Source organism: Manacus vitellinus, unplaced genomic scaffold, assembly GCF_001715985.3.
Source record: "Manacus vitellinus isolate BGI_N305 unplaced genomic scaffold, ASM171598v3 scaffold_8_pilon, whole genome shotgun sequence".
In the NCBI taxonomy this organism is placed as follows: Eukaryota; Metazoa; Chordata; class Aves; order Passeriformes; family Pipridae; genus Manacus; species Manacus vitellinus.
The window spans coordinates 8,895,351-9,039,529 of NW_021940864.1; the positions used below are offsets into that span (position 1 = coordinate 8,895,351).

Sequence of the window (144,179 nt, forward strand, 5' to 3'; positions counted from 1 at the left end):
AAAGTGGGGAAAATACTGGCCTTGTTTAGCTAAGAGTATGATACAATTTAGAGCAACATATTTGCAATCCATATCAACATTTCTGTTATATGGGAATTGGGGAGTTTGCATACATGCCTTCTGGGGTAGCTTGTCTGGCAATAGCTGTTAGTGTTCGATGTGCCTGGACAGCAAGGCCAGTCACTTGGGTTTTTTTAACTATCATTGGTTTCATCTTTAGGCTACTACTAACTGTAACTACAATTACTGTAAAGAAAATGGCTTATGCTCTTCAAGGATATATGTGCAACTTACAGTAAGGAAAGATAAGGGTTTTTTTGAACTGAATCGACCAGCTAAAACTCTCCATATGTCCAACTTAAAATAGTCTGCAAAGCCAGAGCCTGAAAAAAAATTCTGTTCCCGATAAGATGTAGTCCTCCACACCCTTCCCTCTCTGTAATTTCCTTCCATTCTTCCCACTTTACAAATCCATGCTGTAGTTTCAGATAGGTTGGTCAGCATGGTGATTGGCAAGTAGTTGGCAGGGGTTAAAGCTGTAACCTGACCTGCATGTTTTAGTAGATAGATCTGAAGCCGTTCTCCTAAGCCATGTTGAACAAGCTGGTGAATGTTTGTTTCAATTCCTTTTCTGTGAGTCATGAGTAACACATCCCTGCCTCATCAAATTGTTGTGAGGATGTATTTATGTGTCTTTGATGGCTTCTGATGTTACAGCAATGCAAGGTATAACAGCTATCTCATGCAATTGTGTGAAAATAATACATTATGTCTGTACCCATGAAAGTTAAAAATGGGACATTAAACCACAGCTGCTAATTTGATAGGTTTGTTTGCACTTCAGTCAAGTAGCACCTCCCCCTTCTCAAAGTCTCTAGGCTTTTCTCTGGTGTATCTAGTAGACTACCAGGGTAGTCACATACCTTACCAGTGAAAAGTTTTGTGGTTTTCTCTTTGTTTGTTTTTCGTTTTGTTTTTTTTTTTTTTTTCCTTTTTGCTTGTGTTGCTTTAACCCCCTAAAAAATGCCAAGTTATAGTGACTTTGGAAAATACGTTTTATGAAATATGTGATAATTATTTTTTCTAGTGTAATGATAACCACTGTAGTCAAATGGGCAGCTTTTAAAAGTCTCCATAACAACGACATTCAGTAAAAAGTGAAAACAACTGATCTGTGCAGTTCTGTGCCAAAGGATGCATGTGGGCAATGTACTATCTCTTTGAAATGTCATCTTCAGCTAAATGATGCATACTCTGCTGGCAATGCCTTCCCTTGCTTCTCTTAAGTAGCAAGGAAATGGGATCTAGTTTTTCATCTGCAGTACTATTTGTTAAGAGAAACGGACTTTTAAATGCCAGTATTTAGTGTTCCTCCATTTCTTTCTCCAGAATGTTCATATAAAACCAGGAAGGCTTGGTAGCAAGTAATTTCATTTTTATTTCATTCCTCTCAGCACATGGAAAGCCGGTTGTGTCAGTGCAAATGCTTTCTTTTAGTTTACCTTGAACCTGCTCTTAACTAAACTTTTTGCTTTGTTTTGTTTTAAAAGAAGTGGATCTCACTTTGTTATTATTTCTGTATCTCTAGTTCTTCTGTCTAGTTGGTGTTTTGGCTCAACAATTGCATATGTCCCTGACAAATTTTAGGAGCATTAGTTAGAAACAATATCTAGAATATGTGTTCTCTTACTCCCACTCGGTGTTATCCTGGTCTCTGACAGCTGTGTTCCTGCAGTTACTCATTCCACCTGAAAGTGTGAAATGCAGAATTGCTTTGGAGCTGGAAGTGAGCCTCAGAGGAGGCTTCTCTGAAAGGGCTGAGATGCTTCTTGCTTTTCACATGCATATTTTAGGTTTGATTTTTTCAGAGGTGCTGAGTGCCTGCATTTCCTGCTGGCTGATGACATCCTTTCTTCTTTCAAAATCGCACCTCTTTTCAATGCCTCTGTTCCTTAGCTTTTTTAACTGGTTTTCAAAGCTGGCCCGAGGGCACCAAAACTTGAAGATTATGTTATAGACCCCTGTGGTGGGGGTAATAGTGGGAGAGTTAGCACCTCTGGATGCGTGCCCTATAGAGTTACTGTTTGTACTGAGTTTCTCAAAGAACAGGTTTGTAATTAAATCTGTGCTTTAAATTCAGCGCCAAAATAGTATTTTGAAAGGTGTGTTGTATAAGGTGTTCATTTGGGAGATGTAGTAAGTGCCTGGCAATCCTGTGTGTGGAGGTGTTTATTTTATGGTTTTAAATGTGACTCTAAAGCTTTTTCTCTTTCCCACTGAACTTTTGGAACACCTTATTTCACACTTAAGTCTACTTATTTGTACATATTTTGCAGGAATCCCTTGAAGCTCGCCCCGGGAATGGACAGCTATCTCCATTTCTGGAGGAGAGTGGTACCCATTGAAGAAGCCTTTGAGGCAAGTCGACAAGTGTGCTGATAACTCTCAGAAGAGTACAGGGAAGGGGTGACCTTCCAGGCCAACAGCCATGCCTTTCGGGCTGAAACTGCGACGACGGACCAGATGCTACAACGTCTTGAGCAAGAACTGCTTTGTGACAAGGATCCGTCTGCTGGACAGCAATGTGATCGAGTGCACCCTCTCCGTGGAGAGCACTGGGCAGGAGTGCTTGGAAGCTGTTGCTCAGAGGCTGGAATTACGTGAGGTAAGAGTAACCCAGGAAAGACCATCTGTCACTGTATAATTTGACACATTTTTAGCTCAGGCAGTCTGTTCGTTTGAATTGTGTTATTCTCAGTGCTGGCCAGATATGATCAGCAGCTGGAGCTTGGACAAACATAGTCTGATTGCATGAAAACTGAAGGCAGAACGGCACACGAGGTTTTGGGCTGTTGCTCATCCATCATAGCTTTGAGAGCTCTTTGTAATACGAACATGAGGTTTCTTTTCTTAGAAAGCCATGGGTGTTAGTTTCTGTACTGGGATGCCAAGGGACAAGTTACATTAACCTTTTCTGAATGTAAGCCTGGTTTCACCAGCACTTATGGCTGAATTATGCCATTGGGAAGGAGACTCCCCTGGCTTTAAATATCCACCTTCATATAAATATACTCTTGTTACTATAAAACTTAAATAGGCAACAGCTATGTGCAACTGGTAACAGTTTGAGGATGGTGGTTTTTTCTTCCCTTTTGTTTAACTGAAATATTTTACATCTGAAACTCAGAAAGGCTTCTTTTACATTCCCAGTGCTTCTGAAAAGGCTGAAGAAACCAGTCTTACCTTAATAAAGATTGAAATCCTTATTTATCTACTTCTTGCTGTAGAGTTTAGTGTTCATTTTAAGTGTTGAATCCTTTTTAGAAGTAGCTTTCCAGTGTGCATGGGACAAATGAACTGACTGACTTTTACCTTCTGTGGATTCCTTGCATGTATCCTACATGCTTCTTGACTTTTTCAAATCACAGGTTGAAAACCACTGCCTGGAATTTGCTGCATTGTCATCTGACTGTCCTGGCTGGTACTTTCTGTGAGCACAACTGGTGGTGGTGTTTTACAGCCCCTTGCAGTGTCTTATCCAGTTGGTCCATAGACCTTTGTAGTAGTGGTAACTAGAAAGTAGCATGCAAATAATTATTGCAGATGAAAACTAAACAAAAATTCCTTTCATACATTCATAATGATAAAGAATGAGAGAAGAATCTCATGTGCAGAATAGACAGGAGAATGTGCAGTCAGGAACAGGGCAGAGAGAATATTGTGTAGTGATTTTTCATACTTAGTTGAAAACTAAGCTTGGTTTTTTAATATGGATTTTAGTAGAATCATCTCCCTCCTATACTTCTAGAGATGAAGATTTGTCAGTAATTTGGTTTTTTCCCTTCTTTTTTCTTTCTGTTGGTGATGCTTTAGGGTGTCCTTAGGGAGAAGTTGTGTCCTTCCCTTTCCTTCCAATGCAGAAAGCAGTGAAATGAATGAAGTGATTCTCTTCATATTCCTTGTGGGCTTATCTAGTTGGTGTAGCAGGAGTCTGAGGCCTAATGATTCTCTCTGGAGGTCCACCTGCATTTGCAAACAATAACTCTGTCAGAGGGTTAGTGTTCTTTTCTACAAAGCATTTTGTGATTTCAGAGTGGTTTTTTCCACTTTGTTCCAAAGCCTGAAGTTTCAAAATTTTCCAGAGAAAAGAGACTGGACAGTAGAGTAGCAAAGGAAGCTGTTTTGGTCAGTGTTCAAGGGGGTTTTCTATTGCTTTGGGTTTTTTTCATTTTCAAAATTATTTCTGTCATGCAAAAAGAAATATGTCAGCACAAAAAGTTTGTGTTTCAAGATAAAAAAATATTTTAACAACACAGAAGAGAATGCTTTGATGTTGTTGGAACGCTTTCCCCTTCTTTCATCACCTTCCCTACTTTTTTTTTCTAAACAAAGTTTTGGCAACATTGAACTAGTTTTGTAAAGTTCAGATTTCAACAATACAGCACTTTTTGACAGAAGTGGGTTTTTTCTTTTTTTTTTTGTTTGTTTGTTTGTTTGGGTTTTATTAGGAGAGAATTATTGACTTCTTTCAACTCTGAGAGGGTCTCCCTGTATCTTCTTCTGCTCCTTGCATGAGGAATAGTTGGAGCTAGCAACCTTGGAGGTACTGGATGCTGTCCTTTCTCTGAACCAAAATTCAATTCTTCTTCTACACCTCTGGTCTTCCTGCCATGGTTTGTAAGGAAACAAGGCTGATGAAGTAATTTGGTGACTGTCTCCTTCCTTCCCTAGGCTTGCCATGAACTTACTGTCCAGTCAAATTCTACAGAAGGTTCAAAAATACTGTGATGAACTTCAAATTTCTACAACATTTGTGCAACTGCATAGCTAAGTAGAGAAATCCATTAAGTGTACTGAGGCAAAAATTCTTGCAAGCATCCATATTGGAGAAAAACTTTTTAAATTCCCTAAGTGCAGCAAAAATTTCAGCTGGAATATGCCTTTTTGTAGAAATCAACAAACTGTAATGTACAATTAAGGATAAGCCAAGCTTCATTACATCCCATGCTAACGAAATAATACTAAAATACCATTTATCTCTTCCATGCAGTCTCAGTTAATACTTTGGTTAGGTCTTACGTTAAATAAATCACAGGTATACCACAACTTCTAGCTTCGTGTTAGGAATACATCCTTGTCTCACTCAAGCCAATTTCTTAGAAATAAATAAAAAAATTGTCCAAACCCTTCCTGCTAAAAGGCAAAACTGTTTGAGATATGCTTTGTTGTGAAGAACTGTCGATCATACCACACATGACTGAAAAACAGTATCTAATGGATTATGCATATTTCTATTTGATCTCTGGGGAATGCAACTCCCTGCCCGACTGAGTCAGGGTTCAGGAATAGGTCAGTAGAAAGTGGAACCATGTAACTACTGTAAAATCTGGTTTTTTTCCTTTTCAGCAAGGCTCTTGACAAAGCATTAGGTCTTCTAGTTGGACAGTTACCACTTCCAATTAAATGAGCTTTTGTGCCAACATTATGTAAAAAGTAAAGATGAGAAGAGGGGAGGAAGGGAAAGGATGGAAAGACAAGGTCAGAAATGTCATAATCTTGTATGTATGTGCACAGATTATAAGAGATTTTTTTTCCAATATAATCGTATTTTTCCTTTCAAGTGAGACTAGGTGAACCTGCTTGAAATAGCAGGGTAATCTGTACAAATCTGTTGTGAGTTTTCATGTCTCCTTTTTTTGTTATCCTTAAAATGTTTAAAGATGGTATGTTCTGTCGTACTGTAAATGATGGAGAGGGCAAGAAGGTCCTTTCTAACCAACATTATTTTTTTGAGCTAAATTTCACGGTGTTGTCTCCAGCACTATGATCCAAAGCAGGAGGATGATGAGCTCAGCATTGCAGGCAGATGCTGACCACTGTGCAGGGGTGCCCTTTTGCTGGGATTCTGACCTTTATTTTCTTGTGCCCTAGAAGGTGCCCTTTTCTTGTAAAGCATGACTGAAAACCTGGGTTTGGCAGCCAGGTTGCTTTTGCCAACAAAGCTGGGATGGGGCTCAGGTCAGGCAGTGCTTGGACAAAAGGCCTTCTATGAATAATTGACTGCTGTAAATGGTACTTTCCTCTCTGTGCAAGTGCCCTGGGATAGCAGGGCTTAATGCTTTTTGCCCAGAGGAGATGGAACTCTGTCTCTTTCTCAAGGATAAATATTTAGCTGGCCACTTAACCAGATGCTTTAATAAACACCAGGCAGTCTTGATGAATTTTTTTGAATGACATTTGCTGGTTTAGTAATTGTCTATCATCTCTGGTTGTTGACAATTCTACTTGTTTTGCCCAGTATAAAGGCAGGGGTAGTTCTGGACCTGGGAATATAGCTAAGTCCAAGTTCAAAATGAATATGTTGTCTCTTGACTGGCAGCTACAATATAATTTATTTTAAGACTTCTCAGCACAGTTTTTTGTGTATCCAGTTTTCTGACTCACTGTATTTCCAGGATCACCTTTTCATATAGTGTCATTGGGGTTTAGAAGTGCTCTGGTTCTTGTCTGCTGCTTTAAAAGAGGACCACAGCTCCTAGAGGAGTGTAAACCAGCTTCCCTGTACTACGTATGAGGTAATATGTGGTAGGTGAGACAAATTTTAAAACCTTGAGAGCAGTCTGTGTTACTTCAGAGCCTGCCAGCTGTAGGTATAGATATTTATTCCATGAAAAGTGAAGTCAGTGATTCCCTTTTTTACAGATGGACAAACAGACTAGCTTTTGGAATCAACCTAGTTTTAAATCAGCCACCTATAGATTAAAGATCCCATTTTTATATCCCCTCCACTAATTTGTGAGATGTCTGTACAACAAAAATGCTTTGTGGACTGAAGAGCATGGCAACAGATGACTCACACTCTGTGAGGCCTTCTGGACAGCCATATGCCTGGTCCTGGCATATTGAACTTGATGATCCAGCTGCTTCCAGTCCCACAATCCTCCACTTCTGTTTGGGGATTATTAATGTTCCTACCAGAGAGAGAATCTTCAGGCATTCAAAGCAGTGGCTGCAAAAGTTCTTCTCCACTGTGTGTTCTTAAAAAATGCTAATGTTTTCAAGAAGTAAAGTTCCTGTGACAGGGAGCTGTTGTTCAGATAACTGTGTGGGTTGTCTCTCCAAAGTGGATGCATTTGTGACTTTAGCTGTGCTCTGTATTCAGTTCCTGTGCTTAATCTGCAATTGCTTGATCTTCTCCAGGCTGCTTTCCAGGAAAACAGTTGTCTTTTAATTGTGCAAAATATATGCTGCCATGTTTGGTCCATGTTATCTGCTGTAGTCTAGAAGCTTCAACACTGCATTTCATTTACTTCTTGTTCCTTGGAATTGATTCAGGATTCTGGATTTGGTACTTGAAGAGCCTTTTTACTGTAGCAAATCTAAACTTCTGTTGTCCCCCAGCCCCCACTCAAAGGGGAGGGACTGTGCTCATTCGATCTGTTTAATTGCAATGCCCTTGAATAACTCTTAGACTTCAGAGTCCAAACCTTCTTAGTTGCTAGATCTTTTACAAGTACTTGGCACTGCAAATTTGGGTCCTAGGTGATGTGGATGTTTACTTTTTAAAGTAATATAGAAGCTCTGTTTTCCCAGCTCTGCACTGTTTCTTGCTGAGAGTGAGCTGCCCTACAGTGATTTTCGAATATTTCTGTGTTAAAGGGTTTCCCTTATGAGATGGTAAAATCACTGCTTTTTTCTGTCTTCACATTAATCTCTTTTGTTTGATGCCTCCACTGTTCTTCCCACTTTCATTTTAATCTAATTACTATCATGGTGATCTTGTCAGAAAAAACTTTTTATCCACTGATGATTATGAAGGGAGAGTAGACATGTATGAATGAACTGGTTAGTTTTGTTTTAAGTTAATCCTGTGAAAGATGCTGACTTCTTGATTTATTTGTGTCCTGGTAGATAGATTGATTTATTGAAGATACCTTTAATTTCTAGAAGGAAATACTACAAAGAAACAAGCTTGCTTCATTGTACCAGACTGAGCAGTGCTCAAGCTGTTTGTCAGGCTTAATTGAGGAATCAAGTTGAATTAGTTATCACCTTAGTTAAATGCTAGTCTGGATGTTCTCCAAAGTGAAAAATACGTATGTAATGAGACCCTAAAGTAAATACACCTGTGCTGCCATTCAGAGATTTGCATGATTGTCTCTTGTGTGCCTTCAGCTATAAAGTGGTTGAAGCAGGGTTTCCCCTGCTGTTTTGTTGTCACTTGTAAGCATTTAAAATTTTTGGTATTGCATTAGTTGTCCTTATGTTGTGTGCTAAGTCATGGTGCATGTGATGGTTTTTATAGAAGCTTCCTTAACAAAGTGAAACAGGTTGTTGATGGTGGATTTTGCAAAGTCTTAACATCTGTAATTTGCCTGCTACTTTTGAAGACTTTTTATTTACAACTGTGAACATTTGAGAAGTCCAGTCAGTGAAATATTTATAGTTGATTTATATAGGCCAAATGTTTTGAATGTATTAAAAATAATTTCAAATGAAAACTCTATGCAACAGCAAATAAGGAATCTTTGTCTCAAGTATCTTTATTTAAAATGTGGTGCTGTGTTTAAAGGATTGTGACTGCCTCTGGTAGGATTGTTGTCCAGGTAAATTAAGCTATAACAATAAAATGTTCTATTTGTTTTAGGATTAATCTGATCTAATGGAAACTACTTGAAAGTTTTCATTGAACAGGGAGTCAGTTGGATTAAACACCAAGAAAAAAGTTTATTGAAAGAAAATGAGAAATATACAGAAATAGTAATGATCCCACTTTCAGACCCTAAATCCGCTTGGTGTCCCCAAAAGTCCCTCTCACAGTTTGCTTCATTGATTCCGGTGGTAGCATGAAGTGATGTTTTATATTGAAGATGCTGCTAGAAATCTCCAGATGATCTCAGATGAAAAACTGAAGAAAAAGGTCTTGATGCAAACTTTACAGTTAGGTTTACAGACATATTTCCAAGCATGGAAAATATGCATGATGGATTAATTTCTTTGCTAAATACGAACAAATTTTTTCACCTTTTCTTCAGATCTGTAGTCATAGTACTTGATTTTTTAAGGGCTTTTCAATAAAATCCCTTGTGATGGATTGGCTATTCCTTCTGCTGCTTATTACCAATTTATAGTATTTGAAGCTCTAGTTCCAGTGAACGCTGTTCCAGTGAACCTTCAACTGTGCAATAGGTAATTACCCTTCACCAGCAGCAGTCCCATGGAGCTTACAGAGTAGGTACTATAGCCATTGAGATTTACACTGGATAGGAAACAGGTGAGGTTTTTCTGGTATTTCTGTAGAGCCTAGAGCAAACAACTTGTGTGATATACACATTTTAAGCGTATATTTGTCCATCATAAAATCTTGTGAGTGTATTAAAAAAAAAAAGGAACAAACATGTTCTGCATTGGGTAAATGGTTCTGGTATTTTGACTTATGCATGTGGGTTTGCATTCTTTTCTTTTTATAGTTGGAAGAGTCCTTGTCCTTTGTGTGCAGTGGGCCTCATCCAAAGTCACATGAAGCCTTTGTGCTTTAATTCAGACGTAGTGTTTGCTGTCTGTTTGCAAGGCACTGGTGTCTTTTAAGAAAACAAAGACTCAGACACTTTCTATAAATCGTTTATGTCACCTGTGCCTTAATGTCAGGTAGAGCTCTTCAATGTGCATTGGAAGAGATTGTCTTCTAAATTGTCCTACAAAAAAGGGCAGTAAGAAAGAAATTACTCTGGTTTTGCATATGGAAAAAGGTACACAATGCCATCTGTTCTTATTTGCATTTGTGTCATTGTGCGTGTGCATGTGATCTCGCTGGAAAAGGTAAACTGACACTATTTTGTTTGTTTATCTAGACTCACTACTTTGGCCTTTGGTTTCTCAGCAAGAACCAGCAAGATCGTTGGGTTGAACTGGAAAAGCCTCTGAAGAAGCAGCTGGACAAATTTGCCAATGAGCCCTTGCTTTTCTTTGGGGTAATGTTCTATGTGCCCAGTGTTTCCCGGCTGCAGCAGGAGGTAACAAGGTATGTGGTTTCCCTGAGTTCACACTATCATGATAAAGCTGGGAGGGAATGGACAGTTGCTTTGTTTCTGGCATTCAGTATTTGCTCAGGTATCATCCCGTTATTTCCTCTCCTGCTGATTGCCCAACTGGGGAAAATAATGAGAGAAATCACCACTTAATTATGCCTGCTTGAGGGGAAAAAAAAGCACTGTATTGGTGAATGATTATGCATGACCAACTGCAGGAAAAAAAAAAGGGAATAATAGTTATGTTTAAAATGTTTAAAAACCTGTCATAAATTTTAAAAGGGACCATGGTGACCATACTTTTTTTTCCGTAACCCTCCACTGATGAAAAGGAAGCCATAGGCAAAGGACTTCTATAGGTCCTATAGAGTTTTAGTTTAGTATTCTTAAGTCTACCTGTGTTTGCTGAAAGTGAACTTTGGCATCTTTTTGTGGGTTTTGCCCATTCCACTCCTCATTTTTCCCCTTATGCTTCACAAAAAGATTAAAACTGGTGGAGGGTATTAGTCTTTAATTATGATCAGGGCGTACTTTTGCAAACAACTTCAGTGGGAATTACTGTTTTATTGAAAGCCCTGTGCTGGAGTTGTAACAATACAACTGTTTTGAGGGGCTATTTTTGTAAACCACATCACTGTGTGGTTTTTGCACATCTGTGCTATATTTAAATTAATTCAAAGAAAAAAAAAAAGAGAGCAAGGAAACAAAAGCCCACCTCACCCCGAAAGGGGTGGGCTTGTTTTCTTTTAACTAAAATTATTTCATTTATCTGGTCTAGAGGAAAGTTGCATCTGCAAAACTAGAGGTAAAACCTGGAATAAGTGGATGAAGGCTACAGGGTGGCAGAAGCCTCCCCACTGAAAAAAATGTTCTGTTGGTGCAAACCTGAAATTCACCACGTGGTCATAAGGTCTAAAAAAAGATATATAAATAGTGGAGGAAGAGTGGCTTTAATTCTAGAAGGTGTGCAAGAAGTTTTATATCACAGATTGTGTATTTTATGGGATTTTTACTTGACACTGAACTGGAAAATTGACTTTGGTAAAATTTGTTTCTTAAAATGGCAGCTGTCAAGCCACCCCTTGACTAATGTATATGCTGATTTCTTGCCAAACAGTGGGATAAAAGCATCATAAAGCTTACATTTCTCTGATAATAGACCAAACATTAATGCTTGTCTGTATCTGTATCTTCTTGTTGTGTATGCATTGGGAGAGGGAAGCCTCATATTCTTTTCCTTCAGAATTATTTAATGTGCAGACAGAATGCCTGAAATGTTCTGTTGCTCATATTGTCAGCCCAATCCTAGCCTAGTTGTGTGTAAGGAAGCATTGTAGCTACTTGGATGCTATTATCTCTTCAAGCTGCAGCCTGCAGTGCTGATTGCTCATTCATAGCTCACCTGCAGGGGTATATTTGCTCATTCTGCCCGGGTTGGTAATAACAAAACATTTCAGTGACAATTGAACTTCGCAGTGCTCTCAACTGGAGTGGCTGCTGAATTGTTTTTCTTTCTGAAGTGATTGATAACATAAACTGCAGAGTCTTATAAGTGGCTCTTATGTTTCTTTAAATGTCTGTAGCAAAGCCCGCAGTTTACTAGTGGATTTCAGATACAGAACAGCCTGTTAAAGTCTGTTTGTTTATTCCGTGAAGTGGAATTGCTGCACTGTAGATGGTGTGATGGCAGCGAACCTTCAGCTGTGCAATAGGTAGATTCATATTTGAAGCAACGAAAGGTGAGGACACGGAGGACTCTTCTGAAACAAATGGCAGAGAAATGCTTAGCCTACAGCATGATGAGGTGGACAGATGGATGGGGGCTCGTAGGGCTTTTTTTGGCTTTGTTTGCTCTTGGTAAACTGATTAAACATTTGTTTTTAATTTGATACTGGCTGCTTTTAGGATTAGGCTTGATCATGATATGATTACATGTAATGTTGAGGTAGGCACTGGACTCACCCACTCAGTGCCTATGTATTTGACTTATGTTTAGGTACAAACGACAAATCTGTCTTAAATGGAAAACTTGTGATGAGACACTTTATCTCCTTCTGGGAAGCTACAGAACCATTGCAAAACAAACTCAACCCCAAAACAAAACCATCACCAAAGGCTGAAGCTGCAAAGCTGGTGACAGTACTGCTACTGGTGAACCTTTGTAACCTTCTCTAGTGGAAACATCTCCAGCCCTGAGCTTGCCTGGCCATGTTTGGAGCTTGAAGTGAAACCAAATCTCTCAGCCAAAGCTTTTAGTTAATTGTAGACTCCAGAATTTCTGGGGTTGATTAATATTCCTTGAACATGATGAAAAGTCTTCTGAGAATGCTTATGCATTATGTCAGTGTTCATGGAAACATTCAAAAACCTGGGACTTGGTTTCCTGAGCTGGTTTACTCTGCCTCTGATCTAGATTGAGACTGACAGCTGGTTTTGATGGATTTGTTGCTGAAATTGAATATTCCTTCCTGTTTCCAGTGACTGCAACCTCCTGTTCTTTATGTACTGTCATCGCAAAAAGGGAAAACAATCCAAGGTTTTTGGGTTTTGATGATTGAGAGAAGTGTTACTTAGGGTATCAGTCAGTGGCTCTGAGGTAGTGTTCCTTAATCATTTCTATTTGAAAGACCATCTGCCTCTTCAAGACAATTTGTGGACCATTTTATGTTCTGCTACTGTTTGGTGATTGGGACCAACAGGAAGAATCCCAGTACAAATAAGACAATATTTAGAGAAGCATAACTCCTTTACATTTTATCATTACCACTGGAAGTATAAAATGCTAATTATACCTGCAGGCCACTGGACTTTAGCTGCCTGCAGGTGATGGTAGTGGTCAGGAGCTCCTCATGGTTTTGCTGGTAACTTCCTATATTGCACAAGCGAAGTCGGGATGCAGAAATAAGAGTGAGTAACACTGCTCCAAGCATTATGTCCCCCAGTGCGGAACAGACTCTATGGAAACCTGTCTGCACGTGACATGCTGGGAGAGGAGTGGAATAGTAATGTAGAAAGAAGTCAGTGCTGTCCCTCACAGGAGTGGGAGTGTCTGTTGACTTGCTGAAGCAAAACATGAGTAGCTGTTACGGAATGGCTGAGATTAGAAGGTACCTCTGGAGATTGTCTGCTCAGAGGAAGGTCAGCTAGAGGAGATTGCACTAGGACTCTGTCCCATTGGATATTGAATATATTCATGGAGGGCGAGACTCTACACCCTCTCCAGAAAATCTGTTCCATTGTTCAGTCACCCTTGCAATAAAGGAGGGGGTTTATGCTTAGAAAGTATTTCTTGTATTTCAGTTTGTGCCCAAATGACCTCATAATTTCAAATTGTGGATTGGTGCTGAGTGACTGAGTAAGTGAATAGGTTGCCTGGGCTGGCCATGTAACTGGTTACTGAGGACCAGTAGAGCAGTAGGCACCTGTCCTATAAACACAAGTACTGCCATGTCTTAACGTGAGGTGCCTGTAGTTAGTTTGTAATAGGTATTTTTGATAATATAAGAAAGAAGGTCCTGTAGGATCCTTGGGATAGAAAATGAAAAGACTATCAGAGCAGTTTATTCAGCTCTTAAGCTCTTTGAAGCCAATCTCTGAGGCCTGCAAGAAAAAAAAAGAGGCAAAGAGTACTCTGGGGGACATGTTACTGATTTTAGTAGATCAGATCTGACTCTAGCTTACAGTTCTTCCCTTCTTTTTTTGTAAAACTGACGCTTGCTTAAAGATGCAAACATTAGCTCTGTGGGTGTTTTTTTCCTGTGAATCATTGGGACAGGGTAAGAAGCACCAGCAGGACATTGTCAGTCTTGTTCTGTTCGTGGTTCTGAGTAGGAATGGCAAGGCTTCTCAGGGGAACCCTGTTTCTTGACCTGTCCTGGGGAAACTTACAGAAAGCTGACACCAGTTATACAGTACCTGTCTTTTCTTTCTGGTAATGACCGTGATATAAATAATATTTCTATGCCTTATTTTCAATGTAATAGCATTAGGCATTAGGCCTTCTCCTAGGAAAGCAAATTCCTACCCTCTAGACCTCTTACTTCCCTACTCTTTCTACCCTGTTTCTTTTCTCTTGAGTTGAGGCTTCCATCTGCGTATATTCCCTGTCTCCTCCAAGTGATTCCAGCGTCTCCTTGACTGCTGGTCATGGCATTTTACTGGTGCCCAGTCCCACAGATGTTTTCCATTTCCACAGATTATTTAAAACCCCATGATAATTTCTTAAGGTGTCAGTAGGAGTTTCACTGTATTGTTATTGCTATAATTTGAAAATTTCTAGAACAATTTGTGATAAACCAAATTAAAACCCAAAACAAACAAAAACCAAAAAAAGCCCTCCTCAGACTCAATGGCAGCTACATCAGGAGTAATTTGGGTGGGAGTATGGGGATTGGCACATTAGCAAAAGGCATTTTTCATGAAAGGCTACTTAGACAACCTCTTTTTAGTCATCCAGCTGTTCTCAGTGAGCAGCCATCGCAGGTGGAGATGCTGTGCAGGTTTTTGGCATATTTAAAGCACCTGGGATCTGCATACTGTCTGATATAAAGCAGACTTTGTGATGCCCTGTAGAGTAGATATTTGCATAGATTAGACATATAAATCTGCCTTTTATTTTCTGCTAACTCCTCAGAGAGGAGGCATCCTTTCAACCATTTATTTTTTAAAAAAAGCCTTTGTACAGTGTCTAAAGTAAACAAGCTTGCTTTCACTGTGCTCTTGTTCCAAAAACAGAGAACCCACACACTCTTGTGGCTTTCTGAAAATGTGGGTGCGATACTGCTTTCTGCACAACTATCAGACAATCCATGGCCTTTTTCTTTCCCTCCACTCCCTTACCACAGTTCTAAGGGAAAACTGAAGTCACATTTTGCTCTCCACAGTACCTGTGTCTTAGCAAGTTATACTGCTGTGCCTCCTGTGAAGGAATGAAGGTGTGCTTTCATTCGTTTTTCTTTTTTCTTTCCTGGAAGAAGTTTTCAGTATCTTACTATGTGCTTTGTGGTTAGTAATGTCCAGTGGTGTTTGTGCTATTGCAGGCTGGGACATAATCCTGTGGAATCAGAGCAGCTCCTAGTGTGGGTGGCCACCCTGGGGCTGGGTCCCCGTGGTGCTGTGCAGGGTAGGTCTGGTATGCACAGTTCTGTAGGGAGGGACATATTCCAGCATCTGCACTGTGCTGCATTGGTCTTTTGCCCCAAGTTCAGCTGTCAGCTCTGCATTTTCCCAGAAGAACGTGCTGTACAGCTTTCCTGTGAAAGGAAGCAGTGTTTGGAATGGGATGGCTGCACCTGCAAAGTGTGGGAATGACTGTGTTTGCAGGTGGAAAATTAGAGCATGTGGCTCCCAAGCCTCTTTTCTGGAGGATCTGTGAAAAATCAGCCTCAAGCTTATCCTTCTGTAACTAAGCGAACATTTATTTTCTCTGATATTTTATTTCCATACCCTTTTCTTCACCATTTCTTGTAGCTATTGATTTTCTGTCTGTCTTTTAAGGAAATATTTCTCCTTCACAATTCCCTACCTTTCGCTTTCTTTATTTTTTCTGCAAGTGTTAAGTGAAAACATTCTTCTAAAGTGTACAGAGCTACAGACTCTTAGGACTGTATGAATTTTTAAATCATATGAGGATAATATAGAGGGGAAAAAATTAGTGTTTGACTGCTTCATATTTATAGGGAAAAATGTTTTGGCAAATCTATTTTAACAAATCCTGGATTTTTACTTCCCCTCAAAAACGTCCTTGTTAAATGTCTCGCCTACTTGAGCTTATCTTTGCTTTTAGTCTGCTGTGCTTTCCTTTTTTTTTTTTTTTTTTGGGAACAAGCTAAAGTTTCACATCCTGCAGTATTGCTAGCTTTTAATAAAAGTACAATCAGCTGCAGTTTTCTACCAGTCACTGCTGTCTTTTCTACTAGTCACTGCACCTTACACTGTGCTTTAATTCCTATGTTAACGCTGAATATGATATATTTATCCTCCTGTGACAGCCTGGTTTTGTGGCAAGCTTAGTGATGTGGAACTCTTTTGGCTGTTAAGGCTGTAAAGGTACATAAAGCTGCTTTGGTTTTTATGGTTGGTCACACCTGCAGCTTGTGGCTGTCTGAGAAGTCTCTATTTGTACCTTTGAGTTCATGGTGGTTGATTTGGCTTCATTGTCCAAAATAATTATTTTGTATATCACAGTGCATTGGAAAAAACAGCACAGTGCGTACCATCAGATTTGTTCCAGACATCCTTGACTGTGCTTGCCTGGAGTGAAGGACTCTGACTGGTTGTGTGGCTGTCTTGTTACTACACAACTGATAGACCCATAGGATTTTTTTTTTTATGCCAGTGGTTCTCAAAAAGAACTCTACGGCTCAAATTTTATAAATCAACGTGAGGCAAAGAAATTTCTGCTGGAACAGAATTCTGTTTTAGTTATAGATGGCAGTTGCCAGCTGGCCTGACCCTACAGGTCCCAGTCTTATTTGTGGTCTCAGTGCTGATCATCTCATGACTGGAACTGCACCATATCTAAGGCAAGCTATGGGATTCATTGCTAAGTGGAAGCAGCTGTGAACCCCCAGGGAGTCCTGAGTCCCCAGGGATCCCAGCTCCCTGCTGTTGGACAAGATTGTGAATGGATCCTGGAGTAACTTGGTAATGTCAGCCTTTTTAATATTTTTTCTTTTTTTCTTTTTTTCTTCCCCCTTGCCTTCTAGCTGCAGAAATTTGGGCTCATGTAGCCCAGGCAAGGGAGCAGCTCTGGAACTGCATGCAAGCTGGATGAGTCCTACGAGCCTTGGGTGGCCACCCAGGCTTAGACAGTCTGGGATGTTTGCATTTTGGTGCTCCTTTGATGGTTTTATTGTTTTGATTTAATTATTAGACTTTTTTAATATTAGTGGCTACTACAGCATAAAACACACACATTAGGCTTGTACCTGCCTTGTAAACAAGCTGATACTTAATTAGCTTTCATGTGTTTTTTTTAGAGGACAGCAACAACAAATAATGTGCAGTATTTGCTTGGGTTTTCTTGTGTTCATATTATTGCAGTGTATGTGTTGTTTTGCTTTTCAGTAATATTCTTGAGTTGGTTCTTTTTCCATGTGTATTTTAGTGGATGTTTAAACTTTGACTTAAAAGTAAGAACTCCTTCAAGGCAGACCTAAGATTCAACATTAATTCCCTGTTTATAAAATATTTGCTGAGGAGGGCAAACCCTTCTCCCAGCTGACTTTCTTCAGTGAATGGGGAGCTTGTTCTCTGTGTGTTGGTAATTGAAAGCTGAGCTCTTTGTGTCAGATATTTTAAGAAACTGTTGATGCTTAGATCTAATCTACTACATTATACTGTGCTTTTAGACCAGAAAGTGAATGTGTTTTCATGTGTGTGGTTGGGCAGTACATATGTAGCAACTCTAAAAAATAGTATTGCATAACTATAAATACAGTGTAGGATAGTTCAGCCTGCATTCTTGCTTTAGTGTGTTTTGAAGGCAGTGGCTGTGATGGTTAGAAATGTTGTAACAGGAATGTCTTGGCATTAAGCAGATTCACATTTATATCTGATGGTTAAGGAAATAATACTAATTTTGTGTTCAGGGGCTAAGTCACGTGTTCTAGCATATTGCTTTCCTGATGGGACCCATTTCTATATTCAATTTTAGTAGAACAGATACTTTTGGAGTGCTCTAAATTTTTTTGTTGGGCCCTTTTAAATGGCAGCAAAGGCTACATTTTGAGTTTCAGTTCTTCTCATATAGTAATGTTACACCATGTACACATAGTGGGGGAACTTCCTCTCTGGTCTTAGGTAGTCCGGGTTGAATCCTTCCATGCCGATCATGCTACTGGAGGCATTTGCACTTGGGAAAAGGCACTTAGTATCTATCATTCTTGTCCACGTGAGCATGTGTGCTGTTGGAGACACTTGCTGAACCTGTAGGTTGGTTGGGTGGCCTGAGCTTGCATTGAATGCTGAGCAGTTCTTGCTGACTGCTGCTGGAGGATAAGGAATGTGGATGGCTTTTATGATGGTTGAAACCATAAATGATTCAGATTTTTTTTGAAAATTCTGCAACTCGGTAGAATGACATAGCAATTTTATTGTGCATGCTTGTGATTTTTACTATGTTAGGCTTTTCCCTAAACTTTGCAACTCTTGAAATGAGATAATGATATGAATTTCAGTCTGGGATTTTTTTTAGATGTTCAAACAAAACCTCAAACTGGATTGGCAAAGAGCAAGGAAACAAAGATGTGAGAGGTATGACTCCAAATACTCTGTAGCTTTCAAAAAACAGAAGGAAAAAGAATACCTAGTTTTACCAAACAAAGAAATATCATTCTTCAATAATAATATGGCTTTGAGGGGGATTGATTCATGTCCTGTAAAGCTTCAGATATGATGATACATTAGTTGTGCATCCATTTCAAAAGTGCAGGAGCCAGATGGATAGAAAGTGTAGATGTGGACAGGAGGACAGAGGAGGATTCATTGAATCACATAATCTTTCGAGTTGGAAGGGGCCCATAGCAATCACTGAGTCCAACTCCCTGCTCCAGGGAGGACTACCTAAAATTAAATCATATGGTTCAAAGCATCATTCAGATGCTCGTTGAACTCTGCCAGGCTTAGTGCTGTAGTCACTTCCCTGGGGATCCTGTTCCAGTGACTGACCACCCTCTGGGTGAAGAACCCTTTCCTAATATTCAGTCTGAACTCGGAATCACAGAAGAATCATAGGACAGTTTGGGCTAGAAGTGACCTTTAAAAGTCATCTAGTCCAACTCTCCCAGACAATGAGTAGGGACCTCTTCAGCTAGATCAGGGTGCCCAATCTGATCTTAAATGTTGCCAGGGATGGAACATCCACCACCTCTCTGGGCCCTGTTCCAGGGCTTCACCACCCTCACTGTAAATAATTTCTTCATTATATCTGGAGAAATCTACCCTCTTTTAGTTTAAAATCATTACTCCTTGTCTTATCACAACAGGCCCTGCTTTGTCCCTATTTTATAATCCCTGTGTAAGTACTTCCCCTACAGCAACTTTATCCCATTTCCTCATGTCCTGTTCCTGGTCACCAGAGGAAGTGACTGTTTATGATTAGGACACGGCTGCAAACCACTGTGTTAAAACTGTATCTTGATTACAGAGGTGGTCACGATTGAAACTTAATTCCAGAAAGAAGAGCTGAAGGTCCACAAGACTGAAGCTAATACTTGAGACATTTAATGATCCTTAAAGAGAAGGAAATACATTAAGCATTTTGAAACTTGTTTTGAAGGTCTTACCAACTTCTGTTGCAGGAGGAGTCTTCTGCCTTCCTGTAAGGAAACAAAAACTATTTAAGTGGCCTATATATTTATTTTGTGATATCTGAGAGTTGAAATGGTGATGAGGCTAGAATTATGGACTTCTGCTTGGAGAGCTTGGTTTATGTGTGAAGATGCATGTTAGGATGAGTCACACCTACTGTTTCTTTTTCTGAGTGTGAGGAAGCTGTCCTCACCACTGCTTGGTGACAAGCACTTGTGCCAGGTGGAGCACTGTGGCAAACTAGAGCATCAGTTCTCTTCTGTTTAAATCTTGTTTCTTCTTAGTCCTTGGCTTTCTCCTGTCAGATTTCCCAGTGCCACACACACATATGTTTGCATAGTTCTAGCTGTGTTGTTGGCAGTACCCATTTTGCGTGCATGTGCATTTATGGAAAATCTGTTGAAAGTTTGCTTGTATGATCTGAACGTGTCCCCTTTTCTTGTTTTGTGCTAGTAGCCAGTTATCTTAAGTAGTGCTGAAAAGTGATTTTAAATCTTACTGTAATTGGCAGTAGAACAACCTCATGAAAACTGCAATTTACCTACTTTTTGGAATGAAGTGGAAAATTGTGTCTTGCTTTCTTTGAACTGCAGAATGTCTTAAGGCAAGAGCACAAGTGTAGGGATAGTAACCTTCTGCTTACGCAGCTGGAGTTCTATTTAACAACACAGCCTTGCTAGATATGCTTATACTTTTAAACTCTACAAGAAACCTACTCTAGGTATTTACTCTCAACAACTGTGTCAGGCAGATTTGCTCTTTTCGTTTATACTTCATGGCACTCTGCATTGCATGAAGAGAAAAGATAATTTTGACTAAATTAACTGTGAATAATTTTGGGGTTGAAGTACGTTTTTATTTCCTGGTGTGCATATACCAAGAATAAACTTGAAAGCTTTTTAAAAATCTAGTCTCCCTTTTACTACTGACATCAGAGAGAGCACTGAGAAGAGATTACAGTAGCTGAAGTTGTCTTGTACCTTAAAAATCTGAAACAGCAGCAGAGGCAGGAGAAATGTGGTTCCTTGGCTTTGCTAGGCAGCAGTTACAACGTTTTAAAAATTTGTAAGGACAATATTGGTTTCAAATGGGAACACTACTATGTGCTGGAAAAATGGCAGCGTTTCAGAGCATCGGTGACATTACCTTTTCAGTGTTTCCAGTGGTCTCAAACTACATCAAAGGCCTTGATTTTGAGCGGATAGCTGGTGTTAGTAGCACCTCCCATTGGGATTGGCCAAAGGTAAGAATATTTAGGGTCTGGAAGCGCTTGGTAAGTGGATGCAGTTCAGTTTTATGGTTGTATTGTTACATTGCATCAGTATATATTTTATATGCAGTCATCCCTCTGAACTGATAGGTTGAACAGAGCAGAGGACTTGGTTTTTAGCAGCATGGAAGAGATGAGAGAAGTAATTTGCTAGCCTAAAAATAGCCCCTATTTTAATACGCTTTTATGAAAATAAACAAGACCATGGAATTCTAGTATCATGCTGGTACTAGACCTTCTTCCTTTTGCTTCTTAATTGAGGAGAAAAAAGAGAATCAGAAAGTAAACTCTTGTTGCCCATTAAATAGAAAGAACATTTGCATAAATGCGACAGTTTCAAAGTAAAGGCCAAATGGTGCTTGTTTTCTTATGAGAGAGGAGCAGCCTATCATCCACTTCACTTGAAATTACCCTGCCCAACTTTTGAAAGCTTGTTTCTGACCTGTTTGTATTAGGGTCTTATTAAGCAAATCTTTATTTGGGAGAAGGCGTTGTGCATGTTTATGCATCTACCAACAGATGCATAAAAACAGATATCTGTTTCTGATTTCTCACTTGTGGCTAACAGTAAGAAGATTGGAAGTTAATCTGAAATGTACTGAATACACAACGTCTGTTCTCCTTCTCTTCTGTGAGATTTTAGTATAACAGCTACATAAATAGTTACTGTGATGGACTGATTTTGCTTTCCCTAAGAAAAAAATGTGCGTTCTCTTCAATTTTTTTGGTTTATGGGAGAAAAGAAGAGAACAGTAGAAGAAGGGAAGACACTTGTCATCCCTAGCTGCTTGAATCTCACATAAAGGCTAATGGGCACTTCCGTCTCCTCAAATGAAGATGAAAAGGATAATTCCTCCTGTAGTCTATGAACTGTGCCACTCACTGCCTTTGTCATTTAGACTATTGCAAACCACCTGACTGCCTTTTTTCCCCTTAAGATGTAGTAGCCATGTATGTCACTGCAGAATGAGGTTGCCCATTCATTAGGGAGCACCGTGCACACGGTCAGCATTATGGTGTACCTCACAGATTGGTATGCTGCTGCTGACTTGTCTCCCAGTGCAGTTTAAGGCACTGTTTTTGACAGATGAGTAATGTTACCTAGATTGGGGCTAGTATTCTGTTTGTCTTCCCATGTGATGCAGTAGCAGTGACTGGCAGTTTCTCCTTAGGGAAATACAGACTGCTAGGGAATATATTACTTAAAGTCTTCATGACACAGATTGGTCCTGTCTCAGTCATGTAGTTTCTCTCGATGAAGCCTTAAAGAGTGAAGGTTGCTCTAGACTTCCTGTGTAATCAGTGAGAAGAAATGGGCATTTCCCCAGCATGATTCAGGATTCTTCTCTTGTGCATCACTTTTACAGGTGATTCATTCTCTCTTTTCTACTGTGTGTTTTGAAAAGGGGAACTGTGGCTCATTGGTCTCCTATTTAGAAGTCCCAGATAGATGTCTGAAATTTGCCTACAGCATCAGAAGAAGGGTCAAGCCAGTAGCAGCAGCATGTGAGCAAACAGATCTGTGGTTTTTGATTGGGATTTCTAACTGCTTCTTAAAGTTTGAGAATTCAGCAGACAGTGGAAATCTTGGTTATAGTAGCGCTGCCAGTCTTCAATAAAATTTTTTGAATTTTGAGGTTTATACTGTAGGCTGGAGCAAACTTTTCCCCCTCCCTTGTAGCTGAGACATAAACCTTGAAAACTAGTTCTAAAATTACTCTTTTTCAGGCAGCTGAATACTTTTAATATTTCTTCTGCCTTGCTGGCAAGGTATAATGCTAAAGGAGCTGCCATTGGATGTCCGTACAATCCTGAAGTCTCCAAATGTGTTTAAAAGAAGCATTTGTGTGGAGGCCCTTATGCAGCTGAAAATCTCAACAAGAATTTGGCAGAAATCTCAATGTCGGAAGATGTCAGATTCCTGTGCAGTGAGATGTTTACTGGTTCACTGTTTTATCTTTGGCAGCTGCTTTTGCACTTGATATCTTCAGCTGTTTTTGAAGCTTTTACAAAGAATAATTATTCATTTCATGAAATGGATCTCTTTACCCAACCAACAGGGCACTGATTGACATATTTCTCTGGCAACCTCCTGTTGTTATCAGAGCTGTGTTCACTTTTGCAGGGTTGCATTCACTGGGTCGCTACAACTTCCTGGGCTGTGGTTTTACTGGATGATTTACTGATGTGTGGGGTGACTGTTTTCAGTTATTCCTGTGGAAACACTAGGGTCACCAAGCTCTCTGGCAGATGGAAGCAACCTGAGTTTTCCTGTTTTCTGCTGGCAGTGAGCACTAATGTAGGTGTATCAACAATCTTTTCACAGGAATACAAGCTGTTGTACTGATGACCTATAGATAGGCAGCAACTTCATTGTGTCACATTTCAAGCAGTGTTTTCTTTATTGCTGGGGCAGATTACTGTAAAAGGCAGTAGCCAATGGACTGGGGTTTTACCTCCCTACAAGGCAAAATTCCACTAAATCAATGGAGCTTTCTCAGATATTGATTATGTGAGGTTGGGATACTGCCTAAAGGTTTCACTGATAGGATTTTGTAAATGAGCTCTATAAATTCATGAACAAGGTTTCACTGCAGGCTACCAGAGCATTTATTATTTTTTAAAAGTTCAGGTCAAGCACACATTCTTTTGTAAGTTTGAACATGTTCACTTGCTCTTTGAATAAAGTAACACCTGAATACACTTACATGCTGCTCTGCTTTCACAAACCAATTATTTTGTGATGTGCTTCTGGATGCTTACATATGCATACAGGTTGTTCACTGGTATATGTGTTCACTTGGTTCAGCTTTTGCATCAGTGCACAGCAGTACATTTAGCCAGAAAAACCTGGTGGACTTGGGTCATTCCAGAGTTTAGAGCTGAATGGGAGGAAAATATTTAAAATATATATGTTAAAAAGTGAAATGGGGCATATGTGGTGTATACATTTTATTTTATTGTTCCAATTGGCACAATAAGGGGGAGAGAATGGGGAAATGGGAAGTCTTCATGTTTGTTTTGGGTCCAAAGAATAGTTATACATGTACTTAATCTCAATTTAAAATATAAGTTATCTATTTATTTTCAGTGTTGCAGAGTATACATATGTTTTAGTTAACTCACAACATTTTTTTAGCATAATATTCTAACCTGCTTGACCATTAACCTGGCTGGCTACCAGGAGAATTTTCAAACTGTTGACTCATATTGCTTCCATATGTAACTTAAACCACCTTTTCCCACACTAGATGAAGCTTGAAGGTTAGCTGCCTTGTTTTTCAGGGCAGGGAACAGCATATTTTGAACTGAGTCAGCACATATGAATAAAGGAAGTAAATCTTGGCTATTATTAACTTTTTGGGATCTAATGTAACTTTTGCAGAAATCTAGTTCCAAATCAGGAAAGTACAACAGGTTTTGCTGTGCTCCTCTTCCCCATGTGATTTAGAAGTCTTCAGCATACATAGCCATGGCTCATCTTTTCATTTTTGTATCTTTGTGAGGACGGATCTTCACAGCTGCCATTTATGGACTTTTTTTGTTTTGTGCCATCTAAAGATTTGGACGCATGAGTTGCTCTGTGTGTGGGGGACCTGCTGTTCTGAGGATGTGAGTAATCAAGTGGGAAGTGACACATAGGCTGCATGCCATGTCGTATGAGTGAGCACCTATATATAGGTGAAGCCTATATGTGGTTGGAGCTCCTATTTGTAGTTGGAGCCCATGTTTTGTGTCATGCAGCGAAGGACAGGTGATGGCTTGTAGAATTGTTTTACTATCCAGAGTCCTACACCAGAGTGATAGCTGCCTCTGCCACACACAGCTCACGAGCAAGGAGGAAGAGCCTTCTCCTATATGGGAATGGGGGAGAATATGTTAGTAGAAAGGTGACGGTGGAGGCAGCAGTTGTGTGAGACCTTATGGGTTTGCACCAAAAAAAACCCAACCTTGTTGAGGTCTGTGTGTGAAAAGCAGTATGTGGCATTGCTGCAATTCACCTACTCAACTCAGTTCTACCTTTTTTTTTTTTCGTAATCAAAAAAGAAAGTAAAGCTGAAAAGAAAAAATAGTCTCCTGTACTGTAACTTTTGGATCTCTGTAGCCAAATGCGAGTGTTTTGCTCAGTTCAGGAGATATGAGCACATAGTTGGGCATCTTTTTAAGCCTAACGATGTGAGTAGTGTGAAGTCAGTAGGACAGCCATGTCCTACACTTTTAGCACATACTTCAACCCAAACCAAATGGATACACTGCTTTTTTCGAAGATGTACAGATAATAAACTTTTCACTCCAAATTTGTTATTCTAGTTTTTGTGTGTAATGTTTATGCTTGCATTGAATGGAGTTCTTTTCAGCTGAAAATACTTAAGTACAAATTTCTTCACATTATATAATTTTGGTTGTTTTGCTTTGCTTTACTTTTGCAATCCCACTCCAGATGAATTCTGTCATGGTGTTATCAGGCTTTGCTGGACTCCAGTTTGCAGAGACCAAACGCAGCCTTTGCTGAGAGAGGGCTCAGAAGAAAACAGAATATGGCTTCCCCTGTTTTTTTTTACTCTAAGAGGCATGTTGGAGTTTTGTGCTGTATAATTCTTTAGGTATTTGGATTAACTCTGATAAAATTATAGGTGGTTGTAAGGGAGTTTATTGTGCTTATAAATGGTAGTGGGGCTCCCTGTAATTTGTTATAATTAATTCAAGAGTTCAAGGGCAGAAAATCAAGATCAGGTTGTGGCATGCCTTCCTTTCTTGCTAAAGCATGCCATTACTGGCCTTTTTATTTAAAGTTTCACTTTGTATTTGTGGGTTTATTTGAACTTGGAGTATGAAAAAAGTATAATGCACTCTTAACAAAAAGTACCAGTACAGAGGATGGACCTGTTGTGGTTGGGGGATTTCTTTTAAATAGAGAGAAATTGGTGGATACTGTAAAGCTGCATCTGCTGGCTAAGCCTCTTATGGAAGGAGTGCGTGTTTTGGAAGGCTTGTGTCATGTCTGCAGGCTGCAACAAGGCCTGGGTTACATGTCTGTGCTTGTGTCCCATCAGAAATGGCAGGAAAAGAAAAACACTGGAAGAGCACTTCTGTACAGTCCAAGTTCCGTCTTTTGTTGCCAATAAGGATGCTGAGTGTGATGATACCTCCTGTCTAACTGCTGAGGGTTTCACTAGCCATCCATTTAACACTGGACACCAAAGACCTACAAGACTTTGATACCAGGTTATACTGGAAGCATATACTGCTTATATGTGGGAGGTTATAAAGCCCTCCTGAACAGTCAGATTTCCATTTGTAATACACATATTCTTTTCTTTAAGTGCTCAGTTTTGCTGCAGAAATTTGCCTTTTTTTTTTTTCTGGCATGAATCAGTCAATAACCTTATTGCTCTGAAAATACTTTGCATTTACTTTTGAAATCTTCCAGCTATGTAATGAATTGGAGGAGATGGAGATCTGAAATTTTAGTAGACTGTCTTTTGGGGAATGCATGCAAATGAACAACCAACCTTTCAGTAATAAACTGCTGAAATAGAGATGGTAAACAACAACTAAGCAGTGCAAAAGTTTCATCAGACCATTTTTTAGGTGTGCAAAGGATTTCCTGCTCTAGCCAGAAGTTGACTGTGTAGCTGGCCATTAACCTTTGGGAGGCATTGGCCTTTGGTAGGAACTTCACTGGTCAAATGAGGTAGCTGTCCTTTCACTGTGTTCCTCATTGCAGCTCACTGAGCAAGCCAGGCATCCAGGCTGTGCATTATTTGTCCTTATCTCACAGGTTGCATATCAAAACAAATGGAAAATGACCATCATTGGGAAGTTAGCCTGTTTTAACAACTCTTCTCCCCTTCAGCTATAAGCTGGTGCTTTTAAAGAGATTGAGTGATATGTGTTTTAATCTGTGCTCCTCTTCCAGTCCTGCATGTGAATATGATGCTATGCCAGCATTGTTCTGTCTCATTAGGAAAGAGGAAAGGAATGACACAAATTTTCCCATGTATTTAATTTATTTTGCTTTTAGTTTCAGTCATGTTTTCCATCCAGCTGGTAAAGAAAACCAGGATGGAGGCAGTTGGATGCTACTTTTGAACAACTTCATTTCTCAGTTACCTGAAGCTAACCTTGACCTACCCTGTAAGGTTGTTATGATCAAAGAGTCCTTACCCTACAAAATGTTATGACTATGTTTTTACTGTTGGCATTGACAGTTTGAGCTTCTGAAGGAATTTCCTCCTGCATGTGTGACAAAGACTCTTTCTTCTCCTTCTCTCTTTTTTTATTCTGGCAAGTCTGCTGATCTTCCTGAAGATCTGTAGTAGGGTGTGGTAGACTTGTTCTCAATAATACCCTTCCAAAAATATTACCCTTATGTTAGTGGAAGCACTGCTGTTGTTTTTTATATTCTCACACAAACCCCAGAAAAATGGCTATTGTCTGGTACTGTGAAAAATCAGACTTGTGCTGGGAGAGAAGTTGATGAAATTCCAGAGAAGTGAACTAGAGATGTTCCGTTTATCAACACCATCTGAATTTTTAAAGTGGCAAAGATGAGGCATTAGCGCTGTGTTACTGACAATGACATCATCAATCTATGTACCTCTTTTTTTTAGAAGTGACTTTAGATTAATATGTGCTGATTGAATCCTTGCATCTAAAATGCTCAAGCCAAGAAATCATAACACCATCTTTGCCAATATACTGAATGTTGTATCTGAAAAGACCAGTCTTGTCTGCCTGCCTTTCTTGCCATATAAAATCCAGTCCAAGTTTGCAGTCAGATTTGTTGCAGGATATTAAGTGACCCACTGAAATAAGCAGCATCCAGTAAGTAGTGCTCTGGATTGAGACTTGGAAACAAAACCTGCATCTCTCAAATCTGCCATGGATTCCTGCCCAAGTTTACACGAGTAGCTTTACCAACTGTGTGTCTCAGATACTCTATAAAATTGGGCTAAGGGTCACTAATACATCTAAAGCACATTTTTCTTAGAAACCGGTAAGAATTAGGTAGTAATATGATTGTCTCAAATATGTAATAGATAAATAGAAATCACTTTTTGGTCATTATCAGTTAGTTCCTTTGGTTACCTATTGAAGAGCTGAGTTCATCTAACTCAAAGGCTGAGAAAATATGAAAGACCCTGTCCTTAAAATAAAAAATGAGCTTCTGTTTCAAATGTAGCAAATGGGTGTCTGTGGAATCCTGTTGCTAAGTAGTATCACAGCCAAAATCATGGCAGGTTTTAAGGTGTGAAGTGTAAAATAGACACATCAATATCAAAGCTAATGCTTAAAATAATTGTAGTAAATGATAAAAGACCTCTGTTCTGGAGAAACTACTTCCCCTATGGGCACGCTATTGCGCAAGTGTACATTGCAGCATCTCTCCTCAGAAGTGTATTACCATACTAAGATAAACCTAAATGAGCTGACTTGGACTGTTGTTGTAACTCAATGAGACTTTTATTGTGTTCCTAATTTTAGAAGATCGTATTGTACTCTAATTGCAATTGTTTTTTGAAGTTGAAAAAAGAGCTAAAATTCTTGAGCTGAACCACTTGTGGACCAATCTGTTTCTTCTTTGAGTCTTAAAGGCTTCTTATTTTGGATATAGGAAATGGTAAAGCAGTTCTCTTTTCCTTCAGAGAAGAAGTTAAGCTACATAGCTGTGCAGTTATCCAATAGATAGGCTTGATGCCAAAATGGTACCTAATGAGTTATAAAAAAGTTAGTCATGCCAGTAATTGCATCATTAGAGATTATTTTAAAGGAGTTGTACCTCTTGAGTAACTAATACGTGTTTTGTAGTGCTTTGTTTATTTTCAGATACACTAAAGGTAAATATTTATTGATACTGAAACTGTAAAGTATTTATACCAGCTTGAAACTTCCAGATAAAACACACTGATCAAAGAAAAAGCTTTTTAAGTTGTTTCCTGCTGCACTAGAGATAACGTGTATATTCCAAACCCCCTCCTGTCCCTGATGTACAGAGAAGGAAAGTAAAACCAGGGAAAAAATAACAAAAATGCAGACAGATCACATCACAGTATTCAAACAGTATTAATCCTTATTAACTTGGTCGTTTCACTATTTTGTATAAAATATAGTTAGATTGTAAATCCCTTTGGCAAAAAGCATTTTTTTTCTTCTGTTTTTGTGCACTTCCTAGCAGATTTGGATGCTGCTTAATTACCAAGGCTGGTATATCTGACAATAGTGAGTAATTATTAAGGTAAGGAAGTATTTGCTGTGTGGTTCTTTCTGGAAATCACTAGTAAGAAAATCCTGAAGACTCAGTGTAATTACTCTGCAAACCTAACCCATATTCTTACTTTTGTAAACAAGCCTTTAATTTCTCTACAAAGGTCTTGCTTCCCATATTGATCAGGCCAGAATCTGTGTGGTTTTTGGTATCTGAAACATTGATTGTCGAAAAGAATGGAAATTGGTGAAATTAATGAAGCTATTCTCTGCATGTATAAAATAGCAACAGCGGTTTTACATCAGATAAATAGTGGTGATGGAAGGGTACAATGAATTCAGTGACACTATACAAACACTCACGTTCCTTTTTGAAGTGACAGGAGAACAAACGTGAACCCTGATCTTGGGAGGTCTATGCAGGATTGTATGGGCAAATGGAGTTTCCCTACATTTACACAGCTGTAGCAGAATCTGAATCTGAGTATTACAATTAAATTTTAAACCAGTACCCTTATCTCCTGCTTACTAATACTATTGGGGTTTTGTGGGGTTTTTTGTTGTTTTTTTTTCCTGTCATGTAGTGTGGATTGCTAAAATACAGAGGTTTATTTTGGATTTGAGATGTTGTCTTATAGTTGTCTAGTTGCAGCTTCTTTATTCTATAAAAAGTGTGCTTTTTGATGCAATACATGCAAATATACTTTTAATGTTTTGTATGTTGGCTAAATAGAGTGTGGGAAATGATATCGTTATAATGATGGCTTTGCTTAGACTTGTTGTCCACTCCCATTCCCCTTGGAATTAGCTACAGGCTGGCAAACTGCAGTAGCCTTTTTTATTATATTGAATACACAATGGCTCTGCTAAAAATGTTTAACCCAAAGTGGACAATGAAGGTGGGAGATTTCAGCTCTCAGCCCACTTGGCTATGGCGGTGTCTTTTCTGCCCTGCACTCCCCTAATATGCCAAAATGGCTCTGTGACTGAAGCTTTGTAAGTCTTAATTTTGAATTTTTTGTCTTTTATTATTTGGAGGTGCAGATTGCAAACTTATCTTTTGTTCACTTTCCATTTGCTTTCCCAACTAAACCACCTCATTAGAAGGCTTATGAAATGCATGATTTGTCTGCTGTCCTGGAACAGCTTTCCTCAGTGAATCTATAGTTGAAGCATTTTTAAAATGTTTGATTTCCCTCAAATTATAAATCTACTTTTGCAATCCAAGCGAACAAAGAGCAGTCTCAGCTAGCATATTGACATAATAACAGCATTTAACTTAATTTCAGATGGAGGAGCCTCAAATCCCTGACAGAATATGGGCCAATTGCTTCTCTCCATTGACTGGGCAGGGAGTCTGACCACAGTTTTGCAGCATGGCTGAGCCATGAATCTGTGGCTGGTGGAGTTATTAGAGCCTTGTAGTGGAGCTTCCTCCAGGGTATACTCCTTCTCTGCCTTGACAGTGGAATTAGCCACCCTAGTTCATGCCTTGGGAAAGGACATGTCCCATTTCGTGCTTTATTTAGCTACCTAAAGAGATACTGGGGACTGCTTAGGTGGTTGTCACTTGTCACTGTTGTTCAGGGGCAAAGATGAAGCAGGTACAGTCCATGGGTTTCTGCCTCAATCATCTTCAGTTTATTTTGGCACTTCCATTGAAACAGGTGTCAGCCATAGCGGGTGATTGCATTTCAGAGCGTTAGCCTGTGAAAGCTGACAGCTTTCTCCATGAGGTTTTTCGTCATGGATACACGTGTTAGTTAATGTCAGAGCGCTAATTATATATGTCCTTTAAACTCTTACTGTATATCAATCTGCAATACATAATAAATTCTGAACTTATTAGATGATCTTTAAGATTCCTTCCAACCCAACCCATTCTGTGATTCTGTAATATTGTAGAATATTCGTATTAAGATTTTTAAATACAACCTGTTCCTGATGATTGAGTGAGATTGCCTGTAAATGGGTGTCTTTCTCAGATTGTGGGTGTTGTTCACTGTCTTAATTTTCCTAAAGTATTGGCAACTAAAATGGCAACTAACCCCCCACATCATGTTTCTTTTGAAAGTCTAGGTCATAATATTTGATACTACAGTAACTACATTGACATTGTATTTTTTGTGATATGCTTACTTAAGTAATTCTTTCTGTGGTTTATAGTTATGTGGACACTGTGGTTGAAAGCACGTTGTCATGGAAGCTGGTGACATTCTTGACTTCTGTAGATCTAGGATGTCACTGTAAGAGTTTACTTTGATTTGACTTTCGTGTAGTCTCTTAAACTTCGTGTGTAACAATAGCTCTAACTTTATGGCAGATGTCGATTTTACTCTTCTTGTTAGACTAGGATATGTAACTCACATGTATATTTAGCATAGGTACCAATAGCTGCTTTTGGGATTACAAGTTTGTAAGACCAAATTCAGCGAGCGCTTGCTCACCTGCATACTTCATAAAGTGGCTTATGTCAAGCTTTTATGAAAGCATGTGTGTTTTCAGAATTGGGATTTAGTCATTGCAAAGAAGTGGAAACAAGCTCGTTTGTCTCTTAGACCAAGCAAGTGTAAAACTTGTGGCTGAAGCACAGGGCTCAAGCTGAGAAGCCGTGTGCTTTTTACATTGCCTCTCTCAATCAAATTTCAAAATCCCCTGAAGTTTTGATCTTTATTAGGCTTTGTGAAAGCCGAATCTGAGCATTTTAAATGAGATTATATTTTTCTAATGCCTCAACACAGAATTAAATGGTAACATTTACAAGTATAGTTAAGGCAGTGAAGTCTCTGTAACAGGGGTGATGTTGTAGTGGTTCTCCTTTATGGTTGGGGCTGGGAAGGTAACTTACACTCTAAAACAAGAGCAGAACAGTTTCTTTGCTAAAAGGTTCAAAGGTAAGCTCAGATGTGCTGTGCTGGTTGCAGTTGGGCCCAGTTAGGAGTTTACTGCACACAGACTTTTAGCTGCTCTTTGCTGTCTTCCTCACAGAGGTTGCAGTCTCTGGGACTGGCTGGTATGCTCGTGTATCATTTCTTTCTACCCCATTTTATCTCAAGCAATTATTTTTTAAAACCATGCCATCTTAAGTGGATGCCCTCCATTTTAGGGAGCAAGCATGCATGCAGCTGAAGAATGCAGTAACCTCTTAACCTGATTCAGCTGCAGCCAGACTGGCATGCCTGGTCACAGCCTGAAAAAGCCCCCTTTGTTGGTTTTTGGGGTTCATAACTTGGGCCACCCAGATGCATCTAGGGGTTGGGAGAATGAGGCTGAGTGCACACGTGGACTGTGGCTACACTGGTACAGTACCTTGACCTTTGGGCTCAGACCTGATGAGGAGTTGCGTGTCAGCGGGGAAGGAGTTGTGTTTCATCTCAGATGTGACTGGTTACATATGTCTGCACCAAAAGTTTAAGCTAATTAGCATGAGATCAGTATATTGCTGTAACTCAACTGTATAATGAAGCTGTCTCCATGGGGCTATAACTTGATATGCCAAAGGGACTGCTACCATACCCATGCAGCTTTGACCGACTTATGGATCTGGTCCAGTTCAGTGGAGAAGGGGATGCATGAATGGGGACAGTGACTCGTTAAGGGTTTTGTGGAAAGCTTCCTATTTGCCTTAATCTACTCTATTACAAATGTGTGAGTTCTGTTAGTGTGGTTAGCTATTACAGTTTGTCTTGTGATTAGCTACTGCAGATCAGAAAGTGCATTATATTAGAAGGTGGGTTTGCTTGATTTGTGTGTCTAAGTCATTCTTACACATGAAAGATGGTAATTAAAAAGACCTTTATATGGGCCACAGTTAAAATTACATCTGCAGACCAATGTATATTGCTAAAACTGTTTTTCTTCAATCAAAATGGTGACACTGGAGCAAAAGAGCAGAAGAAATATGAAACAGTCCCTTTTTGGGCATTGGTGATTGCGTTGTGTTCAGTAACCTCTATAAATGAAAGCACTAATCCCAGCAGATATGTTTCTTCTATGTGGTCTAGGGAACACAAATTAGAACTTCTTATTTTCCTTTTCATCCACCTGGAAGCATTGTACATGTAGAAATTGTATTAATTTGTTTTGGTAATGTGGAGCTTCTGATGCCAGGTGCAGACTGCTACTTAACAGCCTGACCTGTTTGGGGTGAATTTTTCTTCCTTTCAGCAGTCTTTTTTTCTGTAGGAAATGTGCAAACATATGGGTGTTATAATTCATGCTCTTTTTTTTGTTTGTAGATACCAATATTACCTACAAGTGAAAAAGGATGTTCTTGATGGCCGATTAATTTCTTCATTTGAGCAGGGAATTCGACTGGCTGGCTTGGCAGTGCAAGGTAAGATGACATGACCTGACAGCCTTTTTCCAGCAGTGGCTCTTTTGGTTTGTTCTGTATGTTGACTGGGCACTAACTAAGGCCTTCTATGACTCCTACTCACAACAGCTGGGTTTTCTATTGATTTAAAAGTACATGGGTGGATTGCTGTTGATGAAACACACCCTAAGGGAGGGAATGATGGACCACATCACAGTGTTCAGCTTTCCTATTTGTAAAATTCATGTAAGTGAATCTGAACAAAACTCCGATTCTTCCAACCCTGACCACGGAGTACTTTGAAATAATGAATTTGCTTCACGTTCTCTAGTTTTAAATGCAAATTACATCAAAGAGCACAGCAACAGCTTTAATTTTGCCTTTAATTAAAAACTCATTTTGCCGTATAGTGCTATGTGAAGTATGAAAAAACACATAGCTGTAATTGTTATGTGAGTTATAAATTAATAATAAACTACTTCTTACAACATGATTTTTACTCTGAGCCTACTAAGGACATCAATAAAAGTGGGATCATATAATGTATATGGGCAGAGGAAGAAGTCCTGTATTTGAATAAAGTATGTTTGTCTTTCCACAACTGACTATGAGAACCTAAGGTAGAGTTTCAATAATCGAGCTCTGTGGATGCTCTCTGAGTGTGAAGGGGGAAGTGTATACATAAATAGCAAACATGAAGATCTGATTCTGTAAATTAAAGATTCAGTCAAGAATAAGGCTAATATGGTCTTTTTTAGAGCAGTAGAAATACCATTTTAGTATCTTATCTTGGTTAAAAATTTAAGGAAAAAATGTTTATTGTCAAATCTTGAAATGTTTGATTAATAAAGGAAAATTTATGTAAAAGATTCCATAATGAATCTTTCAGTTTAGGTAAATGAAGATTTTCCTCTGTGTAAGTTAGGTCTGAATAGATACTTAATCTGTTTCTGTGTTTTTGGAGCTTTTTTCTAATTTTGAGAGCAAGTCAATCTTATTATTCCTGACATTGTATTACTTCATTTGTCCTTTGCATGTGATGCAACCAAAGGTATTTGAAATACTTATTTCTTTTAAACCTACATGCCCATTTTGATTTCTTTCTGTTTATGTTAAAACATAACTCTGAGGTAGAAACAAAATGAAACTGCATTTTTGGCATCCTGTGATATGTGAAATTGTCTAGAAGCTTTGAAAGAAGGTTTAGATAATATGATTTATGTTGGGGATTTCCATCTTATATAATATGAGAATCTTGTAGATGGCCTTTGATGCAGTTCAATTAATATAAAATAAAAACCTCCTGGCAAGATATTCTTTTGATATAAGCTGTTGTGTATTTAACAGATAGATAAATACAGGCATTGTTTTGAGTTTTTAATGTAGCTTAGCCTTTAAGGAAGCATTTTCAAAACTCCATGATTTCAAGGACATTTAGACAAGAATCCTTAGCCTGACATACAAGTGAATGTGAGCATGGAGATGAATACCTGTTCAAGAGATGTAGGAGAAGTAGAAGAGTGAGTAGAAAAGTGTGTGCCATTCAGTTAAGCTGACACAGTGCCTGTACTGTTACATTGGCTGCAGAAGGATAAACCTGTCCCCATGTTGATTGTTGACAGTTTTTAATAAAATCGACTACTGGATTTTAACCTTATAGGCTGTAAAATTAAGCTTCTTTTGTACAACTGTATAGAATTGTGGTAGAGATAAGTTAAATTTTGTTTACTTATTTTTGCCTGTTTAAGGCTGGAAACGTTGGAGAAGAAAAAAGGGAGCACCATTTTTAAAGAGGCTGAGCAATCTCAGCCTTTTTTAATGGGGTTGAGTTCAAGAAGGCTACTGAAAAAGAAACTCTTGCACTCCTGATGGTTAAGCATTGCAAATGGTCATTATATTAGGGATCAAAAGAAAGAAATTACTTGTTGGCTGTTATTTGATCTATGGTAACAACACTATTATTTTCAGACCTCCATGTTAAAAGCTGAAGCACAAGCAGAAATCTTTGTGCTGGGTTGTGGCTTCAGAGAGAATTCACCCACTTGAAATTGAGCATCTATGCAAGGTTGAGTGTGGTCTTAACATGTGTGGAAAGTGCCCAAATGAGTAACTGTGTTTGTTTTTTTTTCCAGCGGATTTTGGAGACTATAATCAGTTTGAATCTCATGACTTCCTCCGAGAATATGTGTTGTTTCCTATGGTGAGCTCCTTATCCCTCTCTTTTATGGTCTTTTATGAATAATTTCTCCATGCCTCAGAGATGGCTTTGTTGATAACAGAGTAAAAGCACTGGCGCTGAACTAATAGTAGAGGAAATAGTTTTTGCTCCCCAAAACCTGCACTGTACTTGATTGCAGCTGAATGATCCTATGCTATGGAAGGTCAACCCAATTACAGTTCCTGTCGAACTTCCACTAGGATCAGGCATCAACAAAAGAAACACGTCTTCAAATCAAAAAAGAATTTGCAGCTATTTAAAAAGATGTATATTAGCAGTACCGTGGTATTAGTAATGTGGCATATCAAGGGGAGATAAGGTTTGCTGGTGTAGTAAATGTTGTGTCACAGGGCAAACCATGCAGCCTTTCTTCAAGAGAATGTGCATTTACATCAGCTGACTATCGGACTGAAGTGAAGCGTGAATCAGGTCTTCTCAAAATGTTCTCCAGGGACTGTGCTGTAAATTTGGTTTAAATTTACATTGGAAACTAGCGAATAACTTCAGTGCTTAGGGAAGGAGTTTAGATCACTAGTGATGTTGGAAATTCTGTGGCAAACATCAAGCACTTGCAGTCCATGACATAGAACCTCTGTGGGAGGATGAATTAGAGAAGAAAAAAAAAATGCTGCTGAAGTTAAGGCTGACTTTATCTTAGGTGAATAAGACCATCAGCATAAGTTTTGAGTGTAAGCTTCATGAAATATAAAAGATCACGGAATTCTTTCTAACTGGAAAAAATATTTGGAAGCAGGGTGGGGTGCCCTGAGTTTAGCTGCCTGGAAGTTAAGGCATCTGTTTTCCCTCTGCAATTAGTGGAGCGGTAGAGGGAGAATGATTCATCTGACTGTAATTTGAAGGCCTGAGAAAGGCACTTGCAGAAGCATTTCATCCTGCTTACCAATGCTCTTTGTACAGGAACTGCAGTGGACAGTCCATTCTTGAGTCCAAAAAGGTGACATCTGCACAGTGTCCTGAAGTGAAAGTGAAATTTTGAGCCAGTAGACAGTTTGATACCACCTGAAAAATTCAGCAGGAAGAAGGGCAATTAATGAATGTACAGAGATATGAATATGCCTTGTATAGAATACACATATAGAATGTGGCTTCAGTATTGACCTTTCACTAATAAACTTCTGTTACCCTGACTAGTGGAACAGGATTTCTCTGGTAAGCCACCTTATCTATTGATAAGTAGTTGATGATCTTGTGCATAGTTGATGACTTACCAAGTTGTGTATGAGAGCCTTAATGGGAAAGAAGATGGCTGCAAATATATACAGAGAAATGTGTTGTCAGGGTATCACTTTGTAAATTATTGAGTTTCTGCAGAGTTCTTTCAATATAGAATGAATCATAGAATGGTTTGAGTTGGAAGGGACCTTAAAGACCGTCTAGTTCCAACTCCCCTGCCATGGGCAGAGACACTTCACACTAGACCAGGTTTCTCAATGCACTATCCAGCCTGGCCTTGAACACTGCCAGGGATATACTGATACTATTTTTCTGTTCTGAAAAAAAGCAGGGGAGGCTTTAGGTCTCTAGATGATCTTTCAGGTGGTTAATTTCTCTGTGATTCAGCATTTTATTCTTTGGGCCCATCTCTTAGAACCTCTGATTCTGAGTCAGGTGCCTCCCTGCTGGTGTGATCAGCTCTCTTCTGTTTTGCATGTGCTCACTTTGTGATATCTTGCATTTCATCCATGCTACTGTTACTGAATTTAAGAACACGGGCAAAGTGTCTGCTTCCTACAGCCTTTAGAAGCCTACTCTTAGATCAGCTGTTTCTGTAGATATTTCTTTAGCTACTTGTCTTTGCTCTTCTAGGGAGGAGTAGAGAATATAATAGTAAATATTTCACTACAAGTTCAGTAACAGTTGCTAAGTGCTGCAGATACAAACTAGTCCCTAAGCAAGTGGGAGGATTTGAGTGAATCCCGGGCATAGAACGAGAACGTTGCTATAAATTCATTAGTAAAGTGAACTTGTGGATGAGGGAGGGGCAGCTATGTTTGTGCTGTTTGATCTTGTGAGGCTACAATGTGTGTCAAATGGCATTTCTTCAGCAGTGAAAAGAACAAAGTTATGTACACAGTACACCCCACAGGTGTGTAGCTGTGCATAGGCATGCACCATGCCATTTTTCATTAGCACGCTACCACTTTCACATTTTTTTGTGGCAGAAGCAAATATCAGAGGGGAGGGCCCCATTGAGCAAGAAGCAGTGTATTTAAGTACATTACAGGCAGCCTTAAGGCTTTTTTTAAATAAATGTAAAAACTTTGAGGTTTTGCAAGAAAGTTTTCCAGCTTCCTTTTTTTGACCTTGAATTTATGAGCTGACTTCCTTTATTAACTTACTCCCAATTATTTCAGAATTGTTTCTACCGCACTTTATTAAATTTGCAGAATATAAAAGTTTCTGCTCAGAAATGTCTTGCAAGCATAAAGTATGTTTTATTGCATATTTGAAGAGGTAGCAAAACTTTAACATGAGGAAGGGACAAAAAATACTCAGGAATTCATTATCTGTGTTCTGTGTATCATTTTGGACTGTTTTAAAAGCTATATATTAATCTGTAGATTTCCAAGTGTTTTTAAAGACTTCTTTGGCCCTTATCCAGGAAAAGATTCTTTATCTGTGCTCCATACTCTGTTCTCTATTTTGGAATAATAAACACCTTATCCCTATTTTTAACAGTATCATTTTACTCTCCCAAAAAAAGTTATAAAAAAATCAGAACTCTTGTCTTCTCCTTGCACATTTTCATTATCCCATGCTCTGAATTTTAAATTTGATTGGTGATAGATTCTGTAACTACCTAGAAGAGCATGAACTGTAAACAATCTCAAAATAGCTGCTGTCATAATTTCTGTGTACCATTTTGTCCCCTTTCTCTTTGGTTGAGTAGTTTTTGATGCAACTTCATATTTTTACAGGATTGGAACCAGGATGAAGCTGTCTTGGAAGAGCTGACTCAAAAGGTTGCTCAGGAGCACCGGACTCACAGGTGAGCTTGATGTGTTACAAGTTCAGATTTTTTTTTTTTTATCATCCCTGTAGTACTTCCCTGCCTCCCCCATGCATTCCTGGCAGTGTTTAACTAACCTATATTCATGTTACTATTATGCTTTGTCTCACTGGATTTTTAATTAATCTACCACAAAAGGGTACCTGCCTCTTGTAAACGCAAAATGGCTGAGAAACTTAATGCCAAATAAACGAGCATTTGCACCCTTGGGTTTAATGAGTGTGTGTAACACTACTTGTGCTATGTTGTAGACTCCTTTCTCTTTTTGATTTCATTTAAATCCTGATGGTGAAAGACCCCGTGACTTGATCAGGGGTGATCCGAAGGTCTCTTTCAAGAGAGGTGGGGACGCACGTGCTCCCAGTGTAATGGAAATGAAAATAACAGGAATTGGGTTTTAAGTCTCATGGAGAAGACATAGTATAGTGTTACTAGTTAATGCACTAGGAGTGCGTGCATTAGTCCTTCAGTAAAAAAAACTTCTTTGTGAGCAGGCTTCTTTCATGTTGCCCAGGTGTTTTGGTGGTGGATGTATCCAAACCTCTAGAGTGCTGTTGGGGGAAAAATGGCAGTGCCCATATGCCATATGCAACAGGAATGTTATCTGAAGGATGCAGCATTGCCCATTACATGACAAAGTGGGTGTTAAAAGATGAATACCAATCTCTGAGTCTTAGGCCATTCTCAGTCTGAGCTTCAAAACAAGCCTTGGCCTTTGATGCAACCAAAGGGAGAGCTTCCAAGCTGGCCATGAGCAGGCCTGGTTCTATTCTCTTTCTACCATGGGCTGCTTGTGTGATCTGGGTTAACTCACAGACTTGAAAGGAAGGTTTTCCCACCTGCTGTGCTCTTTAGTGCTATTTCTGCAATACAAAGAAATACTTCCCCTCACTTCAGCAGGTAGATCATATTCCACCTCCTTTCTCTCAGGTATTTATCTGGGCCCTATATTTCTGTTTGTAAGCTGTGGTAAGGAATAGCAAAGAGGAGAAAAATTAATAGTGGCCTTCTTTTGGAGCAAGGTCTTTAAACCTGCAATCTATTCTGACCTGCTTTTGAGAATTGAAATCTCTCTGAATTCCTGAGCTGTGACAGGAGCATGTGTAGACATGTGTGTAAAACTTTTCAGCTGGTTTGTTCTCTCCTACAAAAGAGAATCTGTTTAACTTTTGGATTTAGTGCCTGTGTTTTTGAACAGCCAACTTGAAAATGTGTGTCTTTCCTTTTAAGTCATTTTAAGAAACTTCAGTGGCCTTATATACTATTCAGGCAAATTAGGGCGCCTGTGGCTCAAGTCAGCCATCCAAAACTATCCACAACCTGATGCAATGGCCTGATAAAGCCTGGAAAAGATTTGATGCATACAGAAGTCGAGTAATGTGGTCAGTTCAGTTTGTTCCTCCTGTAATTTGAACTGTGCTTTGTACCTTATCTTAGTGACATTTAGTAAAATTTCCCCCCTTGCTGATTATGATCCTAGTGCTGAAAGTTGGTTTTGTGTTGTGCATTTCTACACAGCATCTCCAAAGTGTCTTCTCAGGTGGTTTGTGAAATTCCCGTTTTTTCACTAGTATTTCTTTATGTGTGTGTGATATTGAACTATTTGCTCCCTTTTGTTAATCTAATTGCAGTGGCATTACAGCAGCAGAGGCTGAGTTAATGTACATCAATGAAGTGGAACGTCTGGATGGGTTTGGACAGGAAATTTTCCCTGTGAAGGTATGTTAGTGTATATTATAAAGGAACCTCTGAATCAAATGATGCAGAACTCTGCAGCAACCTTTGTAATGTTGTCCAAAAGAGACAGGACTTGTTTCACTCTTCTGGAGGGTGAAATGACTGCTAGTAGTTTGAATGGACATTGCAGCAGTCTGTAGTGTTACTTCTCTTTCATGAAAATCCTTGTCACGGAAGAGGTTGCTATGTGCTTGGGCCTTCTCACTTGGAAAATAGGGATGCTCCTTGCTTTTATTTTGAGTGCTGTCTGTGGGAGAGCGGCTGGGGCAAATGAACCTCAGCTCTGGTCTTTAGCAGGATAGGAAAATGAGACCTTCTCATATTTTTCTAAGTCACTATTTACCAAGCATTAACATCACCTTTCCTCAGTGTCTTAGATGTGCACACAGGTCCTCCACACATGTATAATTAAGGGGGAATTTCAAGGATTATTTTGCATTTGCAGTCACCTTCGCTTCACTGGAAGCCCCTTTCTGCCATGGATAGTCTGACTGCCTGGCCTTATGGAGCACATGGTGCCATGATAAAGTTGTGCTGAGAAACTGAAAACTGCTGTTCCCAACATGACCCATTTCTCTTTGTGAACCAACCCAGCCACTGTGTGGTGAACTTTGACTGGTTTTTCTGCTAGTTAAAGATAACTAGGAATTTTAAAATAAGCACAGCCACACACCAAACAAAACAAGTTTTCTGCTTAAGTCAAAATTGGTCCTTTAGCACCAGTCTAAGAATTGGCCTGAAAGGGAGGAGCTGAAAGGCAAAAAAACTTCAACCCAACAACAACAAATTTGGGATGTTTATTACCAATGAATGAAATCAATGTTTTCCTCAAATTAATTTGGAATAATGCCACACACTACTGCAAAAGACATTTCTGTGTTGGAAATGTCATTAGATATTACCGCATGTCAGTAAGGTAAGTATGAACAGTATACTGGGTGCTCTGCCAAGTTATGGGAAGATATTAGCCTTGTATCAAAGAGCAGCGTGCTGGCCTTGGAGAAAAATAAAACTGCTTTCAAAGGGAAAAAATGAAAGATTTCTCTCTTTTCCCTGGTAGAAAATGCTATTAGAAATACATTTCTCTTTTTTTCTATATAGATATTTGTGTATACACACACACACACATATATGTATATATATTTATATATGTATAAATACATACATTTTCCCCAACATCTTCTGAATCTTTTTGCCTTCTAAAGCTGCTTCTGGCAAGAAGGCAGAAGAATATATTGCCCTCTAATCAGACTAAACTGAAGACTCTCTGCTGTCTTCTGGAAGAAGCTGGCATATTCAGCATGGAGAGTCAATGCATAGGCTGGGGCTTCAAAATTGGTATCCATTCTTTGTAGAAGGCCTGACACTTAGTAGTTACAAACAGGTGCAGATACTTTATCATTGCCTTCTGAGAATCAAGTAAAGCAAGGCCAGGAGAACAGCTGAAGTTTGAGCTATTAAAATGCAGGTTTCTACAGCATGTGCATGCAAATTGCTTGAACTTCTCTCATATTCTTTCTTCTAACAGTTCTTTAACCACACTCTGTGATAGCATGATTTCTATTTACCACTTTAAAGTATGAATCAATTACTATAAGTGCAGCCGAGGGTGAGTTTTTGTTGATAAATGTAGAAAATGTAGAAAAACCTCTTTGTCAAGAGTAATAAGCTGCTTTAAGAAAACTGATTGCAAAATGGAACAGGAGCACATGGTTCTCAAACAGAAGCCCACAAGGAGACAGGTGGGAATAGGAGAGAAATAGGACTTCTCAAAGTCCACTGTTCTTGTGTTGTTTTTATGTGGTGTATGCAGTTGAATATTTAACTCAACAATTGAAAGTCAATTGAGGATGTATCTATATAGATATACAAGTACTTTTTATGGTGACATGCTGTGAAAGAATACTTAAAGGAGGAAGCATGAAAGGTAGAGCTTTTGAGAGGGATTCCATCTCCAGGTGTGGTGTTCTGAAATCTCTACATGTTTTAACAGATGACTGGAGAAATACTATGAGTGTGAAAGGACTGTTGCTTTTGGTATTCACAGGGGCTCTAGACAGCTAAAATCACAATGGTAGGGGATGTTGGGTATTATACAATGAATGCCAGTTTGTGGTCTGCCTGGTGTTTGATAGAGGAGAACCTTGAGCTCATTTGGCCTTCTTCTGTTTTCATTAATCAACAGAATGAATCCACTGAAGTGTTAACTGCTTTGAAATAATAAAAATCAGTCCAATCAAACAGTAAAATATATGTTAGTCAAGAGTTAGTCCTGCATTTATACTGAAGAAGGGCTTCTCTTTGGTAGTTCAGCATGCATTCCTATACATGTATTGACCAGTCTCTTTATTAAACTAAATATATTATCCTTTCTCTGCAGGATAATCATGGAAATGACATACACCTTGGTATTTTCTTCATGGGAATCTTCATAAAAAACAGAACTGGCAGGACAACTGTGATTTATAGGTAAAAACTAGGGTCTTCTGTCTTAAAAGAGTTTCTTTCCAGAGGTCCATGTGTGGGACTTTTTCCTGACATACATATGTGACTTTAGTAGTGCCAATCCTCTAACTAAGGAGTAGTCACCTCGCTGTTTTCAGGATCGGTCTCTTGGCCATAAGAGATGAGATAAAGAACAATTTCTGATGTCTGTGAATGGGTTTGATGGCAAGAAAGTTGTAGTTGCCTGTCATGTATCTTGTTCTATTTTACAAGGCTTTGATTCCTTTTCTTTTCTTGTCTTTATGTCTGCTTCTTTGATGCTTCTGAATGCAAATCTGTTAAACCTCACAGTAGGCAGCCCAGGAGCTCAACGTTTTTGGAAATCTGGTTGCCATATTTAGGTGCTCCACTGAAAAGAAGTTGAACTTTCTCATTCATGTAATTTTGAAAGTCCTGGCTGTGTCACACTTCTTCTGCGGTTTATTTTGGTTATTAAGAATCGCTTAAGTCTTTCCATTAACTTTCTTGTGTGGGTTTGTTCTGTATGAAAATGTTGCTAGAAATCTCCATGATAGTTTCGTTCTTCTTTGCTACTGTTCCAGTGGGTATTTTCATTACTGTTGCTATTTGCTTGAAGTGGATTTTTACTAGTCCCTGTTACTAGAGTATGAATTTTGTGCAGCCAAAAAATTTGTGTTTTTTGAGGTGCACTGATTTTCAGTCAGTAGCTAAGGCTTGTATGAGACTTAAGCTGGAATGTCGGGTTTGGGTTTTTTTGCCTTAAAAGGGCTTTCAGTAGTTAGGGCTCCCTTTTCCACATAGCTGATGCTTTGCATATTTAATTTTTAGAAGAAATGAGATAATCCTTTAACTGGGCCAGGTGACAAAAGCAAAAAGTTTCTTTACATGTAAAAATTATAGTTGGTGCTGGGATTCTTACTGTTTGGAAATATGCACTTCAAGCATCCTGCCATGACATGAAGAGGAATGCGTGCTGCAAACAGAACAAACAAGTCCTTTCCATCCCCATGGATTGCATGCAATGTACGCAAATGTCTGTCAGCTATTTGTAAGAAGATTATAACTCTGATCTTGGGCAACCTGACAATTACTTGGGGAAAAAAAAGAAAAGATTGCAAACATAAAACCAGAGTATTAGCATGGTATGCATAGCCTACATAACCATGTTGTCAACTTAACCTTCTTTAGCAAGAATTGGCACCTAATGAAACTTGGAAACAGCATTTGGAGAGGAATGGCACTTAAAAAAATAATTCTATTACACGTGGCTAAAAACAATCAGTTAAAAAATGCCACAGTTCAGTAAAATGTTTATTATTAATGTATTTTTGATCTGTCTTCTATTGTGAGTCTTCTTTTAACTCTCCTACTTCGGGTTAAGAGCTGAATATCCTTTCATTTTTAATCAGAACATGACTTCCTTATTTTCCTGACCATGTTTCTTCACCAAAGAGCTACTGAAAAGCTTTCCCATAAAATGAGATTGATGTTGACTAAGGCATTCTTAATGTGTTTGTGAAATGTTTGAATGTATGTGTTGGCAAACTACTGCATTTTTTTTACTCTACAGGTGGAATGACATTGGGAATATATCACATAACAAGTCTTTGATTGTTCTAGAGTTGATCAACAAAGAAGAGAATGTGCTCTTTCACACGGTAAGGAAAGGATCTGATCAGTGTCATCAAGAAAGCTACTTATGTAAAAATAAACTTTTAAAATTCCACTTTCCTAGAGAGGCTCACTTGCATAACACCACCCCCCTTACAGTTCACATTTTACTTTATACAGAGTGTGAAATTAACTTCATTTAGGTAACAATATGAGTATTCTATTCCAAGCATCCTGAAATATAGTGTGCTGGGAAGTCTGCAAAAAACTGAAGTGCTTTTTGGATGGCATAAGTACAGCAGCATAAGCAGTTGTAGAAACTGGGCATAAGCCACCATGTGTGCTCATACTGGAACTCAGAGGGCTACGCTGCTGTTCTGTGCTATTTAAAATCACTCCACATCTCCCTGAACCAAGGCCAGTATAGAAACTGGACCAGCAAGCTTGAGCCATTTTTTTGTTGTTGTCCCTCCTACCGTGACTTAGCCGCGAAGTGGCAGCATGTAAAGGCACGCCACTGTATTTCAGTAATCTAATGCCTTGAATGCTCTTGAGGGCACTAGACATGTTCTTGGCAGACACATTCTGTACATGGGGGATCTTACCAAGCATTCCTGCAATTGGATTTTTTTAAACTCTTCTTTGTAAGAGTCACTTCTTGTCACTTCTTGGTAAGAGTAACAAAATAAATTTTTTTTCCCCCCTATTTTCTTCTTGTCTTTAAAGGACGATCTTGAAAATGCCAAATATATTTCACGCCTGTTTGCATCAAGACACAAGTTTTACAAACAGAACAAAATCTGCACAGAGTGAGTATTCTTTCTTCAGAGTTGTTTCCTGACACCCTGCTTTGGAATTGATCTGAGTTTTGGCATGTCTGGTTTTGTTTGGTTTTGTTGTTTTTTGTTTTTTTTTTTCCTAGTCACTTATATCAGGTATTCTTTTCCCCTTAACCTTTTTTTCTTGTTTTGTTTTAACCAACAGCAAGAACAGACAATTGGAAATGAAATTTCATTCTGAGCCTTGTGAGGCTTTGATGCTCCCCAAGCAGCCAAATCCTACAGAGAATCTTGAGTTGAAGGCCTTGGTCTCTGCTGTTTATAACTCAGAGTATTAGTATAAACTGGAGTGAAAGGTGACATATGTTATCATGTCAAAATGCGAGTTGCAGTAGTAGATGCACTGCTTATCTAGCAGCTAAGGGCTGTGGAAAGGTTGTCATCTTCTAATTTGGGCAGTATAATTTATCTGCCTCTTATGTGTCCCAAGAAAGGGAGGACACCTGGGCACGTTAATCTGTGTAGCTGTACTAGCACAGCGCAGCAGAGATTGTAAGTCTAAACCTGAAGTCTCCCTTAGGCTCTACTTTGAGCACTTTCTTAGGAACTGGCTTTGAGCTAGTCCTCTCACACGGGTGGACTCTGAAGGAGGATTCATTAGGCTTTAGCTTTAAGTCAAATGTCTGTTTGTTAGTTGTTTCATTTACACCAGCACACATTTTTTTATGTTGAGATAAATTTAGCTTTCAAAATATTAGAGTTTTGAGAAGTTTTCATGATGTGCTGGGTGTGTATAGCACAGAACATTGAATTCTTGCAAAACTTATCATCTTAGTTAGCTGGAAAGATATGAAGAAGTCTCATCTCTATCAACAACTCTAGTTAGACCTGGACTTCCCATCTGTTCGACTGGGTAATGCCATCTGTTGGAAAATAAAGCCAAAATGATGAAGAGAAGATTGGAAGGTCTAGCTTTCTAATATTACGTGTGCACACATTATATTAACATATGGGGAGTTAAAGCATAGGAGAGTCCAATGAGGCGAATTGTTTTGAGTGATCTTTTCAGTTACAGAAAAGAGATGTTGATTAGATTTCACATGGTGCTTACAGTTCTTGAGAGGTGAGTGGAAGACCAGAAAAGATATTTCTTAGCAGCATATAATGGATTTCAGTAGTCCAATACTAAATTCAATTTTAATGGTCCCAAAGAGATTGAATTCAAAGGAAGATCCTGATTGTCTCCCCCGTGACAGTCAAGAGAAAACAAAATACCATAATCTGTCATCTTGGGATATTTCCCCTTTGACACTGTATATTGGGATAAACAGGGAGAACTATTTTTTTACCAGTCATAATACAGACTGCAGAAGCAATAGCTTTTGAACATGTTTCTTTCTAATCACTAAGCCCTAAGCATATGGGTACCACAAACTGGGTGTATGTAGCAGCTTCATATGCAACTCGCAAACTAATGAAGATAAGGAATGTCACGAGGTCACTGAGTGAAATAACTAGAATTTAAATGTGTTTTTGTCATTAGAACTGCTCTCCTTACCACAGTCTCATGTGATATAAGCTTCGGTGTTAGAGCCACAGATATTGATGACAGTCTATGCCAATGTGTGTTTTCTAGCCAAATAATTTTCCTGCTCTCTGTGTTAAAATGAGTTGTTTGTTTTCCTGTGTGCCTTTCCTCTAATCGCACATAACATCATTCACCAGATCAGAAACTGTAAGAGGACAAATTCCACCTTTCCTCTCTTCACGTAAGCACTATATTTCTACCTCCTTCAATTTGTTTCTTTCCCTTTCTCATATTTTTTATCTCCTACACTCCTTGTTCCTTCCACTGCACCTGGCTACTTTAACATTGTATGTGGCTCTGCTAGTATTGTCTAAAAGTTGCTTTTTCTGTTTTTTCCTGATCTATGTGCATTGCTCGAGTGATTGCTATCAATTTCATAAAATTGTCACTGTTTTAAATGTTTACCTTAAGTCATCCGAGACTGCCTGTGTGCCATGTTCAGTTTTTATTGCTTAAGAGACTTGTTTGTTAAATTCTGGTTTAAAAAATGAATCATTCTTTCTCTTGTTTCCAAGTAAGCCAAACGGGATAATGAACAGAAGGCATGTATAGTTTGGAACTGGAATACTACCCATGTTTAGAGAAGAACCTGAATTATTTTCATTTATTCGTGTATCTAAAAATCTCATTAATAAGCAATACTTACAGATTGTTCATGTCTTGTTTTACCTGTTTATTCTTGACTCAGAATTGAAGTGTTGTAGTTTCTATTATTTCTCTTTTTCTTCCACAGACAATCAAGTTCTCCTCCCCCTATCCGACGACGGCCCACCTGGAGTAGGTCATCTTTGGTATGTGCCACAGTGAGACCTTTCAGAATGTCTATATAACTTCTGATGGGATGAGGCATTGTGTAGGATGAAGTACTTTCTAAATTTCAAATAAGCACGTTAGCTCACTTCTTTTAGGCAATATGATTGGAATGAGTTTCAAGGGTGTGGCTGCCCAGGTTGATTAGTTTAACTGGATAATATCACCACTGAGTATTTAAAATTACAGTCTTCAAGGCGTTATATTTTCATTTGCCCTGCAGAAACTGAACATCTTTTCTACTGGATTGAGGTTATTTCAATATGTAGATATCCTCTAGAAAGAATTTGAAGTGTCCTGTGCTGTATGCATCAAAACCCAGCCCTTACATAATGTTACATTTCACGTTTTTTCAATTCCTCATGTTTTTGTGTAAAGACTACTTACAATTTACCAGCTTCTTGGGTTAGGAGCCTATTTTCTGTGTGAAGTTACTGTTAATTTAAGTTAAGCTAATATACTCAGTAAGGATTGGAATTCAGAGCTTTTCTTAAATCGTACTTATTTCCATTTAACTAAACTCCAGAAAAGCTAGAAATCTGACAAAACTGGGTAACTTTTTCATGAAATCTTTACCAAAAAAATCACACGAGAGTCTCTCTTCCCCCCCCCGCCACAATCAGTTCTAAAAATGCTCTTTTTTTTTTTATTAAATTCTAGCATCTAGTGTGTCAGTATTTCTTGCTCTTATTTAACAGATTGTGAGTTTCTGTACCAGTGGCACTGCTGGTTCCTTAGACAGAGGGCAATATTATCTCTATGCAGGTTGCCACTTTTCATGTCTCATATAGGTTATACCTGCTTTGTAGGCCTTTCCAGAATGAAAACTCTGTTAGCCTATTTCTGCATGGCAGAAAGCTCATGTGGGCAGAAGTGTTTTCTTGATATATCCTCACAGCATGGTTATGGCTTGTGAAAAGTTTCCAAAATTAAGCTTAAGCGGGTACTGATATTAGGGTAGTTTTATCATTGCAGACTGCAACAGAGGTCATCTGCTTGTGTGAATATATATACAGGCCAATAGATCTAAAAGGTGCATTCTGTGTTTCCTAGCCACTGGCAGGAAAGCTGTGGTAGCCGTTTCCAGATTTCTTTGTCCTTCCATTCTTAGCGTGCTTCTAAGGTGTCATGATGTGATACACGGGCTATATATTGTGTTCTTGGAGGCATAGTTACAGTATTCTTGGTATCTACTAGCTTGGTCCCTGAAAATAACTAGGAAAAGCTAAAGGAAATGTGCTTTGCATTCTTATGCTGTGGCCTCAGATATATCACAAGGGGAAAAAGTGAACTGCTTTCTATATTTATATATGAAAAATGGAAATCTGCTTCAAATCCTGCTGCCACTTTGTTTTGAACATAAGCATGCAACAAGTTTAAAAACCCTGAAATCTCAGGAAGATCAAAAGGAGGAATGTGGACTCATCAACTGAAAAATGAACTGGGCTGCTGCCTGCTCACGATGAACTTTCAACCGCCTTTTTCGTAATTGTTCTGTTAACTTGTTGGAACAGTTCTCTTTAGAAGAGGAAAAAAAAAGCCCTCCTGACTGTTGTCAGCACTGTACATACCTTCATACACCTACCTATTCATTTGTCTTGTATGGCAATAAATCAATAGGCAGAAATGGGAAGTGAAGTGGAGTCTTTGAGGTGAGGCACTGCCACTTCACTAGGGATCATGTTCATTACTTTCAGATTAAGGCCCTTTATATGGTTTTGGCATCATGCTGAACCTGTATTTTTTTAACTACTACTTTAGAATCATTTTATGGTGTCTCTTTTTTCCTGTCAGGCTACCCAGTGGTGCTGGTTTTCCAGCAAAACCCCCCTCTGTGTAGATGATCTTAATATGATGGTATGTTTAATTACCTGATTTAAAAAAAAATCCAAGTGATCCTTAATTTGGATATTGACATTCTGCAGACCTTAGGGTTCTTCTCTTTTATCAGAAGAGGCAGATGGGCCTTCAAAAAAAATTCCCCAATTTCTTACAGATACCTTTCGTAACATCTATCACAAAGAAAACTGTCTGCTTCAGATGTATACATCTGAAGTCACTTCTCTTTCCTTGCACTTTTCCTTTGCCCTCCATTTGTTAGGTTTTCCAACATCTTGCTTAGTTCCAGACTCAGCTCCTCTACTAAGGTTGTCAACAGCAGGCTCCTTGGCCCATATTGTTCAGCAAGAGTACAATCAGAAGTGATTGTTGTAGCAGAAATATTGTCGTTTTCCAGTTCTGGCTTAACACAGCGCTTTTTTAATGCAAGGATTCATATGTGAGCTCAGTACCTTTGATTCTCATTCCTTCTCACCAGTTACACAGAAAATGTGAATTTAACCCCTTCCCCACCCCTCTTCACCAGCAAACTTACATTATGCTCATTTAGTGTGTGTGCACACAAAGGTAGATTATTTGGTGAGTTTTTTTGCCTGGGGCATTCACGGTATTCCTTAATAGCTTGAACTACTTGAATCAACCTGGATAAAAAGCCCTTATTCTGCTGTTAAGGAAGATACATTCATGAGAAAGCAGTGCCTTCCTTCTCCTTCTGCTTACTCCATAAATTGAAATATGTTTTCGTAAACTTTGCTCAGTGACATCAGGCAGGACATAGCAGTGCAGGTTGCAAAATGCGATTGCCAAACACATTGGTTTACCAATGGACAAAGCTGGTCAATATGGCATCAGCTCTGATTTATTTTTCTGCAAATAATCCTGTTGATTTAATGCTGAATCACACCCTCTGAGACTTAAAAAACTTGTTACAGTGCAGAACGCTCTAATTCTTTAGCTAGGGGATCTGATGTTCATGTAATTTGCAGAGTTATTTTAAGTCCATCTGTGGTCTATTGCTTGTATAACAGTGTTCTAGGTCCTTGAATTTGTTCTGTCTCCTGTTTTTGTCCTGATTAGGTGTCTGTCTTGTTTGGGTTTAATTCTTCAAGGGCAAGGGCTTTTAATAAAAGTTTGAAAAACTTTAAAGAGCTGAAAGTGTGGCTGCTGTTTTTTGAAGTGGTTGAGCTTAAAGGAGTCTTAACTGGTTGGCTTTGGGCTCTATAACAAAATTTAGCAAGAAATTTACAAAAAGTTATTTTCTGTTCTATAAAGAACTGCCAAGCCATGTGCCTTTGACTGGGTAAGAAAGAGCAGTATTCAGTGGAAAAGGCATAGGACCATTTTTCCTGTTTCCGTTGCAGAAATGGTAGCGAATGAAGTTCTAATACTTCTTTTTTTTTTTCTTTGTGCTTTTATTTCAGCCAAGACAACATCCTTTTATACTGCCTCCTATGCATGTCCAGTGTGGAGAACACTACACTGAAACACATAATTCACAAGGTACTTGGAGCGTAAATTTTTCCTTTAATGGACTTCAATTTTATGCATATGCAAAGAAGCTCCTAACCCTTATGTCTAGATTTACAATGCCATCATGGTCAAATGGGAGCTGCTGCTGCAAGAGAACAAGCAGTTTTATAGTTAATGATGCAGTAAGTCTTCTGTTTAAAGTCCAATTTCAGTTTTCAAATTTCTCTAAAATATCTGTGCATGATTATATGGACCTTAAACTTGGTATTCCAGCTCAGTGAGCTGAAAAAATAATTTCTAAAGAGGGAGTATGATGGCTGTACTCAAAGGCAGTGCCAGCTGGGGCCAGGGAGAGAAACCAAGTGAGGGAAAAGGATAAAGCCAATATCTTACTGTAGGAGAAATCATAGCATCCTGTCCATGAAACGATATCTTTAGATAATCTTTTCTGCTAGTTTTTCACCAACATCTGCCTGCATTGTTAGCCTTACAAACGTAAGGAGGGTTAACTATTTTTATGCCCCTGTGTGACAAATAAATTCTTTAAGAGATTGTACCAGGTTACTTCGATCAAGTCTGGAAATGGAGCCTAACCCCTAAACAACTTCAGTCTGACACCCTTATCTACCCCAGTTTCTGGAATATACGTAGCCAGGTCTGTTAGGTTAATGTTCTTTGCAGTTCATGAGAGGTACAGTTGAAGTGCTCTCACCAGCAGAGAAATTCTGTGTCATACCTGATAGTGTTTTGGAGTTGCGGTGGTCTGACTAATTTTAAGGTAGAATTTGATAAGTTTTAAGGGGAGACATTCACTATAGTTCCTTGCATACAGTAGACTTGATTTAGCAGCTACTACTGTTTACTTTGAAGGTGAGGCTCTGAAGGATATTCTCAATTTTAGAAGAATTGTCAAGTTCCCTTAGTTTTACCACAGACTTTGCTATATTGTCAGAGAACTATCCGATTTCAGAGTCTGGGGAGCTGTTACAAGATTTTCAACATGGATAGTCTTGAAGTAAAGTTGTGATCCAGGATATGGTCTTTACTATTAGATTTCCTCACAAATATGCTTTGCTGAATTATTAATATTCTATAGCACCTCTGTAGGGTGGTTTGCTGTTTGGTTTGGGTTTGGGGTTTTTTTGGTTTTTTTTTTTTTGTTTGTTTTTTTCCCCTGAGCTTTGATTACCCAACTGATATCATACTTCAGATCCTCAAAACTGTTGATTAGTCAGAAGTAGGATTTCCAATTCCACAGTCCTCTACTACTTTGAATCACAGACAGCAGCGTATCAACAGAAAAGATAAGAGAACTTTTTAGGTTAACCATATGCTAGCAGCACTGGATTTTTAAGGTGTCAGCAGCAGTGAACCCTTCCAGGATGCTGAGGGAGAGATGCCCCTTTATTATTCCTTGCCACCTCAGGCAAAAACGCTTCCTCTCTTTCCCCTTTCATGTCTCCCACAAGGATCTGAACTACCATATTTTGCTGTTGTGAGGTTTACCTTAGTAGCTTTGTTTTAGTTATATTTCAATGACTCAAGACCACATGCTCCCTGCACTTGTACACTCAGCTGTCTCTGTATTCACTAGTGCAGGCTGCATTTGAGGTTTTGTTAAGATTGAATGAGTTCTTGTGTGTTAAAATTGTCAACATTTATGTCTCTGCTCTACACAGATAGCATTTTTCATGGAAATGAAGAAACCTTCTACTGTAGGTCTCAGACCAGTTTGGATAGGTGTCCAATGGACTTCAGCTACTTGAATGGTAATGGACCCAATGGGAGCGTATGTAGTGCCCACAGCATGAACTCCCTCAATCGCTCACAGAACTTCATCCAGGCGTCTCCAATGTCCTCAAATCTGAGCATCCCTGGAAGTGACATCATGAGAGCAGACTATATCCCCAGCCACAGACATAGTGCAATCATAGTACCATCTTACCGACCAACTCCAGACTATGAAACCGTCATGAGGCAAATGAAGAGGGGGGTGATTCAGATGGATAGCCAAAGTCAGTCTTTGCGGAATCTCAATATTGGAAACACACATGCTTATAACCAGCCAGAAGACCTAGTTTACAGTCAGCCTGAGATTCGAGAGAGACATCCTTACACAATTACATACGGGCCCCAGGGTGGTGGCTATAACAAGCCTGTTGCCCCCTCTGAACAAATGAACCCTAATAATACTGCTCAAAATAAAGCAGCAGCCAGTGCCATATCCCACACTGTCAGCACCCCCGAACTGGCCAACATGCAGCTGCAGAGCAGCCAGAGTTACAACACCGCTCACATGTTAAAGAACTATCTCTTCAGACCCCCACCTCCGTACCCGCGCCCACGTCCTGCTACAAGCACACCGGACCTGGCAAGCCACCGGCACAAGTATGTCAGCGGGAGCAGCCCTGACCTGGTCACTCGTAAAGTCCAGCTCTCAGTAAAGACCTTCCAAGAGGACAGCTCTCCGGTTGTCCGCCAGTCGCTGCAGGAGGTCAGCGAGCCCCTCATGGCGGTGAAGCACCATGCAGCGGTGAACAAGCGCCACAGTTTGGAGGTCATCAGCAACATGGTGCGTGGTATAGAAGCCATGGCGCTAAAAACTTTAAACGCCCCTCTGCCACGCAGGAACACTTTGCGGGAGCAGGTGCAGCCGGAAGAATCGGTTCAGATGGGGCACGAAGTTCAGCAAGTTCCTCATTATCATCACAAAAAGACATTTTCTGATGCCACGATGCTGATACACAGCAGTGAAAGTGAAGATGAAGAAGAAACCCAAGAATCTGTGTCACAGATAACAGCCCTTCATGAGAACATGGAGTACAGTGCTCAGCTGCAAGCTGCCTTGGCTAGAATACCAAATAAACCTCCTCCGGAGTATCCTGGGCCTCGTAAAAGTGTCAGCAATGGAGCCCTGAGGCAGGACCACGTTAGCATTTCTGTGGCTGTAGCCAGGGCCAAGGCCATGAGGCCGGGGCCTTCCAAAGCCATCAGTGTGTCTCGAACTGATCAAGTGGCAATAAATGGGTCGTCACTTGGGCCCTCTATCTCAGAGCCGGACCTCACCAGTGTGAAGGAGCGGGTCAAGAAAGAACCAGTCAAGGAAAGGCCTGTGTCTGAAATGTTTTCTATTGAGGACAGCATTATAGAAAGAGAAATCATGATGAGGGTAAGTGCCTTCCTCTGTTGCGGTGGCTTCTTGGAAATTAGTAATCACACAGGTCAATTTCCATACCAGAAAACTGTTGGGTAGGTAAACTGTGGAGAACGTGTGGGTGGAAAGTTGTGGATTTGCTTATAGTTGGGAAATGTGATATTAAGCACAAGGTACAATTTGTTTTTGTGGGTCTGTATGGCCACCAAAGGGGCTGATCCCATGCACTGCTGTTGGGCTTGTCTGTTTCTTCAGCTGTGGCTCTTTGGCTGCTGGCCAGGTGTGTGTCTGACCCAGCTGAGGATGCCACCACCCTGGCAGCTGTGCCAGCTTGAGGTGGGTGGCAGGGCATGGAGCCGGTGGTGAGGGGGCTGACAGCAAAGCCCCCCTTGATGCCTGCTGCCCCTCTGCCTGCACGCCTCTCCAGCCCCCATGGATCTGAGGGCAGGGAGAGTCTGAAATGTGTTTGCCGAGATGGGTGGGAGGTTTGGTTTCAGCGCTAGCATTTTATTCCTTCTTTGCAAGGATGTCAAGTTAAGTATCACATAACATAGTGGGAACTCTTGATTTTCTTTGAATGATCTTTAATTCCTTTCCTGCCACTTTATGTAACATAGTTATCTAAATAAAACCCTGGTAGCTCTAGGATATGGATTGTTGGTTTTGCCAGTAACCGAGGAACCAGATATCTAAATACAGAAGCAGCAGATGTAGAGGCTGTGTAGTTGAGCATCTGGACTGTTTATTTTTTAAAAAATACATTCAAGTATGAGAAATAGGGTTCTGTTAAAACTGCAATGAATTTAAAATAAAAAGTATTTAAAGTTTTCGGTGCCCCTGTGAGCAATGACAGAAATATTAGGGGTGCTTATCACTTACTGACTTACACGTACTTGACGCAGTGCTGTGGAGGAGTACAACTGCAGTCACAGAAAGAAAAGTGTATGCTGTAGTTCTTGTTTTCAGAATTGAGGTCTGAAACGAATGAAGTATCTAAATGGTCTAGAGCAGAAAAGAGTTTGTAATGTACTAGATCAATAACTAGTTAGATTTAAAATACTACTGTATATTCCAAGAAGTTTTCTAAACATATTCGTTGTTGTTCTTGTTTGTTGGGGATCCTTACGCTGATGTAGTTGTTAGGAATCAAACCTGAGCTACTAAGTTGCAACGTGGAGACTGAATTTACTCCTTGCCAACTCCTAAACTCTAAATCTGAAATAGATACTTGACTATAAACCATGACTTTTTGTGAATTAATAGACATTGGTATAACAATGAATATATATATATATATATGCGCTTTTTTGATCTTCTGAAGAAAGAAAAAATGTTGAAATGCAGGAACCTACAGGATTTTAGGATGGAAATGAAGGTGAGAAGAGAGCTTGGATGTTGTTTGAATATTCTTCTTCTGCAATAACCATTCAGATGCTTTGGTCAAAAGGTGCTTTTTTGGTTTTGTTTTGAAAGTAAAGGGGTTGTCTTAGCATTAGGCTTTTAAGGTAGTTTCAGCCTAAATGAGGAATCTTAACATGTGCAGACCTTCCTTTTGTCATGGGAATCAAGTGTTATATTAATGGAAATTTGATGACCTTGATCTGTTAAACGCAGACTTTTTTTCTGTTTTACCTTTGAAGTAGTAAAAATAATAAAATCCCCAAACAAAGAAAAAATTCATGCATTTTCCTGCTTTCTGAAAGTATGAAAAGAAAGCAGAGTGGATTTGGATTTTTGTTCTGCTTATTTGTTTGTATTTTGCTTAGTGCTCTGGAGGAACCCAGTGGTGAGGAAAAAGCTCACAAGCTTTTGAAAAATCAAACCATTTACATATGTCTGAGGGCATTCAGGTCCAATAGTATGTTTCTAGGAGCTGAGCTTGGCTTGTCTGGTGACCACAGCTTCCATATGTGTGCCCCAAACCAGGCATCTTGTGTACTTATCTGTCCTTCCAAATCCAGCAGAAAGAACTGTTAAGGAAATAGAATAAAATGTTCCTAATTTGGGTACTTCTGCAGATGCTCTGTCTCTTTTGATGCTTCAGCTCCCAGTGGCATAAGGAGGGGGCAGCAGGATGAATTTAAAATTCATGCTCTGGTTCTCTATGTCATAGCATAATATTATGCATGAATATGATAAACAATATCCCTCCCTGGCTGCTGTTATATTCAGTTTCTGGGACATGTGAGCTTTTAGTACAAAATATATCATGGGTGCTGTGTGAATCACCATAACAGCTGACTGCATCAGAAGACTTCTCATTTTGAGTATTACCATCACAGAAGAGAAACAATGGCCTGTGTTTTACTGTTTGATATAATAGATTGAAATTATTGCTCTTAAGAGATGCTCCAAGCATCTTGGCTTTGGTAGTGCTACTTTAACATAACAGAGTGATGCTTTGTGTGTCCTGCATTCAGAATAATGTCTGCAGGAAAATACTCGAGATTGTATTTGTATGTCTTTTGATGGCATGTAAACTGCATTACATGCTGGGATTGCTTCTTTGAAATTAAAATTCTGTGCTCATGTAGGAGCAGGCCTTTGAGGAATAAGAGGAAGAATAGAGGTTGTATTTGAATTTACGATGCTAATGGTGATCATCTGCATTCCTTGGCCAGAGAGTTGCAGATTTTGGAGATTAAAAAAACATTCCAGCATTTTACTGGCATTATAAATAATCACACAGAGATGAAAACGTGCCTTTTCTTGCCAAAAGAATCTAGAAAAGCAGAAGATGGCAGGCCTGGAGGCCCAGAAGAGGCCCTTGATGTTGGCAGCACTGAACGGACTCTCAGTTGCTAGGGTTCCAGTGCCGGAGGACAGCCAGGATGAAGTCGCCAAGGTGCCAATGGATGAGAGGGTAAGATGGAGGCTCATGAAATGTTGCTCATTCTTTTTGTTCTCAAGAGCATGAAGTTTCTAAAATACAAAAATTTGATCTAAAATGTGAGAAAAAGTTTCTCTTAAAAGTTTTCAAAGCCACTAATGCAAAAGGTCTGTGGTTAAAACCGGCGTGTCTTTGGATGCAGGCAAAGCATTCAATGTCTTGAACACTTACTGAAGGCAGTGAGAATGGAGGCTGTTCTCTATTTCACCTGACTGTACAATGTGTACACGATCAAACTGTAAATCTAACACTTTGCACATTTTTCACATGATCAGGTGAAGTTCTACAGTCCTCCAGATACTGTCTTCCATTTTCTGATATAACTAAGGAGTTCAATTAATTTCTCTAATGGGATTAAACTTCAAGGGAAAAAAAAAAAGGTTGTTTGCCTCCTGATGTTTGCACATACAGATGTTCCATGAGTATGAAATTTTGGAAATTAAAAACAGTTGCTGCTGTTAAGATTTGAGAAACATATTTGCAAAGAATCTTCCTGGTTTTCTGCATAGAAATTTGCAGCCTTGTGTTGTCTGGTACACAGACAGCAGCACTTAACCTCTGTGTGTACATATTTGGGGTTGTGTTCAACCACAGACATTGCATGCTTGCAAGTTAGGGAGTATTTTGAAAATGTGAGCCACATCACACTTCTCACAGTATGATCTTCTTCCTGAAAAAATATTTTTAAAATATTTTTACAAGTATCTATTATGTTGAAATCACATATTCATACTGAAATTCTTACTGAACCAAGACTGTATTTGGCTCAGGCTTGCTTTTTACGCTATCCATGTTCAAAATTGTGGAGGTGGAATGTAAAACTGTAAAATTGGCTTGTGGTTTCATTCAGTAGAAATAAGTTTGTCATATTTCCTCAGATAACTGCAAAAAGAAGTGAGTGAGAGAATGCTATGGCTGTATATTGGAATTCAAAGAACGGATGGATGGGTCTAGTGGTTAATCAGTCTTCCCAGAAGAACAAAAATATGTATTGATGTTCCTTTCTGTTAAATCTTAGTGCAAAATCTTGAGAAGGAAGTTGGAAGAGGGCATGGTGTTTACAGAATATGAGCAGATTCCAAAGAAAAAGGCAGATGGGATCTTCACCACTGCTGCCTTGCCTGAAAACACTGAGCGCAATCGCATCAGGGAGGTCATTCCTTACGAGGAGAACCGAGTAGAGCTGGTGCCGACCAAAGAAAACAATACAGGCTACATCAATGCTTCACACATAAAGGTAAAAGCTTTCTCGAATTTTGCTTTGCAAATGGAGGTATGCTAAAGCTTTGTTTGAATTTCTGGATGCACAGCAGCATTTTCTGTAACTCTGGAGCTTCTGAGAAGGTAACCTGGTCAGAATGTGTCCTTGTACCTGTGTGTCGGCATGGGCGTCTCTAAGGTCCCCTCTCAGCTAACATGATGCATAAGTTGGTTTAACTGCTGAAGACTCGGGTGTCATTTTAGAGAGCCATTCTTGCTTTTTTTATGCCCACCTCTGCCAGCTGGTTGGGGAATATCTCTTGGTTAATGTAGAAAGATATGCCATGTTGCTTAAGCCTCATGAAAATGCATTAGATCAGCCCCAATACCTGCAGTGTAATATGACTGTCATGGCCCTGCACCAGAAAAAATGAGAAGTCAGTATGTGTTCTGAATTATCAGTCTCAAAAGTCTTGCAGGCCACGTGGGGATTACAACAACCCATGCAGAAGGAGTCCCTACAGCTGACTGGTGCACCCTGGAAAGAATACTGCAGAAGCTTTGATTCAATCTTTTTAAATTTACTAGCATACAGGACGTGATTTTTAAAAATCAGAACTGTAGCTCCATGTATGCAGTTCCATGCCCAAAGGAAAGGCATATCATTATGAGTAATGCATATTCATATAGATACTGAAATTATATATACAAGAAACTTATTCATTCCTTTTATGCTGAGAGTTGACTAATTTTAAAAGAAATTTTTTCAAGTATGCACTGACCTTACTAATAAGTTCCCTGTATCTCTGACTGGAAACTGCGTTGAACTTCCATGTTTCAAATTATGTTTTTAACCAGAAATTTCAGATTTCATGTTAATTCAATGTAGAAATACTTTAAGGTATGATCTGACTGTTACTTGCAAACATGGCCAGTTTTAACAGTGAGCTATGCTGCAGTGACTGCAGATGCTTGTTTTCTCTTAAGCTTCCAGCACTATTTGCAAAGTCCTCTGCTGGCTTTTACTGCATCATGAGAGAAGTAACAGCAGTCCTCTGCCTCACATGAAAGATTCTCATATTGTTAAAGAGGGTTGTCTGCTTTTTCTCATTGTCAAAATTCAAATTAAAAAGAAATAATTCAAAAATAATGAATAAAACATCCTGTTAAATTAATATTTTCCTTGAGTAAAAGCCTTTTAAAAGTTCCAAGAGACTTGCTGGCTTTGGTTGTGATTTACAGTATTAAATCCTGGTGATACAAAACAATTTCTGAACCAGGATCCTAGCAGTTTATCACTTTTCTGCATAGCCCGGTAGGTAGCAGATACTGAGTTTTTACATAATCAGATGTTGCTATGATGGTGCATTTCTGAGCCTAAAATTTTTCACCTACTTTATAGGAGGGCAAAAAAAAAAAAAAAAAGGATTCCTTCATTATGGCCAGGAAGCAGTACTAGCCAGAAAAGAGTTTTCCCTGGCTAGTTTTGAGTCCACAGTTTACTTAATGTGTTGGACACACACATATCTCGCATCCATAGAGCACCCAGAAACAGGCAGTGATGTTCTGATGCCTGACAGAGGGCCTTGGCAGTATTTCCCTCTTACACTCGTAGCGGCACAAGCAGAAGCCAAGCAGATGTGCTTTTGCTTAGAAGGTGAAATCACATCTGTGAAATTTACCTCAGTGGCACAGTGTGTGTCTGTGTTTTCAGCCCAATATTTAATTTTTAATTTCCTGCAGTTAGGGCATTAGAATGCAGTAAACATTCCAGGCATCCCATTCCCTTCAGACTATTTATGGTCCTTTCATACTATGTGCCAGGAGGCTGGATATTTGGACCAGAAGTCAGTAGACAAAGCAAATTCCTCTATCATCCTGATAAGATCCATGCCTGGAGGATTCCAGCTCCCACTACCTCAGTCTGTGACCCCACAGTTTTACAGTAATTCTGTGCTTATTTACCACTGATCATTGCTGTTAAAATATGAAGATCAACATCTATACCAAAGAGAAAAAATGCAATTAAATTTGTGGATTAAGCAAAAAAATTCTTAAGAGCACTTCATCTGATTGTTTGGTCATGCCAGTGTTAACTTAAAAAGCTCAGTAGTGCTATGCCAGCACTCATGACTGCAGATGAGCAAGCACAAGGCCATGAGTACAAGTGCAAGATGCTGCTTAGTGCTGGGCAGTTAATAGTACAAGAACTTGAGGAGTCTACCTGCATGGGTCTTGCAGCTTTTAACCATCATTCAAAAAAAAAAAACAACAAACCAAACCTGCACTGTACAAAATAAGAAAAGGAGCTGATGTGGAGAGTCAAACAGTTTTCAATGAAGTGAAAAACTTATCATACAGAAACTGTTAGTTACCAGTGTAAAACCCCAAGCATCTCAACTTAATGAACAGTTGTTTCACTAACAAATAAACTGATTCTATTTCTGAAAATGTATTCAAAGACTTGTACCTCAAACACATTATATGGTTCAACCTGTCAGAGTTATTGATTGTTCCTTGTAGCACTGTCTGCCAGTACCTTGATATTTATGGACATGTCAGCATTTCAGTTGTAAATCTTCTCTGGGATTTATAACTTTACAAGAAGTGGCTCTGGGCTAATACACAGAAGTAAGAGGCCTTATCCTGAGAAGGAAAAATATTTCAACTTTCCAAAACAATTAGTTCATCTGGTTTTGCTGCTAAGCATATTTTTTAAATGATATGTAGTAGCTCTGAAAGCACTTTGACTTTTTACCTAAAATGTTAAAAAAATTTTTATAAACCTTTTCTGGTGTATAGCAAACTATGTCATAAAATTATAATTTTTTATACACAAATGACTTTCTTTTTTAACTGCACAAGTATAACTTTCTGCCTCCATCAATTAAATGAAGTAGTGTTTTACACTGGCTAACTCCAAGGTAATGCTGTGTCTGTTTAGGGCACTATATGATTTATAGTGTGTAAATCTGTGTGTAAGTGCTCTAAAAAGAATTTCATTACTCACCATCATGCAATACACAAATATTTCTGTCAGATGTGGTTGGTAAACCAGTTATGTATTGGGAAATAGATTTGCATGACTACAGCTTTAGATAATTTTAAATTTCTCGTGGTATTTGAAAGCCATTTAATGCACTGGACTTACTGTAAGGTCATTTGCAGCTTCTGAACAGAAAAACCCAAGATAAATGAGGAAGAGTAACTTGAAATGGAGCCTGTCTTGATCTCATCTGTGGCTGGCAACAGGCCTGTTGAGCTCTGTTATGTACAAAGTGTGGGCATAGCTGCGTCCTCTAGGAACGGCTTGGCCGCATCTTCAACAGTGATCAGTGTAGTAAGAGTCTGTTTAATAAATTACTTTTTGTCTGAGTGGAAAATAATTGAGGGAGGTCCTAAACAACAGAGGCCTTTAGCTCGTCATGCACAGTGTCATTTACGTTCTGCGCTACCATGTGTTAATTTGCAAGCAGTGCGATGCCTTTTTAATGCACATATGCGCTGCCTCTGGTCCTCAGCTTTTCTTTCATCTTGGGTCTGTCACCAAGGCCAGGGATGTGAGTCAGTTGCTTGTTTGTACTTAAGACATATCAGAAACAGGGTCTCAAAAAAAAAATGTTTTTCGCTGGTTGGTTTGTTTGTTTGGGGTTTTTTGTGTGTATGATCCAGATAGAATGGCAAGAAAGATAGATGGCATTTAGGTCAAAGCTTTATGTTTATGGGCATCAAGACAGGATGTGGAAGCACTGAAGATTATGTTTTGTCAGATTTGATCTAATCAAAAGGATGATTTTTGTTGAAAATTTTGAACGAAAGCAGAAGAACAAAGAAGTAAAGATTTCATTATAGTCTCTTGTTTAAAAGGTGGTTCTGGCACAGGTGCTGCTGAGAATTTGGGCACTGACTGGTTCGGCTTTTTTCCTTTCTCCCAGGTTACTGTAGGTGGAGAGGAATGGCACTACATTGCTACCCAAGGACCTCTGCCACACACATGCCATGACTTCTGGCAGATGGTGTGGGAACAGGGAGTGAATGTTATAGCCATGGTCACAGCTGAAGAGGTACGTGAAATCACAGCATACAGTTCTTCCTGATGTGAGCAAATCTTCTATTATCATTGCTTCCCACTCCAGTAACCTGTTTTTTCTATCAACATCCCTTTTTCCTATAACTCTGTTTGAACATATGCCTGTACTTCTCTCATACTATACTTTGTAGCATTCTGATACTCAGTTTGGCAAGTGCTAAAGCAAACAAGCAGAAGCCCCCCTTGCCCCTGCTTTGGCCAAGCCAAACAAAGATGTTTCCACTGGAATGTGAGAGCACTGAACTGCTCTTGGTTAAAATGACACAGAGTTCCACACCATCCAAGGCCAGTTCTGCATACTGTCACTCTTATCAGCTGAAAAGAGACCAGAAGCTGTTGTTTCCATAGAAGTGTCCATGTAAAAAAAACCCAAAACCAAACAACAAAAACAAACAAAAAAATCCCCCACAACTTTTTTATTCTAATGCCAAGCAAAACAGTTATTTCTACTGTAATCCAAGAACTATGTGATATGTTATAAAAACTGACACGCATTGTTAACTAACACAGCTTTCAGCTTTATGCCTGGTTGTTTTCAGCAAACACAGGGAGTAGCAGAGCACATCAAGTCACTGTCCAGTTCCCAAGGCTGATCAAGAGCAGATACCTAGAAGCCGCTGGAGAGAATCTCCCTTCATTTAAAGGAGAGGCTTCCCCAGGGGGAAAATATTTACCAAGGTGTTGCAGGCAGTAGCTATCTTTTGCCACAAGACAAGAGGTTTTCTTCAAAGCAGTTTTACACTTTCAAATATTACATGGCTAAGAGGTTTAAGTGTTAATGGATATTTTTCTTTACTTTGTGGGATGCTCCTTGCTCTTCCAGTAAATTGAAATAAGAATATTTGGCTTATCTTCGGTTTTATGTCCTCTGTTTACAAAGAATTATAATTGCAGGAACTAATGGCTTTTTGTTTTGTTTTGTTTTTAAGGAGGGAGGAAGAAGTAAGAGCCATCGTTATTGGCCTAAACTGGGCTCTAAGCACAGCTCAGCCACTTATGGGAAGTTCAAGGTGACAACAAAGTTCCGCACAGACTCTGGCTGCTTTGCAACTACTGGTCTGAAGGTCAAGCATCTTCTCTCTGGACAAGAGAGGACAGTGTGGCATTTGCAGTATACTGACTGGCCAGACCATGGGTGTCCAGAAGAAGTCCAAGGCTTTTTATGTAAGATTTCTTTATCTTGCATGATAAAATACATCAAGGAGAAGGTTGCTCACACTGAATTCAATTCACTGAACCCAGTTACACCTGGGATTGATATTAAATGGTTATTGCTGTGGCATATAAAGGCCTCAAATGGATTGTACTTTGCTGCAATTTGGAGAAAAAAAGTGGGATTCAAGAGGTAGCAGCTAAGGTGATTAACAAGAGGAATAATTCAAGGCAGCAGCAATGCCAAAGACTCAGGAAATTTTAAATAATAGGATACCTCTGCTGGCTGATCTATCAGTGTAAGTTATCACCACTTCCCAGACACCTAATGAGTGTAGGAGTTACTAGGCTGCACACAAATGTGATTAGAGAGGTCTAGGTAAGAGAGGATCAGGTTTTAGTGAAATATGGTGCAGTTCCTCCAGTTTTTCTTGTTGCAAAATAGCAGAGGCCTCTGACACACATGCATTAAGTTTGAACTTGATACCACTTTTCTAACCACATGTGATGCTCAAGGGCCTTCCCAATAACTTATGGTCTTAGTTCATGCTTTTCTGAAAATACAGCCATTATATTCATCTGTAATGTGTGAATAACACTCCCCGCTTCTTAATAAGTAATGTATATTTCCATATTAAGTAATAGGAATTCAACCATTATTTAACTAAAGTGACATATCTGGCACTATGGCAGAGAATCTTTAAATTAATACAGATTTCTTTAAATTAACATTGAAGGAGCCTGTACATGGTGTACTGACACGTTGACGATGTCTGCCTTCTTAATTCCTGAAAGTTTTGCAGCTGCAGTGTAGCTCTGTGGCAGCTAAGTCCCCTCTCAGAAAGGTCCTTTAGTTCTACTTCAGTCTTGACACAGCTACAGTCCTTTAGTGGTCCATTCTCCTTTGCATGGTACAAGCTTGATGTAAATAGCGTGTCCTTCTTTTCCCAGTCCTGTCACCAGGGCAAAAAAAATAAAAAAATGACATTTCAGCTTCAGCAGAGGAGTGCCAAGGGATCTGTCTTTAAGGAAAAGCTATTGCCCAATTCCTAGTTTGTTCTGTAGTTTGTTTCTCTTACCAACTCTTGTAGCTGTGGTTGGGCATGGCAGTAATTGGAACCTGATTGTCCCCATTTCCTCTCTCCCATTACTTGCCATCACTTACGGTCCCATTTCACTGTGCATTAAATTTTCAGCTTTTCTGATGTTGGTAGGCCTCCAGCTGCATCCTGCCAGTGATGAAAGGACAGCTTAGGCTGTAGTGCCATGACATCAAGAGTCAGTACAGGAGAGTTCACCTCAGGTCTCACTTCCCACTCTGACTGCTGAGAAGCTAAGTAAGCTTCCAGTACTTAAGGTTCTCAGTGCAGTTTGACAGTAGAATGTGTTGTGTTGAACAAGGCTAGGACAACCACACAGTGTAACTGTTCTAGAAATGGCTTCAGGGAAAACTAAGGCAGTGATCTCCCAGAAAAGCTCATAATAACTATTGAGAAACAAACCCTGAGCGGGTGGGTGAGATTCCATCTCAGTCTAGAAAGGAGAAGGAAGGGAGGAAACAGGGCAGATGGATGCTTGTTTCCCATCTGATGCTGGCTTGGACAGGCAGCAGTTTCAATAGGACTTAGCTGTTGTTTTGATCCCAGCCTGTTAATAGCAGGAATTGCTGTAAGTAACGTCTAGAATCATCTGCTTAGGGGACCTGGAGATTTGCAAGGGGGAAAAGAGAATTTAATTTTTTAAAAGAACTATTTAATTTAAAGGAGCAGACTCCCAAGTAATAATTGACACCCAGCTGGTACTTGCTGGATGCAGTGCTGTTCCATGCACCCTGGCCAAAATAATTAGTATGTTGTAAAAAATGTAAATTATTGCCACTTAGGTAAAGAATGACTTTTCCACATTCTTTCACCCTTTTCCCCTGTCGAATTTTACGTTTAGACATATAGATGTTGCAACATTGCCTGCATTTTACCTTGCAGCTTACTTGGAGGAGATACAGTCGGTGCGCCGCCACACCAACAGCGTGCTGGACAGCAGCAACACCTGCAACCCTCCCATTGTGGTTCACTGCAGCGCAGGGGTCGGAAGGACTGGAGTAGTTATCCTAACAGAACTGATGATTGGGTGCTTGGAGCATAATGAAGTAAGTCAGCTTCTTTTGCAGGACAAACCCCTGACCCGAGCTTGTTCCTTGACTTAACTAGCTACATTTCTGAGGTTAAAATTAAAAGGCATTGAAGTGCTTTCTTTCTCTGCTACCTTTGTGAGCAATGTGAGAGCCTTAAATGTAACAGGCAGAGATTACCCATGGAAGGTTACTTGTTGTAGTTTTCTGTTTAGTTGATATTATGCATTTTTTTATTAGGATTATTTTAATGCATTCAAAATTAGGGGTTTCTTCCCTCTTTTAAGAATTTAGTCTAATTTATACCTGTATTTAATTAAAAGTCTAGAGACAGCATGTTTACAAGGAGTACCTGAAAGAGGCTAGAGAATAATGTCCTTGCTCTTTTAACTAAAGTTTTCTGCTCTCTAAATTTGCTCTTTAGACTTCTTCCTCTTTCTCATATGGACCTTAATCTCACCTGGAATGAAACTTAACTGTGTTTTAAGAATAAGGTGTGTGTACGTATTCCAATGGGGAATAGGGCTTTAAGATTTGCAGACAATATGAGGAGTAATACAGTCTGGAGTTGAGAATAAGATCACCAGTAGAGTAACCGTGTGTAGCAATTTGCTTTTCATTTGTGTCACTGAGAAACTGTCTAGGAAGAACATCGGATCTTAACTAACAACGTGACACACAGTTTTCATGACAGCAATGGAAACCAGGGATTTCTCCTGCCAAAGAAAATGCTCTGTGAGAGAGCGTTTGTAGAGATAGGAATGCAGCAAGAGTAACAAATAGACATATATCATCTGCCTCTCCCAGTAATCAGCCACTGAATGAGTTCAGGGAAGACTGAAGACTCCAGCAGCTCATCACTCTGTAGTTACAAGATGGCTAGAGATCTTGGGCTCAGGTCAGCTGACAGACAAACCTCCTCCAACTCTGCTTGGGCATCACTAGAGGTGACACTGTCCTGTAGATCGATGTCACAACTGACGCTTTTTTTCCTTTGCTTTTTATTTGCGGGGGAGGTAGGAGGGTGAGGAAGGAAAAGAAGGAGGTGGCCTGGACAAGAAAGGGTCCACAGGTATGCATTTTGAGAACCCAGCAGCCTTCCTATGCTGACTGCTGCTCAGAAGCTGCTCCTGTGTAGGATGACGGCTCCAACTCTTGAGCCTGCTTGACCTTCCTTATGCACTGGCACCTGGAAGTGACTGCTTCTGTTGTGCACACAGTAGCCATGAAATTTCTGCATGCCAGAGGAAAGCTGGAGAGTTTGAAGAGCTGTCTCTGAATTGCTTGTGCCCATCAGTGTAGCTGTGTCTACTTTGTAGCAACCTCTGTATATGCACGGAAACAAACATTAAGGGTTGTGTAACGCTGTCTGCCACCTCCGTTTGTCTGTGGTTTACAGAAGTCACCCATTTGGGAAAGAGTAGCTGAGTAGCAAGTGAAGATAAAGGCAGTACCTCAGCATCTAAGCATGGGGGTGAGCCTTGACATCATTCATAAGAATTTTCATCAACTTCTCTAGGACCTGATGGTAGTGCTCAATAAGGATTTCTCTGATGTCCCTTAATTAAAGGATTCTTTTGTCTTGATTAATAATGAAAATCATCATTAATATTAAATAAAATTTTCCTTAAGGGCTTTGTTGCTCTAGATTGTACTAAGTTAATGTTTTTGGTTTGTTAACACCTAATTGAAAAAAAAAAGATTAAAAATCATAGCAGTATGCTTTTGGTTTGTCACAGATACTCCATTCTGCACAGAGATGGTTCCTTTTCACTTGTTTATTTTGTAGTAGTATTAATTGGGGGGTTTCTCCTGAAATAAAATTACTTATCACTTAAAATGTTTTAGTCTTAGGAATTGGTTGATTTCCTCAGAAGTGTCCTAGTAAGTAGAAGTATCAATATTTTTGCAATGAAGGAAAATAAGGAAGGAATCTGGCAATCTTCATACAGACCATCTTGGAAAGTCCGCAGTAGTGCTGGAACAAAAACCAGAACCCTTGAGTCTGAGGTTTCAGGTTTGGGCAAAAAGCCGTGTCTAATCAAAATCTATACAGCTTCAGTCACTGTGGCTTCTGGGCAATGGCTGGTTGAGTCTAAAGCTGTGTATCTCATTGCAGGGATAGCATTTCAGTCACTGCTGCATAGCAAGTAAATGTCACATCATTACATCCTTGCTGCTGTAGACATGTAGTAGAGGAAAGTAATTGAGATCCTGCTCTATCAACTTTTAGTTCAGACTTGGCACTGGGACATTAACTCATGATTGCAACTGCAGCATGTTTTCAAAGGGGAGGTCTTTTAGTTTGGGAGTTTTAGAAATGAGTGGCATTTTCGTTTGTTCTGTTTACAAGTGCCAGCTTAGCAAAGCATTATGTGCCCTTTTTTTTTTTTTCTTTGATATGTACATCATAATGAAGGTGAGTTTAAGGGACTCCTTACCTGGAGTCAAATGCTAAGTTGGCTATAAATAGTGAAGTTTAATAGACAGGATGGAGTTTTCTTTCATTTCTGAGAAGGTGAAGTCATCTCCATTTTGAGGAGGTGCACAGATCACTGTGTGTCCACTAAAAATCAATGAACTGTCATACACCAGACTGCCAAGAGAGAAATATGGTGTGCAGGTCGAAGCTGGCCTGCATTTTTGTTGCAGTTTTTCAGGTGAGATCAAGTTCTACATGACTCTGCTCAGCAAGGACTGTGTGGCTTTTGCAAGCATCTGAGTCCACAGGGAGGCTTTCTCCAAGTTGGCCAAGTTAACTAGAAAGAGCTTACATTTTTCTTTGGACCAGTTTGATAATAATATGGCATTACTCATCACAAATTTTTATACTTGTTGACTCTCTAGAGATGTCCTTTTATAACAGCTTGTTGGGGTATGTGGCAGAATATTTGGCCTTGTTTTCAGAAAGTGATAGCCTATGAGTTAAGACTTGTTTACATGGAATGGACATTCTGGGTTTTATATATATGGATATAGAAATGGATATGCAGCGTGACTTTTATTTTAAACTTTCCAGGAAACTTCCCATGTGTCTGGAAGCAGATTCCATGCTCAGTTGGGCCTCCAAGGGTTAGCAGCAATCTTACTCAAACCTTCTAAGTTCCTTTTTGTGTTTCTGTAATGGCAAACTGGCATTACAAAGTGCAGCTTATGTCGTCTGATACGGTAGCTGTTCTTCAGTTTTGTATCTTGAACTGCTTAAGAGCTTCCTCAAAAACAGCATGAATTTTAGTGCTTACATTTACTGCTGCCATAGAAAATTTGTATCCCTCATCTTGGGTCATATTACACGCTGTTTGAATTTGAGCCTGGCAGGCTGAGCTTCATGGCTCAATGAATTCTGAATAGCTGCTTGTGTACCTGTTGTAACAGATAAAACACAATAGCATCACAGGTTTTTTGTTCCTTAAATGCCAGAGATCCAATGATAGCACCTAATGAAATCTGCAGTGATTTTTAATGCTTTACCTCATGGGCCTCTGTTTCACACAAGTCATTTGGTTTTGAGTTCAGATCATTATAGGGTGCCCGTGCCCCAGTGTGCTCCATGGGGTTAGGGATGTACTTTCATAGTGAATCTCCTTATCCGTGCCTAATTACTGTACTTTAGTTCCTGCTGCAGAGCATTTTTCAGGGCAGATGAGTGAATTTTGTTTGGATGGAACCAAACTGGAAGATGCCTTCTTGGAGAACACCTAACATGTCCCAGCTGCTAGTGGATGTTCAGTAGATGGCAACAAACTGCTGCTGGCCTAAAGTCTGCAAAACACGTATTGTGGATAGTGGGTCCTTGTTTCACTTTACAGAGTTATTTCTCCTGGAGTATTATTTGCTAACATAGACTTGGCTGTGGAAAGTCAGATGTTGGAGTTTTTGGATCTTTTGGTGACAACGAGTTCCCTTCTCTCTTAGTGAAAGGATCAGTATATTTGCGTGCACTTTTAGTTTTGTCCAAGGAACCTTTGTTCTTGTGACCCTGATGCCTCTTTGCCATTTGAAAAATCTCAATAATTGTTTGATTTAATGAACTTACATCCTTATTCTTTTTTTTTCCCCTTTGCTTTACAGAAAATGGACGTTCCTGTGATGCTGAGACACCTGCGGGAGCAGAGAGTGTTTATGATCCAGACCATAGCCCAGTACAAATTTGTTTATCAAGTGCTCATACAATTCCTGCAAAACTCTAGACTTATTTAATCTTTTCAAACATCCCAGACCCAGCTTTGTGGATCTGACTGAACCTTACTGATGTGCAAGGAGAACTGCCTTGACAACACTGTGTGCATATATTGCACTTTTTAAAGTTGTCTTGAAAGTAAGGAATGATTGTTCTTTACTAGTCTCCCGTGGATTATTTTATACAAGATATAATTTATTTTTCTTGGAATAACTTTTGAATTACTTTAATAACTCGTAAATCTTATAGTGACCTTCAAAGTGAACCACATTTGACATGACTGGTCTGCATTGTAACGTGCCCATAAAGGAGAGCAATCCTTTGTAAAGGTAGTTTACTAGCTTTAATTTCGCTACACAGCTTCTGAAATGAACAGTTATTTGGCAGTGGGCTTTTTTCTCACGTGAGGACGTTCTGGACGGAGGTACGTGGCTTCCGTGGTAAAAACAAGACCTGCTGGATGTCAGCTACAGCTCTGTGTGAGTGGAAGCTGAGGGTACACAGCACTGAGACCTGAACTTCTGCACGTGCAGGCGGGCACATTACAGAGGGCTCAAACACAGGACATTGTGAGGACAGAGAATTTTGGGTGCTAAACTGTTCAAATTCCACAAGAATTACAGTTTGAAAAAATCAATATTGGATCTTTTAAACGAGGCCTTTGCTGCTGTGTGCAGCCCTTGAAGGGATTCATAAGAAGCAGTGTAGGGTGAAGTGCAGTGACCCACAACAGGCTGAAGTCAGTGAGTGAGTTTTTTCAGTAATTGTGGTGGACTTGAGAGTTGAACAGCATAGGATTTTCAACCAAATGCATCTGAAAAAAATCAAATCAAGCACCTTCTCATGGATTACACTGAAATTATTATTGCCTTGAGGCTCACCTCCTGTAGAAAAGGAATCTCATTTAAATTAGGCATCTCTGGTTGCCTTAGTTTTCATGTATGAACTATCATCTGATGGCTAGAGAAGGGATGAGGCTGGAGAGGAGCCTGGGATGTCTCTGGTCCCAGCCCTGTTCACCTTACTGCTAACTTTAAACTTGGATAGGCTTGCCCAGGGTCATGTCTAGTTTCAGAATTTTCAAGGGTGAAGATTTCATAGCCTCTCAGGGCACATGATGCAATGCAGTTACTCTGTCATGGTGAAACTACCTTTCTTGGTATCCCTTTCCCAGATAATTTTAAATATTTTAGTCCTATTGTTGCTTTTCTGTTACATCCCCTCTTCCAAATCCTGGTCAGTGTACAAGATCTAAGCCTACAAGCACTCTGAATTTCAGCACTAAAGGGACTAAAATCAGTGGGAGCTTAAGCTCAGGTTCTGTACTAGAATGTTTCTTAAATTGCTTAAAACTGTACTGTGTTGGTTTGGATCTCTGCAATACAAGCCTAACAAAGTGACAAAGATTCCAGTGAAGATTTCTAGCTACCAATAAATGGAGATGAGTTATTTTTCTGTAATACCTTGACCATGTTCTTTTTAGGGATCAGTTGAGTTTTCAGTCAACTTCAGTTTTCCTCTAATTTCTTCTACCACTGCCAACATATCTCGTTAAATTAGCAGCAACCATTTAAAGTCTTTTCAGCAGCATCTGCATGATAATTGCACAGAGATGCTTTATATCTGGGAAAAAAGCCAAGGAATAAACCTTGAAGCAAAGTGTATTAAATTAGTTATCTCGTTATAACTTTTTGAATAATTTCCTAATGATGAATTAAGTTTGAACTCAGAGCTGTCAAGTCCCATTGCTCCACTTGGACATGAGAAGTAGAAAATCAGGAGGGAAAAGAATCTGTTCCTATGTCTTATTATTCAGCTGCTCTTGGCTGAAATGTGTACTTCTGCTTCTACAGTGAGCACAGGAAAGTTACTGCATAAGAGAGTATGAAGAGCTGTGTTTGAAGGGAAGAAAATTAAGTAAATGTTTTTAATGCAAAGATGCATCATAGTTGTCTTAGAAAAATATTAATTAGAAAAAGGCACCAAAAATCCTTTCCAAATTAATTCAGTGTCTATTAATGAGCCAAATAAATGGCCATGTAGTATACAGTCATTTCTAATTAATTCGTAATGTGGCTGGTACGGCAGATAGAAGTCAACGTGACTCACTTTTTCCCTTTCATTGTCAAAGAATGGTAATTTTAAACTTTTCCTTTCATCTGACTTCAATGTATTTTTCCCTGCTAGATTTTATCTTGACTAGATCTGCTAATATCATAAGTGAATTGGGCCGGTGCATGTCTTCAGAGGTTCCTTTCCACCCCAGCTTGCAACTGACCCTCAGCATGCCGATGTTTTATGGTTGAAATGTGACACAGTTCCATAAGGGAAAAACTGAACCTTCTGACTTTGAACCTGCTGTAGTTTTATCAGGCCGAAATTGCTTGGGCAGTATTTCCTAACCTTTAGGGAGTGACAGGAAAATGCATTTTGCATCCAATTTTGTTAGTCACAGCAGGAATGAACACATGAGACTTAAAGCAACAGTGCTATTTAGTTTCTGTCCCACAGACTTTTAACAGCACAGTCCTTAAGGAGAAAAGGACAGTTTGGAGTTGCTGTATGTTGTGTTGCTTGTTTTTTTAACATCAAAGCATGACACTGTTTGAAACCAGTTTCATCCATGGAGTAAAGTCTGGACTAAAAATCTCACAAAGATGCTTCAATGAATGGAACTGCACCTAACAAGTTTAACATAAGCTGTCTTCTCCCAGGGCACCCACACTGCAGTGTGGCATGTTTAGCCTATGTTCCCTCATGCTTTCTGAGACAGAACTTGCAGTGGATAAGTCTGGCTTGGGAATCCATTGTGTCTGTTTTCCTTTTTTATGCACTCTTCATGTGTATTTAACACGCTTTGCTTTTTGCTTTAAATTGTTACCAATGATAGTATTGAGGTGCTGGCATCATTTTTTTGGTTAAGGTCCAAGACTTCATGCCTACCATTGTTCAATCAGGGATGGGAGAGATGACAGCTGAGTTTAGACACTGCTCAGTGCTGTGGGTATCCTGGATGGTAGACATTAACTGCTGAGGTCCTACTTGTTCCAGATCCTACTAAGGCCTGTTTTGGCACCTCTTGTCCTTGACTACCTGAGAAAAGATGAAGCTTGTTCCCACAAAAATTTTCCTTTATAGTTATACAGAAACCCTAAATGCTCAGCCTCATCAGAAATACCTTTTCCCTAAATGAATTTCATCTGGCAGGAGACACATCTGTGAGAACTTATTCAACCTGTTGCTAACAGTCCTTGAAATATATTGAAGGACATTTCTGTTCCACTTATGGAAATCAGCTGCCTCAGCTACAAATATTATTAAATATTTGCATGATTTCAAAAGTTGTTTTTTTTCTTTTTAAATTACTTCCATGTAAACAAACAAATGCAAATGGCAAAACACAGACTTACTCATTCTCTTCCAACTTAAGTGCTTCAATACTTATGCTCATTGTAAGCCAAAACATTATTTTTTTGATCCAACATCTGCTTTGTCTGTGTAGTCCACAAGCAGCTCTGAAATAAATGCTGATGGAAATCCTGTACTTGGATATAGCAAAAATCTATAGGAAAAATTCAGCAGCTACTGATGATGCTGCATCCTCAACAGCTGACTTCCCACCAGTCTCCTGGGAGGAGATGATGACTGAATTAGCTGTTGTCAGCCTTGCTAGCAGTTTGTGATCTGCAGCTCTCATGCCTCACTGAGGGAGGTCTGAGTCAAATCTTGCTGCTTGTCTTTGTGGGAAAAAAAACGCTAGGGCAGCACCTACTGCAGGAAATAAAGGCTGCATCATATTGCAGGAGCAAATACCTGAACTGACTGTGAAAGGAGGAACTGCATGAAAACAGCATTTGACCACTCTTCTACAAAAATGAATATAAATCTGCTGATACATACTTAAAGTCATAAGGAGTTTGGGGATGGGGTTTTATGCCAGTAAGAGAGAGGTTTGCTTATAGAATCTGGTGCTATGGGAACAACAGATGCCATATGAGTCTTTAGAGAGGAGGACACTATGCAGCTGTTTGCAGGGATTGTGATTTGAGGAAGGGAACAACTGCCTGCTTGGGCTGTGGGGCAAATAACAGAAGATGGAGGTATTAAACGTAAATAAACTATTGTTAGATTGTGAAACAAAACATTGCATAGGTCAAAAATAGCAGTGTTTATATAAATATTTAAAGTAAATAGATTTTTGTCAGTGTTTTTAGAGTATTTTAGATTACAATTCTATTGGTTCCTCTGAGCTATTTTTTGGTTGGCATTTCTTTGAAGTTTTGTTGCCTCTGCTTTATGTGCACCCTCACTGAGAGTTTCCCACATGTACACCAGGACTTTGCCTTTGGAGAGTGAACTGGAAATCATGATAAATAGTAGCTTCCACTGGAGAATCCCAGAACTATTTAACAGCAAGGGAAGGACTAATACTGCAACTGATCCCTGAAATGACTAGAGTGCTTAACAGTTTTTCTCTTCCAAATCACCTAAGGACTCAGTGGTTGGACACTCAGCTCCAGGTATTTCAGGGGTAGTGTTCCCTGATTAGGCAGGCAGCATAAAAGAGGAAAGCTTTCCACAAACTATATCCATGTCAGGTTCGAGGGCGCACCCTGACTTAGACAGGGGCTGGTAGTAGACACTTAAGAAGAAATATGAACATGTCTAGAAAAGGGTGCTCAGCCCCTCTAGTGCACCTGGCAGCCAGTCCTTGAGGGGCTTCCTGAGGCCAAAGTTGTATTCCATTCACTGTATTTAGTAAATCTACTGATAGATCCATCTTCAATAAATCACATTACCTTTTCTTTAGAAGCCATTTATTCCTCTGGCTTTCACAATGTCCTGTGTTGGTGAGTTCCATAGCTTAATTATAGATGTAATATATAAGAACTTCTTTTTTGTGTATGTTAAATAAAAGTATTTTCTTGCTTCTACTTGGTCTTTAAAGAAGGCAAATCTTTAGTGCCAGAAACACCATCAATAGGATGTTTATCCTGTTGCAATTGCTCCATATGGAAAACACATTTTCCTCACTAGTAAAGTACCCTTCTTTGATTATTTTACAAAGGAAAAAAGTTTACACATGCAGATGACTGTAATATTACCATATGTAATTGTGTGGAACATGTTACATGAAATAACATGTTTAAGTTTTATGTCACTGGATTTTCCTGTCCTGTTTTACTTCAGTATTTTGATGCTTCCTGTTTCATTTGTTCTGTAATTCTGTTCATGACAGTTTAGCACAAAACAGTGATCTGGATCTCACCACCTCATTGTACGTACACATTTTGTAGAGAAATGAGATATCAGTTATATGCCCTCCCTGCCCCCTGCTCCCTCCTGTTAGGGCTGAATGGCAGAGCTATTCTATGCTATTGAAAGCCTTTAAAAAATCTATGCATGCTATTTTTTAATATTCTAATGTATTATTCATATCAGTACATAAGCTTATGCTTGTCAGTTTTATCTTCTGTATAGAACTGATTACTTTTGACAGTATTTTTGCACTGTTTCTTTTCTTTCTCTTTTTATAATAAAAAGTTCTATTCAGCATTAATTGACTGCAATAATTTTTTACCCCTTTCACTGCCTTTGTGTAAATAGTTTCTTATATGTTTTTCCAAATATGAGAATGTCTTCAGTCACTGAGGTTTTTTGGTAAGGCTGTTCTTCATATTCACAGTAAACAATAAACCATTTTTTTTCAAGGAAAACTATGCTTGTGTTCTTTTTCTGTACCAGCTTAAGGTTTTGTATTTGCACCTACCGTACTTGAGTTGGTTTCCCATGTTAAACTGATAGGCACAGCCAGAGCCACAGTGAGCTTTGAATAACCTTCTGTAAACAGTAATCCAGGTTTCACAGGGGCTCATGCTCAGCTCATCAGATTCTTTGGTGTTGAAGCAGAGTCTGGGCTCTGGATAGACTTTCTGAAGTAAAGGTGCTATTTCCCTGGACAAGGGTTTACTTGGCAAGATAAAGTTAGGATAAAAATAGTCAGCTAGTGCCCTCTTCCTAGGTTTGGCTGTAGTTCAATGGTCTTGGCTTTCTTGAATTTTAAGATCTGGTACAGTTTTATGTACTCCAGCAACAACTGCTGGCTGGAGAGCAATGAAAACCTTCAGCAAAATGAGCTGACAAACCCTTGTTCTAGCAGTTTTATTTTCAGAGCAGTGCTTACAAGAAAGAAAATACAGTAAAGTTCTCAAGGGTAATGTGTTCTCTTTCTCATCATACTTTATAAGCCGTGAAAGCAGCAAGGAATGGGCAGGTACTTTTACTGGGCACCATATTTAAATGTTGGTGCTGCAAGTGCACAGCCACGCTCTTTTTTTTTCCCCTCCATCCTTAAAAGCAATCTCCTACAACTGATCTAAATAGAGGAAAAAAAAGCCAACACCCTCTTGTTTTATATATGGGTAGAGAAAGCTAAGTCCTGGACTTTTTCCTCAGAAAATGTTCTTGCTCCTCTTTTAAAAGTAATTGCTAGCATATTAACAGAATAGTTGTAATACACTGGAGGTGAAGGTATGGCTGTAAGGAAATATGAGCAATAAATTCACTTCAACTTGTGAAGGGGACTAAAAAGCCAGAAATTGCATAGTTCATGTCTTGTGCAAGCCTTTGAGCTCTGAGATAGGTGCCAGCATTCTCTGTACAAGATGTGCTGAGCTCTAGGTCCTTACTCTGATGAATCCCCATCTGCAGAATAACTGGTTGAGGAACAGTGGTGGCTTTCCTGTAAAATGTGCAGAATTCATCACCCACTTCCCCTTTCTCTCAGCTAAGCCACTGCAAACAAAAATGATTAATGAAAAAAGGAAATGGATGCCAAACCACAACAGAAAAAAGTACAGCTTTTGCTAATTTGTCAGATTAAACAAAACCATTTAGGCAAAAGTAGATGTCACAAAACTATTGCACCCATTTAAGTGTAAAAGTGGAATCAAAAGGGGTCAAGACCACTTTATTGACTTTACACAAATAAGATCCACAGTGAAATCTCTAAAGAAAAAAATGGCCACTTTTGCACATGAACTGTCAGAAGGCATAACCTTCAAGAAACCATGGATGCTTCCTTAAAAGAAAAAAAAAAGGCAATTGTAGATGGGTGGAAGCTAGGAAGCTAGGCCTAAGTGTGTTTGTCATTCCAATTATAGGACAGAACTGTGTTCACTCTACCGCTTTTCAAAGCACTCCTGAAGGTTTCCATAACAAGGCTTTTTAAATAAAGGTTTGAAGGATTGCATAGATTCAAAGGCTCAGTGGTCCTCTAATTCCTTTTTGATCTCTGAAATGTATGGATGATCTTTCCCATGTGCTACTTCCATGATAGCAATTGCCTATGAAAAGAAAAAAAAAATATTCACACAATTGATTCATATATAACACCAGGCTATAAATACTCTCTTTAGAGGTTTGAAGCAGTCTGACACCTCTAGCTACTTTTTGTCCCCTTGTACTCATAAACCCAGTAGGAAATAAAATGAAATTCAAAACTAAGTAATAAAGGTTTTACATTCAGAGAATACATCTTTGATCTTAAAGGAGCCCAAAGCAACTTTCAAAATGATATTCCTGACAAAACTACTTTGAATGCAACCAGCTCCAGGACAGAAAACTGCAAGTGTGGTGGGTAATATTCTGGCAGAGGACTTAGCCAGTCCTCAGAGTGAGCTGTGTTCCTACCAATTTATCCTTCAGCTGTCACACGTGCAGGCCTGCTGCAGAAGTTACATTAAGGCACTTCAGACTTGATTTTGTAAACCCTCCACTGGTTCCAGGGGCCGTTTTACCTACAGTCTGCTCCAGTCCTAAGAGTGAACACTGCAGGCAGCCAAACCCCCTGACTTGCACTTTTCCTGCCATTACCCACATTCATGGCAGTGTGTGTGCAGGGGCAAGGTTTCCACTTGAGAAAAGGACACCAGCACGCCCAAGAAGATGTGATAAAAGGCAGCAGTAGACAGAACTAGAAGCAAGTTCAGTGTAAGTCTGAAAATACTTAAAGACAGAACAAGGAATAGCCCTCTGAGCATTTAGTCATTTTCTCCTTGGGAAACTTTTATGCAATTATGCTCTTGTATTTGTTAAGTCAATACAGCAAAGGCTTTTGGTTCCACCTCAGCAGCAGCAAGAAATAACTCCACTCCTCCTCCTGCCCGAAAGAAGAAAGGAGGGCCTTCTGGATGAGCTGCTCACAAACTGACAGAGAACAATGGGTTTGTTTTTCCACTAAATCCCAAACATAAGGGGCTGGGATAACTTTGGGCAGTTCCTGTAGACAGCTTTTGGAAGTGAGTCATTAGAAAATGTTTGTGTTAGGAAACTAACTCTGCCAACAAATCTACCTAACAGTTCCCTACCCCCCATCCCGTGCTCTTACTGGCACAGTTCCCATTTCTATTCAAAGGTTTAACACCACAGGGAAGGAAAACCTATGTTAATTTCAAACCAGGTAACAGTTAAATTTTAGAGCATATATTCTTGTAGCATCTTGCCACCATGGCTGGATGCCTCTGTTATTGCTGGCTAAAAACTTGCCCGCATCTAAAAAGATGAAAAAATAAATACATTGTGACATTCCACGAGCCATTATATGCTACAGTAGTCACTGATGCTTAAGAAACTAAAATAAACTTCTGTGCAACAACAAGAGGGGGGAAAACGTCAAGAAACATAGTACAGACTAATAAAAAAATAAAAGAATAAAAAGCTAAGGAATAAGGAACAGACTAATAAAAAGGGTGAAGAAAAATGTAAAACCAAATGCTGTATTTGCCAATTTCAGCATTACCAGATGCATTGAATTCCCTTCAGCTATGCAAAAATCAATTGGTTCCAGAACAAATAACCACCAAAAGCATGCCTAGTTTAAGTTGGATATAGAAATCACAGACTTCAATGAAACACTATGTGCCTTTTATAAGAGCCAAACATTTTTTCTGTCCTTACCCAGCAAATGAGGAGAAGCTATAGTTCTGCTTCATTTACACTAGTGCAGCTCTAGCTCAGTGAACAACTTGGAGCAAATATTTAAGCATAATTCTCACTCCAGCTGCTGCAGTATCAGCCCACTGCGAAAAGGTAAAACTCCCTGTCTGCTAGAGCAGACCTATACTACATCTCTAGAAAAATCAAATCCGAGCCAAAAATCCAGTAACCAAATATATTAACAAATGGTGCATTTCCCACCAAGCCAGGCTTACTGACAGAGAAGCACAGAGTGTTTCAATGACCCCATGTCTGAACTGGTATTAATGAAAAAACCAGGAAATAAATACCCTCTTCAGGGCTTTAACTCCAGCCGTTCTGTTATTCAACGCCATATACAGTCTCCCTAATTTCAGCCACATGGAGGCAACGTTCAGCGAGTAGGAGGGATAATGTTTACTGCAGGAGAGAAAGAAAACCAGCTTTATCAAACTTGGCAGTTTCATTGCATTTTCCCAGCCCGTCTCCCTCTCAGGGGGCAAGAAGCTGCCTCTCGTTGCCCCTGCCCATTCACTGCTCATCCCCTCTGCCATGACTGCCAAGAGTCAGTGCCAATTGTGTCTAGGATGGGGACGCCTGTCAATTGGGAATTGAACTGAAACTACCATATGCCTCTGAACAGCTGTCAGATGGCAATGACTTTCTGCCACTAGTTTTAATCTAGCCAGCTACAGAAAGAGACTGCATTGTTATGAGTTTTTGGAGCCACCCTGCACTCGCAGAAGTAGCTCTGTGAATTGTACAATAGTTGGTGGAATGGAAAGCGAGGGGCCCTCCGCAGTGTGTACGGCACACATGCCACTCTGTACTCGCACACACTGAGCTAGCAGAGTCCAGTTCAGCAGAGCTGACCTGGAATGCCAGGCTCAGAGCCAGAGGAGCTGGGCAAGTCCCAGGGAAGATAAATAGTACTGAGCCCCCAGACGGAGAATGTTGGCTCCTTCTTTGTATCACTGCTCTCTGCCAAGTGATCTGTGACTTTACGTTGGCATCTGCTCCAAAGGGAGAGCTTTTCTTGTGCTCCCCCCAGCTGGCAAGAAAGTCATGTCTCAAGACGAGAATCTGTTTGGGAGATTCATGGCAGGATCAGACACAGTGCATAACCGGCTGGCTCTAATGAAAGAGATCACTACAGTAAAAACACAATTTTATCAGAAAGAGTATTAATTTTTTCTGCAGAGGCTGTGTGTGCTGCCTTGCCCCACACACAGGGCTTCAGCCTGTGCATTCTCCCACGCTCCCAGCTCTAGGGCAGCGGAGATCAGGGACATTGGGGCACTCCCCGCCCCCGAGCGCAGGAGCTGAGCTCGGCTTCAGCTCCCTCTGCCGCTCGGCCCCAGCCCTGGGACAGGGCTCTGCTCTCCTGTAGCCGTGCTCACTGTGCTACTGCGGAGAGAAAGGACTGGGACACTGCGGGAGGCTGACGACAACACAGGCTTTGCCTCCATGACCTTATACAAAATATTGACTGCAGATGCAATTTGAAGCTCTGCTTTAGTAAAAGATTAGGATATTTAAGAAAATCAGGATTTTTCTAGCTAAGCGGAACTACCACAGCACCCAAGGTGGCACAAAATTACTTTAAGAACTCAAAGCAAGGATTTCAAAGTCAGTCCTTCTACACTGAAGACCACATTTTGATAGCAACTAAAGACTGTCCTAGCATTTTAATGTTCTTTTTTGAGTAGTGATATCATAGGTAGCATGTTTATACAACACATACTGAGAGAAGTGATCTCTGCCCAAACTTGTCTTAATTCTTCAGACTACTGAATTAAAGCACTAAAAAAACCCCAAAACTCTCTCATATTTACCTGTATGGTCTGATAATTTTTTGCCCATAACGCAGTGCACCTTCCCAGTCCTGCACATAGAGACAGACACCCATGGCCTGGTACATCATATGTAACATATAAACATTACTGTCTTCAAACACTGCACCCATCTTGTCCAGGCTGAGCTCACAGATCTCCAGTAATTCACCAGGGGGTAGGAAGAAGTCAAGGAATCCAATAAATAGATGGCCTCTCATTATATAACTACCTGGTAATGCCTTCAGACACAAAGAGGACAGAGGTAAGCTTAATTTCTACTGGTCAGCGTATTTCTCCTACAAGTACTTCTGAAGTCCAGCAGGTGAGATTTTTATGTCTCATACCAAGCCAGAGCAGTCAGGGTGAGACAAAGGATATATTTGTAGTGTTTGGCTCGCCTGAATTCCTCAATCACGTTCCTGGCATATTTGATCATGTCTTGTACCGTCTCTGCCGATGGAGGATCATTCAGCTTGCAGATTTCCAGTTTCTCTTTATCCTGAAGGAAACACAATGGACCTTACAAAGGCAAGTTCCAAGCCCTAAAAATAAAGGTGCACCTGCTACACAAAATTACTCTAATAAAAAGACACAGATGGGAACTTAAGCCCTTCAAAGAATATAAAAACAAAAGTAGAATGTGCACCTGCAATTTTTCTCTAAAGCCTTGGCTAGGAATCCTAGAATCCTCTGGCCTTCCAGTTCATCTGCCATTCTCTACTTCCCTGAAGTCCCTTTCTTTTGAAAGATCGAAGAGCTTTTTGATTTTGTGATGAAAGTAGGTTTACATAAGAAATTTCACTGCTTCTGAGAGATTAGGGATTAAAACAAATTAAATTTTAAGGCTATAAAAGCTCAAATACCTTAGGTCTACCATCTAGCTCTGTAGAAAATGACATGATCTTAAATGCAGAAAAGGATCCTTCATATCTGCAGAAAAAAACACATTTCCACATATTTTGTTATTTCTGCTGGACAGCTCCACTTACTCTTATCTTTCTATCTACCTTACTGCTTCATGAAGAATCAGCTGCAATCTAGAGACAATCTTTTGCTGTTTAAGCTTCACACTGTTGCTCGATTTCCTTTTCTTTTATAATTTCATCTGCCAGCCAAGAGGGCTACAGGGGACTCTTTCCAGAGCTGAAGGAGACTGAGTGACAGGTGACTCGAAGAGTAGCACATTGTTGAAAATCACAGATGAAATCTTGGCTTCGTTAAACTCAGTGGCAAAACTATCAAGGTAACTCTGGGGAAAAACACAACTAACATGGTATCAACAGAATGGGCTGAAGCAACAACATTAGGTACTATTTTGGAAAAAAAATTACTAATTTGAAAAAAAAAAAATGGATGACACCATTTAGGAGAAGGAGATGGTTGTCTGGTCAGCTTGGGAACCAGCTCTTATAAGGACACCTTGTGAAAATGGGAGGTAAAATGATGTAGAACTTAAGGATCAGATTCTGCCAGCCACACTAATCTTGTCTGGAATGACAGATGACCCACACAAAGCTCTCATCTTGTAGGGCCTCCAAGGAAGGAGGTCCAAATGGTTGCAGAGGCCTCTTCTTCCCAAGTGCTTTTCTTCAAAATACCTAACACCTTGTTTTAAGGAACACTGTCTGGATGTCTGCCTTTGTCCTTTGAGGGGCACAAGCTTATGTCTAATGAACATAATTCTGCCCTGTGCATTCACAAGGGACTGTGACCCAGGACCACCCTGTCCATGAGCAGACTGATATGATGGCATTCCAGGAAAGGCCATTTCTCAGATTCTGCTGGGTCTCCAAACCAGCCAGTGATGTCATACAGTGTTCACCTGGAATTGACTGAAATGCCCCAGCCAGAAACTGCAGCAGTATTCTACCCCAGAACAGGACCCCAGAAGCTCCCCAAGCAAGATTTACTTGCTGAGAGTTGGTAGAAAGCATACACTTAAAAAAAAAAGAGAGTTCTGAGCTAAATTCTTTTGGTCGGGTGACCTAGACACAGTGTAATTATCTACTTTTAACAATGCTTTCATCTTTGCTTTGTAGTTCAACTTTAGATAGGCCTCTACCAGGAAACTTCCTGATGTGTCATGATGACAGTGGAAAGAGTGAGTATCAAAAAGCCTTCTAGACAGAAAAACAAACCCATCACCCCCATCCCCCTATTATTCCACTTTCCAAAATGTAATTAAACCAGATAGGAAATTACATCTAAGGACATGGGTAGGTGCCTTGACAGTCAAAAGCATATTTCACACCAATTGTATTACCTTTTCTTTTGTAATGCACTCCCTGCAATCACAATTAAAGAAATACGAGTCTCTTAACCGGTCATTTCTGTCTTCTGTGGGATATAGCAGGTCAATATAGCTGCTAAAAATCTACACAGTAAAAAACAAAGCAGTTAGTGAGAAGTAGTGTCACTAAACATATTTATCACTACTAGTTCTGGTGTATGTAGTATGACTGCTACATATTCATGCAACTTGTGGACCCCTGCAGCCGCATCACCTGCTTGCTCCCTCACATTCCAAGCCTCTTGGCAGCATTGGGAGTTGTCATTTGTGAATGCAGTCTGACAGAGAAGTGTTCCTTTCCTGTTAGTTATGGAATTTCCCTCAAATATTACCCTGGCTTATACCCAGGACACCAAGATTCAGGTGTGGATAAGGAAACTATCACAGCATAAATCTCAGGCTCCTGTCAGACTACAAAGATACATCTACTTTTCAGAAGTAAAATAATGATTTCAGGTATCCAGCCTAGGATAAATTACAGTGGCCTGGTTTTTTGGAGGCTGGAATCTCAATTTTTTCTTTCTGAAAATCTACAAAAATTGGGGCAACAGCAGTCACTAGTAGCTTTAGAAACTTAGGACAAGACCTTCAGATCTCTGAAAAGAAGAGAGGCCCAGTGCTCCAGTTCAAGGAGAATGAATATCAGATTTACTTCAGCAGCAATATTTTAAAGCAAAGAAAACCTGCTTTTGAACATTTTAAAGGCCCTTCATATACACTATTCTTAAGTTTTCCTCTATTTCAATGGTCTTCAGAAAAGAACCCCTGCAACTAGCTTTAATGCTCTGCCTTTAAAACGAGATCTCCCCCAAGAAACACATCCTATGCACAGTGCAGTTGATCATTCTGCAGACAAGGAACAGCTTTAGCTCCATTTCCTCATTTATAGTATTTGAAATGCTTTGTTCAGTCTTTATGCTTAAGGTTCCTCTCTTTAAAAATAAAATTACATGTAATTTCATATAGTACACCTTCTTCTTAAGAGAAAGTGTGAGTGTGTCATCTCACACTTTCTCCCACATTCCTATCCTCCCTTCCATATTTTCAAAGCATGTCAAATGCAGGAACCGCATTTACAGAAAAAAAAACTTTAAAATGTTGCACTGCAATGGCTACACGGCGCCTGAAGATGGAGACACAGGCTGTGAGACTGCACAGCACCCATGCACAGCCACGAGCTCACGTTTGGAAAATTCTGAAGTGTCAGAAAAGCGAATGTGCAAAAGCCATGAGGTCCTGGAGAGCTGATGCAGCTTCTAAGACGGAACTCAACCCGAAGAAGACGCCAAGAAAAGAGAATACTCCACATCTCTACCTCTCACCATAGGCCCTCCCCGGATACGCTCTGTGCATCCACGGTAAAATTCTTAAACCAGAATCAGTTCTTGTCCATTACCACAATGCATTTGCAGTGGCTGCCAACATCACAGACAAATAATTGTTAGTAAATGGCATCAAAAGAAGTTGCTCACCTGAGTAATTTCACCCTTGGCCACAGCAACTAAACTCACTTTGTTCACAGTGGTGAACAGCTATAATCCAAAAAAAATAACCTCCCTCCCCTTCTTCTAGGCTGCTGCCACACAGTTCAGAAATGAGAAGTTTTCAAAAATCAGATCTGAGGTTATTTTGACCAGCATTAACTTTGTCCACTAAATTAACATTTACAAATGAGCCACTGAAACTGTATGTGAACTCCATCCCCAGAGAGAATGCTCTGTATCTTCATTCCCTCAAGGTATTTGAACATCCTCCTTGACTCTGTTTAACATCTTTTTTCTTTTTCTTAAAGCAAAATGCAGCTCTGCTGCTTTAGACTCCCTGCCAAGTTCATTATTTGACTGAAAAAGTTTCAAGGTACACCCAGAGCCTTACTCCATTTCACAGAATTTGAACCATCACTGCTCAGTTTCACTCTGCCTAAAAACACGCTTTTGCTCGTCTGTGACTTCCCAGCAAATGCCACTGAAGTGATATGACCAAATCCCATGTTTTGTGGATGCTCTGTCCAAACAGAAGTCAGAGGACTTATCTGTACCCATTTACCTTGTTTATTCTGGCTTCAATTTCAATACATTACTATTATACTGGGAACTATTATAGCTGTAATAATTTGCTTTGATCTTGGAATTTCAAAGCACCAGCCAAACATCAGTAAACTCAGCCTCATTTTACAGATGGGTAAACTGAGAGAGAGGCTGGCAGATACACAGTGACTGCTGCAGGTGCCCTTCCCTCGTTTTAGCACAAAATTGGATACTGCCTCCAACAATGACTACAGTCCTCCAGAGCCACCCTAACTTTTCCAAAGCACCACCTTACACTCCTCTGAGAAACAAGGAGATCCTTACTCCCTATTATTAAATTGTCATCTAGTTGAAATGAACCCTGAAAAACAGAATGGATTCTACTTTTAGAATGCATGAGTACAGAGTACATTCAAACAGTGTGCATTTACCTCCTCTCCAGGCTCAATCTCTTTAACAGCTCTGACTTCAGCCAAGGTTCCCTTGTAAGTCACAATCACATTTGGGCAACAGCTATGGTTCATCAATGCAACACTGCAAAAGCAGAAAAGTAAATGTTTTCCCCAACCACCACCACAAGTAAAAGGTAAAAAGTCAAGCACCACTTCACAAAACAAGTAAGTCTGAAAGAGTCAGTCTCTGTAAGCTGTTTTTATTCTGAGGCTTAATATGAAGGTAACCTTGGGAAAATATGTTGTACTGTTATTTATTCTAACGATATGGAGAATGGCTGTGCTAATGAAACATTACAATTTTTAAATCCTATTCTTGCAGTACTAGGCAAGTTATTCTTTTCCCATTCTTACATCGCTATAGGACAGATGACAGGGATGTTCACACAGCTTTACTACCAGCATGACACACAGACTGTTTTCCTCAGAGGAGAAAGAAAAAGAAACACGTTTAACCTAAAAGGAAACAAGCAAATATAGGAAAACAAAAGTTTTTGCTGCATCATGACTTAAGATGGGTGTTAAAATTTTAACTGGCTTCTATGCAAATGTAAACATCTTTCATGTTTGAAGTGGGAGGGAAGAGATCTCGACCTGTTATACAAGCATATGACTTAGACAAAAACCTGGAGAGCAGAGAATCCACTTTATTACCAAGCTTGGAGAAAGTGCAGGCTGCTGCTTATTTCAGATGAAATGTGTAATTTTAGTTCTTTCTCTTCCAATCTAGCAAAATAACAATTGCCTCTTCAGTCTTTTTAGCTCACAGGCATAACTGTTACATACGAAATATCTGACTCTTGTATACTGAGCATTTACAAAGGATGGTGTTGGACATGTTTCAAGAACACCCTGGTTTAATACTCTGCTCTCCCCACAATGACTTTGATCCTGGTAATTTCAAGGCATTAATTTCCAATCTGTAGATCAGGCTATGAACTTCAGACAGGCTTGCTTAGAGAAGGAGAATCTGTGAAGCAAGGACTAGCTACTACTCTCTGTGTGCAGCACTTGGCAAAATCACATCCTGCTTTAACTGGGCATCTGTAGGTTTCAGGTTACTTTGACATAGATAAGCTACAAGTAATCTAAGTCCCACCAGGAAGCCAAAGTAAGCACACGGTGCTAATACCTTCATACAGGCTGTGCAAAGATCAGGAGCAGAAAATACCCTCCTTTGCTACAACATTAAGTAGGAAGGACAGACTTAAAAATGGAAGAAATGTTCCTTGGCCTTAAAGAGAGCTGTGCTCCCCTGTCCACAAACCACAGCTAATACTTAACACCTGCAGTATATTTGTAAAGCTAAGAAGCTCGTACATTTTTTTTTGCACTGTCGTAGCAAGGAGGTTCAAAGAAGTTATGAAAGGGATTTACTGTTTATGAGGGAACAAAGGTAGAAGGGATATTATTCAGAGAACATCAGGTGAAGGATTTATACCCAGCCAAAACAGAAAGCTGGGAATACAGCAAGTCACCTGCAATTCTTTACATTTGATGTCCCTGTCCAGAACCTGCTAGCCAAGTAAGTCAGTTTCCTATCAGCCTGAATACAGTTCACAATCTAAGTTACAAAACAAATGACAAGTCAATTTTACCAAAATTACCACATTTTTAAGAAAAACTGCTGCAAATAATTTGCCACATTTTATTGGCCAAATAAAGATATTTAAAACAAGACAAATTGAGTGGTTAATTAATTTCTTTTGGTAGGCATCTACTTCCTTTATTTGTTTTTAAATTAGTTAATTTTATTTTTTAAAATATTAAAATCAACCTACTCAGGAAATATGGCTGATCCCAAATGAGAGAGTTCTTCATCTTCAATTGTGAAGCCATTACAGTTAACCTAAGCAAAAAGAGAAAGATGCTGGATCAGCTTCTGGTCAGCTGAGTGCTCCATGCTCCACACTCACATGTCCCACTCTCACACGTCAAACACGATTGCAGCAATTTGCTTACAATTTTCTATCCACCTTCCCAGTACTCACAGGGAGCTACCTGAAGTGAAAACAAAGTCCCTATCCAAAAGAATGCACAGGATATTAAAAAACTGACAGTCCAACACTCACACCTGCTCAGGACACAGCATCTCGTGGATTGCTCCTTGGAAGGCCAACCAAGAGAAGCGGGGCTTGAAAAGAGCACTAAAAAGCGTCAGACAAATCAAGACCATTGCAAACATGAAACAAAGCCTCACCCTGACACAGGGCAAAGAGACTTCATCTGGCCTTGACAAGTAAAGGGCCAAAGCAGAACTACACACGCCAGGAGCAGTGTGGGAATAAACAGTGGCAAACTCAGCCGGGCTGGGGCAGTACAGAGTTTTGGTGGAACATGTTGCAGGGACCTGCCACAATGACATCTTTCATCAAAGACTGCACATATCACCTACAGCTAAAGCACATACTAAAACAAAAAAAGCAGTGAGAGAGACTTAAACCTAACAAAGACACAGAATAGGAGGGGACAGAAAAAGGACAGAGTATGAGAGGAAGTACATTCCTAATTTAAACAGACACAGGATCAAAAGAGCTTGTTCACAAAACTCTCTTATAGAAGAGATTCAAGCAGGTTTTAAAACCTTCTTACTTTTATTCTCACACAACTCAAAGGAATCTTACAGGACTTTCAGCTTTGTTTCATGTGGTTTGTATCACTTTAAGTGGTCAAAATGCACCTCAGTCAAGTACTTTTTTCCACTTCCACTTCAAGTCACATACATACCAACATGAAGAAAACCTTCTCCACATTCACCATCATCTGCCTACAAACATCAAAATTTTTATGAAAGCACCAGTAAAACACTAAAACAACTGCTATCACATGGCCAAGTTCAGCTGAAGCTACAATGGACATGGGAACAGTCAATCAAGTACAGTGCAAGTATTTGTTCTGGAAGGGTTGATAATCACAATAATCACAGAACCATAGAATGGCTTAGCTCAGAAGGGACCTTACAGAGCATCAAGTTCCAATCCCATTTTTTTCCCCTAATCCCCAGAGGCAGAGACACCTTCCACTAGACCAGGTTGCTCACCATGCAAAGTGATATGTCCCACAAGCTGAAATGTATCTTGGATTGGATTTTAGAAATACACAAATACTTCCCAAAGCCACTCCTCAGGTATGAACTGTTCAGGATGAGTTCACAATTAAGGAAACTGCCCTGTTTCTCTGATTCACTCACCAGTATCTTTGCTATCTTTGCTTGATCTTTATCCTGCTATTTTTAGCAATATAGCATCCAAAGGTTCCCTGTCTCTCAAGACCAGCATGCTACTGCACTAGCCAAAACCAAAATGCAATTGCTCAATACAAAAACAATACAAAGGAAAGATAATATCAACAGCAAGTAAGAACATAAGGCTACAAAGGCTGACATGCTGAACAACTTGATGGTTCTGAATCACATGGAAATATTTAAAAATATGCAGTGAGTTATCAACTTCACTAAGCCAGAGACAACACACTTCATGAAGGCATCATAACAGAAATGACACAAGAGGAGGGATTAGAAGGGATGAGATATCACTGGTTTCACCAGATCAATGCATAACTAAAAAAGGCAAAGCAAAGGGAATAAAGAGACATCAGCAAAATATTGGAGCTCAATGCTGTTTTCAATAGTGGAAAAGTGAACACACAAAGGGAGGCACGAAATGCAAGATCTTCAAGGAAAGGATGAGATGCTGGAACTTGAGACGAGAGAAACTGTTTCAAGAGTATGGCAAGATGAGACTGAGGAGGAAGAGCTATGTTCCACAGGGGCAAAAGAGAGCAGAATGATGCCAACACCTGTGGAAGAGAGCAGTGAAACAAGGATTTCGGACAAAAAAAACTTTACTGCACTCAAAAGGACCAATTACACTTTAGCTGTGTAAGGAAGAACATCAGGCAAAGCCCATTAAAAGCAATGAGCAAGGAGTTATTCAAGTCCCAAATGACTGCCTTGAGCCACAGGGACAAACATTGCCAAATGCAGGAGGCAAAGAAGACCACATGAGGCCAGAGTAAGTGCTGAAGCTAAACAAAGGAGCAGCAACATAGCCATACTACTGGTTTTAGGTCAAGTTAACCAATTATTAGAAAACTTATTTGTACCTACCAAGTACAAACATGCCTCCCTTTGTTCTAGAAAGATTTATGCCTCAAAAGGTTTTATCCTTTTAAAACACTTCTGAGAAACGTCCAGATAACTTCTGGAGACTTTAGTTCAAAAAATTTTAATGTCCACAGTGGTAGACAGTTACCTGATGATCAGGATGAGCTTAGGGTTACACCTAAGGTTGACATACATCTATAGAGAAGACTGGATGGAATATCAGATCTAGGAGTCAGCAGTTCAGAGAAGTCAGTTTAAGTACCATGACCTGGTAAAGCTAGTCCAGGACATGAAGCAAAAATAATGTTATCTTTGGGGATTCTGGTTACATTCTAACAGAACTATTCAGAAGCACCACAAGGAACTGGTTGTACTGATGTCTTTAAAGTATCCCTCTGACAAATAAATTGTAAAGTCTTCAGAAGATAAAAAAACCTTGCCATTTAAAGGAAATTAAAAACAACATAATGGATGATAAGCAGACACTAAACATATTAAAGAACCACTACCCTACAGAATAAGAGTACCTCTGTTTTAAGGAAATAGTAACTGTGCCTCCTTGTTGGTAGATGCCCAGCTCAGCTCTACCAACCAGGGTATTGCCACCTCAGCTTTCATCACAATGGTCAGCATTTGCCCCCACCTCAAAATATTAAACTTTTTACTCAGACACTTAAGTTTAAAACTAGCAGTGAAGACGGAAAAAGAAGAAAATGGATCTTTCAGTATTCCACCGGTGTATTATTCCATGCACTACAATACATTCAATTTGGATGCATATGAAAAGTAGGGGAGAAAAAAAGAAGTGACATATCAGAAGTTACCTGACAAGATATCCTGTCTTTCCTTCATGTCTCCAGATGGGCAAACCACCTGACTACATTTAAAAGCCACATGCCAGATAAAAAAGTTGTAGGCTGCTCTTTCTACTTCTCTGAAGTTTACTCCCTGTGAAGGTCAAACACAATGATGACCTGACCAGCAAGGATTTCCACAAATCTGAAGCCTGAATGAAGCATTTGCCTCTGCAGGGTCTCAGGCCAGCAGCCTTCCATGTTAGTTCAACAACAGCTTGGCCCACAAAAGCCTAACTTTGATAGGGTTTAATAAAGGTTGTTTCTCTTTTTCTTTAGTGTTTGAAAAGCATCTCATAGAAAGTCTGCAGACAAGAGTCTCTCCCCTCGCTATGGAAATGGGGCACATCCAGCCACTTCTGCTCAACGAAGCTGATCTTCTCCACCAAGCACACTAAGATAACTAAAGAGCTACCATTTCTGTTGCCATTAACATTCCCCCTTTCACAAAAGCTAAACTCCTACAGCACCATCCACCTAAGCAGGCTATGCTCTAGCCAACTTACTTGTGCAAAGAGAACTACAAGGGCAGCATTGTCAGGGTACTCCAAGTGCTTTGAGTAAAAGTGATGAAGAGCAGCAATGTCGTTCTGAATCAGTTCTCTCTTTTCATTGTCTAGTTTGTCAATGTCTGTGGACAAAGAACACATTCCATTTCAGTAACAGAAAACCCTCCCCATGCACTGCAGCTAGACTTAGGTTAGAACAGGCCCAGACTTAAACAACCCCCCCACCAGCAAGGACAGGCTACTTGGAATTACTGCGAAGCGCCTGTTCTTCCATAAATGCTACACTGCTTCTGCCAAAGCCACATGTGCACTACAAGAACATGAAGGATTAAAAAGCATTTTCTAACATCTCTAAATTAGCAGGCAATTGGACACAAATTTCCCTTTCTTGGGAGAAGGGTTATAGTCTTCAAAGTGCATTTGTTAACTCTAGCAAACAGCCCAGCCAGCCCTGGCTCTCTAGAAGCCTATCAACTGTGGGTAGCTATCCCCAGTTGCCTAAAACAACCTTATGAGCTATGTGGTCCCATCTATGGTGGTATCAAGTCATACTTAAGGTCACTTGTCCTAAAGCACACTTATAAAGCAAAACTTTCTCATACAGACCTATTCTTATCAGCACCAACGAGCCCAAACTCCTGCTAAGACCATGTGCTTTTAAAAGACATGGTCTTTCCTAGCACAGAGGGCCCAGCTATTCGTGGCCACATGTGACAGGGATCTAGCAACAACACTGGGGCTAGTCACAGGGGTTCTCTTTGCAGCAAGAGGAGGATAACACAAGGGTGCCCAGGAATGCAATCTACCTGACCTGTTGCAGGCACCTGTGTTAGGAGGTAACAAACAGTGACTGAGAATACCCATATCTCCATGGGCTGGGGGTTGACCGTCAACGAAGGTGTGTTTAACCTGCAGATATCTAAGGCTAATAGAAGACAGCAGGAGTGGAAATGTCCTTGCACACCTTCCAACTGTATTCCATTATAGGTTTCTTTAGAGATTTACCCTCATGCCAAAGTTGTGGCCACTGAATCTTTTCCTGCCTGGTCCATACAGAGCAAGCTAAATGATCAGGTATACTCCTGGTCCCCTCTCTCTCTCCTCAAGAGCAAAGTGTTGGGAAGTTTGTTCCTAATCCTCTTTCTTGCAGTGACAGTGTTACAAGCTCTCTCCTGCTCTGAGAGCCAACAACTCAACCATTTCCTCTCTCCAACTCAAAATAATAGTGGAGAGCAAAATGTGTAGGAAGAGTGAAGGATTCACAACAGTGGAAGAAGGAGGAAATTATTTGTAAAGCAGGTGTGAATGATAGGTGAGTCACGAAAAACACGGAGGAAAATGAAATGGGATGATTTGATGAGAATAAGAACAAATCAGAAATAAGAAATTTTGAGCTTCCAGTTGACAGCCAGATGCATTTTCCTCTCCTTTGTAGGGTGTTGCAAAGTGTAAGGCAGTTGTTGGTCATGGTAAAGGTGTGCTAAGAGATGAGTCAAAAAGGCAGAAGGAACAGGGATGTTTATTAACAAAACAAAGGCTTCTAGAGGACAAGTGGGACACTGCAACAGAAAAAAAACATTTCAGCCTTTTAGCACCCAAATAATAAGTTACTGAAGACAAGCTGCAATGCAGAAGCATATACTAACCCATATTCTCCTCAGTCTCAATCCTATCAACTTACCTGTAAAAATTATCCTTGCCTTAGACAAAGTTAAATGTTGGCATTTCCCCCCCTTGTCCCCCAGTTGTCCCAATGGCAGTGACAGGAGCTTTTGTTTAGGAAGCAAGACTATAATCTTGCTGCGCTTGGTTACTCTGCTACCTTGAGTGTTAGCAATGACTACATTTATTCAGCATTTTGTAAAAGGCTTTGGAAGCCATCAGCGTAAGAAACGTGAATATACAACCTATTGTCTCTGTGTACCAAGCACCAAGAAAGAGAAACAATAGACCAGTGAAAACTGTGCCCAGGATGGTCACTGGGCCCCTAGTTGGTCAACTCGTAACTCTGCCTTACCAGACATAAACAGCAGTTTTCCAATTAAAAGCAAGCCGTTGCCTCATCTCCTTCCTTGGATTATTTTAGAGCATTTAGGACATGGAATTTCAACACAATCATATATAACATGTCAGATTTGACTGGCAGTGACAGATACTGAAGCACAGTCCAGAGGGTTCTGCAATTAGCCCCTTAGTCACTGTCACCATCAAGCAACTGTGCTGTCTCTGATTTTATGCCTCCTGGTAACAAATACCAGCTATTTTAATTTTACAACATTACAATTCTCAAAAGACACTAGAGTACCAGAGAAGCAAGATGTATGCATGCTACATAATTAATTCTGTCTAGGTTTTCACCTTTGTTTCACAGCCCCCACAAGCAACCAAGAAAAAAAAAAGAAATAAGAGTACTGCACTTTCAAAAAAATGAGGAACCACAATTCTCTTTGTTTGCTCCTTTCCTACAACAGGGGTGGGATGCTCTGAAAGGTTTCCATGGAGTGGGGCCAGGGGAAACAAATCATTAATACAGTTAAGTCTAAGCTTACCTGCAAGCCTTTTTTACTTACGTGATTCAAACTCTTTTACAGCAAGCAGCTTCTCTGAGTGTGTTCTTTCAGGGTGAGTTTTCTAACAATAAGGGGGGGAAAAAAACAGTAAGAAAATGTTTTAATTTGGCAGTTTTGTGTACTGACTCATTCATAAGTTGGGAACTCCTAAGTGTAAGACAAACCCAAATCCACACTGCATGGAATTTACAAAAGTTGATGAACAGCAATGAGTTAAATTGACTGCTCTCAGTAAAGGTATAGAAATATTCTCTCCACACCAAATTAGGCAGCCAAAGATTAACTCCTATCAAATTTATATACATAAACTGAACAGTATTTTAAATATGTCATTTGCTTTGTTCTAGACACCCAGAAAGCTGCTAACAATAGCAAGCAGGCAGAAGACAGGCTTTGCTTTGAGGAAAGTGAATAAACTGACTGTTGACAGAGTTCAAAAGCAACGCTCCACTGTTGGCCTAAGGCCACTGCTTTGTAATCTTGTCCATTAAATATGGCTTTGCAGGTGGCCCAGCAGCTGAGGTTCAGGGACTGTGGTTTGCATATTTAGCTTTTATATGACATGTAGGGTTCTCCCCCCCGTAAGCGATAAAAGCACAAATTTACTCCAGTGACTTTTTGTCATTAACGTTCAATTTTGTTTGTGGATCATCACTAAACTATGCTTTAATTAAGTCACACACACGTATATTCACACACACATATACACACACAGCAAGTATGCAAGTACCTTCCCAGCAGGCCACCAAAATCCTCCCTATGTACAGTATCCAGATTGCCCTTGTCACATAAGCAGACCTCAATCACACAAATATGCTCCAAAGAGGATTTGTTTTTGCAGAGTTTAGACCTCTACAAAGATACACAGCATAACCTTGAAACTCATGAATCCCATCCCCTCCCTGTAAGCACTTGTGTTATCCTCATAGTTAGGGAACACTGAAATGGAGTGTTCCCAATGCAATCTTCTTTTGTTACTCTTAATATTCTTTTTCTTCAAAGACCAAGGGTCTGAGATTTCTCACCTAAACTCTGGCTTTCACCAGTCAACTCAATCATAAATGTTTATATCTGAATACCTCAGAGGTGTTATTGACTCACAAATGTACTGGGACTTGTATGTTACATAAAACTATGCAACTATAGCTGAAAAATACTACAACGGGCAACTGCTTCATAAACATGTCAGTGCCTGCAGCCAGATAACACTAGAAGCATTCCTCCAAATTTAGGCATATACACCAAGTCTCACTATTCCTTCTCGTCATCCATGTGGCCTTGGTGCCAGCCCACAAATGTAACCTGGAGCTCAAATCTATTGGAACAGAGGCTGAAACACTATCAGTAAACATGTCCAGACTCTGTTCAACAGTACCTTATAAGACATAAGTTATAGCTACACACCTTAAGACCTCACTAGCCTTTTGTTAGCTTCCCTCAAAAGTCTCCAGCTGGGCTACGGTGGTCCTGACGCTGCTGCAGTGCTCTGATGGTCAGTTTGTTCAGCTGCTCATGCTCTGTACACAGGAAACTCGAACGTATGTGCTTTGCAGGGACAGTTACTGTCGGTCAATTTTCATTTTCCTGCCTTCTCTGGCACCCAGAGTAGGAGCATACCTCCCAAGTCAAGCCTCTTGCTCACCTGTTTGGCAAGGATCCTCGCCGTTAGTCTCACGGTCTCTGAGGGATTCCAGTTCTGCCCGAAAGTGCACATGGAAGCACACTCGAGCTTGTGCATTGGCCAGTCTTCCTTCTGAAAACATAGAAAAATACAACTAAAAAGAAAAAAAGCCATGGAGATAAAGTGATGAAAAAGGGAATGAAGCAAGTCCTGCCAGATCCTAGAGGTCAAGTCAAATGTGTTTCCTTTAAAAAAAATAAGATGACGCTCACTAAATCTGAACAAAAGCTTAAGTCATATTTAAGGGGTACAGCTATCCTGCTTTTTTCAAACAAATTCACATGGGATGAGCCAAGGTCAGAACATCTTCATTTACTCAATGGAAAAAAAAGAATTAAATGACAAAGAAGCAAACAGACAACAGGATTTATAAATCACCAGTTCTTATTGTTCAGATCAAGCACGTGAGGACAGAGTAGGTCTGAGCTTGATGGCTTTATTGGGTTCATTTCCATTTAATACCTTGGCCCCTCTTTCTGAGACAACCCTGGTGTAATCAGGAGTAATGCCTCTGAAGTCACTGGATTCACAGTCACTGCAAGAATCAGTGTATGTAGGGTCAAACCCAAATCTTCTGAATAAAATTATCAGATTTTTTCCTTAATGTTGAAGAATAAGAGTACAGCTCGACAATGAAGACACACCAATATGGGCAAACACATTTTAGTTAAGAATGTATAGCATAGTCCTAGCTGAACATACAGTAACACTTGGACTGATGGCACAAAGCACCGGCTTTTGGCACTCTACAAGTTTCATCCAAAGCCACAGAATCTTTCAAAGGATAGCACAGAATCACATATTAAGAATCTGCACTGGCACAGGCCGTCCTCAGACTGCATCAAATTTCATTTTATTTATTCACTCGAATAGTCAAGCAAAGCACAGTTATTAATTGCTATATCTCATCCCAAACACACATTTATAGCACTGTGTTAGAACAGACCCATAGTGTTCTGTCTGCACAGAGAGCACCATATTTTGTTTTCATACCAGACTCAAGTGAAAAGTTGAAAACCTTTTTGCAGCTTCCAAAATGCTCTTGAGTTCCCTTACTGTGATTCACCCAGTATCACACACCTTGTGTTGGCCCACTCCCCCAAAATTTTTAAAAATAATTAAAAAAACCCGAATAATATGCCCCATCACAGTGGCTGAGTGGCAGGAACAGGAGGAACACAGTTTTCCCCAGCTGCCTAACCACTAAAGGCAAGAGGCATTTGAGACACTGGAGAGACACATTTGAGGCTATCTAAAACATCAACACAGGATGTACTATGTTCTACATAGAACAACCCAAGGCTCTTAAACAGTCAGCAGAATCAGAACCCTCAGTGTCTTCTGCCTTGGCTGGTCAACTTATCACAGGTTTTGCAGATCAAAACAAAAGCTGAGAGCACTAATTTCAGAGTTACTACACCAAAAATTCTTCCACTGAAATCAGCTATTTTAACTGCCCTGGGCATGGACAGCTTTAGGAATTTATTTTATTAGGAAAAGAAAGGTAAGCACCTGCCCCAGCTTTGTGTAGGATTCGAAGCAGTATAACACTGCAAAGGTATTCAACCCCTTACAATGTCAACTCCATTGTCCTTGACATCTCAGTAAGGTGCTTCCAAAAAAACCTACATACAGGCTGCTTGAAATAAGAAGCATAAGGATGTGGCAATACAGACCAGAACCAAAATAGTATATTACACTCTAATCGTGTCATGTGAAATTACACTCTCAACTCTCCTACAGCTGTCACATTATAAAATGTATGCCCAGAGAGACCCATTTCCTATGTATGCCCCAAGACTTTTTTCTGGAAAATTCCTGATAGCCTTTGCTTAGGAATCCAGAGGCTAAAGGTTAAGAAGAGACAGAGGGAAATCTCATCTCTCACCTCTTCTTTGCACACACATGATACCAACTAACTTTAGGATGATAGTTGGGTGTTCAAAAAGTGAAGGCACAGAACCTGAAGTTTTGCAGGATTCAAATCCATGCATGTTGGTTAAATAAACAGGAGAAATTACAAACCAAAAATCAAAATGCAAAATCATGTGCCTGTCTTGAAGCAGTGTTTTTAAAAATCCTTTTGTCCCTTTATTCTTTACACATCGTTAATTAAAATCTTTCCCCAGGCAGAATCATACTGAGTTATATGAACTAGTAGGGAGGTTAAAGGGACAAGATGCGGCTGAATTGTGTGAAATGAGATAAAAGCCTGAAACACCACAAAAAGAGAAAGTACTGATGATTGAGTAATACCTGGGATGGAAACACTATGACAGCAGCTTTCCTTGCAATCACAGCAGGACTGTATTTTGCATTCTTTTCCACATTTTCCTCCATGTAGTTTGAATTATAACAAGTAGCATTGTTCTAGCTGAATCCCTAATGCTACATTAATGGTATTTTCTTCCTATTTTCATTACCTCCACAGTATTTCTCCTTTCATTTAGGAGTGACAACATTTTTGGAAGGGAAGTTCTTTAAAGGTTATGCTTTTCACATCAAAGCATGGAAACACTCTTCTTCACCAAGTTCTTCAAAAAGATTCCACAGTCCAGGACTACTGGATTAATTGCCAGAACAGTGTCTTTTATAGCTCAACACAGGAAAAAAACAACAAAACCCAAAATGTAATACTAAAAAAAAAAAAAAAAAGACTCAAGTCCAAACAAATGTCCTTGCACCTCCTTTCTCACACAGACTTTTCAATACAATATAAAAACTGTTGTATTTCACTCAATCGAAAAGAAACAGACACAAATACCAGACAGAAATTATGGGCAAGCCAGTGCAGGAGTTAAGCCCACTTCTTCAAAATCTTAAGCCCCAGTGGTGATCAAAGGGCATCCAACTCTTTAACTGAATTTCAGTGAGGCAACTTCGGTAAAGTTTTCTGATACAGCCCTTCCACAAGCAGTAAAGGTAGAAGTTTCACCCATCTTCACAGTCATACTTTCCTACCATCATTTATCAAATGCTGGGCCATAGAGAGTATTTGACTTCCATGGGTTAATGTTCAGCAGGTCACAGGAGACATTTATCAAACAAAAATACATGGAGAAAGTTTTTGGATTAGGGGGACAGACACTTCCCTAAGGCAATCTTAAGCAGGGTCTTGCAGTGTCAGAACACTTTTTTGCAGAATCATTACAGCAAAAATTTCTTATTTTTTTCTACAGCTCACCAAAGAGGAGCATGCAATTTCTATAAGGTCCATTTAAAACACACCTGCTTAATGGTATTCCCAGGTCTCCACCTACATTTTGAGGCTTTCTAGCTGGTTAAAAATACCTATTTCCCTTACTCCAGAAATACCAACTACAGCAGCCTTTAACATGACACATTAAGAAAAAGCCATAAACATTTTGTTCAAAATATATTTCAAATATTGAAGGTCATGACAAAAACATCTCCTTCTGCGCTCTGGCTAGCTGATCTCCATTCTGTCTGGAATAAATAATAGCTATGTGTAATAAAAGCAAGAGGAGTTCCAGTAGCTGGTTCAAGTTCACCAGTTCCACAATTGCAACCACATAACCCTCTTAAAACATTTCTCTTCAGAGTGTTTGAGCAGCTAATTTATGAGGAGAAAAAATGAACACAGGTCTCCTGCTGTTTGCCTAAAATTATTATAATTTAAGAAGTCAAGACCCGAACAGCTGCAGATGGGGGCTGAAAGCCACTATTATAATAACAGGCCTGTGCTCCAAGGAGGCTATAGTGGAGAGCAGAATGGTATGAATCAGCTGGAAATCACAATCCCTTTCAAAAGAACTGGATTAGGGGTTGGGAGAAGAAAGATGGAGAAAACCCAGGATAGATCCAGCCCACAAAACACTGAAGGCAGCAAGGACAGGTAGTGAAGGCAAATTCCATTCTCACGTGTCCTGTATCAGAGACTGAATCCACACCTATGCAAACATCCAGCTCAATACAGGTCAAACCTCAGTTATCTATCTTAAAAACAAAATAGACCAAAACAGGCAAAAGATACACGTTAGGGAGCTGTGCCAAGCCAGTGTGCATGCAAATGGGTGTGTATAGACGGAGCCTTACACAAATCAGTCACTACATCACTGCAAGACTTAAGTCTCCTGGGTTCAGTCTCTCACAAAGCATGACACCACCTTTCCTGGCGACCAGGGCAAATGGATTATATTGCAAAGCAGAACCAGGTCAATCCATCAAACACCTGGCCATACAAACAGGAGATGGATTTCTACCACTTGGGGGATCAGAAAGGTAATTTCTCTTTGCATACCTATACCCACCTCATTTTCAAAATCAGAAATGCCACAGAGGCTGCTGTGAGGCTTCATTCATTAAATACTAGGAAAGTATTTCAAGAACCTCAAAACAAGGATACAATATTGCCCAAAAGAGTGGGAAATACATGTAGTATCAGTAACTTTATTTTCAATGACCTTGGTATTCCAAAAGAAATAAAACTCACTGAACAGAAATGTTCTAGATGCCTGCAATTACAAAATCTGTAATTCAGAAAAAGACATAAAAAATTTGCTTCCTGCTGCACACTTTGGCACCTTTCTCCTGATCCACCTCTCACCACAATGAACAAAAATTCCTATGAATTGTGGTATAGCAGGTATTTAAGTAAGAAAAAAGTAAGCCCAAAAGCTTTGGGGTTTTATCCCAGACAGCCTACTTCATGCAGTAAACAGTTGTCAAACTGAATTATATTGAGTAACAAGGTATTAACCAACATAGGAAATCATACCATGTCTTTGTTGGGTATGTCTACTTTTTACCTGAACCAAGCAAAGAAAACATGAATTTAGAGAGGAAACTTAACTTCAAACAAATAAAATTTAAATGAACAATGCCATCACAATTCTCAAGTAAAGCCCTGCCCTTTTATCACTGTTGCATGAAGTCTCACATCCATGGAGGCAAAAGGGACACATTTGCTGTACATTCCAGTGTTACAAGTTCAGTATCAAGGCACAGATAAGCCTTTTTGGCTTTGACAAAGAATTGCTGAACTGCTGAAAAATGCCTTTGAACAAGACAGGGATGAAGATGCAGTGTAGATTGGCTGTGTAGCACGTATAGTCAGTAGAGACCAGTTTTTAGAGAATATTATGCTTGAAGGTAACTTTGAAAGAATGTCAAGGAATTCAGTCTTAGCAACATTCATAAATTTCATCAGACTGACTCAGAATGGCCCAAAAGACAGAAGATATTGTTATATCAGCTAGGGAGTCAACTTGTATATCACATGTATATCACCAGTAAGAATGAAGTGCTAGTACCTGGGTTTGTCATACTATTGTCTAGGCACCAACAAAATCTAAAAAAGGCCTTAATATTTTAAGAATCATACCACACACCAACAGGTAGAGAAGATTTTAATTCAACAACTTATCAGACAGATAGGCTTTTACTGAGCATCATCTTCAACAGATTAAGGACATTCAATTTGAGCAGTTCAGGTTTTTATTCTAGGAACATGTACCTTTAGAGAGGGAGAATTCTGAACACCCAAAAATAAAAAATAATAGTAAAAAATTCAATTTAAAAAAAGGCAATACATGTACAAGACTTTACCCAGGGGAAAAAAGAAAAAATCCCTTCTTGTTTGTAAATATAAAAGTATAAACTTCGTCCACGCTAGAAGTCAGGACATTGAGGGAGAAACACTTGGAGGTAAAAGCAAAGGACTGTGTATGAGAAGGAATAAGTTCTTCTACTTCCACCATATCTACTTGTTATTTTTCCCAGCACAAATTACTGGGATTTCCTACTTCAGAAAATCTTTCTTACCTGCTTCCTAAACCATGGTGAATTTTATGCAGCAAGAGAAGAAACTCACAGTCAGATAAAAACTGCTAAATAGCCAATAGTATTTCCTTCCCTTGTCTAATTAAAAGCTTCCTAAAAAATAATGTCCTGTGGAAACATTTCTTAGAAATAAGCATTTTTCATGAATGAATCATGGGTTTTTAGGGTTTTTCTATACCGTCTTTAAAACTCATCCAAATTCCTCTCAAGACGCTTAAGGATGCTCATACAGTAATCTTCCACTCTGAATATCATATAAACTACTGCAAATTTTGTAAAAAAATTATTTCCATTATGCATTTTGAGTCCTACTAGTGCCTCAAACCCAACAGGTTATTTGATTTGCCCACAATTCGCTAAGATTCTATGGGAAGCAGAAATCTGGGGAGGTAACAGAAGGAAAACTAAGGAGAGGCCAGGCTCACTTTAAAACTTGTGCAACAAGAGAATCTTTGAAATAACAGTGGCCACGTCCAAAGCGCCTGCAAACAGAACAGCACAAACCACGACATCTCAGTCCAGATAACGACAAGGAAGAATTCTTTGCATGTACCCACACATGCAACAGCACGCTACCATGTAGGAGAAGGTTTGAATTATTTATAGCTAACACGTAATTGCATGCCAAACCTTTGGTGACTCAAATCCTTCACGAGCATTGTTCCATACGCTCTGTGCCCAGCGCCACAGACCTTACATAGCTCACTTTATTCAACTAGCAATCCATTTGAGTTATGCACACGTAAACTGGATAATTCTTCCATATCAAGCTGACAGCCCACAAAGGCTATAAGCTAGTTCTGGCACAAGCTTTTTGGTTTTTTTGAAAGGTGCTCATTCTAATTTGAAGTAAAAATGGAATTAAAACTGCATGCAAATGTTCTGGACATCTTCATATCACTTTACTTTAGTGTATGCTTATATTTAAAAAGTAAAGTATACAAAAGGAATAAAAGTTGCCAGAATGAGTAAATTAGGGAGAAAGCATGGTAGGTTTCAAATGGTTATGACTATGATCAGCTGTGGCAGTCCCAGTACTCAAAATATCTGCAAGGACTCTAAAAGTAAAAACCTTAACAAAACTCCCTTAAGATGGCTATTTAGTGATTTGATTTTTCCATTAGACACAGGCTCTTACCAGTTTAGTGAGCTAATGTTAAATTATCTGGTTTGTCCTTAAAGGAAGAAGTAATACAGACATAATTAGTGGGCTGACAGGCAGGTCTAATCAAAGTCTCAGTGGTACCAAGCCCTGAAGCTACTGATCTTGAAAGACTCATGCAGACCGTATCCAAATCCTGTAACTGTGCAATGCACAACTCCATGGTCAGCATCTGTAGGATGCTGAAAACGACTGGACTGCTATCAACCATAACTACAATTAGAGACTGTAAATGCCACACAAACAAAAATTGGGAGTTAGCAACCCCTGCCCTCCTTCCCCCCCCGCACCCTCACAAATTGCATTAACATACCTGGCATTCCACATTGCAGTAAAAGGCCTGTTTACATCTTCCACACTTGGACAATCCTTCTTTCCTTAAAAAGAAAACAGAAGTATTCTGTTCTGAAATAAAATTGTATGTTGGATCACTTTTTGCACATTGTTTTGCATTTCACAATGAATACTGTATCTTCTTCAGGGCACTAAAACTACAGATTGAACTACATCTTTGAACAGCAGACACTATTTTTATTTGTTTAGAGTTCCAAAAGTAAGTTTTTCCTAACAACAGTTATTATGCAAAAGCAGCACTCTGCTGCCCTGATAAATTGCTGGGTTTGTAAACATGTTATTCTATGCTATTTGACAGACAGCATCATTTTTTTTGCCACTATAAGATGCATAATGAGCTAATTTTTCTTGTTTTCCAAACTTTCCAACCCCTCTGTATACTTGCTCACCAATTTTAACCCTTTGCTTTTGCTTTGCCCATTTGCTTGCTTCTCTGCCTGGTTACAGAAACCTTTGTTTCATAACTGTCTCCCAACACCAAGAAAACATACTGCATTATTAAATACACTGTTTGATCTCCTGTCACCTCATAGCCCCTTACTGTCCCACTGAAGTCTTCTCTGGTATCTGTGTATTCTGAGCCGACCTAAGGCTCACACCTTCCTTTTTTTTATATTTGTACGTATCCCAATAGAGGGAACTGCCGAAAAGAAGGTCCTTTTCTGCTTCAAGGTTCATGTGCTGTAGCAGATGCCACCAAAAATAGAACGTGTTACCCAACGAATGACATTTTGGTGTGACAGCAATAAGGATCTCTCAGCAGTATTGAATACTTTAAAATGTCTGTACGCCCTCCCTGGTGTAAGTGGCAAAAAGAAATTGTCTTAAACTGAGTTCATTGGACTAAAACAAGGGTGAGTGTTCTTGTATGACATGATAATGTACAACATTTAAGTGGTCACTGGCATCCAGAGCCCACAAAGCACGGCAAGTCTGGCATCCTCTGATTGTTCCTGCAAAGCAGAAGGTGCAACATGAGTGAGCCAGGCTAACATCATGACTCCTCTTGCTGACAGTATGTACCTCAAGCACAACCGTGTATTTAAAGTAACAAACACTATCTCATGCAAATACAATGTTACAAACTCATTTTGCCATGTTACTACAACGGTTTTACTACCAAATATCAAGGCTTCTCTGCCCAAGGCTAGCGCTGAGCCCACAACCTTCCTCCTAACATCCTTTGCAATTACAACAAGCAGAGTTCAGAATCTAGTACACGCAGTTCAGTGCTCATGCAACAGTCACAGACAAAAAACACATGTCTCAGCACTGGCAGATCACATTACATCACTGAGGCATCATTCCTCTTTATGGCACCTCATCACCCTGGTGTGAAATAAGTTTCAGATTACCCCACTAACTGCTATGCTACCGTCTTCAACATATTCCTTGATTACTGCGCTCCTCCAGAGCTCCAAAGGAAAAGCTAACAAGGATAACAAGCAGTTTATGTAGGATGATCCTGGAGATGATCTTTAAAATCTATTCCACGAGATAACTCTTATCTTTACAGCACTACTGCACACCAAGGGAGCATGGAAAGTATTCCTTGGTCCTTTGGTAGACAAATCTTCTGAATGTGATAAACAAAACCAGCAGTTAGCCACAAGAGTAAGAAAAAAAAAAAAAAAAGAAAACCCAGCAACACCTCCACCCAAAACTTAGGGTCTGGGAAAAGCCACAGGTGTGAAGGAGGAGAAGAAAACCACTTCAATTGTACCCTTCAACAAATTAAGGAACTTCACTAGGAACTACATTAGGTGCTCATATGCAAATAGAGGGGTGAATAAAGTGAGTAAGTCATATATGTAGACAATGTAATGAGGAAAGAAAAAGGACATATTGATAAAAATAGCAAAATTACAAAAGTTGCTTCCCTTTACTGATGCAAACACTAACATATGCTCTGAGTTATAACCAGGCAAGCACTGCGATTCTTCAGTGAGCTGCCAGAAGCCATGAAAGTACTACAACTTCTAAAAATGTGGCGTAGAGTGACATGTGACGTGTCACAGTGTCATGTGCATGCCTGATTTTCTAACTGTAACCCTAATCTGCTTTTTTTGTTGTTGTTGTCTTCCTGCAGCAGCTGGCATTGAGAGGCTTGTAGCAAACGCTGGAATACCTGCCGCAGGTCAAACGGCCTCTCCACACAGGCGAGGAGAGCAGCTGCAGAGGCCCCAGAAAGCTCGAAAACTCGAGCACCCCGCAGCCCGCCAGCGCCGGGAATCACGAAGCACGCAGCAGCCGGCAGCGCTCCAGCCCGAATGCTCCCAGTCATGAGACAACGAACCTCTTAAGCTGTCTGCGCCTTGCCCTAGCAAAAGCAGTTTGCCAGCAGACTAAGGGTTTGGACAGAGAAGAGAAAATACACAGATATTGCTGTATATTTCATTACAGTTATACGTTCCGTTCGCACTGTGGAAATGCAAAGCTTGAACAAGGCGATTGCAGAGCCTTCCTCTCTTATCAAAAACTCCATTAAGGCCACTGAACATTAAGTTATTACTAAACCAGACGGATCGATGAAACTTCCTGTGAGAGGATGGTTACGCACGTGCCTACGTAACCGCCAGCGCACGGGAAAAGCAGAACTTTTTTTTTTTTCTTTTCTTCCTTTTTCCCCGAGCTGCTGAGCAGGGAAAACCAGCTCTGAAGCTAAAAGTTTCATCCTGCCACAAGGACCACGAGCCGAGGAGGAGGGAATTTTCTGCTACCCGAACCGCCGAGCAGCTGTGCCGGCCCCGCCACCGCCCGCGAGCGCTGCCCCGGCACCCCGGCCCTACTTGGCGAAGCAGCGCGTCGCAGTGGCCAGCGCGCTCGCTGACGGTAGCCACGTGCGGCGTAGGCCCGGGCAGCTGAAGCAGCTCCCCACGTGCGAAGCGTTACGCGCGACCCGCAGCCCGGCCTTGCGGGGTGGCGAACCGCTCCAGGCGCACGCGCCTGCGGCGCCTGCCTCCGGGCGGCATCCCGGCGGCGAGGAGGGAAGGGGAAGGGGCAGGGGCGCCGGGGCTCCGAGCGCTTGCCCTCCCGCACCGCCTCGCCGGCACACGGGGGCCGGGGAGGCCGGCGCGGCGCTGCTGCCGGGGAGCGCCTCCTGCGGGCGGCGGGGGACTCGCCGGCCGGCTGCGCACCCGGGGGCCGCGTGCGCGCTGGTAGGCGGGCAGGGGCCGCTTCGGCCGCTGGGTAGCGAAATCCTGCCGGCCTGCGGCCCCTCGGCGCCGCCGCCGCCCACTGGCATCTGGGGAGCGGGCTGCCTGAGCACACCCGCCCTCACCGGCGCGGCGGGAGCATCCCCGAGACCCGGATCTCGAGCAGCGGGCGCCCCGGGAAAGGCGCTCTCCCGCTGACCTCTCAGCCCTCTCTTTGCATACGAGCACCGAATATAGTTCCTAGTAAAGCGAGTCCCATCAATTTGGAGAAGGGTACAGCTGAGATGATTCTCCCATCCTCCTTCACACCAGTGGCTTTTCTTAGCCACTAAGTTTTGGGTTGAGTTGTTGGGGTTTCTTTTAGCTCTTGCGCCTAACCACAAATTTTCTTGTGCCAAAGAAACTGGGTGGTTTTGTTTATCACACTCAGGAGATTTGTCTGCCAAAGGACCAAGGAATACTTCCCATGCTCCCGTGTTGTGCAGTAGTGCTGTAAAGATAAGAGTTATCTTGTGGAGTAGATTTTAAAGATCATCTTCAGGATCATCCCACTTAAACACTGCATGTTATCTGTGCAAACTCCTCCTTTGGAGCTCTGGAGGAGCACAGTGATCAAGGAATATACTGAATGCAGTAGCATAGCAGTTGGTAGGGAAATATGAAACTTATTTCACGCTAGGGTGATGGAGTGCCACTAAGAGGAACAGCAAGGCCCCCCAGGGCAAAGCACCTCAGTCGTGAGCAGGTTTGCTGCTCAGGTCACAGGATGTTCATGTGTCACAGCGTGCTGGATAACCAGGGCAGGACTTGGCTCATGCAGGTGTGGTGCCATTCAGGTTTTCCTACCACCTGCCCTGGTTTACAGCACCTGCCGTAATGGGGTGACAGCAGAAGGACCCTGTGTGACCTGGTTCTGCAGTGGAGCAAGGAAGCAAGGCCACTGGAGATGTTGGGGTGGACAGGAGATCACAAAGCAGGAAGAGAAGGGGCCTCTGGAGGTGGCAAGCCCAGCCTGCCCCTGCTGCACGTTGGCCAGCTTGAGAATCAGTGGGCCAATGTTCTTGGCCAGCCAAGCACTGCCCTGCATGGCTTGTAGATGGTTACAGCTACAGAGGTTACAGCTCAGAGGCTGGAAAACCAACTATCCTGTCCTAGTATTTTAGGATAATATGCTGTAGTCTGAGCCAAAAAAACCCCAAATACATGGAATTAATAAAAAATTGTCATAAGGAATGGACTTCTCTTTTATAACAAATCAGTCAACGAGCAAAAAACCCCAAAGATCAAGAAGTTTGAATATGCAACAACTATGCTGTAAATACAACAAAACCTCCAACAGCAAGAAAATACTGAATTTACACAAAGTAAGAGTTTCTATCTTAGATTTTTTAAGAATAAATCTATTACTGAAATCCAAATACAACAAGGGAAATCAGTAAAGCTGTCTATATTAAGAAAAGTGCTACAGTTTTGTGCCCAAGTATTTTGTATATAATTATCAGTCATACAACACCCTGATACAGCACTAAAAGAATATTCTTTTTGGAAATGCAAGTGAAGCACTAAAGCAAATGAAAACATTTCTGATGTCACTTTAGTTCATAAGCGGTGTAGATTGATGTAAACATCCAAAGGTTGTAATCTGTGCTGTTAGTATTTGTGTATTTAGTTTTGTGTTAAATTATTTGTACACTAAATCATTGGTAAGCTCCTTTTTGATTAAACACATCATTTGAAACTTGAGGCTCAATATTTCCACAAGGAAGTAAATCAGTAAAGCGGAAAGAAAATAACTGTGTTGAAGAAGCAACCTTGAAATAAGAAATTAGCTTGCAAAAATGCTTTGAGAATGTTAGTAAAACAAAATGAAATAAAAATTGGTCTAGTAGAACCAAGATAAAAATAACTAGATTTTAATCTTATTAACAGTTCAGTATGTGACAGATATTCATTATGCTAAAGCTATTCTTGTGTTGCTCAGCTGAGAATCTAGTCCTAAATTAAAACAGAATCAGTAGTGTGTAGCTGTTCAATATCAATATTCCATCCCAGTCTGTTTCTCTGGATAATGCCAACAAAGTAAAGTAGAAACACTAAAACAAGAGTAGAGAAAATAAGCATGCAAAATTCAATTTGCATCCTGTACTGCCTCGTTGCAGACACGATAAAAGCAGCATCTAATCTACTAACCAAGTACTGCATCGTGTGCATCAGGACTACCATTTACATCCCAGTTCAGTGTAGACTGTGGATGTCAAGCTCAAAGGTCTGGATTCCTAATTGTAGGCATCTCTATAACTAAGTGTATTTAAAAATAGTTTTCGATGATGTATTCACTTTATGAATGAATTAACATTAATTGGGAAACTGTCCTTATGGTCAATCCAGTTTGATTAATTGATAGGTCCATTATAGATAGACAATATAGGTATATAGAGAGAGAGAGAGAGACACAGCTCCTAAGCCAATCTACTCTGACTTCTTACACTGCACAAGCTATTGCATTCCTCAAACTAATTCCTGCTCAAAATAGAGCAAAACTTTTAGGAAATAACCAGTCTTGGTTTTAAAATGTTCTTAATAAGTGGTTTAATGGAAAAAAATCTAGTAAACATATATGCTTTATTTCTACCTTTAAAATGCCCAGTTGACTTTTCAGCTGCTGCATCTTATTATAACATTATATACTATTTTGAAACATTCTCAGCTTTTTTTCTCTTTACTTTAGTACATTGGTAAAATGAAATGCTTCAGCATTTGCTTCTGAAATCTGAAAACAACATGATGTACTCCAGTAGTGAAATCCCGGTGACACTGAAGTCAATGACCAATACCTATATTCTTTAATGAAATCGGCATTTAATTTGTGTTTCAAATAATGTGTCCAAATAAAAGAAGTCTAACAACTCAATGATCTTAGAGATCTTTTCTAACTTAAGGATTCTATGATACGCATTATCAGGTCAGTTCTAAACAATCATACAGAATCACAGAATAGTCTGAGTTGGAAGGCACTCACAAGGATCATGAGGTCCAGCTCTTAAGTGAATGACCCATATGAGGATCAAACCCACAACCTTGGCATTATTAGCATCATGCTCCAACCAACTGAGCTAAGGAGTGTTTTAGTACAATACTTTATGCTGCATCATAGGCTTCTCTAAGATCTTGTGGGTTCAGCAACAAGAAGCTTGTGGGGACGTGTCTTTTGGGGGGAACCAGCTGGGATGATGGCAAATGTTATCACACTCCTGTTCCATATTATCACCCTTGTTAAACAGCTGACAATTTGATTATACCTCAGGTAATGAGGGAAAATTTGAATTTCAGTAGGTCTCTTTTTTAATAAACAGTCATTTAGTTTTAAAAACAATAATAATAATTTACTAAATAGGCTTTATTCCACCCTGAAAAACACTGCTTTCCAAGAGATAATGCATGGATTTATTCACAAGAGTGAAATTCAGCACCGACCGGCAGTCCCATTCAAACCCTGCAGGAGAAATTCAACCAGCTGCCTGCATAGTTTTAGCTTACTTTGGATGTTTTCAAGAAATAAAACTGGTTTCTCAAGTTATTAATGAAAACACTTTGGTAACTACTTTGTTATTTATCCCATCCCCATTTCATGTATTTGTACCAAATCTGTAAATAAAACATACTCTTTTGGATCTCCCTATTTCATCTGTGTTTTCATACCATGTTCATCAGATAATCTGAATTTGGGTTTTTATGAATCAGTTTGAATACCTAAATAAATAATGGTTTATTGCAAAACATAGACTTGTTAATCAATTTATGAAGATGATCTCAAGGCTTTAGCCATATGAATATGCATGCAACGACTGAATGAATAGCCAACACCAGGGAGTTTCAAACAACCAGAAAAAGACTGGAGTGCTCTCACTGTTCACAAGATCAGTGGAGGAGTCTGTACCCTATAGAATGTGTTGGGGACCTGGCAGGATTGGGTGATAAAACGATACTTCTCTAAATTATACCTTACATCTGCAGAGACTTGTACTTCTCATCTCTTCTGCCTTTTTTTAACTTCCGTTACGTCTGTTTTAAATATGAAAGATGATGGCTCATGAAAGGATGTGAAGTAGGGTATGGGTTTAAGAAAGTCACAGAACAAAGTGTCGTGCCTGCTCTTTGAATTTCTTAAAATTAAGGAGTCTTTAGAAGCAGAGCTGTTCACCTTCACTCACAACCTTGGAGCTGCTCTATGGAAAACCATGTGTGTTTGACAGGAAAAGATCCATCTCTGTTAGTCACTTTTAGTTAGGCTTAATCACTTAATCTTCCATAAACGGTACCGCCGAACCGCAGCCTGTACTCTCCAGGAGCGGCTGCATGCCCTGTGCCCAAAGCTGTCTTTTTGTGTTATGTGTCACCGCAGACTTTAGCCAGAAAGGTTCTGAACTTGGAAAGGGAGAGGGGAGTCACTCACTAAGACACAGGGCCCCGAGCAAACTGGAGGGTGAGCTAGGAATAAACAATAAAATCAGCTACAGGGTAGGTACAAGGAGCAATCATAGGCCAGCAGCCTATGGGGAAAGAAAGGACAAAGGAAACGGTATATAACCTTTTCTATATTTAATGCAATTATTTCCAGAGAGATCTGGTTTACTAACCTTGTCTTTTTGATCCTTTTTTTTCTGTTTTTTCTTTCTGAAACTGTTGGTACCACCAGCTGCTTTCAGCTAACCATTGCAGGTACTGACAAGATACTGATGCATGCTTACACTGTGGTGTAAGTAACAAAAAACTCAGCATAAGCTGGTTTAATAGGCTTTGTGGGCAGATTTCAAGGTTTATCCTAAACTCTGTCTTGCTGTAGCTAAGCAGCTGCTTCTGGTATCTTTGCAATTTATGGGTAGTTTGGGTTCAGATTTGCACCTTTTCAGCAGATGAGTGCAAGTCTATATCATTCTTTGTTAACCAGAGATTAAGTGTGAAGGTAAAAACTCAGCAGGAGCTGGGAAATGCTGCCTTTCAAAGAGCAAAAGTGCAGTTAATCACTTTTAGGAGATAACCTGTGAGGTGGGAGTTCAGGGATGACAGCAAGTTCAGAATTCAGTAGGGGCTGCAAGCATGGTGTGTCACCGGTGCATCTCTTAGGCGGGTGCACTCCCAGCTCCCAGCCCTGGAGGGGCCTGGGCTTGACATTCAAAATCTGTCCTCATGTTATCTTCTACATCTGTGCCACTGATTGTTGACATGTTGACAGTATTGACATTGCCCAGTACTGAAACACAGACAAAAATACTCTAGAGATGCCACGACTCTGTTGCTAGGCTGCTCCCAACCAAAAAGGACTGGTGGAAATGGAGAAGCTGGGTGACCCTATAGAGCTGTCTGACTCCTCTTTAGAGACATTGTGATAGTGAAAGACCCAGAGATCTAGAAAGAGGTTCCTAATTATTTTTTTTTTTCCTGAAAGGAACAAACTCTTCAATGCCCTCCCCCATCAGGTACCTCCTACAACTTTGTCAATACTAACATCCCTACTGCAAGTTTTACAGGGGAGAACTTAGAAGTAGACTCAAGTTTCCACCTAATAAATAGAAGTGATTTGCCTGGGTTAAACATATTTTAATCCACTCATTTGAAGTTTACAAGCATTTTTAGCATGTCATTACAGAAAGCCTGTACACAAATTTCCAAAGACAAAAAGTGACAGCAGCACAAATGTGGTTTCAGAAACATATCATGATGACAGAACTGGATGACTGTGGGGAACAGGCAAGGGCAGCTGTTAGGTGTGAATGTGACACTCAACACTCAGATGCTTGCAGTTCACAATTTGCTTTTATCAGAATCAGCAACCTCAAAACTGCCATTCTGTGTTAACTCCAGCCTGCCCCTGGCAGACCTGCATTAACCTTTGCTTATGGAGCCACGGCAGGACTCAAGCAAATAAAAAAATATTATATGTCAGATTCTCCACTGGTGTAAATCAGCATCTCTCTTTTGAAGGAATGGCACCTGCTCACTCAAGCTGAGGATCTTACCCAGTGCTACTGTAGCATCATTAAGTTGTCACATTCTTCCCCTGCCTCTCCTTTTGTCCTGTAGCTGCAACTTTTCTACGTTGAAGACTAGAGAAGGGTCTTTGATCCTCTGATAACTCCTTGAGGCTCCCTAAGATAATTGGCCAGGACATTTCCTGAGTTATCCAGGGTCATTTTATCTGCCCTTTTACTTGGAGAGGGATTACAGGCAAGAGAAAAGTCTTGGAGCCCTCACAGATGCAGATGACCTACATGAATGTTGCTGTGTGTAGTAGGTCAGGCACCCCTCCTGACATGAGGGACACCCCATTGCCACCAGGCTGTGTTTAACCTATCCTGCTACTGATGTGGGAACAGAAACCCTTCAGGGTGACCTGGGCCCTAAGACTGCCTACTTCTTTTGTCCGAGCACACTGGGGGTGCTGGAAAAGGAAGTGGGTGAGCTGCTTTTCTGCTGATGGAAATATTTACACGCTCTAATCTAGCAATCTCTTCATATTCTCTAAAGTTCTCATGGTAGGGCATTTTCTTGAGTTCTAACAATTATTTTTGCAGCTTTTTTTCAAACATCTGATTTTTTTTCAGCTTCATGAAACATATGATTGCTGAAACTGTGGCATTTCAGTAGCCACACCAGTGCTGTATAAAGATGTAACATCACATCTATATACATATTGGTTACATTTCTATTTGCATTTGCAAAGATTGCATTAACAATACAATCAACAGTAATTTATATATAACTCAGCAACAAAAATGCTCAAGTGCCATGCTTAACACTGACCCTCTTCCAGCTTTGCTAAAAATATCTATATTCAGTGATGACTTGCCAGTGATAACTCATTTTTGAGATTTGTTGCTTAATAAGAGCACTGTTCTGCTAGGGGGTATTTCAATGAGGCTGTACAATATTTTTTTTTAAATCAGAATGCTTTTCAAAATTAAATCAAATGCCATATGAATGTCTCAGTATATCACACTGAAGCAGTTACCTTTTCAGCCAAATTTGTAATCTAATCAGGTTTGTCTGACAAGACCTATTTTCCATAAAACCATGCTGACTGGCATTAATTACTTCCTGTCCTTTCATTCTTTATCAGTCGAATCCCATATTCTATTATTTTGCTCCCCCCTCACCTCCTCTCCAGCTTGATGTTAGGTTAGCTGGCTTATATTTACCAAGGTCATCGTGTTTGTCCTTGTTTAATACTGGCAAAACATCAGTCTTCCAGTCTTCTGGAATTTCTATGGTATTTCAAGATCCATTAAAAATTAACATGTGGAAGGAAGAATCTCCTCCACCAACTGTTTGAGACTCCTCAGGTGCAAGTTATCTGGGCCTGATGAATTACAGGTTTTTATCACAAGTAGATGTTTAACATCCTATTTGGTTACTAATGGACTGAAAAAGGCTTTGGCTGCCTGATATGATACTGCTGTCATCCTACTTTTTCCAAATTGAGGAGAGATGTATTTATTGAGTATGGCTTTCTTCATTATTAATGCTTTTACTGCTTTCATCTGATTCCTGGCAAATTCCATCGCTGGGATTTCTTCTGTGTATAATGCACTTCACATAGTCCTGTATTTATTTTTCCCCCCTTGCTGGATATACAGATATCTTAAGTTTCAATTTCCTCTTTGTTGTAATTTCCTCTTTTCTTCCTTTTACCACAGATAATTACTCCTCCTTCTAATTTCTGTCTCCTACAAAATGCAGTAATAGCAGGAAGGAGAGAGAATTATAAATAATATTATTCTTACCTTCTTCCCTTACTGTCCCAGTTTAACTTCATGAATGATTTGGCTGCACCCAGTACTCTAAAAAGCATTGAGTGGGTGGATTCTGTAAACCAAAGAGTCTTCTTTAAGTATACCAGCTTCCACTTACAGGGTATGATTCCCTATTGACCAAGGAGATCACCTTTCAGCAGCAAAGTATCAATGAAGAGACAGAGAACAGGAGGTGCAACAGGATTACAGTACTAACAGTTGAAAACTGTGTTCAGCTGGACCAATAGTGCCAACTTCAGCACAGTCACAATGTGAATGCGACTCTGCTGCTCCATCAATCTGGCAAGCAGTGTTGAAATCACAGCTCATCAATTCCAAACATTTTCAGAGAAAATCCACAGAGACAAAACTTTCTTAAGGAGAGAAAAGAAGGAAAATGAGTCAATGCAAAGCTACTTCTCAAGGGACTTATGTAAAAAATGAAATGTACGCAGAAAGTAGATGAATTGAAACAATCATGAAAGCAGTAAGACATAATATTGTAGTCTCAGGAATGAAATAAAGATTTGATAATAAAAATAAGTGGATACACAATCCATATAAACACTTTGGGAGTTTGAACTTATTCCTTTTTCAGACATCTGATGATGCTTTGAATGGTATTGAATTGTGATTCATATATTCAGAGATCTTTTTACACCATCAAAGGCACCCTTATGAACAAAATAAGCTCTTGATGAGTCAAAACCAACACAAAATAGTTGCTTAATAAATCAAGTTAGTTATCTCAAGGAGGATTGAGGTAACTTGTGTTTTTTCTGTGAGTCATTTTTAAAGATGTTTTCACTTTACCAAACCTTTCTGGGTCCCCTTCTCTTCAAGCTATAAAAGCTGGCATGGGTAATCCTTTTTTCAAGAATCACAGATTAAAAATATTTTTCTCAAATTGATAAGATAAAGCCTGCCACTTTGCTTTGTGCTTCCACCTCCTGCCTCTTTAAGATTAAAACATGGTTGGTCTATGAAATTCATAGACGAGAGAAAAATAATAGACCACGTGACCTGCACTGGTTCAATTACTTTATCTTTTAGTCTTCTATACATTTCTCATTATACCCAGCATTTGCCTTCATAGATGTGGAATTACTAATTTTGATAACTAATTCTGTAAACTCAAAAAGTCAGTAAGGAAAGCTATTTCTTAGCATCTCTTTAGTCACTGTAATTTGTATTGCTCATCATAAGGTCATATGGAAATTCCTGTGTTCTTTTTCCCTCTGAACAACATATATGAAGACAATTTCGTGTTTGGAGCCATGGCCATGACAAACAGGCACTAGGGAATCCTTTGTTGTTATAATATGGTTAACTAGGTGACCTTTAAAAGTGAAAAATTCCATTTACATTACTGTCATTTCTCCAGTCCTTTTTGAAATAATTTGGCCTCTTATTCCTAGCTCAAACAATAGTCAACTATCTTTCCATAGCGGATTACCACCTTCAGGTTATAAAGGTATCAGGTCATATTAATTTTCTGTTTCAGCTCTCTCCATCAAGCCCTAGGATGAGGAAGTGACAGATGAAGGGTTGTGCAGAATTCTGCTCTGTGAGCTTCTGTTGAGTTAAATTAGATGTTCCTTTTTAACCTAACTTGCTCTGAGTTTGGGTCAGTTTTGATCAGGCTGTCACAGCTACCTGCCTGACAGCACCACCAACCTACTGGCACTACCACTGGGTCTTGGTAGAGTATAGGCAGCTTGTTCATGTCTCCAGTGCTAAATTCCCACCACAATCTGCCCCTCTCTAGGTGGATCCAGAATCTGTTGGGGAGATCGTAGGGTGGGAACACAGAATCAGTGTCTCTAATGGAGCTCGCTGGGTGCAGTCATAAGAGGATAAGAGGGTGGGTAAGAGCAAATCATGAAAATTTTGAATGATAGGAGAGGAGAAAAGGAAATACAATCAAAATACCTTAAAAGCCTTTACTAGTCATCCTTGAAGTACCTGCTGTCTTTGTGTCCATTGACAAATATTAAACAGCCCATTTTCATGAAACTGCTCAAATCAACACCTAAGACAACAGCCACTGTATTCCAGAAGCACAGATATGTAAGAATTACATCATGATTGTAGGACTATGATGTTCCAAACACTTCCTGAGGACTTTTTCATTCATCTGAGGAGCTAAATTAACCCTGGCACAACTTACTTCAATCTTCACAACTTACTACAACCCTTGCCACATAAACTCCCAAGAGGACATTCACAAATAAAGGTTTCTGTAAGTGTTTATAATTTGGGCTTTCCTTCAAAATTGTAGAAAAAAGTATGGAAAGCTCATTTTTTTCCCCCTCTTCCACACTAGTGTTGCTTCATTGGCCTAATCAAGATGAGAATGTATTTGTAAATTAAATTTGTCCGTTTTGACAATTTGCTTACTACTTCACTTATCTTCCTAGCCAAAAGACAGATAATGCTTTTGCCACATCTGGGAGTGTAGTACACCTAAAATCATGGAGTTGTAAGAAGTATACTTTGCAATATATGTCTCTATACACATTTTGTTAAAACTGAAAGAGAGGGAAAGGGCCTCTTATAAGATAGGTCTTTTATGAAAAATTCTAGATAACATAATTGGAATAGAAACAAGGGGGTCCTATAGAAATGAAACAGAACATTATAAAATTACTCTAAAACCTATGGAGCATTACATCTTTTATACGAACTTTTTTGAGCCATTGTAAAGAATTTAATAGAAGAGGTATCTGAACTATAGGATGGTACAAAAAAAAGCAAGCTGTAAAAAGCATATGGTTTTGTGTTAAATTCCACAGGAGTTTTCCATAAGGGCTGGGCTGTTTCTGAGGTGTATCCTGTGTGTGTTTCTTCCTTCTCTATTCCTGTGGCGAGCTGAACTTTGGTTTTAGTCGGCAGCACATTCTGAATGTGCGAGTAGCCTTTTGTGGGGAAAAAAAAAGACAGTTCTCTGTCTCATTAATCTGCAGATTCATGTGGAAGTCTATGCTGTCTTAAACTTCATTGGCAGGTCACCATCCAGCTGCATGAGCCATTGTGTTTGAGTTCTAAATGGGGATGTACAATAGGCACTGTACCTTCTGGTGTAAAACGTACACAGGAAATCACATACCTCTACCATCCGCAACTGAGGTTTTGTATTATTTCAATGGACTGGGCCCTTTTTTAGTGCACCAGGGAGCTAAGAAAGTGTACATAAAGGACTGCATAACAGCATCCTTTCCTGACTTGGTAGAAATGACAGAAACTACTCTTTTTTTTCTTTTTTTTTTTCTGTTGATCATATCCGAGACAGATAGATTATATGTGAACCACAAACACAAGACTAGCTGCATGTTAAAAATACTACTTTTAGAAAGCCAGATAGTTCAGATATTGAGAATTCTCAATTATTCCTACCACAAAATCAAAAATGGAGTTTGGGAAGATTGCTGCTGAAGCCAATAGAGCAGGAATTATAAATTACAAAAGGGTCTAAGTTCCTCCAAATTTAGGAAGGAGAAAAAAGTGTCAAAACAGTAATAAACCACAACCAGGTCAACAGGTCCATCCATATGAGAAAACCAACATTTGACATAAAGGCCTCTGAAACTTCTGAAGAACAGAAGATTGGTAGGAAAGCATTTTTATGAGAAATAAAATGTGCCTTCCTGTCAGGGAGGAAGGATGTTGCAGGGTGCTTGAGAAATGGAAAAAAAAATGCCATTAAACCCCAATATGAATAAAGATCAGGTGAGAGAGGATGTCACCCTGTGGCCTTTGGAACTGTATTTCTGCTGCCTCCTGAAATTATGTTTTCCTGAAACAAAGGAACAGTGTTATGGAAAAGTGGGTGCCAGATACTTTAGGAAAATGAGACACAGTGAAGCGGATAAAAGAGACAAAGACAATAGCAATCATATGCAATAAAGTGAAGGCAGCTGAGGTCTGAGACAAAGGTGAATATTCTGAGCCAGCAAGATGACTGAAGTAAGGGAAGGAAGGAGGGAAAGGTGATTCACAATAACATTTGAAAGACATTGGCTTGAATATTTATCAATGTCACAACAAACTTAGCTTGGCAGACTTGGTGGCTGACTTTGTTCTTTCAGTGATTTCCCACCCTTAAGATGACAAACAGGAATGTAACTCAAAGTACAGCTCTTAATGTGAGTCAAACACAACAGTGCTTAGGCCCACATGCCAATTACATAGACAATGTAATGCAATTTTATAGCTTATTTATAGACATAGCTGAGGTATTTACTTGTATCAATAGCCAACAGTGTGGATTCAGTCTAGGCAGCATGGACTGTTGCATGTTATGGAGGTGTGAAGTCAACAGGACATACAGTCAATTCATCAAGTACCTCGCTACAAATTATTCAAATTACAGTGTAGGTCCTATGCTCTTGTCAATGACTCTGCTGCATCTTTATTGTAGAAATAACTAAAATAACTCTGAAGTGATTAATCCAGCTGATTGATGATGGATACAGAAGTACTCAAATAATTAATTTTTTTGGCTGATAGCAAAGATCTAATTTACAGTGTTTTTGCAAGAGTTACTTCTGCACATACAAGAGGAATTCTGAAGTGACAGGTTACTGAAGGGTAAGATGCAAGTACTATTAAGTATCTTAGAGATGTTCCAAATCAATACATTTTGGAGCTATACTCAATGCCATATCCTAACTTTTTCAAAGTTAAAACTGCAGCCTAACTCTTATCTATAGGTAAAGACAGAAAAAATGTCACACTACAAAAAGACAGAAGAAGGACCATGTCTGCTCTTGGTGGCATTGTTAAAAGTGGGGTTAAGTCCAGATGTCATATGGCTGTAACCAAGAGCAGAATTTGGCTATTTGTTTTGAATCAGTGCTATCAATAGAAGACTGCCAAAAATAACCAACTGGTAAATATTAATTTAAACAGAAAAACTGGAAATCAGTTGCACACTGAGTTGTAACATGGGGCCATTCCATGCTGGCAGTAAGAGGATAATGACATGAACTGCCAAAAATTACCTGGAAAGCATTACTTCTCTGTGACATCCAATAAAGATGATGCACACACCCCTACATTTTTCAGCAATTAAATATTTGAAAATGAAAGTGCTCTCTTTCCCCAATTCCCCAACTGCAGTGGCCAAGCTACAGCCCAGCAATGCTGTAATAGAAGTTTTTCAGGGTGGCCCCTCTGCAGAACAGCTGTTTCGCAGCCTGATAGTAGCGTCTCCAACCAGCTGCTTCAGTTTGCTCCTGGCTGTCACTGCTATAGGTTAATGGGAACAGAGGCAAGAGAAGGGCCTAGGCCAGCATAAAGCAGAAATAACAAAATTTTCTGCCAAAAGGGAGTGTGGGATAAGAACTTTAATGGGCAAACAAACAAAGAATCAGACTGAAGCCTGAGGCGCTTCAGTGTGTTGGCAATAGACAAGCAGTCCTGGAACAAGTGCAGCTCAGAGTCTCAATTTCAAATGACTGTGTGGCCTCTGTGCCAGAAAAGTTTGGCTCTGTGTATGCATGTGTGCATGTATATCTATATCCCCACACCAAATATGTAGTTGTGATAATCATGTAGTAAATTACAGAGCCATATGATGAACTGCATGTGCCTTTGACCACCTCACCTGCCCCCTGCCAGCTAATCCATCTCTATTTGAATTTACTCTGTCATTCCAAACGGAGCCTTTAATCCTGCAAACACTTACGTGTACGCTTAACTTTAAGCACTTGAACAGTCCAGTTGAAAGCAAGCTTGGCTGGGTGTTATTTCCAGCCTCAGCTCTAGGTACAACATAGTCCTGCCTTCTACATTCAGTGGAAGCAGTTTGGGCTTGTGATTTCTTTTAGCTGGTAGGACAACACCTCTAGCACTTACTGCTGTTTTGGTGTATGCTGTGGATAAATCCATATCGTTCCACTGTCTTCAGTAGTGTTACACCAATTTACACCAACTGAGAATCTGCCCTGTTGAGAAAGAAAAGTCATAAGGATTACTAGACCTAACCTACAAACCTACACCAGGTAAGTGTCAGTCCAAGTGTAAAATGAGTGCAGGGTGCAAGTACCAAATTTCTTATTCACCCAAGATGGGGTGCAGGCTGATGAGGTTGCTCTACTGTGAGATCTACGCACCCACCCTTCGTTTCATGAATGTAAGGGAGGTCTTGCAGAGCTTCTGTCACCTGTTCTCTCATGGCTTCAGCTCCACATTTTTCTCTCTGTCCCCTTCCATAAACTGTGCAGAAGATAAAGAGAAAGGCAGCAGAAGAGGAGTGTAATTTTACACTGCAAAATAGCATTCATAAGTCACACAAACACTAAACCCTACGAATAATGAATCTGTCCTTTAGGGACAGTCCTTTCCGTGTCATTGTCTGGTACTTATGTTGTTGTTCATCTAGCTAATTACTGCTTTGAAAGGTATAGTCCTGCTGTCATGGCTAGATTAGCAGCAAGTGTTTGGCCAGCTACTTTCTTGTCACAGTTGATAATTATTTAATGAGTTCTGTTCTTCCCTAGGAAAGCAAGATTGGGATAGAATTGGACTTATTTTATCACAGTAGCATTGCTGCTCCTGTTGGCAGGTTTGACAGCAACAGCACTGGATTTCAGTAAGACAGTAGAAGAAGAATTTCCATAAGTAGTTCCTGAATCAGTTGGAAGCAATGGGGAAATTCATAGTAATGAGCAAATCTCAATAGATACTGACTCATTACTATGTTAGCTGCCAGTCTTTTCCTGCAGCTGTAACCATGCTGGAAATTGGGTGATGCTCTTAGCTAAAAGAAAAAACATCATAAGTTAGTACAATATGTTGCTAAAATGGAAAACCTAACTTTAGATCTCCAAATTTCTCCATCTACAGGGGGCCATTGAAGTAACATAATTTTTTTTTTTCAGTATATATCTATTGATAAACAAGAGCGTCATCAACAGGACCACATGGACCCTTCCTTCAGATTACCTGTCTAAAAGAACATTTGGAACAACAAAGGCAGGTAAAGAAACTTTGTGCTGAGATCAGGTTAGAAGAGCATTGGCAAAGCCTTACCAGTAGCTAGTAGCTACCTGCCAAAGTGGGGTATATTTAAAAAATTCTGTGATACCTTTATTTTCCCTACCTGTCCAGAAATTTTGAGAAATAAACAGAAAACTTTATATGGAAAATATTAACTTCTTGAAATCTGACTACAAAAAAAAAAAGTTACATTTTTATTTTAATTTCAAAATATATTTTAATTCAAATGTTCTGAAATTTTCAAAGTCAAAGCAAAGCATTTGAGCAAATCTTAAATACTTTTTCTCTGTTAGCACTTTACTTCATGGAAAAATTGGGAAAAAATTTAATTCTGTTTCAGAATAGGGAAAATGTTTTCAAAAATGTAGAATTGCCTACAAAATGGAAACTGTAGTTTCTGCTTACCTATACTGTTTCCCCTCACACTGAGTTGTATTTTTCTTCCCAAAGCTGTACAAACTTTCTAATTCCTCAAGGTCATAAAGCATTGGGATCTTTTTCTTTAAGGTTACAGATTCATTTTAAGCTTGAGTGCAGTCCATTCCCTTATCCCTAACTCTGTGTCCAAAACATGATTCATCTGGGTATGTATATGATACAAAGGTGGGTTTTTCTGTCACTTGATTTTCCTAGAAATGGCACTGAGTCATCAACTAACCACCAACAGACAATGCCATGATGTCCTACATTGAAGTGCCTTCTATATGGCCACATCACTCTGGACAGCAGCAGTAGCCAGAGGGGGAAAGGTTGGTCTGTCTGAAATAAATGACCTGAGGACTGCTGGTCTCAACAAACTGCTCCTATAAACAGCAGGAGCAAGTGAACTCTGAAAACATAAGAATTTCTTGTTAAGCAAGCATCCCCAGTAATGATAATAAGTAATAATAACTTATTCAAAGCATTCAAAATGGATGCCTGCCTTTAAAAAAATCTAATATTTTTAATACTATTAAATCCAATATTTTTCCAAGCAAGATGGTTTCTTAGCTGTTAAATTTTCAGAATTTTCCCAGTTTTTCTGTTTTCCACTGTCTTTTTTAAACACAGAGCTTGTGTTTAAAATGGTCTAATTCTAAACTCACCAAACCAGTGAGGAATTCCTATATTGACTCCAGTGGCTTTTGCATCAGGTCAGAAGTATGGAAGGCACTTGCTTTCTCCTCACAGTCTTCATATTAAGTTTCATAAAATGTATCATGAGATGGTAAAAAAAAAGTTCTCCAAGAAAGCAAAACAAATGTATTAAGTGATAAATGCATATAGGCTGAAAGGGGCATTCAAATGTTTGCTTAAGTTACCTGCAGGAGAAATCAGTCTTGGTTTAAATCATACTCCTGTTTGGGTATGTGGATTTCTTACCAAGAACTGGATGATGTTCTGACTGGCACACCGGATCATTCTCTGAAGAACAACGACCAGAGAGCAGAACACATTCGTGGCTACAAACAACACAGCTGCTGCAGTTCAGTAATGGGTTCTTTGACTTCTTTTCACAACAACATATCAACTAGTAGCATAGAAGTAATGATTTATCAACAGTTCTATTACTACGTTTATCTCAAGTCTAAGATGTATATGTATTTTTTTTGGTCACGTTACTGGAGATGACACTGATATAGGCATTGTTATCTGTTGGCAAGCACATATACCAATGTCTTTGGAGGTGTTTTCACTATGCTAGTAGAATAAGTAAGTTACGTTCTGTGCTTATTTATTTGTAAGAGAACATACAAAGTTGCCGAGAAAAGATTCCATGTCAGTGATGTTGTTGCTTTTGCAGTTGAAAACTGAAATTTGTCTTTTTGTATACACACATTAGTATACAAAGCTGTGGTTTCATTCTGGATGCCATTTTCATTGCAGATAACCAGTTACTGAGTCACTCCTGAAATGTGAAGAAGTTTCAAGGTGTGCAATTCTTGTTTTACCTCCATAACTTGATATATTCTGTATTAAAATCACTATAATTCCAAATGAGGGTTATGTGATGACAGAAAGAGGTTTAGCTGGTTAGCTTGATGTGTCCTAATGTTATAGCAAGGATTTGGAAAACCTGTACTTGCTGAAGTAAGGAAGAAATGGTATCCCTATCTCTGATATATCCTTTACCCTTCCTTCCTGCCTTAGTGGCTGAGCTATGGCATAACAGTTGCAGAAGGGATATAGCCCCAGAAGGGAGCCATTCATGCAAGATAAGGCACTGAAAAAAGTCTAAATCCGAATATCCCCTAGTCTGGAGAGAGTTTAGGGGCCAGGTTTGCATCTGATCTCTATTGCTATTTTCAAATGTATGCATATTTTCACTATAAGCTATTTTTGCCTACTTCTCCTACCAGAAACGTATATATCTGTCTGCCTGCTAAAAGGAATACCAGAACTAGTGTTATAAATGGCTATTAATAATCCATATGTCGAACATTCTAGTTTCTGATCTATCTCTACCCAGCTCCCTATATACATGTATCCAGAGTGTTCTGGTGATGTTCAAAGTGGCATAAGAGCTTTGGGCTTTTTTTAACCCAGAGGCTGGTCTGGACCTGGATTCTTGAAAAGATGTCTTCTATGCTCTGCTGGTTCTCCACAGACTTTGTGTGATCAGGTTGAAACAGGATTCACTTCTCACTAGCAAGATGTACATCTCCAACCTCAATGGGGAAGGACATCCCACAGCTGCTTAGTCACAAGCATATCCCACTATGTGAGTGCCCTTGTGTCCAGATGGTGTTAATGCAAGTCCCTATTGCCTCTTCCAGTAAATCTATCCTCTCGTTACCTTCTCACACTTTTGGCTTCGTGAAGGAAGACATTAAGCCTGTTAGGCAGGTCTTGTCAGGCAAAGCCTGAAGGAACTTTACCCACTGTACATATCATAAAGTTAAGTGGTAACTGCAGTTTTACAGGGACATGGAAAACAAGAATTGTAAGTGGTTAGAATGAAATCCTTGTCTGCCCAACATCAGTGCTGTATGACTCCTAAGAGTATGTTTTCCCTGTGTAAAAATCAAAAGTTTGAGTTCTGTCTGCAGAAGAAATACATGAGAAAAGGAAGAAACAACTAATTGCTCTGTGAATAAACTATTTAGCAGTGCAAAATGCAAGTGGCAATAATGCCCTTCCATTCAACCGAGCATGCATCTGGCGAGGTTTTAAAGCACTGCACATTTACTCATTTGACAGGGGTGAATGACACAGAAGTCAGCATCTTGTGATCAACAGGAAAGGAAAAGAAAAGAAGAACACGCGCTATTCTGATGTCATCTCCCATTGTTATTGTTGTTGTTCCTCCAAATAATGGAATTCTGGAAGCAAGACCATAAATCTCAAAGCTCAGCATTGTCTCACTTGGAGATCAAGGTCCTTGTTGCTGATTGATTCATGCATTTTTCATTTGGCTAGCTAATATCCTTTAAATGGAACAGACACTTAGGCAGTGAAACTGGAGCTATTCTCCCCTCCCCTCAGAGGATTTAATCTGTAAGTTAAGCAATTTCTCAGATGACTTTGGTAGAAATTTGTGGGAAAAAATGAACATTATTCACCTCAAAAGTCTAACATTAATTTTCTTGGCAATGAGCCTGGTGCTATTGCGCATTAAGAACACTCAGCTTTTAAGGTTACATTGTAATACCTTTTTCAGGTTGAATAATACTTAATTCTTTGAGTTATCCCATTGGAATGAAGTATTAAGACATCACCTGACATAGGTAAGAGAATCACAACCTAACCCTTAATGAAATTTGTAGAAGCTGAGAGTGTCTTCTACAAGAATAAGTCCGTAATCTATGTTTTTATGGGTATGTTCTACCTTCATTTGTAATCTTTAGACAGATGTGTGGTCATGGCCTCATGTAGCTGCTTATATTTCACTACACCTTTGATAATTTTAAAGCTGTCTGAGATTGTACAAACAATATAATCATGGCAAAGTTGTATTTTCTTCTAAATTTTAAAGGTTTATATTTTATAAAACCATGAAGAAGAATTTATTTTTTTTTTAAATGCAGGTAAAATAGCTGTTCAGGGATCACAGAACTCACTATGTTAGACATGGGATGAAGAGAGAGTACAGACAGCTTTGCTCTAAGAGTTACTTGTTTTTTCTTCAGACCTTTAGGTAAATTCCAGTTTATATCAGGCTCAATGTCTCAATGAGTGTTGATGTCTTTCCTCTTTGATCCTGCTTCAGTCTGGCCACATTGCCAGTTCTTTTGAAAACTCACCTTCCTGTTAAACATCAGGATTCCTCAAGCATTCCTTTGCAATGGGATCCCAAACATCACAAGCTTTTCTTACCACTTTAGATTCAAAAGTATATGTTGAACCTGTACTACCTCCTCAAACATAACCCAAAAGATATTTGGATTGCTGCTTAACGCCAGCAAAACCTAAGAGGAATGTGAAGTATCAGGATTGAAATAGCAACTGCAATATCTCCATCCATTCAGTGGCAACATATAGTGCCTGATGGAAGATATGACTGCATCCAAGGTAGCCCCTTGCTATTCATGGTTCTGTTGGATTCCCTCTAAAAGTTGCTTTCAATCATAAAATTTCATGCCTTTTGGCACATTGAGTTACTTGCCCTCAGCACACAAACAGTTCATTGGGATTCCTGCAGGACCTGTGCTCGCCCTTCCTGAACTGGGGTTTGTGCTCAGGATGACTCCAGAGTCGTCAGAGGCAGGTGAGGACAGAAGTGATAATGGGCTTCTGACAATCCTTGGAAAAATTTGAAGAAACTCATGGGTTACTCCCTTTCCATGGGTGAAGGGACACTGACTAAATGCCTGCTTTCCTGGACATAACGGGCTGCTGGGAACTGTGCATCAGCAGCTAAGTATACCCTTGCTTTGTCTGGAAAAAAAAATAAAGCAGCAGTGAGGAAAACAGCTGAAAGAACTTTCCATTAGAGTTAATTGAGTCATCAAGAAAGAAATCTGACAACACAAAGAAAGGAACAGTGAGAGGCCTGAATAGCGTGGATAGGGAATAGTAAGTCAGAACTGTGTGAAGTGCTAAAGTGGTGCCTTTGGAGAACCACGTGGCTCTTCCTCCTGGTGTCAAACATCCCACTAAAAACATTAAAATATCTGGACTAGAAAAATAACTCATAGTTTGGTGTTATATCTGTCATTAAAAGAGGAAGAACACGACATTTAAGCCAAGAATTAAATATACAGAAAGAATATATTGAACATTCTGCATTACCATTCTGTTGGGCTATGAGCTTTTTTAGTTGAGACAGGTCCATCTCCACATGCCGAGAGAAGAACAACCATGGGACAAGGAAAATTTTCACACCTGAGCAGTGTTTTCTGAGGGTTTTCTGAGCAGAAAGAGGGACAAGAGAATCTGACCTTTTTCCTGCTGGTCTGCAAAGGTTGTTTCCTGCATTGTCAGAACATCACATCTGACATTGCATCTGTGCTGGTGTTTTGAGAAAGAATGTTATTCTGGTGGATACTGGAAAATATATTAAATTCTTCTGGAAACTGTGGACATTTTCTGTAAAAATGAAGTGCTAGAGAAGAGGAGAGTTTGTTTTTCTTTCTTTCTTTTTTTTTTTTTTTTTTTAAACTTTCCTCCTCTCTAAATTTCCTTTCAGGGAGGGGAAGGTAATTCTCTGAACTCCATGACTAACTTCTCATGTCATTTGTTGATTCTTTCTTCACTCTGAGGAGAAATTGGGGCAGGTTCCAGTTCCACAAATCATTTAAGTACACATTTAAATGCTTCTCTGTTTAGCCACACAATTGAAACACCTGCTTTAATCCTGGAAGTACATATTTAAGTTTACGCCAAATAAGCTGGATGGGTGAATAAGGACCTAAGGACTGGGTCTGAACCCTGTGGAAACTGTATGGAAAAACTCACACTGGCACCGGTAAGCCCCTCAGATTACAGCTCCCCTTGCTAAGTTTTGCAATAAATAGTCCAACATCACAGAGGTACTTTCTTAGGAAGGTAAGGGGCAGGGGGGTAAGGGGATGGGATGATGGGGGACTGTGTTGTGGGTGTCAAGCCCTGCCCTCTTCCAGCACCTGTATTCACTCCTCTGTGCTGCAGCCCTCGGGAGAAACCCTGCAATAACGAATACAGCTGCACCTGTGCAAACATCCTTGGTTTCATGTTTTCTTGGGGTTACTGTAGCAATAACAATGTAGCATAAATAGAAAATACCGAGTCAAGTAACAGTCTCCATGGGAACCTGCTCTGCCTTGTTTCAGTGAGGTAAATATTAATGTTAGTGATACTTTTTGGCTTTGGGTGACTCTTTATTAGCACACCATAGGCATCTGGGAACGTGAAGAATTAGCTACTGCAATTAATAATAAGATGTAAAATACCAAAAGTTGGTCTTTTAACCTAATTTTCTTGATTTCCAACTTTAATTTTAGAAATCTTATACAGCAATGTTCTTATGTCCTTTACTCCTGAAATTATAGATCCTTCTGGTGCTTCTAAGACCTGTGTCTTAGACTTTCTTGTCCATCCAAATGGACTCAAAATCAGTGCAACAGATACTGCTAGATGATCTCCAGCCCGTTCAACCACAATGCACATTTTCTCTGTATTCCTTCCATACATGGGTTTCCAGTAGGGAATTTCCTATGACTTCCTGACATCATCTAGAATTTACAGTGATGAATTTCAATTATTTTTTCTCACCCACCTTCACCTTCTTCATTGGTTTAAGTATAGATGAAGTGCTCCCTAACTGGACAATTATCTGAGAGGACAAGGGAAGAAGGGTTTGGTCTTCCTTCACTTTAGCAGCCCATAAATATCAAGGTGCAATTCCTTTGGGGATAGTATTTTCTGTACTTGGTGACAATTCAGACAGCTGGGGCAGAACTGGCAAAGCCTTTGGCATACTCGTATTTTTCTGCATAAGTTCCAATCCATTTTCAGGCTCAGATAATTCCAAACCACCTGAAATGAGTTTCAAACCAGGGCCAAAAGATGTAAATTATCCAGCTCAGACAAACAGGTTCAGTGAAATCTGAGGATTGAACTATGTGGGAAAGATTTCTTTGTGGGTAGTTGAGACTTGAAAAGAAAACACAACATAAAGAAAAAATTTAAGCAAAAGGTGCAAGGCCAGACACTTAGATGATTCTACTTGAATGCCTTTAATTTCTATTAAAAAATTTCCTTAATTACTTTTTTATTAAATGTTTCTGTAATCTGTTTCCTTTAATCAGATGCCTTCCAGTCCTTCTGTAAAGGCTGGAAATCTGAGAAACAACTTGATGGGTGGCTGCAAGTGAGAAGAGTGTGTATTTTTTCAAAGAGTCACAAATAAGGCTTGGACCCACCACTGTCTCTTGGTGTGTGCTGACCTGCCTGCCTCCAGGTTTCAGTGGTTCACTTGGATCTTCAGGATTTTATTCCACTTTCCTGAAGGCCTGTGGAGCTCAGTACAAACAGAGATTACTCCAAGCTTAGTTTTGAGGTTTTACTTCAAAATCCTAGCAAATGGACAGCAGTTTTCCACATACCTTTTCAATGCTCACGTAGCTTCAGTTTCCTTGATGAGGGGATGAGCGTAAAAAGAATAAGAATTTGCTGCTTCACCCTTATTTCTGAGGGTGAGTGAGGCCAGGACTGAATTAGTAGTCAGCAAATAACTTGAAGGATGTTGGTCTGGGATCCTGCTCGCATTTACTCCCTGGAACACTAAAACCACAGTAAGAACTAAACTACTCTTATACCCAACAGCTGATAATAAAGTCCTGATATGAAACTTGGGGCTCACATTTAGTAGTGTTTCTGAAAAGTGTCAGCAGATATATTCGATGTTATTAAGAAGTTCAATATATCATTCACTTGAATGCATTCTCATTTCCACTTATGCCTGTGCCTATATTGAAATCTAAACCTATACCTATATAAAAGCATGCTACTGTGATATAAGCACCGCTATATGGGAATTAGTGTGATGCTATTTTGCCACTTGAGATGATTCCTAAATCTGTGCAATATGAGTTTTGGGATAAAGCCTTACAATTTGGGCAGTTTGGGGCTTTTTTTTTTCTCTGTTCTTCTCAGTGGTGGTTTGTCAGCAGGTCCAGAGAAATACTGGCTATTTGTATACTGCAAAACAAGTGGTGCCAGTGAACACTCCCCAGCACTGGTGCTTCGGGCACATTTCTTTTATTAGTAGAGGAGTACCAGCCATGCTGTCTTCACCTGGCCCTGTTCACCTGTTGGACAGTACCCCCTTCCCCAGGTGGCCCCGTTACTCAGCGTCACAGCAGCTCCCTTCGTTCCAGTCCGGTTTTAGGAGGGGATCAAGACAACAGAAAGCAGCTGGAAGGTGGCTCCAGGCAAACACGGCTCCTGCTCTTCCTGGCGATGCCACGGGTCATGGGATGCCTCGGATGCCCCGAGGCAGCAGCGCAGGCTGGGTGTAGGCAACCCCAAAACCACGCTCTGCTGCAAGGCTCGGAACTGCATTTTATTATCGCTTGCTGACATCTGCTGGCAGCGGCACGAACTATTTCGGAGGGACAGGAGCGTGTCATTTGGAGCAAACTCCTTGTTCCGAAGGGTCGTAAGCAGCTTCTCATACTGCCTTGGGAGAGCTGGGAAAACAGGGCATTGAAGGCAGATTGTGGGACTCGCCTAGCCATGCTAGGTCCACTTAACGCTATCGCTTTCCTATGTTTGCAGAGGGGAAACTGTAATGGGCTCTCCATTGCAAGGAATCTGTACTCTCACAATGTGGCCAGTGCATCCATTGGCAACCTCTTGCCTCCGACCATCTCACTGACATACAAGGAATATAAATAGTATGCTCAAGGCCAAAGGATAAGTTAATGACAGAATAAAATTCCAGTTCTTCTTCCGCCGTGTGCTTTTAAGGGCATCCATAAGCACCAGTAAACCAAGGCTAGGGTGATCCCTGGCTGTTGCAGCAGTTGCTATAGCTGTCCCCATTGTCTTGATGGGTCGAAAGACCGAAGAATTGCAAGTCATAGAATCATAGAAGGGCTCAAATTGGAAGGAACTTTAAAGATCCTCTAGTTCCAACTCCCTGCCATGGACAGGGACTCCTTGCACGAGACCAGGTTGCTCAGGGCCCCATCCATCCTGGCCTTGAACACTCCCAGGGATGGGGTATCTACAACTGACTCTAAGCCACATTAGGAGAAAGTACCAGGTGTAGGATTTCTACAGAGGTGTTCAGGTTATTTTTGAGCAGATCCCTGTTGTTTCAAATAGTACTGCCTCAAAGTATTTACCTGGAAATGTTTCAAGCAGTTATTTGTCCTTAACATGCCACTTAGAAATAAAGCTGATTATGGTCTAAGGGAATAGAAATAAGCAGGCATTACTTTTAATGTGCACCTTGTAGCCGAGTCCTCAGAGCACTACATAGCACTGTATGCTTTCACTATGCCCTAGAAATCACATGGACACTGCTGGCAGAGTTTTGTGACCCTCCACTACCTTGGCATAAATGCTGTTTTGGTGGCTCATGCTGTAAGGTGGTCTGGAATTAAGAGCTGCATTTAAAAAAATTAATCAACCCCAAAATTGTCTCAACTGAAAAAAAAAAATGATGCAGAAGAAAATACTCATTGGGAATCCAGTACCCTGTTTACCTTACCATTTTCTTTTTCACTGAGCTGGAAGAAAATAAAATTAATCACCTTCATGTACACTAATACACAGATAGTAATTGTGTCTTTTACTGTATCTTAAATGCTGGAACTGATTAGCTTTTATCAATCCTCTCAGCACTTTAAGAGGACAAGACATCTAGTAAACAAAGACTAAGTATTCTCTAATAGAAGTGATGAAAGGAAAAACTATTTAAAATAATTAGGAGGGTATTTTTTGCTTTACAGTGCAAAATGAACAGTGAGCTTGCTGGCCATGAAAGCCTGTAAAAGCAACTTGAGTTTACTAGCTATCTCAAATCTTGTCTCCTCCCGTACATTAGGTTGTGTATGGGTACTGGAAATTATTTCTTTGTTTTTAATGTGTTGATGTACAGCTAAAAATACCTCTGTCTTATTCAGAGTTTATTCATTGCCAAGAAAATAGAAGTCAGCATTGCAAATCACCAAAGCAAAAATCCAAAGGTCTGCACCAAAGAGAGGTGTGGCCAAAATACTCCCTGAATAGCAGATGATGTGGATTTTTATATAAGCACTTCTGGCCATTCCTATCAGAAATGATGCACTGTGTGGGATTCACTGATCCAAGCCAAATGACAAACACAAAGAAGTCATATGAGTTGTGCAAAGGAAGCTTTCAGTGTTCTCGGAGCTCAGGGAGTCATCTTTTCTGCAGGCATATCTGAATTGTGTTCCCAGAAAGAATACACTAAAGCAGTAGCTCTCAACAGCTTCTGATTTGTAACCCGTGAAAACGTTTCTATTGAGTGTTTAGATGCTTGCAAAAGAAAATATAACTCTTTTCAATATACTTGCTTTTCTTAGGCATTCCACAGAAATAGCTCACAGATCTCCTAGAGTTTATAGCTCATGTATTAGAAACCCTTGTACTGAAGGCCAAGTATCAGTAAAAAGAATTAAATTTTTTCTTATGTGTAGAGCATACAGATGAAACAGGCCTGAAATTCCTGTTTTCATGGAGAATGTTGTAGGAATGTGTTCAAAACACTATCTTAAATACTTAAATAAGTATGAAAGCAAGGAGAACAGGTGATTCATAATTAAGGGAAGGAATACGTTTCCTTTTGACATTTAATTCAGAGATGGCACACGTGTTTTGGACGAGGTAGATCTGTCGACAGCACATGTACATGGCAGGGAGAAGTCATATCACTGTATGCCACAGCTGGGGTCTCCCTGAAAGATAGTAATCCTAGAAATCCTTTGGGCCTGGGGTCATTGTGCCAAGTGGGCAGACTTAGAGCTGCCTTTGCATGCCAAATTTCAAGGATTGTTTCCCAACTGATAGAGATTTGAGACGAGCAAGACATTGTGGCTAGCACCAGCTAGCAGACCTTTTGGCAGTGATGGTGAAGAGATGCAGGTTTCTTGGTTTCTGCTAAAATTCTAGTTATTCAGACTTCTGCTAGCGCAAGCTATGAAAGGGTGAAATGCCAAGTACTAATCCAGAATTTTAAGACATAATTCAGGGATTTCTGTATCAAATGGTCACTGCATAATGAGAATTGCAGTTTTATTGTGTTCTAAAACAATTGCACAATTGTGTGTTTTATTTTCCACATCAGATAACTACAGTGTTTGCAAAACCCTGGCTACAATGCAAAATGGGGACTTCACTTTCACTATAATAATCCAGAAATACACGACTGAAACTCCCAAAATAACTTTACCCTGCCATGTTACAGCTATATACCTGCTGCTAGACTTGCAAATGACCCATTTCCAGCAGGATAGAACACAGAGTGGAGATGATGCAGATTCTAACATCTGCAGTGTTTTGTATTAGAATCAGCAATGCTGATGTTGGGTTATGTTTCCCCATTCACTTCTGTTTCTCAGTAGAATCTGCTTTGAAATTCAAAGTTCAGTGAAAAGTAAAAATAAATGGTGGAGAGACTGCTGAGGGAAGTTGACTCATTGTCTCTGTTAGAGAAATGATTTGTCATGGGGTTTTTGGCCTTGGTTAGTCTTTCTTTTCAGGCAACTAACTGTCTGGATAACACAGGAAAAAGCTTCTGTTGAAAGAACTGACATTGTTGCACGTTTCTTTAAATGAAGAGAACACATGCAGAAAGCCCACTTCTAGACCTGCTATCCCTTATCAATTCTTCTAGTACCGTTACATACTCTCAATATCTTTCTTAGTCACTTCCCGTACTTTAGACTCGAATGCTTTCCAGGAGTATTTCTCACAGCCTGGTGTCACAGTAACCCTCTCTCAGGCAGTGTTTTGACTGTGACGAGGAAGAGGAACCCTACAGGCAAGTCGAGAGTTAATGCCCCCCCTCAGACCAGCCAGGGGCCCTACAGCTGCTCTGAGCTGCCAAGCAATTAGGCTTGTCAACATCCCTCAAATAAACTCCGGCAGTATTATCAAACCCCATTGTTACCTGATCCCCCGGAGGCTGGGGAGGCTGTTATATCAGGACTGCAAACTGCAAAGAGCCATGTGTGTTTTCTCTTTTTTAATTCAGAATGACCCATCCTTTACTTCACTGGTTGGAACTGAGTCTCAAGAAAGATGTATCTTTTGGGAAAGGATTAAATCTTTACTGTGATACCAGTCTGGTGGGGAATCATGGTGTATTTTACCCAGGAACCACATATAGAGATGGCTTCCTTGTGGGTTTGCCTCAAAGCAATAGCCTGCTTCAGTGGACTACCTTAAAAATAATGGGATGCAAGCTGCCATCTTAAGGAGAAAAATGTTACCAGAAAAGAGTATTTATTGTTCCATCTAGGGTTGCTACCTTGGAAATACAAAACCCAAGTCACTTCAGACAAAGGGCTGCTATGCAGGCACAGATCAGTCTATGTGTGGGCCAAACTGGGCAGTGTGATTAGAAAGCAGGCAGATAACAACCCTACCTGAAGCCAAGGATGTGTTTGGAGGACTGAGTTCCAGGTTCAGTAGTGGCACAATAAGCTCATGTATTTACAGAGACATGCAAAGATGGCAAACCTACAGTTTTTCATTGAATACATTATTTTTAGCTTTCATTTTTGTACAGAGACACTGAAAATTTGGTCTGAATTAAGCAACACAATTTTTTCCATCTAAGTCTACAACCCACCTAAAACAATTGCCCTAAATTAACTTTATGATTATCCCAGTTATTTTGCATTTTGCAGCCTGTTGCTCTGGGGACAACAGCAACTGGAACCAGGGGAACAGGGAGGTGGGACTATCATGCCACCACAGTTTTGTTGGAATGGATAAAGAGCAGTGATGTAGCAAGGACTTAGGAAAAGGCACGGCAGTATCAGACATCCCTGAGAGACAGACAGTACCCAGGGACAAACACTAGCAAACCCTGCGGCTGGATGAGTGCCAGGCATCTCTTCCAGGAAGAGACTTCGATTAGGAGCATTTATGGGGAAATATTTTTGGCTTTTAGTAAAGTATAGTATGTTTTGCTTAAAATGTTTTGTGCTTGGTGTCATTTTTTAGGAGCAAGTAACTATAAATTCTTTCTAGAGGGCGGAACAATTGCATGCAAATACGCACAAGCTGCCACCCGTATGAAAAAGGCTTTCAGCTTCTGGAGTTTCTTTTCGTTCAAAATCCAGAATTGCTATGTAAATCTTCATTTGACTTCAAAAGCATAAGATTTTTACTGGCTGCAGGCAAAATATAAAGTGAGATGAAAAACGCCTGATACAAAGGAGAGACGATCTTGCAAGATGGAAAATACTCAGGACACAAAACTATTCTCTTTCAATACACATATATATGCATTCAGGTGGATAAGACTTACATTAACATGAACACTGCTAGCATTTTTACACGGGTATGGAGAGGCTGACCCTTTAATACAGAAACCATGATTTATTCACTTTTATTGTACCAGGATGACTCTCAGTGTTCAAATATGCTTTTTTCCACATATGAGAAATTATATTGTATCAAGGCCAAAGCTGAACTGCAAACTGATTTCCCTTCCTTACCCAAACCAGTTTGTGTTATTTGTAAATCTAACAATAACAAAGATTCAAAGGTCTATTACTCAGCGTCTCTTGATTTCCCTGTTTTATTTTGTGCCCCTTATCGATACTCTTCAGAGCTCAGAGCTGAAGCAACATAATGGGAGCCTGGAGACATTGTCTGCATCTCAACTAGGGTCTTGGCATTTGGTAACAACACCAGGTTGTCTTTTTTTTTCTTTTCAGAGCAAAACAGCTGGTGAGTATTTGAGTGTGCACTGGTGGCAGAGAACTTGTAGTAGAACTGGCCGTGATTCCTGCTGCAGAAGCAGTTATAACACACCAGCACCGACCAGAGAGGCATGACAGACAAATAAGAAAAATGTAAAATATGCTTCTTTTCTGTTGGTCAGAAGTTACAGATTTTTCAAAAGGCTCGAGGTCTTTTCAGGTGCTTTCTTACACATTATATACATGTCTTGTATGACTGAACAAAGTCTTCCCCTTAACCTGCAGGCTTCTTTCATTTAAGTTTTCTGAAACACCTTGCTAATACAGTGATAGAAGTGAGAAATTATTTAATGATGAATTCACTGACATGGCAATAATGTTTATCTGATTACTTTGGATGGGGAAGAGGGACTATAAGAGCTTGAGGGAAAAGCCCTGTTTGTTTCTAATGCCTCAAGAGGCATCATTTCTGAAAGAAGGAGTCTCTGTAGAAGAGATTTTTTTTACTGGGCCTGGCAGATACATATTTGTAAATGTGAACATCAAATGCACATTAATACATTATTCACTCAGTCATTCAGATGAACTGACACATTTATTTAATCCTAAAAGACATTATAGTCCAGATCGACAGTACTAATATTAATGGGAGACTGATAAAATTGAATATTTGCTTTTCTTACTGTACTTTATACTCGCCTCCAAAGTATTAACTCTCGGCTTTGTTATTCACAAATCTTATTCATGCATTACATAACAAATTGCCCATGCTGCAGCAATAGATATATCAGATAAATGCAGATTCTGACTTTAAAAAGGTAAAATATAGGCAGAACTCTCAAGCCTGTAACTTTGATTATGAAGTCCATGCACATGCACTTCCACATGCAAACCCTAAATATTTAAGTTTCTAAATATACCACCATTAAGTTTTATAAATAGCATGGGAAGTCCAGCTTGAAAGATTTCAATTCCTGTCTTTATGATAAAAAGGAATAATAATTTAAAAGGACTCTAGAGTTCAAAAAAAATTGATTTGAATTATATCATTGATTTGAATGACAGTTTTTACTGTTTGCTATTAATAGGTTTTTTGTTGTTTTGTTTTTTTTTAATTATACATTTTGTCCATAGCTACACTGGGATAATCTATAAAAGCTCAGCAAAAGAGTGCAGCAGCTCCAGGTGAATCCTAATGTTACCGACTGTCCAGTCAAGCCTCAACAGCTCCCCAGCACTGATCATTCCAAGGCAATTCTGGGATGCATAAATTTCTTTGTAACAGACAACATATTCCAAAGCATGTGCAAAACTACCTGCCCACACATTCATCAAAGTGCATGGTGAACTTTCATAAATCTCTTGTTACTTTTCCTCAGCTCTTTTTTTCTTGGCTGGTAAGAGTCACAGAGGATTTTTTTTTTTCCTTTTAACATTTCAGTATTTGATATTACACCAAGGCAGGGTGCTGCCCACATATTGGGTTAGTTTATGCAATACACTATAAAGTACAAAAATGCCATGACAGAAAAGAAAAAAAAGACTTTTCTAATGTCTGACCTGAAAAAGAAAATGTGAGTAGCAAATACCCGACCACAATTTTTATTAGGCAATTAGCTGATTGCTTTTGTGAAGTAGCGACAAACTTGAGATACCTGCAGTCAGTTGGTGAGCATAGGGATTTGGATGCCCACCCATCTCAAGTGCAATAGATTCATATGCCTCAGCTTTGATATTTCCCATGGTTCAGCTTAAAAAAACCCACACAGGATAAACAACTGTTCTGTCTCAATCATTTATTCCTCAAACACCATTGTCAAGGGGTAGCAAAGCATCACTGAGGAAAGGTCTATGTAAGAATATTGCCAGATGGATTTGTGCAGAAATGGATAATTAGGTAATGACCAATTAAAATACAATCTGTAAATCTAGTAACAGGAAAAATAAATTGTTAAGATAGGTGTTAATTAGTTTTGCATTTGAAATTGTTCACTCCTAATGAAAAACTAGTATATTTTAATCTCAAATCTCAGTTTACTCTTTATCTTTTCATCTCTGTTAAAAGCCATATGTCAATTGACATGCATTCACATATACATTCACATAACTACTTATTGAATAACACTGCAAAAAAATGGGACTTTATTTCTGCACAAAAACCTATAGGAATTTGTGCTTTTCAAAAAGGTAAATCTGCAACAGAGAGATACTACTAATATAGAATAAAATGAGACACAAACTATCCTCAGCAAACATCACTGGCAAAGGTTCATTAGTATGTATTTTCACATAATTCAATTAGCCAAAATACATACAAATGCTGGCAGTGCTGTTCCCTGCTCAGGGAGCATCAGTGAAGCTTTAAACAGATCTGAAACAAAATTGCATAAATGGCATGTAAAGCCCTGTGCATACAAAGATACCTTCAGGGTTCTAATAAATTCATGAAACTTTTTAAAGTATGATTTCCTAGCAGGCAATCACTTTTAATTAACAGGATCACCTACAGCAACACATGTCCTTCAAAAACTTACATTATTTTTTCTTTTTGAATTTCAAAGTTTCTGTAGTAAAAGTTGAATAGCTGAGTAGCTTAACCTCAAAAGGATTGCAGGCTTTTATGACAGTTATAAACCACTGTGGTGCCTTCTTTATAAGAAGAAAAGATTCTTAACACAACAGAGAAAGAAGGAAATCTCTTTTTAGTCATAGCTAGAAGCAAGCATTTCCTCCAAAGGTCAGAAAACTTTTCCTCAGTTAAAGAATATTTTTAAGGACATTGCAGGCTACTTGTACAAGTAATCTCTGGTAATTTGCTGTATGAATTAAAGGTATAATTTCCAATATTCATTATTTTATATATTTTGGCATTCTCTTTTATTTCTCTGAGCTCTCAGTACACAGTTTTGGTAAACACGGGGTTGAACTGGTGAAACTGGCCTCTATAATGAGCTTTACACAACAGAGAGCAATGGGAAGCTCATCTCTTTATCAAAAAAAATTGTACTAGTTTACTGAGCACATCTTTTAGGGCTGCATGTTTGAGGTAGTGCTTTCCACTTGCTTAGAAACACATTTCCATGTTCCAAATCTGGCTGATCTTCTTCCCTGCAGATTTGAAGTGACAAAATATCTCATATTTTGAGTTCGAAAGAAAATAACAGGAAAAACATGGTAAAAATGTTGACAGATTTTAAAGGGCCAATACCCTCTCCAGTCCTCATTTACATGAATCAAGCTGTTGATATTGGTACCTGAGAAACTTGAGCAGGATTTGTATAAACTAATTTAGGAAGAAGGACAATAAGGGTATGTTGTGCCTGGTTTGGTCCAGGAGGCTTTACAGGTTGTAATGGCTTGGATACTATGTATCCTTTAACAGTGACCAAAGACAAATTTATTTTCTTTCCTTGATTTTGCAGCTTTCTTCCCGGTGACCATTCATTTAGAACACAGGGAAAGCGGTAGAGGTTGAGTTTCTGTGTCTTGGCATAACAGTCAGCCTCATGTCAGTGATATGGATGATATCTTGTATGAAAACCTTGGCACATTTTTCTCAGATGCATTTTCTGACTTGGAGAAGAACAGATATGGTAAAACTCTGGGAGTGGAGAAGGGAACGAGCACCCTTGGAGAATTTGAAAGTCTTACTCAAGAATTAGTTCTAAGGCACAGATGGACTTCTAAGAGGACCAAAAGAGTAAAAAGCCTGCTTATGGATCAAACAGCCTTTCTGGCTAAAAGGAGCAAGGCACTTTCACTGCACTGTATTTGAAATGAATATATAAGGACAAATTCTTATGCCACATAGTACTGGTCGTGCTGTAAATGATTGTGCCGTGCACATACCAAGATGCTCATAATGCTAAGCCTCATTCGGGTGAATGTGCACCCTATGCTTACACATAGGGGTATCACTGCCACAGCTGTGAGCTCCCTTTCATGGTACACCAGCCAAGGGCAGGTTCAGCACATCCTCCTGACTTGGCACACTGCCTTCCACAATCTGCAATGGAGTGTTTCAGCTCTTTATTGCTCCTCTTCAAATTCTCTCTCTTTGAGCAGCCCCTCTCAGCGCTGATTATTCCTAAGGCTGCCTTCCCACCAGTGGCTGTCCCATTTCTTGTCTGGGGTTAGGCTCATCCTTCTTTCAAGCAGAAGCTTACAGGAGATGCCATGCCTCTGGGGCTTTGGGCAAGTCCTCTCTCTGTCTGTTTGCTTTCTACTTGTTGTCATCTCTTCTGTACATTAGACTGCCTTCGGAGCAGTGGTTCATTCTTCTTCCATTTGTACAGCACCCAATAAAGTGTGCTTTTGTCTTGGTGAAGGCCTCTAGTTTTTACAGAAGACCAAATACAAGAGATTTACTGTGAAGAAATCTCAGTAAACATTTTTCTGTGTGGGGAATGTTAATGCTTTGTTGTTTGGAAATGCACATAAAACTTTACTCTGCAGTAATTACACACAAAGAGTTAACTCTACTCACAATATTTCTGATCAGTTCCATTTTTGCTTTATTTCTGTTGAAATTAATGAGGCCTTGTGTGAGTGTATGCTGTCTGTCTTTCTGTACCACAAAAATTGTAACCCCTGTCTGGTATACAGTGTGTGTATGTAGTTTGTATGTAGTGTTGACATGGATTACTGTATATTTTACTGTAGCCAGCAGCTGGATGATAAAGGACAACCACTGGACAATTAAAAAGCATTCAGAAGGACACAGCCACAGCAAAATCATCAAGATATGCCAAAATAAATTAGCATCATGCAAAGTTAGGCAATGTTTAATTCATAGATTGTGCCTATATTTAGCCATCTTATTATTTGCAATATAATCCACTCATTTATTGAAGGTTAATGCCAAGTTTTTCTTTAGTAGATGTGTCACAGGGTAGTGTAGCCCTTTTGATTTCCATTCACTAGTTGGACTGAATTTGCTATAAAATACATATGCTTGTTAGTGAGTGTGCATTCAAACCTGCCTGTTGTAAGCAAAGTCAATAAAAACAGGGAGAATTCCCTAACCATTGTTGAGACACCTTTTGTCATCCCATTTTTCCTGGGAGAGACCATAAACACAGAAGAAATACTAATATTGGTTTATGAAAGAACAGTTTCACTGCCTTCATAAAGAGAACGTTGTTGATTTTGCAAAGGTACACATAAGGGATAAGAACTGAAGAGAAGGCAAATCACCATTCACTTTGGGGGCACTCCACGAGATGGTGGAGGAAAGCCTCACAGGGCATCATAGAAAGAAATCCTTTGAAAATTATATGAAATGTGGGAAGATGATTGGGGAACAGAAAGAAAAGAATCAAAACAGCAGTTTTTGAGTGGAGACATGAAAAGGTGAATGTCCTGAGACTATATCTGGGAAATGATGCTTTTTCTGGTGCTGACATGATCAAAAATAGAGCTGACCTAATTGAATGGAGAATATGAATAGCTTAACCAGGTTGAACAGGGTAAATTAAACTGTTCTTCTGCAGAGAAGCTGCATTGGATTATGTAGAAATTTAATATATTTTTGACAGTGTTTTGAAGGACTGAGATTTGGAATTAGCAACAAGATTTTGAAGGAGAAGTGCTATCATATAGATGACTGTCTGGGGACATGGCTGGTGCCAATCATTTTGATAGCTAAGCACAAGAGAGCCTGATTTTGAAAGGTGCTGAGTACATGCACACAGATCTTGTTCACTTCATGGGGAATTATTTTTTTCATGATCCTTGACACTTGAGAATCAGGCTCTTGGTTTCTGACCATTAAGGAACTACTATGTTACTGCAAATGGGGAAGGACAAATCATAAAATCTTACATATGGAGAAAAACACAAAGTATTTTTGGAAAAAAAGATGAGATGTTTTATTCTGAAGATAAAGCTCAACATTGTGGAGTTATCTTGGTAGCTGCGCAGCTTACAAATGCAGAAGAGGAAAGGTACATCCGTAAAGCTGGCAAGTCAGTGTTGGTCTGACCAATAACCTGTGTTTCTACATAGTCTGCCAGCATTAGGGAAGGTCTCAGAAGGAAAGGCTTCACTGGCATGTCAGACTTTTGACTCAGGGAAAGTCTGCACCCACCTCCTTTGTATGTTTGATTTCTGCCTCTCCCTCCTCTTTGTTGACCATGTCTTCTAGCCTGTCTAATCCTACTGGGGCAAGTCAGATTCCCACCTCCTAGGTTGTTCTTTGTGACTTTTCCTTAAGATGTCAGAGAGCAGTGCGTAGTAGGTGACATTACTGACAGAGTTAATGAATCTTGCAGATGATGGTCACAGTAGCAAAGGAGATCTCCTGCACACAGTGACTCTTCTCGGTGGTCACTCCATTTCCCTGATGATAACCTTCTGCAAGACAAAGTTTCTTCAATGGACAGAAGTGTGCAGAGCCAAGTGGGAGAGAGGATAGCTTTGGAAGAAGAGTATCTATTTCTAGATCAGGCTAGGAAATCAAGTGTGGGTTCTGGTACATGAAAGTTCCTTCTGGTCTGGAGCAAAAGTGTAAGAAAGGTAAGGAAAGGCTGGGAACAATCTTTCTGAGTTGGACTTAACTATGCTGGTCAGCTGGGCAATTTTAGAGAAAAAAGTGACTGGTACATCCAGAACAGGTAAAGCAGTTGTTTGGTTTTCTTGGACAGAAAGAAAAGTGGAGTGCTGGGAGACAGGTAGTTACTGGAACTGGGCCAGCGAGGACTGGATATCACCTTAACATCAGTCAACACCTACCCAGTGAATCTGTGATTGTCACTATCCCCTGGAGCTATGAGTGCTTCCCCCCTGCTTCTCAAAAGTACTTGTTAATACATACATGTCATTTGTATAGCATTTGTTTGTTCACTCTTAGTCTTGCAGTCAGCATGACTTCAGCTCTTCCATGAGGTTTCAATAACTGGAGACATCCATGTCTGTTGCAAGGTGAGTGGAGTTAAGTTCTTCTTTCCTGTCAGTCTAGTTTCCAGCTAGAACTGAGGTGTTGCAGCTCTGGTTGGCTTCTCCACTGTTAGGAGGGAAAAGGATGAGAAGACTTTCATGGAATCTATCACTCTCAGATCATATTTCATTCTTATTTTCTTTTTGAGTAAAGAAAACAACACCAAAAATGTCCTTCCTCCACAAACTGCCTGTGGCTGTCCCAGAGACTATCAACTATAGGTGCTATATTGTCGTGTGGAAAAAGGTTGTTGCATAGATTTTAGGAGAAAGGTCAAACTCCACATGTACTTATATTCCTATACGAACAACCACATAAATGTGCAAAATGGGTATAATAACCATATATATATAAATGAGCTGAAACTTGCTTGCAGCTGTTTAAACTTGAAAACTATTGTGACAACACTGTGAAACTACAGACCAGGGACTTTTTTTTTCCCGAAAGACCAAGTGAAAGCATCCAGTCAAGGGTAACAAATACTGGGGATCTGCCTGGAAACACTGAGGGATGTCTATGATCCCTTTTAGTGGATACTTGGAGAAGATATGAGTAGAGCTATATTCCACTCAGCTCTACTGTGTAACGTTGTTAATTCACTTCGCCTCTATGCTTCTCTTTCCAATGCCACTTTCTGCATATATTTTTTATTTTTATTGCTAGTCCTTTGAATGAGAGACCATCTATTACCTTGAGTTGCTACAGTAGCTAGAAAAACTGGGACATAACCCCACTTGCAGCTTCCTGTGTTGCTAGAAACTTTCATGTCAACAAATTTCTGAAGGCTGGAAAAAACCCAGCTTTTCTGACTGCAAGTGGAACTACCCTTAAAACTCAGAATGGCAAAACAAGTTTTGGATTCTTTTCTGCCCATATTTTTAAATAAACTTAAATTTAGATAAAAATAGGCTTCTTTTACTCCTGCTGATTTTTGTGAAGCTGGAACACAGTGGGTCATGTTTTTGCCAATTATATGGGTGCAATCCACATCCATTTAATCTCCATTGATTTTACTTGTTATGACTTTATGTCTGTAGGTTGCAAATCATTTATCCTTGAGCTTGGTACTTAGACATAGACAAAGCTGCAATTCCCTTTCCCTTGGGAATTAGTTGGTAAGAAGTAAGTTAGTGTCCATCCACCATGAGACAGAGCCTGACCCAGTGTGTTTAAAGTGAATAGATGAAGCAAGTAATTCTGGGCCACAGCATGGAACTTATTTATTGCTTTCTGTTGTCTAATGACTTGACCTGCTGTCACAGGTTATGTTGTTTTGAAGTAGATGCTGAGTTTTGGTTGGCCCCAGGTAGAGAACCTGAAAAAAAGTGTCTCTTTAAGGGAAAAACAATTTTCTTCGATTTTACTTTATCCTGCTTTAAGATGGATTGCATGTTACCTACCTCAGAGCAGGGATACTGTAATTAGGAAAATAGATTTCGGTCTGACAGTTGATGCAGGTGGAGGAAAGTAATAGTGGAACGAAGCTGGGAACAAAGTTCCCTTTTACAAATTCCGACGCAAAGAAAAAAAAGATACCAATAGCTTTAGGGCAGGATACACTTCTAATCAGGATTTAAATCCTGAATGAGTGAATGCTAATGAATTATTACTCCTTTCCTATACTAATTGAGTGTTTCACAACACCCTCTAGAGAGCCCAGCTAGAACACTGTTGTGCCGAACATGGTTTGTATGGTTTTCTGCTATCTTGGTTATCTCACTGTTTTGTAAGGACAACAGCTTTTTGATACTTGGACATCAAAGTGCTTGGAAACAGCTGAAATTTGTTGTTACCTCGGCAGACCAGCTGGTTCTGAGGAGAATGGTGCTCAGTCTTAACTTACAGTCATCTTATTTTTCTGGTTCATCTGAAAGTTACTTTAATGTTTAACTTACTTGATTTAATGCTCACAAGAAACAGAAATGGAAAAAATCTGGTAGAAGAGAACTAAGGAATTGAGGACAGGAATGTTTTTAAGTAACAGGAGGCTGCCTCTTCTCTAAAGATGCCTCACTGCAGCAAGGAAAAATACTGTGAATTGTATTTTAATTTCTACTTGGTTTTACATGGCTGAGAGCCTGGGTATTTAAACTGATGTAGGGAAAAAAGGCTGTGGCATGCATGCAAGTATCAACCACAATGTAGCTGAGCAGCAGTAAAGCTAGTGCATGAATTAAAGAACATATAAAAGGAAATAAAAGGATCTGCCTAGAGATCAAATGTGGCATTTCTACAGAACCTTATTCAAAATGGATACAAATGCATCAGTTCCTCAGAATTATAGGTGAATCAAAGGAAAATTACATCCAGAAAGATAAAGCAATCAACCAGCAGCCTTACCATGTGAGAGGCAGAGATGCAACTTTGAAGCTTCCCGTATGGCTTGCCAAAGAGCCAGATGTTGCAGGTGGAACAATGTCCTTTCTGGCTTAGCATCTGGTTCCTGTCGTTCTGATCCATAGAAAAAGGAGATGCGGAAGGATGTGGTAAAAATCGTTTTATAACTTCATTTAAGAAAAGAGTGTTTGCTATTGCTTTTGTAATAAAATCATATCTGAAATGAGCATTTTCCTTCAGAAGTGGAGGCTATTACAGACAAATTAATATGGGATCTTCACCTTTCAATGCAATGTGCTTAATTTGTTTGGATCTTGAACAATTAATTTTTTGGCCAATAAGAGGTTATGTAGCCCCAAAGGGTAACACAACCCAGAGAAATCATCCTGTTTCACATTTGAGGAGAAGTGTTAACTATTTGTCAGAGCAAGGATTTGGGATTTATATACCCTTGGTTCCATCCTGAACCCTGTCACTCTCACAGGCATTTTGCAGGCTGCATGTACTCTAGGTTATCCTCACCTCTTTAAACATATAATGGCGATCATCTCTCCTAGACATGTGGATAAAATAATACCAATCTATAAAAGATCTTGAGACTATTTTTTTTCAGGTGTGAAATAAGTTCAGATTTTGGCCTTCCGCAATCTTGGTAATTCCTGCTTAGTCTTTACTGGTATTTCAGTTTTCCTTGAACAAGATATGTCACCCAGATATATCAAAATAAAAAGCCAACCACATCAGTTGTTCTTCCTTCCTTCCTCTCTCATCCTCTGTCTTCCTCTCTGTGCATAGTCTATCTCCAACAGGAAGAAAGATGCAGTTGCTATTGTACTAGGGTACTATAAAACATACCTTGAAGAATTGATTACAATGATTCTCCTTCAATTTACTTCCTTTATAATGAAGCCTTATTGGTATTAATTAGGGTACTTTGGTTGTGTGCTAATTTATATTGATTGGTTAATCTGTGTTTTTCTCTTACTTGAATACATTCCACCACCAATGCTGAGTTCGCAGCATGTGAGAATGGTAATGCTGCTGTTGCTGTTTCAAA

At 39.7% G+C, this 144,179-nt stretch overlaps 2 protein-coding genes across 4 annotated transcripts; one reads left to right on the forward strand and one right to left on the reverse strand.

Moving 5' to 3' along the window:
- The first annotated feature begins 2,388 nt into the window (after nucleotides 1–2,388).
- PTPN14 (protein tyrosine phosphatase non-receptor type 14) lies at nucleotides 2,389–75,036 on the forward strand. Its single transcript, XM_008932940.3, has 18 exons — nucleotides 2,389–2,665; nucleotides 9,852–10,021; nucleotides 33,057–33,154; nucleotides 35,266–35,333; nucleotides 38,291–38,361; nucleotides 40,014–40,101; nucleotides 42,500–42,588; nucleotides 44,156–44,243; nucleotides 44,923–45,005; nucleotides 47,297–47,354; nucleotides 50,634–50,712; nucleotides 52,362–53,851; nucleotides 56,556–56,699; nucleotides 57,745–57,963; nucleotides 61,862–61,990; nucleotides 62,946–63,180; nucleotides 65,151–65,314; nucleotides 69,368–75,036. Exons 1-18 carry the CDS (start codon nucleotides 2,489–2,491, stop codon nucleotides 69,494–69,496), a joined length of 3,579 nt encoding a protein of 1,192 aa, XP_008931188.2. The 5' UTR covers nucleotides 2,389–2,488; the 3' UTR covers nucleotides 69,497–75,036.
- Nucleotides 75,037–75,627: 591 nt separating this feature from the next.
- SMYD2 (SET and MYND domain containing 2) lies at nucleotides 75,628–102,240 on the reverse strand. 3 transcript variants are annotated; one of them, XR_003916369.1, is made up of 12 exons: nucleotides 102,053–102,240; nucleotides 94,737–94,847; nucleotides 93,095–93,155; nucleotides 90,522–90,646; nucleotides 86,838–86,905; nucleotides 85,036–85,138; nucleotides 82,551–82,661; nucleotides 80,666–80,786; nucleotides 80,288–80,462; nucleotides 78,764–78,872; nucleotides 76,662–76,822; nucleotides 75,628–76,271 (listed from the first exon to the last, which is right to left on the reverse strand). XR_003916369.1 is itself a non-coding variant. In XM_029965152.1 (11 exons), exons 2-11 carry the CDS (start codon nucleotides 94,830–94,832, stop codon nucleotides 76,742–76,744), a joined length of 1,050 nt encoding a protein of 349 aa, XP_029821012.1. In that variant the 5' UTR covers nucleotides 94,833–94,847; nucleotides 102,053–102,239; the 3' UTR covers nucleotides 75,628–76,741. The 3 variants fall into 3 exon arrangements, 2 of the variants coding, with proteins under 2 accessions (XP_029821012.1, XP_029821013.1); XM_029965152.1 differs by having other exon boundaries at nucleotides 75,628–76,822; nucleotides 102,053–102,239; XM_029965153.1 differs by lacking the exons at nucleotides 85,036–85,138; nucleotides 86,838–86,905 and having other exon boundaries at nucleotides 75,628–76,822; nucleotides 102,053–102,239.
- Between the last annotated feature and the right edge of the window lie 41,939 nt (nucleotides 102,241–144,179).

What these genes read in the sequence shown, in the direction of transcription:
- PTPN14 (XM_008932940.3), top strand. Translation starts at nt 2,489, where the DNA reads ATGCCTTTCGGGCTGAAACTGCGACGACGGACCAGATGCTACAACGTC. An exon ending in AATATGTGTTGTTTCCTATG is followed by an intron (nt 35,334 to 38,290) that starts GTGAGCTCCTTA and finishes ATATTTTTACAG; the next exon opens with GATTGGAACCAGGATGAAGC. An exon ending in TCAATGCTTCACACATAAAG is followed by an intron (nt 57,964 to 61,861) that starts GTAAAAGCTTTC and finishes CCTTTCTCCCAG; the next exon opens with GTTACTGTAGGTGGAGAGGA.
- SMYD2 (XM_029965152.1), bottom strand. Translation starts at nt 94,832, where the DNA reads ATGCACAAGCTCGAGTGTGCTTCCATGTGCACTTTCGGGCAGAACTGG. An exon ending in GCGAGCCAAACACTACAAAT is followed by an intron (nt 80,463 to 80,665) that starts ATATCCTTTGTC and finishes ACTTCTTCCTAC; the next exon opens with CCCCTGGTGAATTACTGGAG. An exon ending in GAGTTAAAGCCCTGAAGAGG is followed by an intron (nt 76,823 to 78,763) that starts GTATTTATTTCC and finishes TTCTTTTCATAG; the next exon opens with GCAATTGCTATCATGGAAGT.